This window comes from Pipra filicauda, unplaced genomic scaffold, assembly GCF_003945595.2.
Source record: "Pipra filicauda isolate LSUMZ 115617 unplaced genomic scaffold, ASM394559v2 scaffold586_size332294_pilon, whole genome shotgun sequence".
NCBI lineage: Eukaryota > Metazoa > Chordata > Aves > Passeriformes > Pipridae > Pipra > Pipra filicauda.
In genome coordinates, this window is record NW_024104738.1 from 1 (window position 1) to 118,064 (window position 118,064).

The window sequence follows — 118,064 nt, forward strand, 5'->3', positions numbered from 1 at the left end:
GCTGGACACGGGGTCTGAGCCCAGGGGGGCTGTGCCCGAGCACAGGACGAGCTCCCTGGGGATGTTTCCACCCCAGCAGCACTCTGACAGAACTGCCTTGGTGCTCTGAGACTTTCACCCCATCATGACGACATTCAAATGAGGAGTTTTCGATCACAGAAACGTTTTGTCACGTAGGACTCTGATCACAGCGCTCCCGGCCGAGGCCCAGCTCAGAGCCAGGACAGTTTGCTCCCACCACGACAGCAAATCAAATTTACTTTCTAATCTGGACCGAGAAATAAACCAGTTTATTGGGCCAAGCCATTAGTTTAGAGGATTGTCTGTCAGTGGCTTAAAATGCAGCAAATTCTCCTTCTGTAAATGGAATATTCTCCTCCGTGCACATATTTTTTAGCTCTATTTTTGGCTGCAAATAGCTCAGTTTCTAATTACATTGGTGGGCAAAATTGGCCGTTCTGGTCTCTCAGGTACCAACATTTCCCCTTCCCCCCTTTCTTAATCACACCTAAAACCCCCACCCTCCACCAGCACTGCCCCAGTGCTGCCACAGCATCTCCTGGGCTGACAAAACGAGCTTTGGTTTGGTTTTGGTCTAATTACATATTTCCCCCCAGAGACAGGAGGAGCTCAGAAGAAGCTGTTTCAGTCTCCTGGGTAAATATTGGATGTTTTATGTGCTTTCACCAAAGATTTTTTTTCTTATTTCTGCTTTTAAAAGACACAGAATGAGTTGAAAAGGGAAAAACCCCACAACTATGTTATAAGCCAGGAAAGTCAAAATTAAAGCCACTCTGTCCTTAATGTACTGCTGCTTCTTTCTTATTTACTCAAGAGTAAGTAAGAAAGGTGGTTGTGAGCTCTCAATCAATACCCTTTAAATATTGAATAAACTATGGGGCAATGATTACAATCAGCCCAAGGATCTTGCATTAATTCCCATCTTAGTTGCTGCAAAGGGAAGGAGGCCCAGCTGGCAAATCCACAGGGACTTCCAGCAGCTTCCAGTCACCCCAGTTCCCTGGAGACCACACCAGGGCTTCCTCCAGTGCTCCCTTCCCTCTGGGATTGCCCCTGGCAAAGGCAAATGCACAGCACCACCTTCCCAGTCCTGGCCATGCATCCCTTTGGAGCCTCTCCTGGAGCTGGCAGCAGGCAGAGCAGCCTTTGGAGATCTGGGAACAACCACAGGGAAAAATATCCCTGTGGGTCCACCCGGAAACCTTCTTCTCACCCCCAGCTCAGGTGAGAGAACAGAGCTTAAAAAAAGCTTCAACCTGAGCAGTGGACCCAGAAACTGCTGCCTGTGCTATTGTAAGAGCTGGATTCATCCAGCTGTGGGATGTTTGACGTGGATCTTCTGTGAGAGGGACCTCAGACAACACCCAGGGTTACCTGTCAGCCACAACCAGCTCCAGGAACCCGCCCAGCCCCACAGGGGCTCCTGCAGGGAGCTCCGAGTGCACTGTGGAAAGGAAAAACATCATTCCCAGTCCTGTCAGCTCCCCAGAATCCCAACTCTACCTTGTCAGCAGCTGCCAGCAAGTCATCAGCCATTTTGTCAAGATTTGGTGCCTTCCCAGTATAAATAAAACACATCATTTCCTTAAAAACTTCCGGCTCCACATCATTGATTTCAACCCGATTCTGCAACAGGAAAACGAAGTTTATTAAGATCCTGCCAGGGCTTCCTTCTCCCCCAAACTCCTTCAGGATTCAGAGGCAAACTGTTCAGAATGAGCAGTGCAAAAAAAGAAACAGAAAAAGAAAAGAAAAGATGTGGATGGAGTAAGAAAAATTCTGAGTTGTATTTCACCTTCTCTACTTCTCCCTGTCCCACCCCAGACTCTTTCCCAAGAGGAACAAAGGTACAATTCCTCCTTGATCCCTGTCTTCCTCCCTTCAGGGCAGCTGAAGCAGAGAGGTGCATCTAATGTGAGAAAGACAGTTAAAAGGTGACCAAAATCACAAACACAAGGGAAGTTCTCCGAGCAGGAGCTGACTGGAGAGCCATTCTGCAGCTGGAGAGGTTCTCCTCCCCTCAGGGTCTCTTACCTTTTTACTCTCCTCCATCTCGTGCTCAAACATGGCGCTGAACACTGGGGAACGCGCTGTGAGGGAAAACAAAGCACAGTTGGAAAGGCTCCTCTGGCCTCAGGAGGGGCTGAGCCTGGCTCAGCAACACCTCAGCAACTGAGAAACTCTCCCCATGGCCTGGGGCTGCCAGAGCTTCCAGCTGGGGAGGGGAGGAGTTACATCCTTCCAGCAAGGCTGGAGAGTCCCGGGGTGGGAAGGTGTGTTTCTTGGCTTGGCAGGAAAGTATTCCTTGGAAATGAGCTAAGTTCTCCTTACAAATGCTTTAGGAATATTTTAGAGTACCCTACAGCCACAAAAAACGCTCCCACTGTCCTTGTCAAAGGAGCAGACAGGCAATTACAAACCAAGTGGGGACTTCCTCTCCACCTGGAACAGCTCACAAACCACTCTGGTACCACAGCTCTTTGATAAAGGAGCTGCAGGAGCCTCCTTTAAAGATGAAAGAACTCCAAAAACCCCACTGCCCATCAGGTTGTTGGCTCCTGCTCTGCTAAGAACTCCGGCTCCCACAGAGTTAAAATCCATCTCGTTGCCTGTTTCCTGATTTCTGTGTTTTATGGAACAGAACATGAGTAGTGACGGGGCAGGACAAGGGACAGGGGGTTCCCACTGCCAGAGGGCAGGGGTGGATGGGATATTGGGAAGGAATTCTTCCCTATGTGGGCCCTGGCCCAGGGTGCCCAGAGGAGCTGTGGCTGCCCCAGCCCTGGAGTGTCCAAGGCCAGGCTGGAGCACCCTGGGCCAGTGGAAGGTGTCCCTGCCCGTGGCAGGGGGTGGCTGAGCTTTAAGTTCCCTTCCATCCCAACCCCTCCCACGATTGCAGGGCCAAACACCCACCTGCCAGGATGGCTTTGTGCCCCTTGAACTCCTGGCCTGCCACGCAGAGGCAGCAGTCCGTGAACCGCGAGTTCTCCCAGAGCCCGCCCAGCTCGTCGGCCAGGCGGCACTCGGGCACCTTCACCATGTTCATGGTGTTCTGGCCAGAGATGTTCACTGAGTCCTGCACCACACTCACCTGCAGGGGAGGCAAAGGCAAAAACACCCTCAAAGACACACATGGAAAGAGGGCTCTCCCTCCAGGAGGGGTTTGTGGCCAGGGAGACGCAGAGCAAACCCCAGCACGGTCACTGCAGGGTTAAAATCGTGCCCGTTTTTCAAGCACCTTTGCTCCTCTGTTCAGAGATCCCTGCACCACAGTGTCCATCCCAAATCCTAAATGCCACCAGCAGGTTTCCTTCTCAACCCCAAACCAACAGCTGAGCCCTAACTTTGTCAGACGGTTTCCTAACGAAGCAGAACCTTATTTTCCTGCTTTTCCAGACACCACACCTGACCTAGTTTTCCCCTTCTAGCAACACTGTGAAACCCTCCCCAATCAATAATGCAACAGACAACAGGCCACATGAAAATGAAGTACACACAGAGTTTTTATAACCCAGCACAGGAGCCACAAGGGCAGTGGCTGACTCCTGAAATGTCCTCCTGCTTCTCCTTCTGCACCTCGGCAGTTCAGTGCTCCTGTCACGCCATAAAATACAATTAAAACCCACCTAAACAGCAAGTTTAAGAAAAAAGAAAAAGAAAATCCAGCTTTATGTCAAATAATTAGGAGGATTTGGGGAAGGCAGAGAGATTCCTAATCAGCTGCTCTGAGGCAGGACCAGCGTGGCTGCTGAACCTCCTTCACCGAGGGCCCACTGAGCACCCAACCATTGTCAGGGCTGCAGGAAATCAGGCAGAGCCCAATTAGAAAAGATCAGAGTGACTAATCCAGCCCTGCTGTAGAAAGAATAAAGCAGGGAGATTGACAGGGAAGAGACGTGAGACTATTCCCTGGATTTGCTGGCGAGTCCAAGTTAAATTCCACCTCTATTAATAACCAGTGGCCAAAGAATAATGGACAGCAGAGGAAGTTCCACAGGGTGGAGAAGAAGGAAATCATGAAGTGAGAGGGAGGAAAAGGAAAGGGGAAAACCTGTCAGAACGCACTCCAGCTCCTGAGAAAGCTGCAGGGGGGTTCTGGGGGCACATTTTGTGTAAAACACACGAGACTCACAACCAAACAAGTATCAGATGCCAGAGGACACCACGGACCAGCCACAGCACATGTGGAGGAGTCAAAGTTCCTCACCATGATCTGCATCATCCCCCTGTCCTGTGACATCCACAGCAGCAAAGTGGACTCCAGGATGGGTGAAAACTCATCAGGTGCATTGAAAAGGGAATTCTAAGATGCAGATCCCTTGTTTGGACTTCCAACACGGATCACAGAGCAGCCAAAAAACTGTCTCAAATCCACAAATAAATCCTCTTCATACATGAAATAAAGCCAGTAATTCCATGGCTTTCTACTGGATTCCAGCCTCAGATGTTAAAAGAGAGAAGGATTTGTTTAAGCTGTTTTCAACATCTCAGCAAGGGAACCAACACTACCCAGCTCAGAAAAGAGCTGCTGCCAGAACTTCGGGAACACCTCCCCCTTGGGAGACTGACTGCGAGGATATTTACCTCTGCTGCTGGAATGTAATTTGAGCAGCAAAAAGCAATGCAGTTGGGATATGAACAACCAAGCCCACCTGCAAAACAAGGGCCTGAAAAATCCCCAAACTGACGAGGAAATGAAGTCAGGTCTGAAATGTTTGACAAGGACCATCACTCTCTGGCCCAACAGCATTTCCAGGGAGAATTATCCACGCTCAGCACCGGCCATGAGCAGAGAGCAAAGGGCTTCTTCCTTCCAGCTTCAATAAGGAACCTTGTGGTGTGCAGGAATCACAAATATCTGCACTTGAAAGGCACCTCCACATCCAGTGTTCCCAACTCCTGTGGGAGCTCCTCCATCCAGAGCTGGAAGCACAGATGGAGCAGCATCATTTGGCACCTGTGGCCAGCAGGGAAGGATCAGGAGAGCACATGGTTGGAATGCTAAGAGAGTTATAAACTCAGGGAGAAAAGGGAGAAAGAGGAGAAAAGGGAGGCAGGGAGAAAAAAAAAAACCAAACCAAGGTGCTGGAAGTTCTCAGCAAACTGTTTCCAGACAGCAAAACCTTCTGGTATGAGCGACCTTTGGATTCCTCACAGAACAGATCCCAAGGCCAGGTGCAGCCAAGAGCGAGGTTCCTCCTCCTCCACAACAATCCACACCACTGAAGCCTTGAAGGGAATAATTCAGCAAAGGGTGCAGTGACTTGATCAGGACTAGTTGCCAAGACTACTGTGGATCTGGGGTTTATGCACATTGTGTCTCACAGATTCCCTTCTCAGATGTTGGTTTTTGGGCTCCACCCAACAAGCGTGAGGGGTTTTGGCTCTTTTACCGTGAAGGAAAGAGGAACTGCCAGACCTACAGAGGTGTCACACAGGGCTCTGTCCTGCTCCCCTCCCTTACTGCTCCAAGTGTTCAGGAAGGGCTCCCTCCTTCACGAATAATTCATGTTACTGCTTAAAATACACATCCCTGAGGTGTTTGTTCATTTAAACACGTGCAGCCTTGTAATGGCCAAGCAAAACTGAAAAAAAAAAACCAAACCAAATCCTTGTTGAACAACTTAGATTGAAGCTTCCCTTTCATTCCTGAACAAAAGAAAAGATTCCCATTAAAAAAAAAACAGTGCAGGAGATCCAAAGGGAGAACAACTTGTTCCACCTGTCTTCTGGCAAAAATCACAGCTCCAGGAGGGATTTTGCAGTTAAAAAGACAACGGAAGTAAAACAGAAGGAGCCCTGAAGACATTAAATCAGAGTTTAAATTTGCTCTTTAAGGTTCCTAAACTTAAATGTCTGGTTTTACAAATAGCTGGCCTGAAATAAGTACCAGTGAAATAATAATGCTGTAAGCAGTTGTAGGAAAGTACAAACACAATGAAGGGAAAATTGTGATTACTGTAAAATTCCTTTCTCTTGTATTTTTCCTTTTGTTGGCTGCATGGACACATTTCAGAAAATAAAGAAAACTCTTTTTTATTCAGCAGGCAAGTGACAAACAGGCCAGTCCCCACTACAGAGCTAGTGGTGCTTATTATCCCAAGTGAGCTTCAACTTAGGGAGCACAAACAGATGGATGATAACACCAAACCAGGAGCGGAATGATAATCAAACTTAGCCTGATTCCTATCATCAGCCCAGGTAAAAACCAAACACAAAGTAGCCAGGAAAGAAATGGAAGTGAAGTGGGATGAATCACAGAGAGGACAAAGGCACCAGCCACGCACACACAAATAAAATCCGAGTGTCACACAAACATCCAGCATCGCTCTGACACCTCTGACTCCTTAAAAGCAAGGATGAGAAAGGAGGTCAGGCCTGCCCCCAGCTAATGGAAGTGCTGTGCTTCCCCTGCACAGGCTGCCTTACCTCACAGAACAGAGTGAGTTTGTCATCTGGAAGGAGTCCGTTGGCTTCATCCAGCAGGAAATCTCTCCGGATGAATTTCTTGAAGCCCCAGTCCTTGCCTTGCACGAAGCGATAGGCGCGTTGGCTCTCTGCGGGACAGGGGGCTCAGGCCAGGCTGGGGCAGGCAGAGCTGCAGCACCCGCCCCACAGTGCCCACCCCACAGGACTCACCCCACAGGACTGACCCCACAGCACTGACCCCACAGCACTGACCCCACAGCACCCGCCCCACAGCACCCACCCCACAGCACCCGCCCCACAGCACCCGCCCCACAGGACTCACCCCACAGCACCGACCCCACAGCACCCACCCCACAGGACTCATCCCACAGGACTCATCCCACAGGACTCACCCCACAGGACTCACCCCACAGCACCGACCCCACAGCACCCGCCCCACAGCACCCACTCCACAGCACTGACCCCACAGCACTGACCCCACAGCACTGACCCCACAGGACTCACCCCACAGCACCGACCCCACAGCACCCACCCCACAGGACTCACCCCACAGGACTCACCCCACAGCACTGACCCCACAGCACTGACCCCACAGCACTGACCCAACAGCACCCGCCAACCAGCACCCACCCCCAGCACCCACACCCAAAGCCCCCCCCCACAGGACTCACCCCACAGCACCGACCCCACAGCACCCACCCCACAGTGCCCACCCCACAGGACTCATCCCACAGCACTGACCCCACAGCACTGACCCCACAGGACTCACCCCACAGCACCCACCCCACAGCACCCACCCCACAGGACTCACCCCACAGCACCCACCCCACAGGACTCACCCCACAGCACCCGCCCCACAGCACCCGCCCCACAGCACACTCGGGGTTGTTTTACACCCCCACAGCACACTCGGGGTTGTTTTACACACCCACAGCACACTCGGGGTTGTTTTACACACCCACAGCACACTCGGGGTTGTTTTACACACCCACAGCACACTCGGGGTTGTTTTACACACCCACAGCACACTCGGGGTTGTTTTACACACCCACAGCACACTCGGGGTTGTTTTACACACCCATGGCTTTTGTCTCCTCTCCTTTGGCGTTGAGAATGGAGAACTTGAACTTGGCTCGGACCTCGCTCTTGGGGCAGCTCACCAGCAGCAGGTACAGGGACAGGTAATCCTTGCTCTCCTCATCCAGGCCCTTGGGGTTCACACGCAAACACCTGCAGGGACAGGGCAGCAGCGTTGGCAGCTCCTCTGGAGCTCCAAAGAAAGGGTAGGGCAGAACTGTCCCTGCAAACTGGGCACTGCAGAACTGTCCCTGCAAACTGGGCACTGCAGAACTGTCCCTGCAAACTGGGCACTGCAGAACTGTCCCTGCAAACTGGGCAGCAAACACGTTGTGTTGACACCAACAGCAGGAAATGATGGCTGGGGAAATAAACTGGAGCTGTGTTAAATCTGTATGTCCACATGGATAAAAATATACAGGCAGGAATGTGGGCAACCCAAAAAAACACACGGAAAAGAGCGGGGAGAATGGTTGGGAAAGCAGCCGGGATGGCAACTTTCACAAAAGGGCAACCCAAAAAAAACCCACGGGGAAAAGAGGAGGGAGAATGGTTGGAATTACTGGAAAGCAACCCCCCCCCAAAAAAAACCCCACAGGGAATAGAGCAGGGAGAACAGTTGGAATTACTGAAAAGCAACCCAAAAAAACCCCCACAAGGAACAGAGGGAGTCTGGTTGGAATTACTGAAAAGCACCCTGGATGTCAACTTTCCTAAAAGGAAAGCGAAAGAAATATTAGACTGGAGGCCACGGATTCGAGGAAGTGCAACAAATGCAGAGAAGTGGCAGAGAAAATCCCACAGGAAGCAACTGAAAGGGAAAGGGGGGGTCTGGAAGGTTGGTTTTTACAAAAAACACGACCCCAGGGCAAAAGGGAAACTACTCCTGTGTGAAGAAAAGTGGTAAGTGCAGGAAGAGGCCACTCCTGAGCACTTCCAGGACCTGGAACTTGGCAGAGGATCCACCAAAGCACAAACCAGGCCAGCTGATGGAACAGCTCCCACACACAGGCACCAGAGCCGGCAGATCCAGGTGTTCCAGGAGAGCTGAGCAGCAAAGGTTCCAAAGGTAAGGATTTAACAAGGAGCAGGCCAAGGAAAGCACAGCTCTGCCACCCAAAGGCAGGAACACACACTGTACACAGACACACTGTACACAGACACACAGCAAAGTCTGTGTAAGACACTTCCTAACAGCCCCAAGGGATGAACTCAGGAACTGGGTGTCTGTGGATGTGCTGGGGCCAACAGACACAGCACCCACACCTGAGCAAAGCCCACCCCGAGTTACTGCAAACGACTCGAGAGCTCAGGGAAAAAAAGAAAGGTTTTAAAGGAAAGGAGAAGGCCCAAAATCATGTCATCTTGAAGGAGAGGCAAGGAGGAGTTACAGAACATTGGTACTTCTCTTATCTCCACCTTCTCCCCACATTCACAAAAAGCTGCCATAAGGAGAAAGGTAATTACAGCAATAATGTTGAACTGCAGGATTTAGAGTGCAAGGAAAATTAACCTTTTTTTTTTGGAGTGCAGGGAAAAGTAACTTTTTAACAACGTGGAGTGTTAGGGGCTGGAACTGGGAGGAGGAAGCAGAGCTGGAATACACTGGCTGGGCACCCTCACTGCCTCGTATGGACTTGTCAAGACAAATGTGTTTTTGAGATAAATGTTGTTTTGTGTGGAGCACCAGGGCTTTCTCTCTGTGCACAGCCAAGGAACAAGAACCCACGTGCAGTACAAGGATGGTTTTAAGTATTTCCTCTGTTCCAGAAGCCCAAATTCCAGGCAGGAGTTGCACAACCAGGGGCTCTGTGTCTCACCATTTCAGCTTATCGTTGGCTCCAGATGAGAAGGTCGAGCTCTTGATGACCTCCCCCATCTCCTCCCGGCAGAAGCTGAAGTTGTTGATGGTCCACATGTAGGAGAACTTCACCACCTTGATCTGAGGAGACAGGGAAGAGCAGGTTTAGGGGCATTCCCATCCACCTCCCCATCCTGAAGGCAAAAGCTGCACGGCTGACTGAGTGACCTGGATGAGGAACAACCCCAGGCACAGGGCACTGGGAATGGCTGGCACTGGCACAGGGCACTGGGAATGGCTGGCATGGGGCACTGGGAATGGCTGGCACTGGCACAGGGCACTGGGAATGGCTGGCACGGGGCACGGGGCTGCTCCAACTGCCTCCTCCAGGGCTTTGCCACCAGGCACAGGGAACATTTGGCTGTTGCCAGGGTAGCAACTGCTGTGTGTAACTGCCCTGTGAGTGTGTAACTGAGTGTGTAACTGCCCTGTGAGTGTGTAACTGAGTGTGTAACTGCCCTGTGAGTGTGTAACTGAGTGTGTAACTGCCCTGTGTGTGTGTAACTGCCCCTCCAAAGCAGGACACTCAGCCAGGGCGACACCTCTGAACTCCACATCCCTTCCCACAGGCTCCAATCCTGCTAAGGCGGAACACCTGAGCACAGGTGTGCACTCACCTGGGTGTAGCACAGGCTCTCTGTCCAGGTGTGTAAGGTGTGCACAGGTGTGTTAGGTGTGCACTCACCTGGGTGTAGCCCCAGCTCTCTGTACAGGTGTGTCCAGGTGTGCACTCACCTGGGTGTAGCTCCAGCTCTCTGTACAGGTGTGTAAGGTGTGCACAGGTATGTCCAGGTGTGCACTCACCTGGGTGTAGCACCAGCTCTCTGTACAGGTGTGTAAGGTGTGCACAGGTATGTCCAGGTGTGCACTCACCTGGGTGTAGCTCCAGCTCTCTGTACAGGTGTGTAAGGTGTGCACAGGTATGTCCAGGTGTGCACTCACCTGGGTGTAGCACCAGCTCTCTAGGTAGGTGTGCACAGGTATGTCCAGGGTGCACTCACCTGGGTGTAGCTTTCCCAGTTCTCGTACAGGTGTGTTGTTGTAAGGTGTGCACAGGTCTGTACAGGTGTGCACTCACCTGGTGTAGCTCCAGCTCTCTGTACAGGTGTGTAAGGTGTGCACAGGTATGTCCAGGTGTGCACTCACCTGGGTGTAGCACCAGCTCTCTGTACAGGTGTGTAAGGTGTGCACAGGTATGTCCAGGTGTGCACTCACCTGGGTGTAGCTCCAGCTCTCTGTACAGGTGTGTAAGGTGTGCACAGGTATGTCCAGGTGTGCACTCACCTGGGTGTAGCACCAGCTCTCTGCCACGGGCCCACTGGACATCTCTGCCGGAGGAGGGGGACTCGGCACCCTTGACATCGCCAGTTTGAAGCCTGAACAGTATCCACAACTCAGCAGAAGAAATTGAGACTTGATCCTCACCCTGGGGGTCCACAAAAAGGGAAAAAACACCATGAAACCCAAGAACAAACGGATTTGAAAAATGCGGATTTTAAAGAGGTGGATTTTAAAAACGCTGAGTTAATTTTAAAGCCAACATTTTTAAATGTCCCACAGCCAACCCCACAATCCTGGATGGATCCCCACAGCCAACCCCACAATCCTGGATTCCCGCAGCCAACCCCACAGTCCCAGATTCCCACAGCCAACCCCACAGTCCCAGATTCCCACAGCCAACCCCACAGTCCCAGATTCCCACAGCCAACCCCACAGTCCCAGATTCCCACAGCCAACCCCCCAGGGCTCTGCCACGGATCACAAACGGGGAGGGAAATGGGCAATGATGGGATGCCCAGACTGAAGTCTGAACAGCTGATTCCTGCAGCTGATGGCATTTTAAGCTGCACCTCAATCACCTTACACGTGGCAAAGAAGTTTGAGGTTTCTAAAGGCAAAATAAAAGCTGAGCCTGAGAGACACCGGATCATTGAATATCCACTTTTATACCCCAGCTCCTTCCCTCCCAGACGGCCTGGACAGGCAGGTGGGAACAGAAACCCTGGAGGTGCTGCTGGAATTGTGGAATGTCAGCACATCACCCCATTCTGGCTCCAAAGGTTCCCCATTTTAAAGACTTTTCTATGATTTGGAAAACACTTCCAGCCTGGATTGCCAGAGCTTTCCACAGGTGCTTCACGAGGCAGTTAAACGCAGTTCAAAGGAGATGCTCAGCTCCCCGTGAGGCAATCAAACACCTGTCAGGGAGTGACATCACAGGGAATAAACAGGAATATCCATCACTGCCTCGTGCCAGAATTCCCTGAGAGGAAAAACGAGCTGCTGGCCTTGTTTGGGAACAGGGGAAACACGGCAAAAAAATCACAACTATCTCCTGAAAAGCTGCCTGTGCTGCTCCTCCTTCAGATGCTGAATCACTGCTCGGCCGGCCCAGCAGTCGGGGTGTTTGAGAGGGAACCACAGCCGAGCTGGAGGGTTTGTTTGCTCATGAACACTCCATATTCCCCCAGCTCTCACCTCCTCCCAGACAGCTGGTCAATAATCCGGAGATCACAACTATTTCTGGCCAGAAATATCAACAAAACACCAAATATTATCCTGTGCCCCCCTGCGAGCCCACAACAGCCTCGATATAAACAACAAACACTTCTCCTGGGCACAGTTGGGATTACAGCTCAAACAGAGTCATTCTCACCCCATCCACAACCACTTCCAGAGGAGGACATTTCATCCAAGGACCAGAGCAGCCCTTAGGGAAGCACGGGAAATGTTCCCTTGTCACCTTGTCCTCCCAATTATCTCCTGACTTTACAGCTGGAAACTTCACCCGCTGTTGGAATCCACAGCAAAACCACCCCGGGAGAGCAGAGACTTGACCTCAGAGAGGTGGGGAACATCAGCTCCACAAACAATCCTGAAGAGACCTCGAAATTACCTCACGACGACCTAAGAATTACTTTTGCTAAACAGCCTCACTTTCTACTTCTCCAGGCAAACCAACTCCCCTGCAAGAAACCAGCAGTTCCCCGCAGAAATTTCCAGGTGTATCCACTTTTCAGGGAGTTTTATTCAGCAAACACAACTTGGAGAAGTCTGTAAAGGAAGCAGGTTTTTAATTAAGTGTTTCAAAAACGGAGTGGTTGCTCCTCGGACCAGCAAGGCATCAAAGACGACCCAAGAAGAGCAGGGAGAGAGGAGCAGGACAGAGATAATTGGAGCAATAAAACAAGGAAGCACAGGAAAAGAGCATTATCTTCCTGAATTCTTCAAAGCCTTGGAAAGGGCAGTGGAAGGTGGGAATTCATGAAGAACAAGGGGGGGAAAGGGCAAGTGAACTGAGAGAGGGCAAAGCGGTGCTGTTAAAGCAGGGGATGCATCAAACAAGTTTTCAGATTGAATGTGCACCCTGAACAGCAACCACTCTCCTGCCTGGAATTCCAGGGACATGCAGCATTCCCAGGCCCTGCACCTGCTCGGGGTGGAAGGCAGGTGCCAGTCACTCCCGGGGGCTCAGAGGTTGCCCAAAGCTGCCTAATTATTAACAGGGAGGAGCAGAACGGGCTGCAGGGAGGGAGCAAACAACCTGTTCCCATCAAACCCGGCTCCAGGTTGGACACCAACACTGGGGAGAGGGGGAAGTGACCCAAGGAAAAGCCAGATCTTGAAGGGAATCCTGGATTCCAAAAGGGAAAGGCTGGAAACAAAGAAATGGGAACCAGAAGTCAATCACCTCCTGGAAAAAAACCCAATAAAGGAGTGGCATGAATGGGGTTGAACAGATTTGATGGGCCTGAATTAGATAATTTACACCAAAACGGTGGCTGTGAATGAAGGGTGCACAATTCCCAAACCCAGGAGTGGGCACATCCCACCTCCCTTGCTCTGAAATGCCCCCAAAAGCTCCTCCTTAACCCGTGGGACAGCACAGAAAGTGCTGAGCTGCCAATGCCATCCCGAGCTCCATTCCCAGCCCTCAGGCCCAGGAGAAGGGACTGGAAACCCCCCCAGGCCCAGCCCAGGGATAACAGGAATGACCTGGCAGCCAAGGAGACGCTGGGGCACAATAATGGGATCCTTCAGAGCAAACCAAACTTGGGGGGCATTTTGGAGCTGCTTTGAGCCACCACTCCTGGTTTCACCATATGTTTCCCTCTTCCTTAACTCTTCCTGCTTCCATCTAATCCTCTTGAGATGCTTAAGGCTTAAACCTTCCAAACTGTTCCTCTAATCTTCCTCATAATTTTTTAATGCAGATCATCAGCATGTTAAAAAGAAATGAATCTCTTACTCCTTTTTTTTTCTCCTTCCCCAGTTCTCCACCCCTTTTCCCTCCTGGCAATGCACTGCTGTTCATTTGCCTCCTCTCCCAAGGTAAAATGTTATTTAAACTCGCCAGTTTAGGCCTCAGAGAAACCCTCAGCCTGGCAGGAGATCTCGTTTGGGGAAAGAAAGGTTTGTTATTGCCCAGGAAACTCTTTTTATTTGAGATTCTCCCTCCCAGGCAGAATCATAACAAGGATTTTACGGCCTGGCTTTGTTGGAGGGTAAATGTCACCTGTCACCTGCCATTTGAGCCATTTTTTAAACCTAAACCACTTGTACTTTCACAGTCAGGTTTCAAACGGGATTTCTCGTGGATTTGAGGGTGGTAGACCCCCCAAAATGACCTTTAGCCTGGATTTGGTGCTGGCAGAGCCCCAAACCCGAGGCCCCTTGTGCTCTGGGGTGTCAGACCCCCAAAAACTGAGGTTCCTCATGGCCTTGGTCCCAAAATGACCTTTATCGTGGATTTGATGGTGGCAGATCCCCCAAAAATGAGGTTCCTCATGGAACTGAGAGTGGTAGATCCCCAAAATGACATTTTATCACAGTTTGGGGTGTTGGAGGAGCCCCAAAAATGAGGTTCCTCATGGTCAGGAGTCTTGGTACCCCCCAAAGCCGTGATTGTCAAATAAACCCTCTCTCAGAACCAGCACAGGTTGCTTCTTCCCAACAGAAAACTCACCAAATAAGCTCCTATTTCTGAATAAAGAGGAATTACAAGCACTCTGAGCCTCCTGTCTGCAGCCCATCCTACCAGCAATTCGGGATGGGCAGGGAGAATCCCTCATTTTCTATTTAGTCTTTTCTCTGACCTTATCAGACATCAACGAGGGGAGGAAGGAGAGGAAGGAGATGGGACTCAAATTCCAACCAACCTCCCCCTCCAACCCACCCCCATTTTCCTCCCAGACCAGCAGCTGTGTTTCCTCTGAAGGGCATCACACCAATCTCAGTGACCACAAGTTAATATTCTTACATCAACACAAAATAAAGATCACATCTGACAAAAATCCCTCTGAAAACAATAATGATTATTATTGTAATAATTCACCTACACCCACATTTGAATATCCCAACTGTTCAAAACTGAGACTGTTGGATTAATAAGACAAAGAGTAAAAAAAAAATAAAACACCAATTTTAAATCATACAAGTTGTAAATCTTTACTACTGAGTAATACTGGGACTTTTATCCCACTGGCAGCTCACTGGGATCTCACTTTCCAGAAAAAAGAGCCCTGGAGGGTGATTTCCAAACCTTCTGGCCCCAAACACCCCCAGTGACAGAGTGGGAACAGTCACAAGCTGACAAGAAACCCTGAGTAATTTGTCTCTCTCTTAAATGCAGGAAAAACACCATCCCCTGAATTTCATTTACTGCCCAAAAGTGCTTCTAAGAAATGCAGCAAATGTGGTTTTCAAGCACAGCCTGGTGAGGTTGAACAATTCCAGGAGAAAAAGTGGTGGGGGAATGAAGGCCCCAATAGTGTCTCCCCCCTTGTAAAGCACTATTACAGTTGTACACACAATTATGACCTGATTTATGATTTATGGAACAGATTTCTGTAGCAATGTGGGGAAGGACAGTAATTAAAGCTACACTTAAAAACCTACACATATTCTTAAATGATCTCTTCATCTGATCGAGTCCCACAAGCAAATGTTCACCTGCTCAGCTCTAAATCCAGTGTTTTTCTAGACCATTTTTAAAGTCCACAGTCATAAAAATGAACCTATTCAGTAAATCTGTAACACAGGAAAGCTGAGCTGAGATCTCAACATAAAATTTTCAGCACTATCCTAATTCAGTGCAGGTAGAAGTCACCAGGATCCCACTGGCTCCCACATCCGAGGCCAAAGCAGCCCCTTCCAGGCAGGGACTGGGATGTTCAATCCCTCCCCTGACCCCGACTTTATAACCCTACAGATGTAGGGACAGCTCACAGGACACCACGTTCTGCCTGCAGCCAGGATTCCCAAACAGGAATTCCCAAGGATTTCCCAGGCATTTGCTACAGTTCAGGGTCTTTTCAGCCCTAAAAATGGGGAGGGAAAGAACCCAAACCCAACCCCCCAAATTCCATTTCACCTGTGTTATGGATTTTCTTGAATCCTCAGCTGTGAGACTTCCAGAGTCACTCACTGAATATCCCAATCCACCAGGATCAGCCAGTGCAGCTCCTGGTCCTGCTCAGGGCACCCCAAAATCCCCCCCTGTCCCTCAGAGCATTGTCCAAACCCTCCTGCAGCTCTGGCAGCCTTGGGGCCGTGCCCACTGCCCTGGGGAGCCTGGGCAGTGCCAACCACCCTCTGGGGGAAGAACCTTTCCCAAAATCCATCCTGACCCTCCCCTGGCACAGCTCCAGCCATTCCCTGGGTGCTGTCCCTGCTCACAGGGCTTCCTGAGCAACTCCTTCCTTCCAAACAACCACCACAGGACACTTAACAACAGGAAAACAAGAAAAGACCCTGTAACACATTCACAGATCACCAACAGCCCCTCTGCCTCCTCAAGGCACAGCTCCAATCCCAGCCCAGGCTCCTGCACCACCAGGTGTTCCCAGCCTTGGACACACGTTTTATTCCAGGTCTCTCAGGCACAAGGCACGAGACAGTTCCCAGCAGCAGCTTATTGACAGAGGCTCAAGAAGCAACACTCAACAAAAGGGCTTTGGGCTGGTTTATTTCTGGGTTTGCTTTGGGTTTGGTTGTATTTCCTCAAAACCCCAGCAGTTGGAGGCTGGGGGAGAATCAGCGAGATCTTACATAATATCCATGCAGAGAGCTGAGCCCTGGGAGGGGAGGGATGGGACAGAATCCCAGGGGCTGTTTCCAGGGGGGGGCTCCAGACTCCACCAGTGACACAGCACGAGCTGCTGGTTGTGCAGGAAATCGGGATTCCCCAGCTTGGGGCCCGATCCTGCAGAAACAACCTCTGGGAAGGGGATGGAGCCGATGACTCCAAGTTTCCAGGTCCCCAGGGGGGAAATGCTGAGCACGAGGGGTGCCAAGAGTAGAGCTGGTAAGTCCCTCTCGTTGGAGGCTGGATTGGGATCCCAGAGGAACCACCCTGGGAAACAAACCCTGGGTCTGTGCAGAGGCTGCACTGGAGATTAACCCTGAACCTCCCCCCACCCAGAGAGGAATTCATTGTTTTTAAGATTTATCAGCCCTAATCTAATCTAATCTACTGGCAGAACTGGTGCCTCCTCCATGTCGAAATTAATATCATTTACAAATTAATATCATTTACACAAGAAACAAAGTGGTTTTTAAAGCACTTCCCCGTACTCTGTGCACTCAGTGATGGTCTCACCCCGTGTCACAGTGACCCCTCTTCCACTTCAACCCCCTCCCTGCCCTGGATTTACACCCAAATCCTGGTGGTTTTGGGGAGAAAACAAGTTTTATAACCTCGGTAACTCCATCCAGTAAATCAGGCTGTCAGATCTGAGAGCAGTTTGCATCTGCCAGGCACAGTTTTGTATTACTGTCCTCTGCTGATGCAGTGACAGGATGACACCCTCAGTGTACTTCTGTGCTGCCTTGATCTCAATCCCACCCAAAAAGTACCAAAAAGAAAGGGGCGGGGGGGGAAATCTATTTTTTCCCCTCAGGTCACAACAAAACAAGTGACATAATGAAACCAAATAATTCTGGGCAGCTGCTTAAAAAATGTCACTGAAAAAGAAGTCAAGTTGTATGTTTTACTTAACTAGTTTTCGGGGATCTTTTTAATAAGCGAAGAGTTCTATTTTATAAAGCATAAATAAGTTTAATTCTACAGACTTTTACTGGGTTTCACAACGAGCCACCCCAGACACAACCACTCAGAACTCCAAAGGCAAAGGAAAAAAAATAAAAGGAAATCCCAGAAAAGTGTTTCTTTGCCTCATTGTCAGGACGAACACAAACACAAACACATTTAGCAGCGCCGAGTTCCGGAAAATTGACAACAAGTACCACCACATTCGACTATTTTTCTCCCCCCAAAAACTCCTGTCAGAACAAGCCAATGCCATTTCCCAGGCAGCCTGGAAAACACTCCCGGAGCGCTGGTTTACCTTTCTAACACCGTCAATCCCCACAATGCCCGCAGGAAGCAGGGGCTCTGTGCCCCCCGACCCCCCCGGTGCCACATTCCGCCAAGAAAGCGAATTATGTGCCTTTCCACACCGCAGGATGATGCACCATTTCCTTCCAAACACCACCACAGGCCCGAGACCCGGCTGGGAAGCACCAGCCCCCCCCAGCTCCCACAGGATTTGGGAACGTGCCCCCTCAGCCCCAGCGAGGCCACAGCCTGTCACCCCTCACCCGGCGATGCCGCCCCGATCCTCCCCCCACTCGCGTCCCCTCAGCACCCACTCCCAACCACCCCCTGCCCCTCTCCCCCGGCGCGGGGGTCCCCAGGAATCCCCGCTCCGTGTTTTCCCCCAACTTTTCCCCGCCGCCCCCCGTTCCCTCAGGCCCTGCGCCCCCCCCCAACTCCTTCCCCTCCGCTCTCACCTCCGGGCCCTGGGAGAGGCCCCGCCGCCGCTGCGGCGCTGCTGGGAGGCCGGAGGGGCTCCGGGAGCGCTGTGGGGGCAGGAGCGGAGCGAGGGGACGGCCCGCGGACCCCGCAGCCCCCTCAGGAGACCACCACCGGCAGGGGATCACTATTTGGCAGCATGTCCTCCCCGGCCGGTCCCCGCCGAGCGCGACCCGCGGATCACTATTGCGCAGGTGCCCGCAGCAGCTCAGCGCGCATGCGCGAGGAGGGCCGAGGCGGCGGGGGGGCGGCCCGGCGCTCCCCTCACGGCCGCGCACGCGCAGGGCGCGACTGACGCCGAAGGCCACGCCCACTGCCTTTTATAGACGAGCGGCCCCGTCGCGCGAGACATTTCCTTCCCCCCGCGCATGCGCCGCCCTCCTGCGGCGCCGCTGAGGGCTCACTTTGTGGCAGGCCCTGCTCCTGCCGTGCCTCCTGATGGCTCACTTTGTGGCAGGCCCTGCTCCTGCCGTGCCTCCTGATGGCTCACTTTGTGGCAGGCCCGGCCCCTCCTCTGCTTCCTTTGATGGATCACTTTGTGGCAGGTGCCTCGCGGCCCCGCCCCCCTGCGCCAGTGCGAGGGGAATGGCGTGAGCCGTGTGCCCTGCCCTCACGGCTCTGTGAGGGGGTGTCTGACTGAGGGAATGGCGTGAGCCGTGTGTCCTGCCCTCACGGCTCTGTGAGGGGGTGTCTGACTGAGGGAATGGCGTGAGCCGTGTGCCCTGCCCTCACGGCTCTGTGAGGGGGTGTCTGACTGAGGGAATGGCGTGAGCCCTGTGCCCTGCCCTCACGGCTCTGTGAGGGGGTGTCTGACTGAGGGAATGGCCTGTGCCATCATCCCTTCTCTCATGGCTCCATGAAGGACCATCTGCCTCAGGGAATGGCCTGTGCCATCTCCCCTCCCGGCTCCATGAGGGGGTATCTGAAGGAATGGCCTGTGCCATCGTCCCTTCCCTCCCGGCTCCATGAGGGGGTGCCTGCCTGAGGGAACACCATCTCCCCTTCCCTCCCGTTTCAGTGAAGGACTCCCTGCCCGAGGGAATGTTGCGCTCTTAAGCACGGTATTTATATTAACTTTTTGAGAAAGGGATTATGCAGCAAACACCCTCTCTGCCATGCCGGGGTGTGAACCGAAAGCCTGGGAGAGACCTCAGAGACCTCTGAGCACCTTCGAGAGGGTTGGCAAGGAAATGGGGCCAAGCACGTGGCAGGAGGGTGAGAAACAAAAGTAAAAACAAGAAAGATTTAAATTCCAGATGAGAAACTTGTACACCACCACCACAGATGAGAGAGGTTGCCCAGAGAGGCTTTGCAGTCTCTACTGGAGGTTTTCAAGGTCTGATTAAATAAAGCCCTGAGACACCTTCTCCCCTTTCACAGGTGACCCTGCATCAAGTCCCTCCCAACCCTAATTATCCCGTGATCCCGAGATGTCATCCATGTACAGGTCTTCTCTAATTTGTAAAGGTTTTTAACCAGTGAAGCAAAATTTTCATCATTAGTAGTCCTTAATTATTTACACGTTTGTAGAGAAGCTTATCCTTTCTCTCCTGCCAGTTCCAGCCTCGGGGTGAATTAATACAATTACACGCAAATAACCAAATTAACCAGGCTCCACAGTACATCCCACACTTATTTAAATGAAAAGTGCAGAATATTTCAGTCTCATCCCTCATTCTCTCAGATGAAAAACGCTGTTGCCCTCGGCACATCAGCTCCAGGACGCTGGGCTGCCACTCTCGTCCACTGCTGATTCCCAGTATTGCCTGCTTTATTCCCAACGTTTTCTCCAGCGCCCTGGGTTTTCCTGGCAAGTGCCTCATCCAAGTCATGACCAATCCTTGGACCCTGCTTCATTCCCTCGTTTCCCAAACTGCTGCCCACGGTGACAGAACAGCAGGTACTGCTGCATTGTGATGAAGGAATGCCATAAAACTGCCCCTCCTGAGCTACAGGCTTGGCATTAACATTCCTGTTCTGGCCACACATTTCTCCTAGAGACTTGTTTTCATACCCCTTCCATCACCCTGGGTTTTATGTTCCCACGTAAGCTGTGGATTTTTAGTGATGTGTTTATCCTCTTAGAGCCGAAGTACCAAAGGAAATTACAGCACCAGTTTTAGAGAAAACAAAGAGATTCCCCCTCCCCTCTCGATTCGAGCAGAATCGAGACAGAATAAACAGAAATTCTCCTTTAATTCACCACTGGCCAAGTGTCACTTAGAGGGAGGTCGACTTCTTCTGGAGCTTATGACGTTCTCCTGATCAAAATTCTCTTGTTCACAGGAAGCAGAAAATTAAATGGGGTACCTGCGAAAATGAAGATGGAACTTCACCTCTCCTCCGTATGTAGAAGTTACTGGGGGTCAGTTCTGCCCTCCCTGGTGGCAGGGACAAGAGGAATGTGGTCCCTGCCCTGGGCTGGGTCAGTTCTGGGATAAAGGGCTGGACAATGCCGGGTGCTGAGCCCTGACACCGGGGTGGGATGAGCTGAAGTGAGCAGGTGAGAGCACTGAGTTCTCAGGGGCGTTTGCTCTGGGTGAGACTCTCACCTGAGCCACACGGGTGGGTTTCCCCCTCAGAAGCAGCCCTGAGTGCTGGTGCCCACCGGGGTTGGAGGTGCCACCCTTGCACATCCCGGTTTGATTTCCCTGCAACGCTGATTAAACCCGGGGCTGTGGAGGAGTCGTGTGCAAGAATTTTAACCAGCTCCTGCTTCTTAATATTCAACTTCCTCTTTGGTTTTAATTATTTTGTCCCTGCGTTTTCCCTTTCAATTTACTAAAACTCCAGAAATGTAATTAGGGAGAGGCTGAACCCGGAGAAAGCTGCCAGCCTTTCTACATCATGATTAAATGTATCAGCCGTGCCTTCAGTGAGAGGCTGAGAAACAGGAGGCTCATAATTACCTCCCTGTTATCCAGGAAAGAATCTGCGACACGTAGGGATACAGAGTTATTGAAAATGCAGCACTAATTAAAATCTCATATAGGCTCCCCAGGATCGAGAGGATGAAAACAAGTTATTTCATTATTTCCCGGATTTGCCATCTTTGTTACAAAACCAAACAAACCCTTTCTAAACAAAGCCCATCTCAATCACTGGGGAGACTTAATGAGGCTCTTAGAGATGCAACAGTAACAAACACATTGCAAGGTGCTGATTCCCCTCTCCCGGTACCAGGGAGACCCCCCGAACTCATTTTCCGGCTGTAAAGAGAAGGGAATGTTGTGGCAGAGCCACAACCTGGAACAGAACCGTGGCTGGGTTTGAGGGGCCGGTTTGTTTGAAATTGGAGCCATTAAGGATCCCTGATATTCCAGGCTTTTGTGGTTTAATTGTTAAATCCCAGCCAGCACGCCAAGTGCTGACAGGGTTGGTGAGGAGAGGGAGAGCTGCTGAGATCCTGGGTGCTCCCAACCGTGGCAGTCGGAGCATCCTCCAGGGAAAGGAGCCTGCTCTGAGCTTTGCTTTTCCAACCCTTTTGCTCCAAATTTAATTTGCAACAGAATGGCAAGTTCTGAGCCAGACACTGAGTGGGGCAGCCCCACGGCCCCTTCCCTGGCAATGAAACCTCAGCACTGGGGGGGCAGGAGGGTGAAAATATTGCCCACCTGTGAGATCTTGTACAATGCAGAGGGCTCAGGCAGCTCAGTCACACATACAAACCCAAAGCTGGGCAGCTGGCTGCTCCCAGTCCCAAGGCAGAAATCCAGGAGGGTCTAGGAGGGATACAGGAGATAGGTGGGGTTCACTTGAGCTGGGTTTTACCTCAGGGGGGTTTCACTTCCCCGCTGAGGGGCTGGGATGGATTTCCCAGGGAAGCTGTGGCTGCCCCAGCCCTGGGAGTGTCCAAGGCCAGGTTGGAGCACCCTGGGAGAGCAAAAGGTGTCCCTGCCCATGGCAGGGGTGGCACTGGACGGGCTTTAACGTCCCTTCCCACCTGGTCTAAAATTACAGGTACCTCCATTTTTAGGCCCTTTCTGACCCAAACATTCCCTGGAGTGTTCCAGTTCCAGGCTGTGCCCGTGCTCAGAGCTGTCCCAGCCTGGGCACTTCATCCATCAGCTCCTTCCTGCCTGGCATCTGGATCCAGTGGCACCTGTGTCCCTCCAAACATAAAGGATGAACTTGCTCTGGCACAGCCACCACATCCAGCTTTAAATTCAGTGCAAATCAGCACTTCCATGAGAAAATTCCTGCTGGTGGTCACAGAATCCCAGAATTACTGAGGCTGGAAAAGCCCTCCAAGATGATCCAGCCCCCCCTGTGCCCCATCCCCACCTTGTCCCCCAGCCCAGGGCACTGAGTGCCACATCCAGGGCTGTGACCCCACCACCTCCCTGGGCAGCCCCTGCCAAGGCCTGACAGCCCTTTCCATGGAGAAATCCCTCCTGGTGCTGGGACAGTGCCCTTTCTCACATCCCAACCCCTCAGAGCTCCTGCTATGCACATTTCTCACCCAAATTCACTCTCCTGACTTCGAAACACCACAAAACAACTCTCATTTTTTGCCGTGATCAAAAACTACTTCTCTTTACGAGAAAACAAACATTGCTTAAAAAAACCCATAAATTTGACCTCCTTGAGAAAAAACTCTGACTTGGAGATTTTAATTGCAGGGAATCTGTTCCTTTTTGCTATTTTTACCTGTATTGGAAAAGTATCAAAGCTGATTTTTTTTTTTAGGAGAGGAAATTATACTTTAAAATGCACAATTGTGAGGAAGTGACTCCCCAACGTCTTTGAGTTGGTGCTTTGTTTCTCCCCCTCAGAAGCATCTCCCGCCTTCCCCGATGAGCCTGCTCTTGTTTTTTAGGCTGCTTTGCTTCAGGATGCTTTTGATCCTGCCTTCATTAAAACCTCATCCTGCTGCTCCCCACCAGCCCTAACGGGCTGTGAAATGATTTCCCTTTCTCCGAGGAAGTTGTTAACTCTGGGAGCACCTGCAGGGTGGGGGAGCTCGGAGTGTTGTCAGAAATGCCCAGATTTATCCAAGATCTATCCCAGCCAGCCTTTCCCCCCCAGCAGGACTCAGCTCCTCAGTGTTGTCCCAGCGATCTTCCCGGCTGGAGGGGCGGGAATGGGCTGAGGGTGTCGGTGGCTGCTGGTAATTGGACAAAAGACTTGGAAACTGAGGGTGAGATTCACTCTGCACAACAGAACAGGGGAGTCTGAACGACCATAAAGGGCTCAAGCAGCTGAAACCAAAACAAAACTAAACCAAAAAAAGGGGGGGGGAAGTACAAGCAGCAAATAAAAAATAGGGACCAGTGAAGTGATTTGGTAAAGGGAGACCCTGAAAGTCTGGACCTTCAGGGAGTAACAACAGTTAAGGAAAAGGGTTTTTAAGGTATCCACAAACTAAGAATTATTCATCCCCTCAGCTCTGGGATTCAAAACTAAACCACAGTTTATTATTTCTTATTTCCTGCTGGTGGGAGACAGGAGAGCTCCCTAAATCTGTGCTTTCCACACTGAAATGTTAATATTCATTATTGCACTCAAATATTAACAACTAAAGGTTAATATTGACTGTCAGTTTGTATTTTCTTGTACAAATTCTAGCAAATATCGTGACTTAACTATTGCTGCTCCACAACATCCCAGTTCCAGCATTTCCAGGGCTGCTCTTCCCACTGGGCTGTGCCCACCCTTCCTGTGAGGGGGTGTTTACAGACAATAAAATGAGAGGCTGCATCCTCCCCGGGTTCCCGGGATTTATGGAGCTCACACCTCCCTAAAACACTCACTGGCTGCAGGAGCAGTGAATTCCATCCCAGGTGTTTGTTCAGTTATCAGGTGACAGAGTCCTGCTGCTGGGGAACATCAGTGGAGTGAGTCCCACCAGTGACCCGAAGTGACAACGTGAGTCACCTCAGAGACAGGGGGGAAAGACACCTTAGAATTTATCAAACCAGAGAAAACAAAGCTTTTCTTAAAACTGTGCACATTTGAGGGGGAAAGGAGTCCTGTGGGGCAGCAGAGCTGGGACAGACGGGCCCTGGGTGGCCCCTGCTCCTGTTCCAGCTGCAGGAACTCACTGGGGGCTCCAAACAAACCACTTCTTTCCAACAAACTCACCCAGATTTCTGTTGTAAAGGGGAGACCACAACATTTGACTAAAGGTGGGGTCCCTCCTGCAGAAAAGCAAATCACCGAGTCCAGGGACCATCATGGAAACCTTTCCCTGCTGTCCCCAAAGTTATGGACCCTCAAGGTTGGCAACTCGTTGACTTCAAAGGAATGATGACAATTCCCTGTCCACCCTTCCCATCCTGTGACCAGAAAATTATCAACTCATGGATTTCAAAGGAATGATGACAATTCCCTGTCCACCCTTCCCATCCTGGGACCAGAAGATCACCCCTTCCACAGTCACATCCCCCTCTACAAACCCCACCTTCCATCCCAGCTCCTCTGTGCTCTCTGAACACTGGGGCTTGTTTTGAACCACCTGCTGATGGAGCTGGAGATAAACCCGAGGCAGAGGAAAGGAAAAGGGATGCAGTGCCAAGTTTTCCCCCCCTGTGGATCCACACCTGGGCTCTGAGCCCAAACCTGCCCCTCCTCAGCTGCTCCACCAGGAGCTCCTCCTGCAGGGCCAGCACAGCCGGGGGGGATCTGCCTGCTCTGTGCCTGCCTCCTCTCACCTCCCCAGAGCACAGGAGCTGACAGGGCTCCTGGGGGAATCCTGCCAGGAATGTTTCCAGCCAGGCAGTGGGGCTGTGGGCAGGGAACCAGCAGTTGGAGTGCTGGGGGATTCTCCCACAGCCCCAAACCACCCGGCCCTGCTGGTGGCCAGAAAGGGCTGAACGGAGCAAACACGGAGGAAAACCCGGATTTCCCCCTTGGTTTTGCTGCTCCCAACGACTCCAGCAGTGGAGTCACATCAGGAATTAAAGAGGAGCTGCTGCTTTGTTGCTTTTCCTCCCGGTGTTCCTCGGGAATGGCTGAAATGAGAGTTCCCCCTGCTGGACACTGCCCGTCCCGAGCGGGCTGTGGAGCCGGGGGAAAGCAGGAGAGAGGGAATCTCTGCACAACTTCACGCTTTGTGCTTGCAGGGCTTTGTCTGAGGCCCTTCCCAAACTCACCTCCCTCCTCTGCCACCTCTGCTGGGGCAGGAGCAAAGCACCACCTCGGCCACTTCCTTCTTGGAATAAGCAAAGCAGGACTTGGCAGCAGGAGCTAAAGATCCCTTTGCCCAGCCTGGATTGCTGCAGGATCTGAACTCCAGTGTCAACACTTGGGCCATCACTCATCTCTGGAGGGCAGAAAGCGCTTCCTGACACTTCACCCAAACTGCAACTTCCGCCTCTGAAGGACACTGGAGCTGTTTATGGAATGAAACGGAGCCAAGGAACTATCAAACACAATTATCCCCCTGCAGAAGGGCCTCCCCCACACGGGAGGGGGGGGGAAAGCAGGGAGGGAGAGACTTCCAGGAGCAGCTCAGGGAAGAGATCAAGGTCCCAGCTGGAGGGACGAGAGGCCAAAGCCCCGAACAGATGGAGAGCAAGAGGCAGCTGCAGGAACAGCCTTTCATGTGCAAAGTTTGCCCCTTGGAGAATCCCACTCTGGAGCATCCCTGGATAACAACTCCTCCCCTCCGGAGCAGGGATGCTGTTCATTAACTAGGGCCCAATTAAGCAGGGCCCTGTAATTAACTGCTGTCCCCTCAGCTGGGCAGCTCTGGCAGCAGAAGGTCCTGGCTGGGGGGGCAAGAAAGAATTTGGGCCCCCTGGTTAAACAGGTTCCCTGGGAAGCCCCAGGAATTCCGGTGTGGAAGGGCTGGGATGAAGGACATCGGGATCTCCCAATGGATGAACGTCCCACCGGCTGCTCCAACTCCCTCATGGAAAACCACACGGCCAGGGGGGCTTTTCTCCAACCTTTAATCCAGGGATCACTCCAGGCCACGCCAAAGAGCTCACGGAGTTCTGGGCTGAACCCCAAACCAACCGGAATCAAAAGTTCGGGAGGAGTGGCCATTGGCTGTTTTTCTTTAATAAAGATATGAAGGATTTGTGGGTTTTGTCCTGTTAAGGCAAGAATTTCCTGCTGCTGCTCGGCTCCGATTACAGAAAACCAACGGGAAACAAAAGCTCAATTACGCTCCAAATTAAAGTGTTACATCTGTAGGACAATTCAGAATCAAAAAACTGAAACAAACCAACAAAAGATTCCACACAGTCTCCTCCTGATTCCCTCTCCTGAGTCCAGTTGAACAGATCTTGAGGTACAAGACAATAAATTAAAAGTTCATTCTGTCTGCAGGGATCAACCCACCGACCAACCACCTCCTCAGTGCGACGTTTTCTTCACTCCCTTCCCGAATTTGGCATCGAGGCCGAGCCCTGCAAAGACACAAAACGAGCCCCGTGCACCGAAAAATGCTTTGTGTTCCTCCAACAAGGAATTTGGGGGAAAAGAAGCAGCCTGAGAGCCCCCAGACTGAGGGTGTTTGGGCACCCCCGGGGTGGGGGACACACCGAAGGGCACTGGGAGCGCCGGGGCCACGGCACTCGAGGCCTGGGGGTAACACAGGGAGCCTGACAGAGGGAGCTCAGGGATCTGCTTCCCAGACTTACCCAGGAACACCAGGATCGTCCCCACCCACTGCATGGGGCTGATGGGGTTGGCAAACAGCACGACCGAGGCCAGGATGGTGAAGAACTTGCGGGTGGTGGTGACGATGGAGCAGGTGAGGGGCCCGAAGTACACCACGGTCATGAAGATAAAAGTCTGGGGGCAGCAAACAGGGGCTGTTTGTCCCCAGCCCCAGGAACAGGACACCAGGGATGGTGTTTTCAGGGAAAAGCCGAAGGATCTTCTCTCCAATCCCGACTGTTTGCACCCGAACTCAAATCGGTTTTACAGAATCCCGGGATGGTTTGGGTGGGAGATGATCCAGTTCCACCCCATCCCATGGGCTGTGCAGGGCCCAGGCCCCCCCCAGGGCAGCCCAGGGTGGTCCAGCCTCACTCCAAGAGCCAGCCCAGGATGTGGGGAGCAGGGCAGGAGCACTCACCTGCCCCAGGGCGCTGGTGAGGCCGAACAGGAGGATGTTGGAGATGATGCTGGGATAACGTTCCGTGAAACTCAGGAACTCCCAGAGCTCCCCAGTGAACAGGATCCCTGGAAGACACACCAAGATGGAAAACCCTGAACTCGGGGGCCCAAAATGGCACGTGGTGCAATTTCAGTCTGTGCTCAGAGCCCCGAGGGGAGCTACGGAAGGCAGGGAGTAAATTCCAAAGTGGAAAACAACGGGAGAAAAAGCAATCACCTCCCTGGTTAATTAATGAAAGGAGCAATCGTTAACTACAGATCAAATTCCAACAACACAGCGACTAATTAGAAGGGCTGCAGCCTGATCATCAAATCACGGAATGGGTTGGGCTGGGAGAGACCTTAAACTCATCCAGTCCCACCCCGTGCCACAGGCAGGGACACCTTCCACTATCCCAGGTTGTCCCAAGCCCTTTCCAGCCTGGTTGGGGCTCTGGTGGGCACTGGAAGTCTCTGGTGGGCACTGGCAGAGCTGCACTGAGCAACCCCCCCTCTCACACACAGACCAACAAAAACCCCAAACCAAAGCACAAGGGGTTTTTCCCCAAAAAGGCCTGTTTTTGGAGCTCAGGGTGAGGGTGAGCCTGGGCTGGGGCTGTGCCCTGGGCTCTGGGCAGGGGCTCCTTACCCGCCCCCAGGAACAGGGTGGACCAGAGGTTGACGTTGAGCATCATGTGGTTGGAGCCAGTCTGGTAGTGAGCCCTCATGTGGTCCTGGGACACCCCCGTGAGCCCGTCCAGGGTCAGCGACAGCAGCTGGGCAGGGAGACAAAACCTCCCCTGGTTGGTCCTTCCCACAGGGAAAACCTCATTGTCCCCCTTTTCCACGGCAGCTCCCAAGCAGGAACTGATGGAAAAGGAGTTTGGTGCCTCAACACCTGAGCTGGGGGACAGGCACGGACCCCAGCACAGCTCAGAGCCCCCTCACACCCCCCTGCCCTCCTGAGGCACTGGGAGCTGGGAATCACACCTGAATTCCGGGATTTGGGACAGGGGAGCTGGGAAGCACACCTGAATTCTGGGATTTGGACAGGGGAGCTGGGAAGCACACCTGAATTCCGGGATTTGGGACAGGGGAGCTGGGAAGCACACCTGAATTCTGGGATTTGGGACAGGGATGCTGGGAAGCACACCTGAATTCCGGGATTTGGGACAGGGGAGCTGGGAAGCACACCTGAATTCCGGGATTTGGGACAGGGGAGCTGGGAAGCACACCTGAATTCTGGGATTTGGGACAGGGGAGCTGGGAAGCACACCTGAATTCTGGGATTTGGGACAGGGGAGCTGGGAAGCACACCTGAGTTCTGTATTTAGCGCACAGGTCCAGGTGAGCTGCACACCTGAGTTCTGGGTTTGGCTCCCTGGGGCACAGGTGAGCTGTAACCCCCCCAGGTCCCTCCCTGCCCGGGTGCCCCCAGCACTCACCAGCAGCAGTTCCCCGTAGCCAAAGACGTGGTCGTCGCCCCCGGCCCCCTTTTTGGGCTTGTACAGGAACAGGGCCACGCCCGCCACGATGAGCAGCACGCACAGGTACTTGGCTGGGGGGTACTTCTTCCTCAGCAGGGTCACCCCTAAGAGCATCACTGCACACAAGGGACGTCACAACCCGCTCCTAAAACCCCTCACGGCGTTAAACCCCCGGAAAAGCCACTCCTGGAAGAGTCACTGCGCAGAAGGGACGTCAAAAACTGCTCCTGAGACCCCTCATGGGGGTTACATCCCCAAAGAAGTCCCTCCTAAAGCCGTAACTGCAGAGAAGGGACGTCCCAAACTGGTCCCAAAGCCCCTCCTGGGAGTTAAACCCGGCCCAGCAGAGCAGCACAGGGACAGAGCGGGGAGATGGATCTGCCAGGGAGAAATCCCCTCAAACACAGGAAACAGGGAATGTGCTCACCTGGAATGGGCTTACAGGACTTGCCCAGGACCTGGAAAGGAAAGACAAGGATTGACTATCCCCATCCCATCACCTGGGATGGGAGAGAGCCTGGATAAGGGATGAGCACCAGGACACCCGGACACAGGACACACCAGGGACTTCCAAAATAGCACAGCAACCCCCCCCAGCTCAGGGTGATTAATTACCAGGGTGACTGATAATTAACAGTGAAGGTTCCTCAACCACCCCAAGCCTTCCACCAGCAAATTCCCAACATTTCTAGGGATTGCTCTTCCCTTTCTGGATCACCTGAGCTCTCCCAAGCCCTGCCTAACACGGAAGTGGCCACAGAAAAGGGGGAATCAAACCCCTGGTGTCCCTTCCCAGCCCGTGCTGTGTGATCCATACAGAGAGCAGGAAATACTGAGTGGTCCATAAATAGATCTGCAAATACTGTGTGATCCAAAACAGATCAATAAATACTGTGTGATCCATATAATCCTTACATAGATCCATAAATACTGTGTGATCCAAAACAGATCAATAAATACTGTGTGATCCATATGATCACAGTGATCTGAGGGGTCCCAACGGTGCGGGGTGATTTATGGGGTCCCATGCGTGTGGGGTGGGGATTTGAGGGGTCTCACCCGTGTGGGGTGGGGATTTGAGGGGTCTCACCCGTGTGGGGTGGGGATTTGAGGGGTCTCACCCGTGTGGGGTGGGGATTTGAGGGGTCTCACCTGTGTGGGGTAGCTGACGAACTGCAGGGCCGAGTTGCTGGACACCATGGCCCCCAGGTAGGACAGGGAACAGGCGCCGTAGAGCCACCCCCGCGTGCGATCCACCCGCGCCCCATCCACGAGCCGGATCACTGGGAACACACGGACACCTCAGCGGGATGGGGCACCCCCGGGTCCCCCCGGGCCGGGCAGGGCCACGGGAGAGCCCCCCCTGCACCCTGGGAAGGGCCGGGGCACTCACGGAGCTTGGCGAAGGCGGCGTTGATGACGCACTGGATGAACACGAGGGTCAGCGCGAACCTGAACTTCTCCTGCTGAGCCCCCTCCCCGTAACGGCCCCGAGTGCTGGGGGGGACGGACAGTGAGACACACGGACAGACAGGGGACAGCGGGACAGAGGGACAGGCAGAGCAGGGACAGACAGCGGGACAGGGAGGGGACAGCGGGACAGACAGAGCGGGGACAGAGCAGGGACAGACAGCGGGACAGGGAGGGGACAGCGGGACAGACAGAGCAGGGACAGCGGCGGCTCCATCCCGGGGCAGCTCCCGGGAACACGGGGAGACTCCGCGCGGGACCCGCCCGGGGGTGGCCCCGGCTGTCCCCCCGCGTCCTCCCCCGTCCCGTCCCGTGTCACCCCCGTGCCGGTGTCCCCCTGCCCCACGTGTGTCCCCCATTCCCGGGGCCCCTCCGGTCCTGTGTGTGACCCCGGCCCCTTGTCCCTCCCAGTCCCGTGTCCCATCCCGGTGTGTCCCCATCCTATGTATCCCATCCCGTGCCCCGTCCCATGTTCCTCCCCATCCCGGAGTGTCCCATCCCGGAGTGTCCCATCCCGTGTCCCATCCCGTGTCCCCCGTCCCGCGCCCCCGCCGTGCCGCACATGCTCTCCTGCAGGATGCCGTAGCAGAAGTAGCAGGCGAACACGCCGAGGCAGCAGAGGGGCAGGCGGAGGCGCTCGGGGATCGCGGGGGTCGCTCCCATGTCGGGCTCCGGCAGCTCCAGCGCCACATCCCGGCCGGCCCCGGGCGGCCTCATCGCCCCGCGCCCGCGCCGGGCGCCCTCCGCGCTGCCGGACCCGCCGCGGGCCCCGCGCGGGGGCCGAGAGCGGCAAAACCCGCCGGGGCCGCGCGGGGGCTCCGCGTCGAGGCTCCCCGACCCTGCCCCGGGGCGGCGGCGGCCGCGGATCCCCCGCAGAGCCCCCGCGGAGCCCCCCCCGGGACAGGCACCGTGCGGGGCAGCCCCGCGCTGAGGGGACCTCGGGGCGGCGCGGCGCGCGCGGGGACGCCACGGGATGTGGAGCGCGGCGATTGGCTGAGGGGAGGGGGGCGGGGCCGAGGGGAGGGTGGGGATTGGTGGGAAGCGCCGGGGAGGCCACGCCCACCACGCCGGGTTTGCCGCGCAGGTCCCAAAGCCCGGACACGGGAACGGACCGGCCGGGGCAGCGGAGCCGGGGGAGCCCCCAAATCCTCCAGGGGAGTCCCAGCGCCCTCCCAGTGACCCCAGAGCCCTCCAGGGGAGCCCCAACCTCCTCCTCATAAAGCTCAGCACCCTCCCAGTGCCCCCCAGCGCCCTCCCAGTGCCCCCCAGCCCAGCCCAGGCTGTGGGCTGTCCCTGCCCTCACCACCTGCCCCCAAACCCCATCCCTTAAATCCCAGAGAAGTCCTTTGGATGCCTGAAGTGTTTATTTTGTTTCCTTGGCACCAGCATTCCCAGCATTTGCAAAAAATAACCCCCCAAACCCCCCCCTGTGACCACCAGGCAGGAGCTGCAGGGGGAAGGTTCCTCTTCACAGGATGTAAAACACAAACCTCAAATGGCTGCAAAAATAAGTGTCTTTGGAAGAAAATAAAAGAGTTTCTACACCAGGAACGAGAAAAGCAGCAGCTCCAAAACATCCCAGAGCCCCTGGAACAGGACACAGGTCCCAGCTCCTGCTGGGAAGAGGCTCCACAGTCCCTGCTCTGTGTGAGGGAACTCCAAAGGCATCACAGGGTGGAGCTGCTGGATGTGGCTCCTGATCCTGCACAGAGTCCAGCCCTGGGGAGGCCGAGGGTCCTGGATCCCCCTGGATGAGGCCAAAGGTCTTGGAACACCCCTGGATAAGGCTGAGGGTCCCAGACCTCTCCTGGACGAGGCTGAGGGTCCCAGATCCCTCTGGATAAGGCCAAGGGTTCTGGATCCCCCTGGATGAGGCCAAAGGTTCTGGAATCCCCTCAAATGGGGCTGAGGGTCCCAGAACCCCCCTGGATAAGGCCAAGAGTCCTGGATCCCCCTGGATGAGGCTGAGGGTCCTGGACCTCTCTTCACCCCCAGCCCCATCCAGGCTCTTGGCTCAGGAAGTTTCTTTGGGAAGCAGCAGGATCTGTGTGTGCTGCCAGGTCCCACTTCCATGCCCTCTCCCTGCAGCACCAGGCTCCTGGAAGGGCAGGGAAGACAGGGAGAGCAGCTCAACGTCACCCTCAGCCACACAAAGTCCAGGAGATCCATGGAGGCTCCAGGTTTGGAGCAGGGAAGGGGAGGCACAGCCAGGAATCTGCTGCTCTCCCGCCCTCCCTGAGAGACCAGAGCTGTGCAGGGACAATTCCAGCCTGGCACTTCCAAAGGCAGCTCCAGCCCCTTCTCCCCAGTCCCAGCAGGGACAGGAGGTGCTGGGAAGCCCCACCTGAGTCTTCCCAGCTCCCCCTCATTCCCAGAGGAGCAGGGATTTGCCTCTGCTCTTCCCCCAGGGAACAAGGACAATCCAACCCGGGAAAGTGCTTTGGACTGGGGAGGCTCCAGGAACGAGCCCCCCGGCAGCGAGGGATCCACGGCACGTTGTCCTTCCCAGTCTCTGCCATCCTGGGGGGAATTCTGCCCCCATTCCCGATCCCAGGGGCTGCCACATCCCACCTCCAGGGCACTGAGGAGCCGGAGGTGCCGGTGCCGCCCTTCCCAAGGGATTCACGCCACGAGGGAGCTCTGGAACACGACGCCCTCCTCGGCCTGGCCGCGCTTCCAGGGCTCGCAATTCCGGGCGGGAGCCGAGGGGGCCGGGGGGGGCTGGCAGGAGGGGAAGGGGCCCGTGCCAGGGCCAGGGGGAGCCGGGAAGCCCCGGAAGAGGAATCCCACATTCGGGAAGAGCGGCTGCACCAGGCGAACGGGGCAGAAGGCGGAGCCTGAGGGGGTGAAGTGAACCTTGTTCTTGTCCGGGCAGGAAGGCTGGAAAGGCTGGGATGGGCTGGAGCAGCTGAGGGGACACAGAGGGCACGGATTAGGGACAGCAATTCCCAAGGGAAAGGCTCAGCAGGCACAGGGAGAACAGGGGATGTGCCAAGAGCAGCTGCTGCTGGGAGCGGGTACCCAGGGGCTGCTGGCCTTGAATCCCACTGATCTGGGGGAGATCCCACTGATTTATAGGAGATCCCACTGATTTATAGGAGATCCCACTCACTTATAGGAGACCCCATTGATTTATAGGAGATCCCATTGATTTATAGGAGACCCCACTGATTTATAGGAGATCCCACCGACTTATAGGAGATCCCACCGATCTTCAGGAGATCCCATGGATTGATTTAGGGGAGAACCATCTCCCCCTCAAGAGGCCTGGGAAGTGCAGGAATCCCGGGGTCCTCCCAGCACTCCTCCCTCCAGCTCCGGTCCCCAGGCCCCGAGCAGCCTTTTCCATGGGAGCCTTTTCCCCCATCCCTGCTTTCCCAGGAGCCTCAGCTGCCCCTGCCCAGCATCCCATGGGATCATCCAGCATTTTCCAAGGGCCCCCCACACTCACAGGGTCTCCTCGAAGGCTCGGACTCTCTCGCAGCCCTCGGGAGGCTCCCGCTTGAACACGTAGCTGTGGTTGGGACGAGGGGAGGAGGCAAAGGCCAGCACTGGAGAAGGGCTGCTCCCCTCTGGGAGGGAAGGGAAAGAGGATTTGGAATAGTTTTCCAAAGAGGAATCCAACAGGGAACATGTTCTTTCAGACCCCCCAGGGCTGCAGGTTATGGAATGTTCAGGTGGAGAAGAGGCTGAGCTCTGCTCCCTGGAGCAGGGACAGGAGAATGGCTGGAGCTTTGTCAGGGGAGGGTTAGGATGGATATTATGGATTTTGGGAAAAGGTTCTTCCCCCAGAGGCTGGTTAGGCACTGGCCAGGCTCCCCAGGGCAGTGGGCACAGCCCCAAGGCTGCCAGAGCTGCAGGAGGGTTTGGACAATGCTCTGAGGGATGGGGGGAATTTTGGGGTGTCCTGGGCAGGGCCAGGGGTTGGGCTGGATGATCCCTGTGGGTCCCTCCCAGCTCAGGATATTCCCAAAGCCACATCCCAGCTCACAGCCTGGAAAGCACCCCCATGGAGGAGGGGAACTCCTGGAGCTGTAACTCCAAATTCCCAGGACTGTCTCCCACCTCAGCTCCACTTCCAGCCCATCCCACAGCCAGGGAGGAGCAGCCCAGGAGCTCTGCCCCCCCTCAGTGTCCCCAGATTTCCCAGCCCTTTTCCATGCTCACCTTTCTCCTTTGGCTCCGGCTGTGCCTCCGAGGGCCTTCCCGGGCTCTGCAGGGATGGGGAGGGGGACAGGGAGAGGCTGTTCCAGCTGCCACTTCCCGGCTCCAGGGCCAGGGGGGTGTCCAGGGGGGTGTCCAGGGGGTCTGGCTGGGCGGGCGCCGGCGCCCTGTGCCCGTCTGGGACATCCAGGATCTGGGAGGGAGCAAAGGATTAGAGGAGCAGGAAACCCCCTGGCACCTGGGAGAGCTTTGACCTGCAGGGCAGGAACTCTGTGGATCCTCGTGGATCCCTTCCCACTTAGGAGATTCTGTGATTCCATCATAAACCTGGACATGGGGACTTGTCCCCAGGGCTGAGAAACAGAACCAGGCAGAGCTCTAGGAGGGAAGGGTTTCCAGGAGAAGATTCCAGACAGTCCGTGACCTTCACTCACCCTCAGCAGCTCCTCATCTCCCTGTTCCCTCACAAACACCTCCTCCAGCTCCTGGTTCAGCCCTTCCAGGCTCCTGTGCAGGCAGGGGCTGAGCCTCAGGACGGGACATGGAGAAGGGAAGCCCGAGGGAGAGTCCTGCAAGAGTCGGGAATGCCGGGAGTCAGAGCTGGATCTGCACACCCTCAGCTCCCAGGGCTCAGCCAGAGCCCCCCGGGCTGGGGAACACTGACAGGACAGTCCTGTGAACTCCCTGAGTGCCGAGGAAATCCTGGGAATGTGCTGGAGAGGAGGAGAAATCCTCCCTCCTCGGGCACGAGAGGCCTGAGGAAAGCACAGCCCAGGAGGTTTGGGGCCCTTCCCAGGGGGATTTTGCTCTGCCCCTCACTGGGATGGGGGGACAGGGAGCAGGGGGGGTGTGGATGTACCTGGAGTGATCCACGGAGCGTGTGATCCCCTGGGAATGGGCAGCTCTTCTCCCTCTCCTTCCCATTCCTGCCGCTGAGCTTTGTGCGCTGGAGCTGCTGCTTCAGCTTGGCAATCTGGGACACTCGGGATCAGTGGGGGAGCAGGAGACCAGGGACAACAGCCCCAAACAACCCCCCCAAACAACACCTTCCCCAAACCAACCCCCCCAAACCAACACCTCCTCAAGCCAACACCTCTCCAAACCAACCCCCCCAACCCACACCTCTCCAAACCCATCCTCCTCCTCCCCCTTGGCCCCTTTGGCAGTGCCAGAGCAGACACAATCCCAGGAGCAGCAGCTCCAAGGATGGGCCTGGAGTTCTCCCAAGGCCTCGTCCCCCTGTGCTGCTGCAGCGTGGGCAGAGCTGTTCCGTGGTGGATCCGGGTTATCCTCCACCCAGAGGGAGGATTCCCTGCTGGACCCACTCCCAGCACCCTGAGCCGCCCCAGAGGGAAGCCACAAATCCCCCTGCACCTGGATCCCGGGGTCAGGGCTGGGACAAGGGCTGAGGGCTCGTTCCCAAAGCTCTCCTGGCTCCCTCCCTCCCTCCCAGCCCGGGGTCTCCGTTACCTCCCGCCGGTGCTCGGAGCCGCCCCTGGCACTGCCCGGCCCTGCCGCCGCCTCGGGCCACGACTGCGGGGTCTGGGGCGAGAAACAGGGCTCAGGACACTCACAGGGCTGAGGACAATCACAGGGCTGAGGACAATCACAGGGCAGGGCCTCAGAGGCTGCTCCTGGAGCCTGCAGGCGCTGGGATCACCCCCTGCCCTGGGCCCGTCTCCCCTCGTCAACACGAGGCTCAGTAATCGTGGAACTGGGGAATGGGTTGGGCTGGAGGGACCTCAGAGCACAGCCAGGTCCTGCCCCAAGGGCAGGGACACCTTCCACCAGCCTGGCCTTGGACACTGCCAGGGATGGGGCAGCCACAGCTCCTCTGGGAAATCCACCCTCCCAGGGAGGAATTTCTTCCCAATATCCCACCTAATCCTACTCTCAGTTCAAACCCATTCCCTGTGTCCTGTCCCTCCATCCCTTGTCCCAGGTCCCTCTCCAGCTCTCCTGGAGCCCCTTTAGGCCCTGGAAGGGGCCCTGAGGTGTCCCTGGAGCCTTCTGTTCTCCAGGGGAACATCCCCAGTTCTCCCAGGGATCCCTGAGATCATCTCCATGGCCCCAATGTACATTTAAGACATTCCCATGTTTATTTGGGCCAGTTTGGCCGGATTTGTGCCTGCTGGGAAACTGGAGCTCATGGACACAGGGCAGGAGAGCTGCCCCAAGGCAGCAGCTCAGTCACCACAGTGAGACAAGGGACACCAACCCCCCCTCTGGGGACACTCCTGCCCCTGTGACACAGGGATCAGAGGGATCAGGCACTTCCTGCACGGAGACACCGAGGGGAAAAGCCTCCCCCAGCTCTGGGAACACCCAGCTGGCTGGGAGGCCTCAGTTCCTCAGTTCTGGAGCTCCAGGGTGAACCCAATCCCGGGCTTTGGGCTGCAGATGGAGCACAGAGGGAGCAGCTGCCTCCCCCAGCTCCCAGCTCCCAGCCCCCAGCCCCAGGACTGGCAGCTCTCCCTGTGTTCCCAAAGAGCAGCTCTGCTCTGCAATCCATGGAATCAGGGCTGGGAATGTGATCAGCAAAGGGAGTGAACTTCCTTCCCTGCCCTCGGCCCTCTCCGGGCTCGGAGCAGTCCCCAGGCACATCTTACAAAGTTATTTCTATTGCCATATAAAGCCAGTCCTGGAGAGGGAAGAGGCCTCCAACCCAGGCCCAGGGAACTCCAGCTCTGTCCCCTCAGCCGGAGCTGAGCAGCACAAAGGATAAAAACCCTTCCCAGAACGTTCCCGCTGGGAATTCCCGCCCGTGTCCCTACCTGGGTGGCTTTGTCCCTGGTGCAGGGGGGGGTGTCCCTGTCCCGGGGCCACTGTCCCAGCAGGTACGAGCCCAGGAGGGGGTCCAGGGAGCAGGTCCGGCGGGAACGGCCCGGCTGCTCCAGGGCCATGGCACAGGGAACACTGGCTGGGAGAGAGAGAGAGAGAGGGACATGAGCTTCCAGAGCCATTGGAACACCAAACAGCTGCACTGGAATAACGGGATACAGGCACAGGGAACACTGGCTGGGAGAGAGAGAGGGACATGAGCTTCCAGAGCCATTGGAACACCAAACAGCTGCACTGGAATAACGGGATACTGGCACAGGGAACACTGGCTGGGAGAGAGAGAGAGAGAGGGACATGAGCTTCCAGAGCCATTGGAACACCAAACAGCTGCACTGGAATAACGGGATACTGGCACAGGGACCAGCCCAGGGCACTGCAGGGACATGGGCACACACAGCCTGGTTTTGGGAATCAGGGTCCTGCTGCTCCCATCGTGCCCAGGGAATTCCCACCCTCGCACCAGCAGCACTTCCCTGCCAAGGGAATGGAGAGGTGCTGCTCCCAAAGGTGCTGCTCCCAGAGGTGCTGCTCCCAGTCCGGGCTGGAAAACGAGGAGTGGGAACCCCACTGGAGCAGGGTGGGCTCGGGGTGAGGGGCACCCTCCACGTGCTCCTCTGCCCCACAAGTGTTCCTGGTTATCCCGGAGGGAGTGTGCACACAGATCCAAGAGACTGTTCCCACTGATCCCAGACTGTTCCCACTAATCCCTGAGGGATTATTCACACTGATCCCTGAGGGATTGTTCCCACCGATCCCAGATCGTTCCCACTGATCCCAGACTGTTCCCACTGACCCCAGGGTTGCTCCTCTAAGCTCAGATTTCCCTGCAGCCCTTGGGTGGCTCCACGAAATCCCCATCAGACATTCCAGTGGATCACCTGGGATTCCTTCCCATGGAGTGGAGCTGCTCCTGAACAGTTTGGGTGGTTTGAGGGAAGCCCTGAGGGCTGGGGAGGGAGGAGGAGGAGGAGGAGGAGGAGGAGGCAGCTGGAGTGTCCCTTTCCCAGCCCGGGCTCTCCCAGCCCTCCAGGGAGCCCCAGTTGCCCCTTGGCCACGAGCCCCAGGGTTGGGGCCCTTTTCTGTGCCTGGGCCTCTGGAGCTGCTGGATAACAGGCCCAGCCCTATCTCCAGGAGCCACTTGGCCGCTCCCAAGGCCCTGGAGCAGCCCCAGACCAGAGCAGGAAATGGGGTTAAAAGGGACAAGAGCTCAGTGCTGGAGGTGGAAATTTTCCTTATCCCTCCTCTTTCCCAACCCACGAGCTCAGAACTTCCTAAACAGCCTCTCCAGCCCAGCCCAGCCCAGCCCCTGAACCAAGAAAAAAGAGTCTCCAGCAAACTCTTAAACACTTCCAGGGCCCCTTTTCCTCAGGAATCCTCCTCGGTGCTGAACCAAAAACGATGCAAGGAGAAAATAAAGTTCCCATTTCTACTTTCCTGACAGTTGTGAAAGTTCCTTCCTTCCCCCCCGGATTTCACAGACCTTTCAGCACCAGAGTTCTCAGAAATGTGGAGACCTGCTGTTCAGCCCTGACACTCGTGGAGTGTGGCCCTGAAGGGCCATCCTAAACTGATCAAGTATCAAATAACACACTCAAATATAACGAAATATAATTTAACCATGATGGGCTGAGCCTTGGCCAGGTAGGGAGGCTTTCCAGGGATTCTGTCATGCCAAGGTGTATCCAGTGGGTCTGGATTCAGTTTTCAGCTTCCTGGCTCATCATGAGCTTTAAGATTTCATGGAGAGAAAGCTCCTTTCACCCCAAGTGCAAGAGAATTTACATCCAGTGGCAATGCTGGGGTAAAACAACCAGCGGGTGGGTGGAGAAAAAGAACAATTCCCACGGGAAGGGGCTTTAGGAAGGAGAAGGAACCTGGAATTTACAGCTGGATGCAAAGGTAACACACACAGCCCTCCTCAGTGCCCTCAGGCTCTGCAGAGGATGGGCTCCAGGTCCCTCTCAGTGTTTGAGCCCAATAATCCCTCTGCCTAAAGCAGCAGATTTGTTTGGGAGCGCAGGGAAATCCCCCTGGCAGGCCAGGATTGCCCAGCCCAGCCCAGTGTCCAGGAGTTCAGAAACAACTCCAGAGCTGAAATCCTGCCAGGGAGAGGCCAAGCTGGGGTTAAACCACCCTGGCCCTGCCAAAAACACCCCAAAAAGTACCTGCTGTCCCCAAACCCCAGCCCTCAAACCCCCCAGGAAGGAGCCAAACCCCGAGGGAAAGGGATCCCGTGGGACAGAGCCCAGCTTTGCTGCTCCACCCCAGAGGGCATCACCAGTGGCCTGGGAGCACAAGGGAAGGAATTCCAGGCTTTGTAATCACGTCCCTGGTTAGCGGAGAACAGCTGGAAGGAGCTTCCCAAAGGACACAGCATCTGGAGAGATCCCTGAGGGAATTCCTGGGGGACACCAGCAGTTCTCCAATGTTTTTTCAGGGTTGTTTGGGAGAACCAGAGCTGAACTCTTCACCTTCCACTTAATTCCTTCCAAGTTTGGCTTTGAAATGCCAAAACCATCTGAGGAATTCCTGCACCATCAAAGCCCTTCGGGGGAAGTTTCCTAAATCCAGGCTGATGGGAGGCACAGCTCCGGTGGGATCTCCAAGCCAGGCCACCCCCTCCCCATGGACCCAGGCTGGCTGGGTGGCTTTACCTCTGGAATTCAAGGGACAACCAGGAAAACGCTCTCAGGAGCAATGGGAGAGGGTTAGGAACAAGCAAAAACTTGTTCAGACTTTAGATTTTGAGGAGCTGCTCACTCAGATCCTGGAGAATTGAGGAGCTCCCAGGATTCCCCATCACCTGGATCAGGAGTGAAGCCCCAGGGAACACACAGAGCTCATCCCAATCCCAGAGAACTCCCAGAGCTCATCCCACCTGTCCCAGCAGCAGCTCCCCTGGACAAAGGGATCCCAGGGATCTGCCCCTGAGGAGGATCCAGCTCTCTCCCATCCCTGCAGACAGAAGGATTTCAAACCCACCCCTGACCCCCAGGATTCCCAAACAGCACATCCAGGCCTTTTCAACCCCCCCTGGAGCTCCTTCCCAGCACTCCCAGCTTCTCCTTTCAGGGAGGCCCTTGGAGAGGCTCAGCAGCTGCTCCTCAGCTCAGTGGGGTCCTGCGTTCCCAGAGCAGCCCAGGATCAGCTCAGGATCAGCCCTTATCCAAACCCACCGGGATCCCCGGCCCTGGAAGGGCTCAGGCAGCAGAGCCAAACCAGGAAAGATGGGATAAATCTCAGCATTTCCATGCTGAGCTCCCAAAAGGAGCAGGAGTGTGAGGAGACAAATTCCCATCATCCCAGTTTTGGGTTCAATCCTGCCCAGTTTGTGCTGTAGCTCCCACACAGTCCGGGAGCACATGGAAGGGAGGAGAGCAATGGGAACTCCAACCCTTCCAGAGCTGCAAGGAAACCACTGGGATGAGCAAGAGGAAAAATCCAAGCTCCCAGAGCCTGCACAGCGAGGCACAGAGCCAGGAAGGAATGGAGCTCCGGCCACTTTGCCCTGGGAAAGCTGCATGGGATCCATGGAACTCTGGAGCAGGGACAGCCCAGAGCTCCAACAGAGCCCAGGGATGACAGCCCGGCTCCCATTCCTCCGGGATTTCCTCGATTTTCTCTGCACAGCAAAGTAATTGCCCAATTAACAGCAGCTTCACCTCGATTTCGCCGAGAGGGGGAGGCTGGCACTCGAAAGGATTATTTCATTAACTCGTTTCAAGTGTAAATTGAGCAGAAAGCTTTTTAACAGCTCCTCTGATCGATCCCAGCCCTGCCAGCGGCAGGAAGGAGGGAGCCGGGAGCAGGGACACTTCGGGAAGGGCCATTCATTCTCCCGGGGGAATTCCCAGCAGAGCAGATTAAACACCCCCTGCACCGAGCGAGGGACCAGCACCGGGCAGACGCCACCGAATTCAGCTGGAGAGATCTCTCCCCCTGTCCCACAGCTCTGATCTCACGTTTAACCCCAAAAGCGTTTCACTGCTATTTTAATACTCCGTGAGATAACGAGCAGCCAAGCAGCAACCCCGCATCCAAGAGCAGCCCCGGGAACTGCCAAAAGTAACACACACACACAGAGAGAGAAAAGCCAAAGACTATTATTAGGCCGCTAAAAAGTTATATTTAAGCATTCCTGAAGCGGTCAGGGAGAGCTCAGAAGTGCAATTAGGGACGAATTACCATCGGGGCAAACCGAATTCCTGCTTTTTATCGAGACGGATCAGCTGCACAAAACACAGGGCTCGGGTTTTTGGGGCTTTTTTGGTGAAACCGCCTCGAAACGGGCAACTCCTTGTCAGGGGAGAAGCAGCAGGGGCTCGGTGCCCGCCCTCGGGGGTCCCAGCTCAGAGCCCGGGCCCGTCCAGGGGGGCCGAGAGTCCCCTCGCTCCCTGTCCCTGTCCCCGCAGCTCTGCCCTCGCTTCTCCCGCTTCCCTTTCGCGTCCACCCCCGCACCATCACTGCGGAGAAGCCTCGGGGGCACACGGATCGCTGAGCCCGGCCCTGCCCGCACAGCCCCGGGACCCCCCGGTCCGGTGCCGGGGGCGGAGGGGCCGTTTCGGAGCCCCCACGCTGGGGGCCAATCCACAACCCCCGGTGCTCTGCGGGTGCCGGGGCCACGCGGGTCCCCCCGTTACCTGCGCGGGCCCCGTCTCCGCGGCGCTGCTGCAGTTGGAAGGGGACGGTGGCGCGGAGCGGGTGCAGCCCCCCGGGGCCGGCGCGGCCGGAGGGCGCAGCACCCACTCCCGCCATGGCCCGCCCGCCCGCCGCTCTGAGCCCCCCGCAACGCTCGCGCCCCTTATGAGCGCTCGGGGGCGGGGCCTGAGGGCGCAGCGCGGCGCTCATTGGCTGCCCAGCTGCCGGCGCCCCGCCCACACCGAAGGGAAGCCAATGAGAGCGCACGGCGCGCTCCGCCTCGCACGCGCCGCGGCGGCGGCCAATCAGGACCGCCAGGAGGCGTCACTGCTGGCGGCAGAGCCAATCATAGAGAGAGGGGCGCGCGAAGCCACGCCCTTTGCCCCCCGCCCACAGCAGCGCCTCAGCCAATCAGCGCAGGGCAGAGCCCACGCGGTGACGAGTCACGTGGGCGGGGCCGGTTCCTCTTTCACCTTTCGGGGGGTGGGAACCGATCCCGATCCCGATCCTAATCCCAATCCTAATCCTGATCCTGATCCTGATCCTGATCCTGATCCCGCCTCGTCCCCCTCCCACCCCATCCCTGGAAGCACCGGGCACGGCCGTCCCGGGCTTTCCCATCCCCGGGGAAGCGGCGATGAACGAGAGCCGCAAAATGAGGCAAAAAAGCCCAAAATCAGTCCAAAATTACCGTGCGGGCCATCGGCACCCGGCTCCACGGCCCCGGCTCCAGCCCCATGGCTGAGAGGCTCAGGAGCTGTTGACCAGTTTTCCCGGATTTTTCCCTTTTCCCAGTTTTTAATAATTTTTCCCCTTTACTGTCTTTTTAGGGACTTTTTTTTCCTTTCACCAACTTTTTATGGATTTTTCCCTTCTACCAGTTTTTAGGAATTTTTCTCTTTTACCATCTTTTTAAGGGTTTCTCCCTTTCACCATCTTTTCAGGGATTTTCCCCTCTCACCACCTCTTTAGGATTTTTTTCCCTTTCACCACCTTTTAGGGTTTTTTCCCCTTCCCCAAGCCCTGCTCTGAGCACGGGGCACAACAAGTTATTTGCCTTGAAACCAGAAAAACCTGCTGTGGAAAACTCTCACCCCCAAAGTTCTACTGCTGAGAGAACTCCCAGTTTGGGGCACCCACCCCCTGAACCATCTGAAACCCCAGATATCCCCCTGCAGCCCCTCCCAGGCTGAAGGAAGAGATAATATAGATATATAAAAATATATATATATATATATAATATGTAATATATCATACATATACATAATATGTAACGTATAAAACAAAAATACATAAAGATACAAAAAATATATAATATATATATTAATATATATTTTTATATTTTATATATATATATCTGTCTGGGGACAGACCTGTTTGTGGGCTCAGGAATGAGCCAGAAAGGGGGAAACTGCCTCAGGAACAGCAGTTCCTGGGTAGGACAATAGGAATGCTCAGGATTTTGGGGAGGTGAAGTTGAAGCTGGAAGTACTAAAGGACAGGTTTTTGGGGAATGGGGCCCCACAGCCCTTTCCGGGATGAGGTTCCTCCATCTGGCCCTGCAGTCCCACACCTGGAGGGTGGAAAAGGTGCTTCCAACCTGCCCCAACTCACCATTCCCTGACCTGCTGCTCCCTGAGCATCATTTCTGATCCCATCTTCATTCAGACCTTGGAACTGGGATCACACTGTCTGATTCCTTGAAAAGACATCTCAGCACAGGATTCTTCCTTTTTCTGGTCCCCTAAAACATATTTATAGTCCTCAGATAATCAGAGAATTCCAGAATGGTTTCGGTTGGAAAGGACTTTAAAGATCACCTTGTTCCTTTTGCAGGGACACCTCCCACCAGCCCAGGGTGCTCCAGCCTGGCCTTGGACACTGCCAGGGATGGGGCAGGCACAGCTCCTCTGGGAAATCCATCCCAGCCCTCACCACCCTCCCAATATCCCATCTAACCCTGGCTCCCAATATCCCATCTCACCCTGCCCTCGGGCAGTGGGGAGCCATTCCCAATATCCCATGTAACCCTGCCCTCGGGCAGTGGGGAGCCATTCCCAATATCCCATCTCACCCTGCCCTCGGGCAGTGGGGAGCCATTCCCAATATCCCATGTAACCCTGCCCTCGGGCAGTGGGGAGCCATTCCCAGTGTCCATAAAGTCTGACCCTCTGAGCAAACTCCCCCTGTGGCAGCTCCAGGCCTGGACCCCAGAGAGACAATCCCAGGGCTCAGGGACAGGAAGGAAAGGGAACCTCAGGCCAAGTGAAGGGTGGGGGTGCTGTGCCTGCCCAGGAGGGGGGAGCTGTGGCGAGGGGAGATAAGGACAGGGGAGGGCAGGAGGGGGCACAGCAGCCTGGCCCTGTGCCAGCCTGGGGCACCGGTGGTGTCCCTGTGGGGATTGGGCATGGCAGCACTGCCTGGGCACAGCAGGGCTGCTGGGATCGGGAACACCGGGGGATCCAGGCAGGGACATTGGGGGATCCAGGCAGGGACATTGGGGGATCCAGGCAGAGATACCAGGGAATGCAGGCAGGGACACCGCAGGATCCAGGCAGGGACACCGGGGGATCCAGCAGGGACACCAGGGGATCCAGCAGGGACACCGGGGGATCCAGCAGGGACACCGGGGGATCCAGCAGGGACACTGAGGGATCCAGCAGGGACACTGTGGGATCCAGCAGGGACACCGGGGGATCCAGCAGGGACACTGAGGGATCCAGCAGGGACACCGGGGGATCCAGCAGGGACACCGGGGGATCCAGCAGGGACACTGTGGGATCCAGCAGGGACACCGGGGGATCCAGGCAGAGATACCAGGGAATGCAGGCAGGGACACCGAGGGATCCAGGCAGGGACACTGAGGGATCCAGGCAGAGATACCAGGGAATGCAGGCAGGGACACCGGGGGATCCAGCAGGGACACCGGGGGATCCAGCAGGGACACCGGGGGATCCAGCAGGGACACTGAGGGATCCAGCAGGGACACCGGGGGATCCAGCAGGGACATTGGGGGATCCAGGCAGAGATACCAGGGAATGCAGGCAGGGACACCGGGGGATCCAGGCAGGGACATTGGGGGATCCAGGCAGGAACAGCTCCTCCCTGCAGAGCAGCCCCGGGAGGTGTTGCCGTTACAGGTGGGAGCAAAGATGGGGCAGAAACTGCAGATCTGGGGCTGGAGAGGAGGGAGGAACAGGATGGACCAAAGGGAGCATCCCCCTCCAAAATGAGCATCCCCCCCCAAACTGAGCATCCACCCCCAAAACTGATTCACTAAACTGATCTTCCACCCATCAAACTGATCATCTCCCCACCCCAAACTGATCAACCACCAAACTGAGCATCCACCCTCCAAGATGGTCAGCCCCCCCAAACTGAGCATCCCCCTCCAACTGCTCAGCCCCCAAACCCATCAGCCCCCCCCCAAACTGCCCTATCTCTTGCAGGAAGGAGCCCTGCAGATCCCTGATAAGGGCAGGAGATCCCTGATAAGGTCAGAGCACAATGGTGTGTTCCCAGGGTGCCCTAAGGGTGGGCAGGGAACATTCCAGAACAGCAGCACTGAGGGGGCATTTCTGAGAGTTACCCAAAAAACCACTTCAGTATTTCCCTATTCACTCAACCTCACAGCTTAAAATGAAGTTTTAAACTAAAAAAAGGGCCCTCAAGTGTCTGTTTTAACAGTTCTCCCTATCCCAGAGGTAAATCCATCCCTGCTGCTCCTCCGTGTACAGACGCTTCTTCAAGGAAAGACACCCTTCCCAAAAATATTCCCTTCCCAAGGTCCACAAGAACTCTTAGCAAAGTAAAAAGTTATTAAATATAAGGGAAAAAAAACGGAGAGGGAACTGCCAAGCACAGGTGTTCAAAAGAACATAGAACTGCCATGAGAAATAGCTACCAGTGCCAAATAGAGAAGTTTTGACCATATTATTGTCTCACTGATGAAGTGGTGGCTCAGCTTTTTTAGGGCCTCCCAACCTCAACATTCAAATTCACTTTCAGTTTCTCTGAGAACAGTCTTTTTTTAGGGCACAGCGATTAGAACCCAATACCCACAGCTGGGAGAAATTAAAAATATTCCCTGCTCTGGGGCTGTTTTGTTCCAGCACAAGGAAGGTCACACAGCTGGGCCTCTGCCTGTTCCCACCACAGCTCACCCTGCAGATAAGGGAGAGCAAATTAAATAAAGGCCCACTCTGACTCCAGGCCAAGTTTTCTTTCTCCAAAGGTTTAAACCCCCACATTTTGGGTTAATTTGGAGGCAGGAAAGCTCCAGCTGGTGCCTATCAAAGGGGCTCAGCTGAGCTGCACGTTATCAGCCCCCCAAATTTATCTGCAGCAGAAGAGGCCCTTCCCTATCCTGCCCTGACAGACACACACCCCAGAGCGTGAGGGAATTCGGGTCCCACATTCCACAGGCTGCACTCCAGCCCTGGAATTAAGGATCCTGATGAAGTGCTGCAGTAACACAACCTTTTACAAGTGCTCGAGGGCTGCAGGTCAAGGATCCAACCTCTTATCATCCTCTGCCTGCTCCTTTCCAGGTGCTGGGCAGCACCTTCTGGAGCCTCCTCTGCTTGCCCAGCACCAGGAACTGCTCCCACTTTTCAGAGCCTCAGGAAGCCAAAGTCACTTCACCGCATTTACAAACACTTCAGAATTACAGGATCGTGGGTTGGGGTTGGAAGGACCTTAAAGCCCATCCAGTGCCACCCCCTGCCGTGGGCAGGGACACCTCCCACTGTCCCAAGGTGCTCCAAGCCCCGTCCAACCTGGCCTTGGACATTTCCAGGGATCCAGGGGCAGCCACAGCTTCCCTGGGAAATCCATCCCAGCCCCTGCCCACCCTCCCAGCCAAGAATTCCTCCCAGAATCCAACCTAAACCTACTTTCAGTTTGACACCTCAGGATTTGCAGCCACGAGTGTCACACACTCTGTGGGACAGCCTGGCCTTGTCCCTCTGAGACACCCCTGAGTGCCACCCACCCCCGAGTGCCACCCCCCCCTGAGCTCCCAGTGCCACCCCCCTGAGCTCCCGGGGTCCCTGCAGGAGGGACAGGGGCACAGGGCCCGTGTGGGGCCCAGCAGCCGCCCCTGCAGCCCAGCCCTCCTGGGCCAGTCCCAGGGGAGATTACATTTCTGGCTGTTTGCTGTGGGGAGGAGGGAGACAGAGCTTAGATTTAAAGTCCTGATCAGCTGAGCATGAACGTGGAAGATCAAAGGGTCACTCAGCACACAAGCTAAGCTTTCCCTCATTGTCCTTGAACAAAATTCCTCTCACTCCAAACTGTGGAGTAAAAAAATGCCTGCCTGTCTGCCTCCCACTCTATCCCCAAGAGCCACGGCTGAGTTTCACTGCTGGACAGTTTCTGCACTCCAATGTTTGGAGATGAAAAGCTCTAAAGAGCAGCAAGATAAATAAAACTGCAGTTTATTAAAAGAGCCTCAGAGATTATTCACCAGCCCAGCCAAGCTATTTCACAGTCTGGTCATGCCTGCAGTGAAAACAGTGGGAGTTTTGGGAACAGACACAAGCCCTGCTAAGAGTAAGGAGACATTATGAAATGGAGCTTTTCCCTAAGTCATGGCAAGGCAGGAAGCCTCTCCTACCAGTGTGAATCATCCAGAAAGCAGGAGAGCACTTCAAAGCAATCACCCCTGTCCACTGCCAACCCTGGAACAGGGCATGGAAAGGGACACAGGGAGAGGAGTCACTCAATTATCCCCAAAGCAATTTAAAGCAGGAGCTGCAGCTCCAATCAAACCTGTTCCGTACCTGCTGCTGCATCCTCCTCCTCCTCCCACTGCTGGGACCCCACAGCTTCTCCTGGAAAACACACAGCAGGGACGGAGGGATTATCCTCCTTAGGATCCCTCCCTCACACACAGAAGTTTGATTCCCAGTTTTCTTTGTGATTCCCAGTTTTCTTAGTGCTGATGGCGCTGGGGGAGCCCCCTGTCCAAGGGGCAGGAGCTGGGACTGGAGTGTTCCAAGGGACACACCTGGGGGACACCAGGAACTGGGATTTACGCTGGGAGATCCCACCTGGCTCATCCTAAGGGATGAACTTGTCTCTCCTCCCCCGCACAAAGACATGGATTCAGGAATTAACCAACATCAGAGACTCAGGAGGATTTCCCAGAGTAACATGGGCTGGAAAAATCAGATGTAAAACATGCAATAAAGGAAGAGTATCTTGCTTAGGAGAAGGTGTTAAAGGAAGCTTTATGTTTTTAGGGGAGGCAAAGCCCCTGGTTTCCCAGTTTGCAGCAATGAAAGCTCCAGTTCATGCACCAGCTCCTGCCTGGCAGCTCCCACAGCTCTGCCTCCCTCTCCTCCTCTGAATTCAATGGGAGAAAGTACCAAAAATGGGCCATAGAAACAAAAACTTCACAGAAGGGGCTGGATTTGGCACCAGAAAATATTATCCCCTTACGGGTCCGAGGCTACCCCAAGACAAACTCCCCTCCCAGAAGTGCTGCTGAGCCTTTCCAGAAGGTGGAATTGCAGCATTGGGAAGCACAGGTAACTCTGACTGTGGGTAACAACTGGCACACTGTAATTAGGAAAAACACAGAGGCTGAAGGAAATCACCTACTTGGCTCACCCTGGAGCTCAGGGAGCCAAGAGTTCATATGGGAAGGAGCTTTATTTTGCCGTGAATAATTAGAAAAGCAGGAGTTTCAAAGGAAATCAGCAGTTCCAGCTGGCACAGGAGCCCAGGAACAGCCATTTTGCAGCACTTTCTAACAGGACACGAGTCCCACAGAGCACCAAGAGTGCTCACCCCAAGCTTTAATTATGTTTGCTCCAACTAAGATAATGGTTTTTTCCTAATTAGAGGCATAAACAGGGTTTTTTCCCCCCCTCTAATTAGAGGTATAAAGGCCAGTGACCATATCCCACAATTAAGTGGTGCAAAAGCCACAGCTCCCATTTTGTGATGTCTCCCATTCTCCATCCATCCCACAAGGACAGTTTGCCCTCAGTTTGGTGGCTTTTTGGCTCCCTCAGCATTCAGACTCAGAGCTCACCGGCCTCCCAGGAACCTAAAGGAAGGAGGAAGCTGCCAGTTGGATGGATATTTGATCCTGGAGCGTGTCAGGCCATCCCAACAGTCACTCCATGGACCAAACTGGTTGGATTTCCTCTCCAAATGTTTTGCCCAGCTCTGGCTCTTATTTCCACCTTACTCTTTATCTTAAGGCTCCTTATTTCCAAACACACTCCACCCTCCAGTCTGGGGTGACAGTTGCTTCTCTGTTCCCTTCCTCTGATTCTCACTTTGGATCCACACAGGCACATCCCTAAATTATCCCCCCCCCCAGTGATTAGGGATCACTCTTTAATTAGCAAAGTTAATTCTCTGTACTCACATGCAACCTGTTTTTAACACCCTACAACCTCTTCCTGTGTCCAAGATGTTCCTGCCAGCTGGAAGCTGAGCTCCAAAGGCTGGGAATGGTCACCCAGAGTCGGATGGAGAAGAGCTGCCCATGGAAAGCGCCAAAAAGGATCAGGTTCCACCTTCCCTTCCCACTTCAGGGTCCTCTTGGGTGACAAATGTTTCCTACACCTGGGAGGGTTTGTGTCAGCGGGCTGGGCAATGTGAGCAGAGTTCTCCTTCAGGAGCAGGTTGGACTGACTGGGAAGCGAGGAATTAACTGCAGTGCCAGGCAGTTGGAGAGCTCTGCCTAGACTGGAAGGAATGTATTAAAGGAGCAGACCACAAATCCAAAAAAATAACCCATTTTGGCAGGGACAGGGCGAGGGTGGCACAAAAATATCCTGCCTATCAATAGGCTTTATTCCTGCCAGGGCAAGATGTGCATTTACTGGAGCTGTTTAATAATTAGATTATCCTATGAGACCCAGGGGAGGGAGGGGACCAGGAAGTGGGGCCATAATCAGCTGGAACCAAGTGAAAAACCTCTGCTTTCAGCAAAAATCAGCCTGGATCTTTTCTTTTTTTTCCATCACAATTTAAAAAAAGGAAAGATGTAGGCCAGGCTGGGCTGACCTTGCTCCTGATGCCAGGAAACACAGACTCCACTCTGTGTCTGCTTCCAGAGCCCCAGGGAAGAGCCCAGGGATTCTGCTCAGGGCCCAGGGATTCTGCTCAGGGCCCAGGGATTCTGCTCAGGGCCCAGGGATTCTGCTCAGGGCCATGGAACACCCCAAGCCACCCACCCACAGCTGGTGGTGTCTGCAGACCTGCAGGGCCAGGATTCCCCACTCAGGCATTTGTTTAGGCTCAGCTCAGTGTCCACTCAGCTCTAAAATAAAATAAACCCACCCCTCCCTCCAAACTCATCCTCCTGATGTGCTGCAGCTCAGTAATAGTTTTCTTTAATGCAAAAGTAGAAAATACAAAGTCATTCTGCAGACAAAGCCCCGTTTCAGCAGCACAGAGTGTGCATTAAATACATTTGCTGCTCTTGGGCTGGTTTCTGAAGTGTCCCAAGGCCACTGGAGAGTTTTATGCAGAAGGGAAGACTCAAAAATTTGGGTCAGGCTTGTTGCTGGTCCAGGCTCCACAGAACTCCCACTGCATTAAATCCTGTGCCTTGCAGCTCCTTCCTCTGGGATCCAAGTCTGCACTGCCCTGTTTGCACATCACTCACTGCACCAGGCCAGGAACAAGTTCAGGCTGGTGACAGAACAATTCAGGCTCCAAGCCCTGCTCAGACCCAGCCTAACAAGGATCAGGCTCTGCCCAAAAACCCAGCCAGCAAACAGCAGCCATTCCCAGTTATCCCCCAGGAAAAGTGCCCTTGTGGGAATAACCCAACCCAGAGACATCCAACTGGATCAGGAATTCCTCAGTCTTCCCAAGAGATCCCTGGGGCTGCTCTGTCACCTGCACCTAAAGCCAGGTACTGAAATGATTAATCAGGAACCAAAGCAGAGGGAACCCACCTCTACTCACCTTCTGAAGATGGGGAAGTGAAAGCAGCAGCTACCCTGGATCTTCACATCTGGTTATTTCCAGCTCTCCAGCTTCATCCCAACCTTTGGGTAACTCAATCCCCCAGAGCTGGGCTGAGATGGCACCTAAAAAACAAGTGAGATTTATTAAAATGTAGCAATTCAGGTAATTTTTATGATGTATTTTCATTCTATAGAGCTTCTCTCAGCTGCTTTAAATACACTTCAGTAAATTCACCCTGCAGGAAGAGATCACAGCAAGCAACTACACAGAGTTACAGGGAATTATTCTAATTTATAAACATTATTTATAAGGCGACTGAGAAACCTCAGGGACTTTACAAATGTTTATCCTGCTTCCTAACAACTCCTAATTTATATCACCACTAACACAAGTGATGGCAGCTCGCTCCCTGCCAGGCCTCCAGAGCAAGTGAGGCCCAAGGCCTGGAAAGGTTTCAGATTCCATGAGATCTTCAGGACCAAAAGATCTCTGATGAACCAGTGGCAATCTGGCACCTGCCTATATTTAAATAAAAGAGGACTTAAGAACCAAAAACCTGGGGGTCCCTTCCAGTACAGGGATGTTTTGTGAGCCTACTCTTCTAAACTTTCTGGTTTAGCCTCAAAAAGATCCCACTTAAAATATTCTGAGAGTTTAAAAAAGTCTGTTTTAAGAATGTTATTAAGAGGAGCTCAAACCCCGCTGGGATCCCGGTGAGCAGCAGCTGCACCAGCTCTGCATCCTGGAGAAACTGCTCCCAAATTTCATTCCCTTCATCCACTGACATCTAGTGGTGGTGGCACGGTGGCAGAACCTCCAGCTGCTCCAATTCCACTTCCCTTTGTGCCTTTCCCAAGACAGTTTCGCCTCCAACGATTTCCAAGAAGGTTGGAAGGACCTCAAAGCTCATCCCCTTCCACCCCCTGCCAGGGGCACCTTCCACTGGATCAGGCTGGTTAGAAATTAGGCAGAATTCCTGCATTTATGGGTTTTTTTCAGTAGATTTGCAAATGAGTTCCCTGCAATGACCAGACTGGAGCTGTTCACACTCCCATTGTTCTCCTGGGCTCGACTTCAGAGCTGATTTGCAGCCAATGCTTCACATACCACACCAACTGCTCCCCAGTTCCTCCCTGCTGGGATAAGAGCTGAGGGATTTCATCCCTTCTCCAGGCTTGCCCTTCAGCATTTCACAGCAGGCTGGACACACCTACGAGAAATGACAACCTGGAGTGAGAAAAGCAGCACCACTTGCACGACTAAGGATGACAAACCCTCCCGAGGATTAGGGGATTAAGCCCTGAGAAATTCATAATCCCTAAAGACAACCACAGCTGGAAAGAAATCACGTGTTTGACTAAATATCCTTTTTTCCCCCTAAGTCTTTACATGAAGCAACTTATTGTGGTTGATACACGGTGTTGTCACGTTAAAACACAAGTCCAGAGGAGGTGATGGAGCAATTCCTGCTCTGGAGCCAGGCTGGGAGAGCTGGGGGTGTTCACATGGAGAAGGATCCAAGGAGACCTGAGAGCCCCTTCCAGGGCCTAAAGGGGCTCCAGGAGAGCTGGAGAGGGACTGGAGACAAGGGGAGGACGGGACCAGGGGAATGGGTTTAAACTGAAAGAGAACAGGATTAGATGGGACACTGGGAAGGAATTCCTCCCTGGGAGGGTGGTGAGGGCTGGGATGGATTTCCCAGAGAAGCTGTGCCTGCCCCATCCCTGGAAGCGTCCAAGGGCATGTTGGAGCAACCTGGGACAGTGGAAGGTGTTCCCGGGGTGGAACTGGGTCTGTAAGGTCCCTCCCAACCCGAATCATTCCATGGTTCTCCATAGTTATTAATAAGCGATCTCGCCCCTCAGCCCCTCCAAAAATCTGCCCCGCCCGCCCCCCGCGCCAACATTTTGAGAGCAGAAAGCTCAATTAACGACAATTAACGATAATCCACCTCCCCCCGCGCGCGCCGCGGCCCCGCCCCAGCACCCGGGCCCGGAACAGGCCCGTCCCTGAGGGGAAGCGGCGGCAGGGCCGGGAACCCAACCGCTCCCCGCCCTCACCGCAGGGCCTTCCCCGCCCTCGCCCGGCCCCGGCAGCCCCGGCACTCACCGCCCTCCTCCGACCCTCGTCCCGCGGCCCCTCGGCCCGGCCCGGCCCGGCCCCGCCGCTCCGCCTGCCCGAACCCAACATGGCGCCCCCCGGCAACACCGCCCGCCCCGCGCCTCGCCGGCTTCACGCCCTCACTCAAAATGGCCGCCGCCACAGCGCCCCGCGCCAAGAGCGCCCGGCCCGGATCAAAGATGGCGGCGCGCGGCTTCACTGCCGGCGGCGTCACGGTGATGCTTTGCCCGGCTCCAAGATGGCTCGCGGTCACGTGACGAGGGGTGTGGGCCGCGTCCCGGCGGAAACGTGAGGGACCGAGCAGGGAACGGCAGCTGGAAGCGGCGGGAGCGGGGCTGGCGCCGCCGGAGCAGACGTGCCGCAGGGCGGGAGACACGGCTGTCACCACGGAGCCCGCGAGCGCTAACACGGCGGCGGCCACCGCCGCCTCGCGGGCCGCGGGCGCCGGGGACCAGGCGAGCTCACTGCCCCCGCCCAGGATGCAGCGCAGGAAGGTGAGCGCGGCCGGGGAGCGGGGGAGGCGGCTGGTGGGGGGTACCGACGAGCTTGGCCCGCAGCTTTCTACCCTTCCCCGACCCCTCCGCTGCCTCTCACGGGCACAAAACTGGGGGGAAAATAGCGGCCTTGAGCCCCCTGCGCCCGCCTCCCGCGCTCGTTGATTGGCTCCCGCACGGGCATGCCGCGCGCTGATTGGCCGCCTTGCCTGTCACTTATCGCCCCCAACGGCTACCGCTCCCCATCCCCTGCGCTGGCAGCGGGTTCCGCCCTTTGACGCTTCCGATTGGGCAGGCCGCCGTAGAGCTGATCGCGTATTGGTTGAACTGCAGTGCGGGGCTTGCCGCTGATTAGACTTCGCGGCTGTCAATCCGCCCCCAACGGTCACCTCCCCGCGCGTGCCCTGTCCCCCCTCCCATATCTAACTCCGCCCCCCCGGTTGATGTTGCCGTGGGAGCAAGCGTCGCGCTGATAGGCCGGCTCTGCCGTCAGTCACTCACGGCGGGCCCCGCCTTTTACGCTTCTTCGAGCCGCCATTGGCGGGTTCTCCCTTTCGCCCCTCCCACTCGCGCTGCGATTGGCTGAGGCTGGCAGGGCTCCGCTGGGTGCAAAACAAAGCGGCGCGGGGGCCGCGCTCCCGCCACCGCGCTCCCCCCCCTCCCCTCATGGCGGCCGCTCTCCTTCGGCTCCCCTCATAGCGCCCGCCATCGCCATCCCCTCACGGCTGTGCCCCCACACGAGTCCCGCCGGGGATCCCACCGTGCCCCGAACGACATTCTGGTTGTCCCCTCAGCGCGTCGTGGTTTAAACCCAGGTGGAAATTAAGCACCGCGCTGCCGCTCCCTCATCCCCCCCTCCCCTCAGTGTTTACCATCCAGCTTCTAGGTTCAGATAAAAACAATTTGATAATAAAAAACGAAGTAAAATATAATAATAGTGGTAAATAATAATAAAAAGGGGCAGCTGGAGGGGCAAGATGAGCTGGACACAGCACATGGAATAATCTGGGTTGGAAAGGACCCAGCAGGATCATCCAGCCCAGCTCCTGGCCCTGCCCAGGACACCCCAGCCCTTCCAGCTGAGGTGTCTGGGATGAGGTGGGAACCTTCCCCATGGGGGAAAAAATAGATCATGGAATCCCAGGTTGGAAAAGACCTCCAAGATCATCGAGTCCAACCTCTGACCCAACACCATCTTTTGCTTTCATAAAACCCGGCGCTCCCGTGACTTTTCCTTGGGGATCGGTTTGCAAGAAGCTTTTTATTTTTAAAGGCGCTTACACTGCATATTTATTAAACCAATACATTTTTAGTTGAATTTACCTATCTAACATCTCTTTCCATCCCTGGAAGTGTCCAAGGCCGGGTTGGAGCAGCCTGGGTTAGCTGAAGGTGTCCCAGCCCGTGGCAGAGGGGTGGGAGCAGATGAGCTTTAAGCTCCTTCCAACCCAAACCATCCCTCGATCCTGTGAAATATTTCCTGCCATGTCCGAGCTGAGGTGCTCCCTGCTGACGTGTGGGCTGTGCCGTTGCAGAGGAACGCGGGCAGCAGCTCGGATGGGACGGAGGACTCCGATTTTTCCACGGATCCCGAGCACACGGACAGCTCGGAGAGCGACGGCACGTCCCGGCGATCCGCCCGCGTGACACGGTCCTCGGCCAGGCTCAGCCAGAGCTCCCAAGGTAAAGGCTCTGCTTCAAAAACCCAAAAGAAATTCAGCCTCCTAACCAAAAAATAAAGGCTCAGTGCACTCTGTGTTGTTTAGAACCTAAACGTGTAGGATTTGAACATAAACAGGAATTTGTATTCATATTTTTGGCTGTTATTAGCACAGCAATAAGCTCCTTTACACGTACATATTGTACAGGTGGGGTTGTATAATCTAAAGGTGATGGAAACCAAAACATGAGCGTGCTCTGTTCAAAAGATAAAGCTGACAAATTGTTAAGGGAAGGAGGAGTCAAACCCCATAACTCCACTGCCAGCTCTGCCTCATTTTTCTGAGAACTCTAAAAATCTCCTTTCCATTCCTTTGGTGCTGGAGCCAAGCGAGGGAGAGGGGGTTTAGGGGTGCAAGTTGGGTTTATTTCCTTTATTTGTTTGTTTGGGGGGTTCTGTGCCCCAAGGGGAGATGTATTTTTGTGCTGTGCTGCCCCTGCTGTGCGATAGACACTACCAAATATTGGCAGTTATTTTGTGTGCTCCTACTTTGGCACCCAGGCTGTAAAAGGAGACATGGAATGAGTCCACCTCTTTTTTTTTTAGTGTTAGTGTGGGCAGTTTTTGGCTGTTAGTTCATGTGTTGCCATCTGGCGTGACGGGGAGGAAATGACAGCAGATAAAAACTCATTTCCATTGCTCCTTGTAGACACTTTGATTAAATATGGTTTGCAATTTTATTGCAGATAAGAAATACATGTGTGTGATCATGTATTAGATCTTAAAAAGGAGAGGGAAGGTGTGTGTGGAATGTCTGTGATATTCCTGGGTTAGGACAGCTTTATTTTAATGCAAAATAATTGTTTTATATATATTCCCTGCCCACTGCAGGGGTTGGAACTGGGGGAGCTTTAAGGTCCCTTCCAACCCCAACCATTCTATAATTCTTATGAGCAGTGTAGGATCACAAACCCACACACAAATCCAAATCCCAAATCAGCTACAAATCCAAATCAAATCCAGATCCCAAATCCAGGTCCACACTGGAAGCTTTTCCCAAGGCTTATCTAAACACTGATAATTCTTAACTAAACTAACGGATCTTCAGCTTTCCAAAGGGAGCTGCTTGATAATTACTGGTTAATTAAGTGATTAAGTCCTGAGAAAGCTGATGTAATTCCAGACTGCTCACTGTGGGTGAAATCCCAGAGATTTTATCTGGCAAGGCCAGAGCAGTGGTGAAAGTGGCAGGATAGAACTCTGCTCTTCCAGAGGTCTTCCTCCTCCTCCTCCTCCTCCTCTGGAGCAGGCTGTGGGGGCCAGGCAGGGTTTGGGGCCGGAGAGGGTGTGGGGCTGGGCAGGGTGTGGAGCCAGGCAGGCTGTAGGGCCGGGCAGGGTGTGGGGCCAGGCAGGGTTTGGGGCCAGGCAGGGTGTGGGGCCGGGCAGGGTGTGGGGCCGGGCAGGGTGTGGGGCCGGGCAGGGTTTGCCTCTCTGGGCAGTCCCTGCTGGCTGTGGGTGTAATTCCCCATCCCCTGGGTCAGACTCCAGCCCGGTGCGGAACCCGCCGCCGTTCGGGGCGGAGGAGCCGGTGTACTCGACGCGCAGGGTGACCCGCAGCCAGCAGCAGCCCGCCCCCGTCACCCCCAAGAAGTACCCGCTGCGCCAGACCCGCTCCTCCGGCTCCGAGACCGAGCAGGTGGTGGATTTCTCGGACAGAGGTGCGTGCCGGGGACAGCTCTGGGAAAAACCCTCCTCCGGGGCGTCCCCAGGGCCGGGAGTTGGAGCAGCTCTGGGCTCCGGGGGTGTCTTTCAAAGCCTTTCCCCGATTTGTGACATCCGTCTCCTTTGTTATCCCTGTCCTTCTCCAGACACTAAAAACGCAGCGGATCACGACGAGTCCCCGCCTCGCACTCCCACCGGGAACGCCCCTTCCTCGGAGTCGGACATCGACATCTCCAGCCCCAACGTGTCCCACGACGAGAGCATTGCCAAGGACATGTCCATGAAGGACTCTGGGAGCGACCTCTCCCACCGGCCCAAGCGCCGCCGCTTCCACGAGAGCTACAACTTCAACATGAAGTGTCCCACTCCTGGCTGTAACTCCTTAGGTAATTCCTGCCTGGAGTGTCCCACTCCTGGCTGTAACTCCTTAGGTAATTCCTGCCTGGAGTGTCCCACTCCTGGCTGTAACTCCTTAGGTAATTCCTGGTTGTAATTCCTTAGGTAATTCCAACACGAAATATCCCACTCCTGGTTTTGACTCTTCAGGTAATTCCAGCTCCAGGATCGATCTGTTGGACTTTGCATTCCTGCCGTGGTATTCCAAGTTGAGTTATACACCCTGAAAACCATGGAGTTAATTAGGAGCAGGAATATTAAGGAGAAGTGGGATATGAAGCCTAAATGCAGGTGTATCTGCAGGGCTATTCCTGGAGGTGTTTTCTGCCTAGGAGTGACAGGGAATGACAGATAAGGACCAAAATAGGAGGATGAGCCCAGGTGTGGGAGGAAAATGCAGAGTCTTGCAGGCAGGGAACTGATTTTTGCCAGAAATAGATTTCAGCCCCAAATTCCTGCTCCACCATACCTGGCTGCTTGCAGGGAGGGCAGCCTGAGAAAGATTTTCCTTCCTTTTGCCACAAAGCAGGAAGTTTGCTCCTTCCATCCCACTGAACCTGCTCATGTGGGGGATCTGGGAGAGCTTTGAAACCTCTTCTTGATTATTTCTTACGAGTTGGGTTGTTTTTGTGCCCCTCTGCAGGACACCTGACCGGGAAGCACGAGAGACACTTCTCCATCTCGGGGTGCCCACTGTACCACAACCTCTCAGCAGATGAGTGCAAGGTGAGTGTTTGGCCTTGTTTTACCTTCTGGGGGATTTGTAGGACAAAAATGCCAAGATTCAGAATTTTTGAACGGGAAACAGAGCTGACAGTGGACACAAAGGTGATGTCTTTGGCTGTGAGGCAGCAGCATTTGTGTGTCAAACCCAGTTCAGAACATTCACCTGGAAGAGGAGAGGGATGACAAGAGTTTGCTGCAGCAGTGACGGGTGAATTTTGGGTTCCAGGTGCGAGCCCAGAGCCGGGATAAGCAGATTGAGGAGCGGATGTTGGCCCACAGGCAGGATGACAACAACAGACACGCCACCAGGCACCAGGTAAAACTGGGAAAGCCTCAGCTCCCGCTTCCCAGGATCCGTGGGTTTAACCTGACCTCCCTTCTCCACATCTGTCAGCCGTTGTCACCTCCAGTGTGTTTCAGCAAAGGCAACTCCTTGTCCCCCTTCAGTGAGGAGCAGCCAGGGAGAGCAGCTCTGTCATACCAGAGGAGGCTGGAGCGTTCTCAGGAGGGGCTTTGATGTGCAGGACGAAAGAATTCCTGCAGAACTGTAAACTGCAATTTGACTCTGACTAAACAGAAAAGAACCAAACCAGGGGAATTACATTTTTCAGCTCCTAAGTGTTGGATTTGAGTCAAGATGAGTCAGCTCGGAGCTCTTCCCATGATTAAGCATTCCATGAGGAGTGCTCCCTGTCTTGTGGGGCTGAGGTGCTCTGGCAAAGGCTGTGGTAGGAAGACAAATATCCTGCTTTACATACCTGTGTTGGGCCCTGTTATTAACAGAGGATTTGGTTCAGAGGCAGCAAACCCCATGAAATGAGAGCCAGGACACAGGTCCTGGGGGTGGGAATGGGAATGTTTGGAGTGGATGGAGCAGTGAAAGACCCCACCCCTGGTTTTTCAGGCCCCCACAGAGAGGCAGCTGCGATACAAGGAGAAGGTGGCTGAGCTCAGGAAGAAGAGGAACTCAGGACTGAGCAAGGAGCAAAAGGAAAAATACATGGTAAAAGCACTAACTTTGAATATTCCCTCCTTCCCTCCGGTCTGGAACGAAACCACTGAGCAGGAGTTTGGCTTTCCCAGTCATCCTGCAGCATTCCCAACCAAAAAAGCTGCAAGATCCCGCAGCTTGGTAGCAGCCTGGCAGCAGAAGTGTTGTTTGGTTGTTCCAGGAGCACAGACAGACCTATGGCAACACCAGGGAACCTCTCCTGGAAAACCTGACCAGTGAGTACGACCTGGAGCTGTTCCGGAGGGCGCAGGCACGGGCATCCGAGGACCTGGTGAGACCGAGCTCCGGGCAGACGTGTGACAACACACCTCACATCTGTGGGAATGTGGAAGTTTCTGGGGTTTGTGGTACTTGTGCAGAGAAATCTGAGTTTTTAGAGCAGCTGCAGCCCAGCCAGGTGAGCACAGTGACACCAGGACAGTGTTTCAGTGCCACCCATCCCGAGGCACTTCCCGCTGGAAGCGCAGCTGGAGCTGAGCGCTGCAGGCAGGAATGCTGCAGTGCCATTCCACAGGTGGTTTTGGGGAAAGAATGGGCACCTTCCCCTGCTGGAAGGGGGGCTGAGGGCTGGTGGCAACAGAAGCCACCCTGGCACTGGCCAGTGACTGAAATGGAGCTCAAAACCTTGTGTTGCTGAAGCTCCTGAGGTGCTTCCCAAAGCCTTATTCCACCTCCAGGGAGGAACCAAAAGAGCCTTTGATCCTTTGCATTTACAGTTGTATATCTGAGGCAGAGCATTAGGCTGTGTCCTATCCCTGTGGATCAGGATTCACATCCATGACAAGGGTTTATCATCCATGGCAAGGCATTCACACCGAGACATGGACTCAGAAGACTTGAATGATGTGATTTCCCTGAGGAAAACGGGTCCCTTTTCTTTTTTTTTCCCCTTCCCAGGAGAAGCTGAGGCTGCAGGGCCAGATCACCGAGGGCAGCAACATGATTAAAACCATTGCTTTTGGTCGTTACGAGCTGGACACGTGGTACCACTCCCCCTACCCCGAGGAGTACGCTCGGCTGGGCCGCCTCTACATGTGTGAGTTCTGCCTCAAGTACATGAAGAGCCAGACAATCCTGCGTAGGCACATGGTAAGGGCCAGGCCAGAGCTCCTTCCTTGAGTTTCAAGTCTGATTTTAGCTTGTGAAAGATTTAAACCGTGGCTGGTGTAGCTCAGTTGCTGTGGGAGGTGAGAAGGCTGCGGGTTTCCTGGTCTGTCAGCAGCTGCTGTGACTGTTTCTGTGCTTACAACAGGAGTAACACCCTAATTTTGTCCTTCAAACAGTAGTGACAGCCTGATTTTGTCCTTCAGACAGTAGTGACACCCTGATTTTGCTTTCCTGGCACAGGCAAAGTGTGTTTGGAAACATCCCCCGGGGGATGAGATCTACCGCAAGGGCTCCATCTCCGTGTTCGAAGTGGATGGGAAGAAGAACAAGGTAACAGGCTGGGACCATCAGGGGTGTGGAGACAAGCTTTAAAATACAGCAGGCACTGCTCTTCCTGCAGAGCCCCAGGGTGCCCATGGCCCTCTCTCCCCCAGTGTCAGGAGGGAGTCTGGGCTGTCCATTCTTTAGGAGTTTTTGCTGCATTTTCACCGTGGTTGTTCCTCAGCCCTGTTGTGCCTCAGCAGTTCCGTCTGCTTGGAGATGGGGGTGGAAATCCCTTTCTGAAAGTCAGTGGGGAGATTTCTGTGCTTGGCCTCCCTCAGCAGATTGTTCCTGCCCATCTCCCATTCTCTGGGAACACTCAGTCAAATTTGGGTGAGGGTGGGAAGCAGCCTGACTGACTGGGGGTGACCTCCCTAGCCCTGCCCTGAAGGGATCTCAAACTGCAGACTCAGCACCTCACTTGTGCCCTGTCCAGTTCTGTCCAGCCTCGAAGGTTTCAGAGGAAAGGACAAAGGAGCAAATCCCAGAGGCTGGAAGCTGGGAGGAGGCTTTCCCAGTTGCCAGAGATGATTTTGGAGGATTGACACAGTAGGGAGACCCAGTCTCTGCTCCCCTTCTCTGAGGGGGTGATGCTTTGGGCATTCAGGGCCTGAGATCACAAACATCCATTCCCACTGGAAGCCAAGCTTTCCAAGTGCCATCCCAAAGGGAATTGTTTCCTGGCCCAGCTGCTCTGTCATTTCTCAGATGGTTCAGGACTTTCTCGTCACTTCCCATGTAGAGTTTTATCCACACTTGGGATATTTTACTGGAATAAACACATGTATCCTGCTCCTTTGCCTCCAGATCTACTGCCAAAACCTGTGTCTGCTGGCAAAACTCTTCCTGGACCACAAAACACTGTATTATGATGTGGAACCCTTCCTCTTCTATGTCATGACAGAAGCTGACAACACTGGCTGTCACCTGATAGGATATTTCTCCAAGGTGAGTGGAAAACACACACACCTTCCTTACCCACCTCGCCAAAATGAGGTTTAGGACCCCAGTTACCAGCACTGAATCCAACCCCCTGAGTTTTTGCACTCTCAGGGTTTGCTGCTTTGGGGAACAGATAAAGTTTCCAGCCTGAGCTGCAGGATTTGTGCTGTTTGCTGCAGGGATTGCAGGTGCTTTGCTGCTCCATCTTTTCCCATTCCTTGCAAAAGAACCCAAATCAGCTCCAAGGAATGACTGTTGCCAGGAAGCAGAATGGTTAAAAGCAGAAGCAAGATAAAGAAAGTGTAAAGAAATGTAGAGAAAAATACATTATTAGTCAACATTTTTTTTTATAAAGGACTCAAAGGAATGAAAATTCTTTGTGATATCTCAGCTTCTCCACCTCAGGTAACTTCAGCAGATCCCACAGCAAAGTCACTGGCCAAGCTTAGAGTAGGAGCCACTTTTCTCCACTGTTTGCCTAAAAAATAGCCACTGTTTTTGCCTAAAAAAGAGCCAGGATTGTCTGGCTCTTCCTGTGTTTGAGCCACTGATGTGCAGCAGGGATTGAACAAAGAGCTGGAAACCTCCTTCCTGGTTGTTCTTTCTGCAGTGCAGAAAAAGGGATTGTTTTCTGGCCGTGGTGATGTCGTGCAATGCACTTGTTCAGATACTTGAGCCAGAGAAATTCCATAGGTAGGAGAGTGCTCTGCCAAATTAAACTGTGTGGGTGAAATCACCTGAGTCACAAGTGAATAAAGAGCTAAAAAAAAAAGCTCTGAAATAAAACCTGCACCATCTGATCCCATCCCTGGGAGTGTCCAAGGCCAGGCTGGAGCACCCTGGGCTGGTGGAAGGTGTCCCTGCCCATGGCAGGGGTGGCACTGGAGGGGCTTTAAGGTCCCTTCCTACCCAACCCATTCCATGATTCCATGAGTCTGCAACTCCATGACCCAGGAGTTTGAAGCCATCCCAGGATTAAAACTGTGCAGCAAACCCCCAGTTTAATGGCTGGTGCAGTCAGACACCAGGCTGGGGGCAGAAGGGGATCACGTTCCTGGGGGTCAGGCAGGTTCTGCTGCTGTCCCTCCTTCCCCTGCTGTTGGATCAGTCGCTTGGGCTTGCTGGGATTATGGGATCCCCACTGTTTGCACACACCTAGGCCTGTTCATCCTCCCTGCTCTTTGTTTTTCAGGAGAAGAATTCCTTCCTCAACTACAACGTTTCCTGCATCCTGACGATGCCTCAGTACATGAGACAAGGCTACGGCAAAATGCTCATCGACTTCAGTACGTGGGGAGGGAGATTCTGAGGGATTCCACCAGCCAGCCTCACAGATCTGGTGGAGGTTCAGTGCTTCTCGTGGTTTGGGCAGTTTAAAGGGGTTTTTTGATGTTTTCAGGTTATTTGCTGTCCAAAGTAGAGGAGAAGGTGGGCTCTCCCGAGCGGCCCCTGTCCGACCTGGGGCTCATCAGCTACCGCAGCTACTGGAAGGAGGTTCTGCTGCGGTACCTGCACAACTTCCAGGGCAAGGAGATCTCCATCAAAGGTGAGCTTTGGAGCTAAATGAGCCTGGAGTGCATCCCCCTCAGCCACAGGGCGGGGGTTTGTGGAGCAGCACATTCCTGGAGTCAGGAATGGCCCCTTCCCAGCGCTGCCACCACTGAGGATGAGTCAGTCTGCAGTGTTCTGAAAGCATGGGTTGGCTTCTTCAAAAAAAACACATTTGTGAAAAGATTCAGTGGAGAGCTTTGTCTGCCTGTACGTTGGGGTGTTAATTTTAAAAAGAAAAGTGGCTCCAGGAGCCAATATTAAGAATATTTGGACTCCTAGTAGTCTGTTGGTGTGACCTGGGAGTGTGTGGGTTATCAGGGTAGTCCTGAAAAGGCAGAACTACATCTTCCAGAGGATTGCACCTTATTAATATGAATCCTGAGATTTATATCACTAAAGCTCTGCAGTGCTGGATGTACCTCCCCAGTCCATGCAGGGAATTTCCTGTCTCATTTCCAAAGGAGTTACACAAAACTCCTGATTAAACCCCAGCAGTTTGGGGTCATGTGGAGGGATGGATTCCTGTTTTAACAGAACTGCTGGTGTTTTGCAGAGATCAGCCAGGAGACTGCAGTGAACCCCGTGGACATCGTGAGCACCCTGCAGGCCCTTCAGATGCTCAAGTACTGGAAGGGAAAACACCTGGTCCTGAAAAGACAGGTAAGCTTGGGGAGGTTATCCCTGTGATTTTATTTAGCTGGTAATTATGAGCTTGCTGAAATCAGGGTTTCCTTTGCTGGGTTTTTTTCCAGTCTTCTCATTCCAGTGGGGGAGAACTGGGATTTCCAGATAAAATAGGACTTGGGTGTCCAACCTGATTGTTCAGCAGTGCAGAAATAACCTTTATTGCCCTGCCTTTGGTGTGTGGGATAACACTGTTCATTGTGAGTGGCTTTTTGTGGGAGCAATGGATCAGCATTCCCATCATGGTCCTCACCATGGCTGCCCTTCACTGGGCAAGTGGATGACATGGAATATCCTGAGCTGGGAGGGACCCATAGGGATCATCCAGCCCAACCCCTGGCCCTGCCCAGGACACCCCAACATCCCCCCCTGGCCCTGAGGGAGCTCTGGCAGCCTTGGTGCTGTGCCCACTGCCCTGGGGGGCCTGGGCAGTGCCAACCACCCTCTGGGGGAAGAACCTTTCCCAAAATCCAGTCCAGACCTGCTCTGACATACAAGTGAATGGAATTAATGGAATCCTGACTGAGTCCTGTTTGTTCCCTCACCAGTGGTTTATAAATCCCTAAATTTGCCTGTTGTTTTCCCCTCCTGGGACTTTGTCAGTGGGGTTGAAGGGCTTCTGGAAAGCTCTGTGGAGGAGTTGTTGTTGTTTTGGTGTTATTTTGAGCAGTGGGTGGGTGAGTCACCTCCAGATCTTTGGATTTGGGTTTGTGACATTGTGCTGGGGATAATTCCCTGCCTGGACCACGTGTTCTAACCTGCCCTGTCCTGCTGTCCCCCCAGGACCTGATTGATGAGTGGATAGCCAAAGAGGCCAAGAGATCCAACAGCAATAAGATCATGGATCCCAGCTGTTTGAAATGGACCCCTCCCAAGGGAACCTAAGTGTCCCTCTCTCCTGGAGCCAGTGACCCCCAGCAGTAGAAGTTCCCCCGGGATCTCTGTGTGTCCATTGCTGTTGTGGTGGGCTGGTGCAGTACCCCCAAACCCCAACACATCAGCTCCCCCTGGGACTGGCCTGGCCTGGATCGTTGTGCTCCCACAGTTCTGAGGAACTTTGATGTCTCGGCCTCAATGAGGTTGCAAGGATTGGATCTGTAGGATTGGATCTGTAGGATTGGATCTGTAGGATTGGATCTGTAGGATTGGATCTGTACTGGACCCCCAGCAGCGCTGGCCCAGGAGCTCTGACACTGGTACTGTACCTGTCCAGCCACTGGTCTCACCCTCCTGTTCTTGCTCCAGTGAGCTTGTGTCGTGTCCTGTGAGCCAGTTGTTCCTTCCCTCAGGTTCCTGGAGCTCTCAGCACTGGAGTCACTCCTGTGGCTTTTGGACAAGGTCAGATAATTGGGGAGGGTCTGCTTTTCCACTGAGCTGCAGTTACACCAACCTGCAGTGTTTCAGCCAGTCCTGGTCCATTCCAGGCCTGAAAGAGTTTTGGTGGGATAATGTTCCACCTTTTCCAGCAGTTTTCCAGAGGTCTTTTTGTAGTTAATGATGTACAGGCAGAACTTGCCTGTCCCTGAGTGAGCTGCTGGGTGAAGGCTGAGGGTGTGAGAACACCCTGCTCCGAGATGTTCCCGTTATCCTGCAGCTCCCACACCTGCTGGAGAGACCCCTTCCTTCCTCCTTTATCTCTTGCAGTTGGTGAGTCCCTTTACACAGAAACAGTGTATTTAACTGGAGACACGTTTCCAGAGCAATCCTCCTTGAACTGTGGCTCTCTTCGTGCTGGAGAGGGTTATTTTTTCCCCTCTAGACTGAAGAAACAAAAACTTTGGACAGATTTTGGCTGGCCTTGTCCAAACAGCCACAGAAACTCCAGGAGTTGTTGGGTTGCCCAGGCTGTGCTCCAGGGAGCTGTGGGATGGGTCATCCTCTGGCAGTGCATCCTTGTTTCTCTTTGTAAAACAAACAGAAAAAAATAATAAGCTTTGACTTCCTCTCTCCCACGAGCACCACCAGAAGAAACTCTCCTGCAATGGCTTCCCAGTATAACCACTGTCCTTGTGCCACCTGTATGGCTCCAGTGTGACTAAAATCGGGGCCAAGCTCGGGGTAGGGGCTGGGACCATCCCAGTGCTGATTTCATGGAACCTTCCAGTGCTTCCTCACGGAACAGGCTCTGACATGAAGCACTCGCAGTGTCCTGGCAGGTGGGAGCCATTCCCTGTTAACCACTGCCCCATCCTGGCCTGGAAGAGTTCTCTCTTGCTCCTCTGTTGGTTGTCTGTCCTGGAAAAAAATAAAAAAAAAAAAAAAGGAAAAGAAACTTCCTGCTCAGTCCCCAGCATGGACCTTGTGGGCATTACTGAACCTCCTGTCTGTGCCCTGCTCTGCACTGTCACTGACACAGATCCTGACGGGATATCCAGGGAATTAGATCCCTTGGGGAGTAGGGAAGAGGGCCATCCTCCTGCAGCAGCTGTTCCCTGTTCCCATGGTGTGGTAGAATGTGCTGTCCTGTTCCTGCTCCTCAATAAAGCATGTTCTCTGCTCCGCCCTGGGCTCGGGTTCCTGATTTTCCCACTGAGGGGAAGCTCGTTCTGGAAGCCCAAGGGGCTGATTTTCACCCCCTCCCTGGTGCTTTAAGGGTTGGGGCTGGAGCTGCCTCGGGGCTGAACCTTTCCAAAATATCCTCAGTTTTTGATGGCTCTGCAGCTCCTTGTGCACAGGAGGAAACCGTGAGGAATATCTGGATGTTGCCAGATACTGGGAACTTAAATATTTGGGATTCTGTCCATCAACGTTTGTGTGGATTCCACCCCTGTTCCAACGCTTTACCACCCCTTCCATGGAGAATTTTCCCCTGGTATCCAACCTAAACCTCCCCTGGCACAACTTGAGGCCGTTGTTGGTACAATAAGAGGTTTTTCCCATGTTGGGACAAACTTGTTCCCGCTTTTCCTTCCCTGAGATCTCCCTGCACCTCCAGGAGCTGCTCCGTGGGTGCTGCTCCTTCTCCCAGCTGGGCACTGACAGTTCTGGCTCCTCCCTTCTTGGTGGAATTGTTTGGGGCAGGATGTGGTTGTGTTGTGGAAGGAATAGGTGGTTGATATCCCTATAAAGAACAGGAGAGGGAAAGAGGGAAGCAGGAAGGAAAGGAAGCTAAATATGTCCAATTACTTCAGTTGTTTCTATTGTGATGCCTGGGTGACTCTGAGCTCGGTTTAAACCCCTCTAAGACAGTCCCTCTGCCAGTAACTCCGCCCTCCTGGTGTTCCAAACCCATGGAAAGAGCTGGAACACCAACCTCTCGCACCAGCTCACAGGCCAGGGCAAAAGCAGCTCTATTTCTGGGAGCATCCCCTGTAATTAACTCTGCTTTTTGTCCCCTGCCCTGGGTCCACACGGCACAGAAACCACCCAGACCTGGGTCTGGCTCACGGCAAAGAGGGACACAACAAAAGGGAAAGAAAACATCCCCAGGAAACCAGTGGATCCCAGAGGCTCCTGTGACTTTTCTACAATAGATTTGCAACTCCAAGAGCTGCTGGACTGGACCTGACACCCTCCCCAGCACCACCATTACAGCCTGGGCTGAACGGGGGGAACAGTCCTGGATTTGGGCCTGCTTTGCACACACAGACACAGGGGGGTTGGGAGGGGCCTTAAAGCCCATCCAGGGACAGCTCCCACCGGCCCAGGCTGCTCCAGGTTCCATCCAACCCGGCCTTGGACACTTCCAGGGCTGGGGCAGTCACAGCTTCTCTGGGCAACCTGTGCCAGGGGTTCCCCCCTCTGCTCTTCCCACACTCCTTCATCAACCCGCTCCTGGGACACCCTTTCCCCTCTCTGACCCTGCTCGGGCAGGGAACTGGGAACAGGAAGCTCCAGCCCCGCTTCTCCCACCTCTGGAGCCACAGGGTGACCCCCTGGAGCAGCTGGGAAGAGCAGGATGTCATGGAGCAGCTGGGAAGAGCAGGATGTCATGGAGCAGCTGGGAAGAGCAGGATGTCAGCAAACGTGGCTTTTGGCAACTCCAGCATGTTCCTCACGAGCCAACATCGAGAACCTTGTTTGCTCCCCACCCCACTGGGAGCTGTCCTTGCAGACCCTCCTTCCAGTGAGATAAATCACTTGCTGCTCCAGCCATCCTGTTTATTCCCTAGTGCTGGAATTGGACACCATCAACCCAAAGTTCCTGAGGAGTCTCCCTTTGGCAGACTGGTCCTTGGGAGAGAAAACCCCACATCAGGTGGGGAACAACAACCAAATGCAGTGATTAAGTTTAAGGTTGGCCAAGGCTGTTCCTCCCCTGACTGGTTTTAAACTCTTGGAGCTGCTGGTTTAGGGAATGGCTTTGCTGGAATTCCAGAGACACGCCAGGGACGTGGCTCGTAATAAATGTGGCGATAAACTCGTGCCTGGCTGACTGATTTCTGGGAGTTGATAATTCATCCTGCTCAGCCATTGAATCCGAGCGGCCGCAGAACTCCCTGGAAAGTCCCGGTGAGATGTCAGCGAGGCAAAGCTCCAGGATGTTTTCCAGCAGGGCCTGGAATGCTGGGAGGGCAGCAGAGGGAGCTGCTTTCCCAGGGCAAAGGCAGGGAACTCCTGGGAGCTCCCTTGGACTTCGGTTTTGTCCATTTTCCCGTATTTTCTGGGCAAAAAAGGGATGTTTGTGTTCGGGGGTGTTTGGGCTGTGGGAAGGGCACGGGGAGAGTTCCCATTCCCGGGCTCTCCGGGGGGTTTTTACCCATCCCCAGCTTTGGGTGCAGGATCAGAGGATCCTCATGGGGTGGGTTGGGAAGGGACCTGAGAGCCCATCCAGTGCCAGCCCCTTCTCCCGGCGCGGTCCCAGCGGGATGTGGCCCGTAGGTGGCACTGGGATTCCATCGGGACGGGCTGACCCCCCAACCCCTGCCCTGCCACCACACCCCACGTGGTGTCACGGGCCGGGGGTGGCCGGGATGTCACCGGAGCTGGAGGTCATTTCTTCACTGTCACGTTGTGCTGAGCACCCCATCGGGGGTGGGACCGACCTGCAGCCCCCAGCCTGCAGCAGGAGGGGATCGGCCCCCAAAAACGCCCTGGGAGGAAGATCCATCCCAGTGCAGCTCCTCTGGGATTGCAATTCCCACTAAAATCCTCTGGATCTGCCCCGGAGCTCTGCAAGTGTGTGGAACAACAGGGGATTTTCCCATTCCCATTCCCATTTTGGAATGGTTTGGGCTGGAAGGGACATTAAAGCCCCTCCAGTGCCACCCCCTGCCCTGGGCAGGGACACCTCCCACTGTCCCAGGGTGCTCCAAGCCCCGGGACCCCCAGAGTGAACGTGGGATCTGTTGCAGCTCCCAGAGTCCTGGTTTTCCTCTTTAATTTCCTTTATTTTACCATCTCAGTGCCCTGATGAACACCCAGAGCTCCCTGTGCCACTCCACGAACGTGCCGTGGGATGTGGAGAGCCTGGGGTTGGTGCTGGGAGGTGGGAGGTGGGTTTTCCAAAGGTCCTTGTCCCCTCCCTGGAGGAACAGTGGCTTTCCCAACGCGAGCAACTCCAGCTGATGTGCTGCTGGTGTTGGAAATCTGGTTCTGGCTGTGACACCAAACCCTCCCAGTGCCAGGGCTGAGACCATAAGGGAGCTGGTCTGGAGGGACTGGTTTGTGACAAAGGGCTGAATCAGGTGGGGAGGGGCTCCCACACATTCCCGGGAGATGCCCAGGGAGGGAGGGAGAGCTTTTAGGGAAAGGTAAATGACTGGAACGGAGGGAATGGAAGAGGGGAAATACAGGATGACTGACACAGAAACCCCCATGAGCCCTGGAGTGTCTGGAATGTTGTGGGAGCCTGGGAGAAATCCCACCCCGGGGTCACCTGAGGAGATGCACAGGACTCCAGGTCCCTTCCCTGCCTTCCCTGGGGCTGTTCCTGTCATCTGGGGGCAGGGTGGGATCTGCTCTGGAGTAACAATGCCTTTGGAAAATGCCAGTCCAGGATCTGTGACTTTGGGCACAGCACCAGGGGCAGGTCCCCATCCCTGGGCAGGTCCTTCATCTCCAAGGTGTTCCCAAACCAGCATTTCTCTTTAAAAACCAGCCTTTGCAGCACTAGGGGGGATTGTTGGGAGGGGATTTAACCTGGGAGGTGGACAGGGGATGATGGGCAAGCTCTGGGTGATGCCATGAGAAGAACATAATTAAAAGTTCAGGGCCTGACCTGGGAGAGAAATTTAGTGTTGACACCAAGAAGGCAGAATTTATAAACCACAGAGACACAGAAAACCAGAGATGGAGGAGAAACAAACACAGACAGTGAGTGAGAGTGTCCCTGTCTGGGGAAAAAGGGAATTAAAAAAAGACTGAAAATTAGACGAGAAAGGATGAAAATCTGAAAAAGACCTGAGAGCCCCTCCCAGGGCCTAAAGGGGCTCCGGGAGAGCTGGAGAGGGACTGGGGACAAGGGGTGGAGGGACAGGACACAGGAAATGGGTATGAACTGAGAGAGAGTAGGATTAGATGGGACATTGGGAAGGAATTCCTCCCTGGGAGGGTGGTGAGGGCTGGGATGAATTTCCCAGAGGAGCTGTGCCTGCCCCATCCCTGGGAGTGTCCAAGGCCAGGCTGGAGCACCCTGGGACAGTGGAAGGTGTCCCTGCCCGTGGCAGGGGGTGGATCTGGGGGAGCTTTAAGATCCTTTCCAGCCCAAGCCATTCCATGATTCCACGACCTGTCAGGAAAAGGTTTCTCTGCACAGACCCCCCGGGCAGACCCTCATTTTTGGGTTCCCAGCCTTGGTCAGGGGGTTCCTCCCTGGGGGTTCTGCCCAGCTCCTCTGAGTCAGCCCAGGAGGGGAGGGATGGGGGCCCTGGAGCTGCTCTCGGCCAGACCAGCTCCAAACCTGACTGCTCAGGTCCTGAACTGCTGGCACAGCTCGGGACACTCCTCTGCAGCTGATAACAGGAATTGCTGCTGCAGCTCCTGGGCTCCTTCCCGCAGGTGGGAGAGGGCAGGAGTGGGAATTTGCAGCCAGTGCAGACAAAGAACCTCAGGACGAGTTTTTCTTGGCCATCCACTGGAAAAGGCACTTGTTTCCTCCCTGGAAACATCACCTGTAAGAAGGAGATGGGCCACAGTGCTGAGAAAAACATTCACTGACTTTCGGAGGTTGGGCCATCCCAGGGGACAACTGGGAAGCAGGAGAACACCTAAATTAGAGCAGAGTAGTAGAAAACAGGACTTAAAGGCTGAAAATTCCCTGTTGCCCTTCCCCAGCCTGGGACCCTCTGAACCAGGGCCCTCTGGGTTGCCTTTCAATCTTCAGATCCAGGGGCCTCCACCTGCCTCAGACTCATCCCAGGGGTTGCTCTGATGGCCCCAGAAACTGGAAGAAACTTCCCACCCCACATTCCATCGGAGAGAGAGCCAGGCAGGTCCCTCCATCCTGAGGAGGACAGGACAGGACAGGAGAGACCAGGCGGTGTCTGGTTGGTACAAACACCCCACAGGGCTCTAGCAGGGTTTGCTGCTACCCCTGACTCCCATAGGATTCCACATTTGGGATTTTGGGGCTCGAGGTTTTTCCCCAAAACCTTCCAATCTTCCCATCTCCGGGGCACAGAGAGCCTGGAGGAGCCTCAGCTCCTGCTCCCCAGCAGGGCCAAGAGCTCTGAACTCCAAACACCCCTTCCCTCTGTAATTATGGGTTATTTTTAGGTGTCCCTTCCTTTTGCTATTCCGGGCTCCGCATCCTCCGCAGGGTGAACCGGAGAAGGTGCTCGGAGCCGAACCCGCGGGGTTGGGAAGCAGCAAAACGAGGCTTCTAAACCCGGCTCGGAGGCGGAGGAGCCACTGGCCAGGGCTGGCAGGGAGCCCTGGCCCAGCACAGACCACAGCTCTCCCAGTCTGGAGCTGCCAGAGCCCCAGTGGCTCCGGAGGGTGCGGGGGGAGCGGGATGGGGGGACTGGGCTGTGCCAGGCCTGGGACAAGGGGGCTGTGGGGGGTGTTTGGGTGGGGCTGTGCCCCGTGGAGCTCATCTTGTCCCCTTTGGGTCCAATCCTCAGCGGGTTGGCACCAAAAACTTCAATGGGTGATGGATTTGATGCCTGCCTGTGGCGTTGGGGGTGGGCTCAGCTCCAGCTCGGGACATGCTGGTTGTCCCAGTCCACTGGAAATGGGGGTTCTCTTTCTTTAAATCTTTCTTTTCTTGTTCTCTGCAAGTCCCCTGTTTCTTTATTTCCGTATGAGCTGGTCTGGGGGCTTGCTCAGCACTCGGTGGGTTGGACATGTCACTGTGGCAGGGACACATTTCCCAAGGGGCAGCAGGAGGTCAGGAGAGCTCCCTTTCACTGCTCACAGTCCCCTCCGAGCCCTGGGAGGGCTCTCTCCGTCCTCTGACTGTCCCTCCTGGGGTCCTGCCCGTGTCCCCACAGAGGACACTCATCCCACCACCAGGAGTGGGGTTTCTCCTCCCTGCTCCCCACTCTCCTGAGCCAGACTCCTCCTCACCCCCTGCACCTCGGGGCTCACAAACGCTCATCATTCCCGGATTGCTGCAAAGACAGGAGTCCCTGATTCCGGGGAACCCCTTCTTGTGAGCTGAGCTCTGGAGGGGGAATCTACGGTGCAGTTTTTGCCAAGAGACTCCAAGAGCGGCCACCCCAGCGTGGGTTCCCTGATTCCCGAGGGAACAGCCCCTGCAAAGGCCAGGGGAGGAAGGGAAGAGGTGTCGAGCTGCTTTTGCATTCCCCCGGGCAGACCGAACCAGCCCCTTCCTCCGAGCAGGGATTTAAACAGCCCTGGGAGCGCCCGGGGTTGTTCCCGGCTCCCACGGGAGCCCGGAGGAGCCGGAGCCGCTCCATCGTGACCCGGGGCTGCTCCTCCATCCCGCTCCCATCTCCGCTGCCTCCGGAGCTGCCGCGGAACAGGGGCCGGAGCGCGGAGCAGCTGGTTCCAGTTAGAGCCGAGACACATTAAAGCCGGGTTTATATTTAGCCGGGCCGCTTTAAGAGGAAAGCCTTTTATCCTCGTGGCTGGTCATCCATCAAGCCCCGGGGAGGGCGGGGTGGCGTCTCCAAATAGATCCCAAGGAAAAGCGGCCACTGCGAAACCACATTTCCTCCTGGGAGGGCTCTCCAGAGACGGGCGATCGCTGCGGCCGCGCCTCTGGTCGCCAGTCCCGGGCCGGGCTGGTCACGGGAGCTGGCAGGGACACACAGCAGGGCAGGGACATCAGGGACACACAGCAGGACAGGGACATCAGGGACACACAGCAGGACAGGGACATCAGGGACACACGGCAGGACAGGGACATCAGGGACACACAGCGGGACAGGGACATCAGGGACACACGGCAGGACAGGGACACACAGCAGGACAGGGACATCAGGGACACACAGCGGGACAGGGACATCCCCCTGACAGGGACACACAGCAGGGCAGGGACATCAGGGACACACAGCCCGGCAGGGACATCAGGGACACACAGCGGGACAGGGACATCAGGGACACACGGCAGGACAGGGACACACAGCAGGACAGGGACATCAGGGACACACAGCGGGACAGGGACATCAGGGACACACGGCAGGACAGGGACACACAACGGGACAGGGACATCAGGGACACACAGCGGGACAGGGACATCAGGGACACACGGCAGGACAGGGACACACAGCGGGACAGGGACACACAGCGGGACAGGGACATCCCCCTGACAGGGACACACAGTGGGGCAGGGGCACCACCAGCACAGGGAAGGGCTTGGCATCGTGGCCTCGGAGCTGCCCCAGAGCCCTGATCCTCCACTTGTTGCTCCCACAGGAATGGAAACTGCCCTTGGGGATTTTCCAGCTGGTTTTCCCCAACAAATCCCAGCTGGAGCAGGAGCCCGGTGGCTCTGGGCTGTCAGTGTGCTGGGGTGTTGAGGAGGGGACCGGTGCCCAGCCCTCTGAGGTGTCCCCTGGCCCTCAGGGATGGGAGGATCCTGCCATCCTGCTGCTCCCAGGGGCACCGGGGGCAAAGCTGAGGTGGCCTAAAGGGAAGGTGCTGGTGGTGAGGAGGGTTTTCTAATGAGATTTAACAGGTGAGGTGTAACAGGAGGTACCATCAGGACACTGGAAGGTCTCCTGATGGATTCAAACCCAGCTTGGTGCCTGTTTCCTGATTTTTATGTGTTTTATGGAGCAGAACCCAAACAGTGACAGGGCACAAAGAGGGCAGATGGTGATGGGATCAGGGGTGTGAACTGCCAGAGGGCAGGGACAGATGGGATATTGGGGAGATGTCCTTCCCTGGGAGAGCGGGGACAGGATGGAGTGGATTTCCCAGAGGAGCTGTGGCTGCCCCATCCCTGGAAGTGTCCAAGGCCAGGTTGGAGCACCCTGGGATGGTGGAAGGTGTCCCTGCCTGGGACAGAGGATGGAAATGGATGTTTAAGGTGCCTTCCCACACAGACCATTCCATGATTCCATGATTCTGTGCTCCAAAGGCCCCTGCAGGCCAGGCTGTGTGTTTGTCACTGGCACAACCCCTCAAACACCAGGGAATTCCTCCTGGGAAGGCTGTTCCTGCCAGGCTGCTCCTGCCACTCCAGTGCACGGCTCCAACGCTTCATCCACGGCCGAGAAAGATCCCGGGGAGGAGGAACCTGCTGTCAAGGACAGGAAAAGGCTCTTGGCTGGGAGCTCCTCTCCCTCGGGCCAGGAGAAATTCCAGTGGATTTCCTGCAGGTTTGTGTTGGCGTCGCTGAGAGGGGACTTGGCCCCTGTTCCCGTGTTTCACAGCCCTGCTGGGAGCAGGAGGGCATTGGATCCTTGCAATTCCCTTGGCTTTTCCAAAGGCTCTGCATCACTGGGGGTGTTTTAATGGCCACAGATGGGTTTGGAAGCCCGGAGTGTCCTGGCTCGTTCCAGGGATGGAATTGCCACCACCAGCGGCAGAGGGGGAGGTTTTGGGCTCCAAGGATGATGATTTCCAAAGTCCTGGGGCAAGTCCCAGCTCTGGGCCAGCAGGACCCACCTGGAACTGCCCTGATTCCATGGAGGTTCCCTCCCCTGGGAAACACCTGGGAGGGGCTCCATGTGTGCACAAGCAAAACCAGTTTGGAACTGGAACCAGTCTGAGATTAAACCATTTCCTTTGCTCTCTTTCCAAGAATGAACTTTATTTTTCCAGTTGATCTGAAAACAGGGAATATTGAGACTGGGGTTGTGTGTTTTGTTTTTCTTTCTCTTCTCTTCCTTGTGCCTGGATGAGCTCCCAGAAAAACACAGAAAACGAAACATTTATTCTTCTTCCCAGTGAGAAAGTTTCTTCTTTTCTGGGAAGAGGTGCAAGGGTCGGGCTGGAACTGCCCCCATCCTTGTTTTGTGAGCAGCAAACACAGATAGGGAATGCAGAGCCTGGCCACACATCCCGGAGAAAGGGGCTGCAGGGAAAGGTTGGGAACACGCCAGAAAAATCTGCTCTTGTGACTGGAGAGTGTTTTCCTCCTCCACAGCTCCCCAGCCTTGGAGCCCTTCGGATTTCAAGGGCTTTGGGGAACAGAAAAGGGATGACTTTCCCACTGGAGGGAACAGGGAGATGCACAGGGAGGAATCTGTTGATTTAACTCTCACTGGAGTTTCTGTCTCAGTCTCCAGGTGGGATCCAGAGCCATTATTTCTTCACAACCCCCACTTTTTGTGCCATGAATTCCCTCCCACGAATGGCTGGGGGGGTTTATCCCCTGAACACCCCCCTGGGATTCCCTCCCAGCACAATTCCCTGGTGGGGATGAGCCCACCAGTGGCTGCTGGGCTGAGTTTTCCCTGAGTCACCCCCAGCAGCCACTTCCAACCCCCATTTCCATTTCCCAGTTCCAGTTTTGTTTGACTCCCCCCGGGGCGATGCCCTGGGGAGATGATCCTGGTATTTAATGCTCAGCTTCTCAGAGCCAAACACTCCCTGTCCTTCCTCAGCAGCACAGGGGGAGGAACTGGGTCTGTCCTTTGTGATTTCCACGGAGAGGAAAGGCTGGATTCCTCCAGGAAGGAGCCTGGGATGCAGTGCTGGGATAAGGGAGAGGATGGACCAGGCTGAGCATTCCCAAAGCTGTGCAACAGCAGTTACAAAACCTGAAACTGGGCTGAACTTCCCTGGTTTCAGGTTTCACATCTCTGGATCATCAGGCAGATACTTCTAGCTGGGGAATTTCTGGATCTGTGTGTGTAACTTCCAGCAGGTCTGGAAGTGCCAGTGATGTCCTGCAGGAATTTGGGGTTGGAAATCAGGCTCCTGAATCTGCAGCTTCTGGAGAACAGGAACTTGGTGGTTGTTCCAGCATCCAGGCAAGGCCGGGATGGGGAATCCCTCACTGGAATTTGGGAGGTCTGGAGGAGCCTGAAACTCATTTGAATTTGGTTTTGCAAACCCAAACACTGATGAATCAATCAATCAATCAATTAAAGTTTTCCCATGGGCTGGCCTGGCCTGCTCTGGCCACGACCCCACCAAAGACACTTCAATACTCACTCACCGATTTAATCCCAGTCTATTCTCACACCTAAATCCTCATTCCCTCGAACATGGACATTCCCTGAGCCACATTTTATAGCTTGGGGCCACCTCAGGTTGGTTTTGTGTTCTGTTTGCTTGTGCAATGGGTTTTCCTTCCTTAAAAGTGATGCAAAATGCAGCTGTTTATTTTAAATGACTGGTGGTGGATTTGCTCCTTTCCAGCCCCTTCCTGCTCGGGACAGGCACAGGTTGGGAAACTCCTGGTGTGTGACTCAGACTGGCAGGACTGGAGCTGGGAAGTGGCTTCCACACGGGAAGAGACAAGAGCCTCCTGCTTGGGGGAGGGATTTGAAAGAGGGGATGATGAGGAAAACGTGATAAAAATCGTGTTTAAAAGCCCAGGAGAAGTGGGGGGTACCTGGTGAATTTATCATGTAATTAAAATAATAAAAATAAGCAGAAAAGGCTGAGAGGGTGGACCAGGGAAGGGTTGCTCCACCCCGGTGTGCTCCTCCCTCCCTGAATCCACTGCTGATCCCTGAAAAGTGTCCCCAGCGCTCAGGGAGCCCTTTTCCCAGTGCTGGAATGACCATTTTTACAGCTCCTGTTGCTGAGGGTCTCCTGCTCCCAGACCCCTCACATCACCCTCTTTCTGGCCTGGAGGTTTTTGCTATTTTCACTTGGTTTAATCCCTGGCAAGAACACAGGTGGGAATTGAGCTGGGAAAGATTTTCCAGAGACCAGAGAAATGGAGCAGGGCAGATTTAGGAATAACTTCACTCCCTGCAATTTATGGCCATGGGTAAGCCATAAAATCATGGAAAGGCTGGAAAAGAGCTTTAAGGTCGAGCCCATCCACCGACTCAGCACCACTAATCCACGTCCCCACATCCCTTTCTGCCTCCCTGGTATCTGCAGGAAGACTGAGCAGCAGGGAAGGCTCAGCAGCCTCTCAGGAGCTCCATCCAAGCGAGATTCCTGCTCCTGTTGGGGCTCCAGGGGTGGGTGACACTGGGGAAGGTGTCATTGGTCATTTGGTCGTTCATCAGATGGGGAAACAAGGAGCGTTTCCACAGCCACGGGAAGCAATTCCCGGTTGCAGGCACTGGAGGTACCGGGAGGTTCAGTCAGCACCGGGAAGGGAGGGGAGGAGGCAGAGCCCGGGATTGCAAGAGGGACAAAACAAGGGCAGGGACAGCAGAGGGTGGAGGAGATGGAGGGTGGGGATGGGCTGGGCCGCTCCTGCATTCCCACCTGGGGGGTCGGGTGAGGAATGGAGGGATCACAGTCCCTCCCTGGAGCGCGTTGGGTGTCCTGTGGTGTCACCACAGGCTGCCCTCAAACCATCCCAGTGACCACAACTGTTCCTGCTGCTCCCGGATCCCAGGAAGAGTCCTGTTCCCTTTGGGATCGGGGGGCTGAGCCACCCCTCACCCCAAACCTGCTGTTTCCCTGATCCCAAATGTTCTGTTTCCCTGCTCTGAACTAACCCCTGATCCCAAACTCGCCATTTCCCTGGTCTGAAACACCCCAATCCCAAATTTTTGGATGTGAGACTGGATGTGGGATCAGTGCCATGGGCTGGGAACCACGGCGGGGTTGGATGGAGAGTTGGACTCGATGATCTCGGGGGGCTTTTCCAACCCAGCTGATTCTGTGATTCTCTGATTCTGTGATTCTCTGATTCCATGATTCCATGAGTCTCTGATCCCGTGGGATCAGCAGCCGCAGCTCTCACCTGCCCACTGTGTCACCCCGGAACTGCCGCCTGTGCCTGTCCTGGCTCCGCTCCTGCCTGGACAGCGGGAGCACCCCCAGGAGCCACCCCAGGAGCCGCCCCAGGACCCGTCCCATCCCCGTGCCCCCTCCCAGCCCACCGTGCTCCCCCTCTCCCGTCCCGGCCCCGCCGCCTTTCCCAGCCCGGCAGCGCCGCAGCCCCCGCGGGGCCGGGGCTGGAGCCGCCCCGCTGTTTGTTTGGTTCCCGGTTTGTGGTTTCCCAGCGGTGCCTGCAGGTCTGCAGGAGAATCGGCTGCGAGAGGAGCCTCGCCCTGTCCCAGGCTCCGGGTTTCCGTGTGTGTGAGAGAGAAAGAGGGAGAGCAAAACCCCTGTGGGGTCACCCCCATCTCCTGGGGGTCCTTCTCTGCCCTGCACAGGTAGCGAGGGCTCCCAGAAATTCCCAAATTAACCCCGTGTCCTGGAAAAAAATCCATTGACCCAACGAGCTGAAAAGCCACAAAGGAGTCTCTCCTGCAGGTTGGAAGAGGGGGAGATCTCCAGGGCTGGATCCAGCACAAGGTCATTAAGGTTGGATTTGATGACCATGGAATGGTTTGGGTTGGAAAAGATTTTAAAGATTCAGCCCTAAACCCCTGCCCATGGCACATCCCACCAGCCCAGGCTGCTCCAAGCCCCATCCAACCTGGCCTTGGACACTTCCAGGGATCCAGGGGCAGCCACAGCTTCCCTGGGAAACCTGTGCCAGGGCCTCCCCACCCTCCCAGCCAACGATTCCTTCCCAATATCCCACCTAAATTCCCCCCCTCAGTTTGCCCCCAGGAACCTCCACCCCTCATCCCCACCTCTGACCACGGTGGCCCCTCGGACCGACCTCCAAGCCCCAGGTGCCCAATCCCTCAGCTGTAAATCCCTCTGGAATCCCCCATCCTGGCTCCTGATTCCCCTCCTATCCCCCTCCCAGCCCTGCTCCAGCCCCGGGAGCCTCCTGCCCTCCCGGAGGCCACCTTTAGTCCCATCCCAGGAGAGCACCAGGGTTCTCTGGGAGTCACCTGGAGTTGGTTTTTGGCCGTTCCCTCAGTGCTGCCTCAGAGCAGGGCTGGGCTCTGCCCTTTAATCCCTTAATCCACGGCCTTGGCAGCACGTGGGGAGGCAGGGATGCACTGGGGGCACAGGGAGGGGGTGCTGGGGGGCTGATCCAATCCATGAATCCCCCCTGAGCCAGCAGAGCTTTTCCTGAGGGCGGAGGGAAGGAAACGACAGATGGGTGTCCTGGGGAAAGCTGCAATTTCCCGCTGCCTTTGCCATATTCCCCGGAGTTAATGAGCACTGTGCCCGCTCCCAGGAGCTGCTGTGGCTGGGAAAACACAAACCCGGGGAGGCTGGAGCTTTCTAGGACTGAGGGGAAGGCGTCTGGGAGGATGGGGTTGGTCAGGAGCCGAGCCAAGCACGACCCAAAGAAGTGGAGCTTTAATTCCCAGTTCCTGTGGACGCTCCGTGCTCATCCCGGGCCTGATTCACCTCCCCGTGGTGCCTGAGCTCATCTTTGAAGTCCTGTGGCTCTGCTTCATCCCAGATCTTCTGGTGGGAGTGTGTGGAGTTCAAGGGGAGGCAGCTTTATTTTTTGGAGCCCGAGAAACCCATCCCCAAATCCTGCCTCCATTAAATTTAATGACAAATCAGCCCCTGACGGGTCCAGAGCCCTGTCCTGTTATTTAGTCCTTTATTGTGCTGCCAACTCTCACGGCCGAGGGGATCTCCCACGTGCTCCTGGAGCCACGTTCTGGAGCTGGGATGGGCTTGGGAAGCCCAGCAAACTGAGGAGTGTGTTGTTTACTGATCCTCATTACAGCAGAGTAAACCTGGAAAAAACCATCGACCCAACGAGCTGAAAAGCCACAAAACAAATAGACACAATAAAAGGAATATTTTGATCAACCTTTAAAGCAATTCCATGGCCTGGGAGCTCGTGGTGTGTTGGACAGTCCTGCTTTGGGCTGAGGTCCTGCAGTCTCTTCTTCTAATTAGAGGAGTCTCTGTGTGCTCCTTCCTGAGCTTAAAGTTCCCAGAGGAACTCTGGAGTCAGTTCCCAAAGAACTCCCACTTCCACTCCCACCACACGGTCAGAACCCCAGAGATAATTTCAATTTATTTCAGTGTCTGCATCTGTTGATATCTCTCTCTATATATATAGATAGATATATATTGATCCAAATATATTCCATATTGATTCCAAGTATTGTTTCCAAAATGCAACTGGTTTGGACTAAAAGGAAGGAAAACACCTTTATTTCCTGCTCTGCCCCTTAAATGGGATCCAGGTGTGTCCAGAACTTACCAGGTGTGGGATCCTCCCCCAGAAATGAGGTGATCTTCCTGAATCCCAGCTCTGTCCTGGTGATTCTGGCCAGGAAAAGAGGAGCAGAGCTGGAAACAGGAGCTCTGGGTCCCTGTCCAGTGCTCTGGCTGGGCCTCAAGTGTTGCATGTTGTTATTTATTCCTTATCTCCCACGTGAACCAGCTTTCCACAGGGAAGTGGCTTGAAATGGGAAATGGTTCCTCACAGATTTTTAATTCCAAAGCTTCCGGGAAGTCAGGAACTTTTTCTGTCTGGAAGCAAAGGAAATTCCCACGAGGAATTTGAGAGTTGGGCAGGAATATTTTTCAGATTTATGTATCTGGAGCCAGACCTGCTCCATCCCCTGACCAGCACTGAGGGCTGATGTCACTCCAAGAAGTCTCTGAGCTCCCTGGAGAGAAAAAAGGTTTGGAATTCTCAACATGGTCCCTAAATCCACACAATTTTGTAGGGATGCTCCATGTTCCTGGCCACACCTTGGGGTTTTCTTTGGAATTCTGGGTTTCAGTGTTTAATATCAGACAGTCCAAGCTGAAAACTGTATTTTCTGCCCCCAATTCTCAAATTCGTGTCTCCAAAATTAGGGACCTGACTCCTTAAGGCTGAGCATCCCATCCCTGCTGGATGCAACAGGAATTCCGGGGATTTAAAGGGTTTTCTTGGAGGCTCTAAAGGTGTAAAACCCCTCCAAAAAGGGATATCTGTTGTCCAAGGGGAGCGACAACAAACCCTGTGCAGCAAAACAGCGAGGGAACGGGGAGGGGATGGGAGGCTCTTCCCAGGTTTGGGATCCCTGTGGAGCCGGGGAGGCCCTTCCCAGGTTTGGGATCCCTGTGGAGCCGGGGAGGCTCTTCCCAGGTTTGGGATCCCTGTGGAGCCGGGGAGGCTCTTCCCAGGTTTGGGATCCCTGTGGAGCTGGGGAGGCTCTTCCCAGGTTTGGGATCCCTGTGGAGCCGGGGCCGGGTGCTGCAGCTTGGCAGGGCTGGAGCCATAAATCCATAACTCCTGCAGCTGCCTCCGAGCCGAGAGGGAACACGGGCACCTCCTGAGCACGTCCCAGCGCTCCGGGGGTTATTTAGGTCTCTGCCACCCACGGCGAGAGACATCACCCAGGATCCTGCGGAAAAACTCAAAGGAATCTGGGGGCTGGTGCCTTCCCGCTGCCAATTCCGATTTAGCCGCGCTCGTGCAGGGAGGTGCAGGCTCGGCTCGGGGGAAGCAGCGGGAGCGGTTCTGGAATGAGCGGCTCGTGGCCCGGGGGCTGCTCGTTCCCTGCTCCCCCTCCGAGCAGGGAAGCTCAGCTTGGAGCACGGAAAACCACAGCTCGACCCCCCCAAAGGCAGGATCTGTCCGAAAATCTGGGATCAGAAACCCCGTGAAAAGGGAGGGACGGTCCCAGAGCCGGGAAACGTGAAGGGGAAAGCGGGATGGACACTGGGATGTGGGAACTGTTCCCTCCTGATACCAAACAAAGCACAAAGGAGGCGAATGAATTTGCCCCGGGCCGTGCAGGAACCGGAGAGGGAGCCGGGAAGCACAGACACGTTCCCAGCCCCATTCCCGCGGCTCCAGCTGCTCCCGCGTCTGGAGCATCCCCGTTTGTGCAGCAGCACGAGGGAGACTCTGCTCTGCTGGGGGCTGAGGGCAGGGACCCCCAGGGGGTGGCAGGGGGAAAAATTCCCGAGGGATCCGCGTTTGGATGGGGTGAGGGTTGGGATGGTGGGAGCAGTGGGGTCTCTGGTGAGGAAGGGGGGTGAGGAGGGGCAGAGGGAGGTGGAAGAGGAGTTATGGGGGAAAAGGAGGTAAAAGGGAGTGAAGGGGGTGAAGGCAGCACCCCCTTCCTTTCCAGCAGCTCCCTGGGCAGAGGGAAGGAGCCAAGGCCAATCCTCCCCCCTGGAGGGGAGATTCTTTATGAATGTGAGGAAGGAATAGAAAAAAAAAAAAGGAGGATTAACGAGAGCAAAGGGTGGGGATAAGGCCCAGGGCCTGAAGCTTCCCGAGCCACGATGTCTCAGGTGTGTGCAGGGGGGGTTATAGAAATCTCTGGGAACTGCTGGGAAGGTTGAGTGACAGTTCAGGTTCCCAAGGAATGGCCACCACAGTTTTCCTGCCCTGGCCACCACCCAAACCAGGGGAGAGAGGAAACATCTCCGGGCTCATTCCCGTTCCCTGCAGCCATCTGGTCCTCGGTCGCCGGAGAATTCCCTGCCTGGGAAGGAGGCCCTTTGTGGGATCTTCCCCCGTGCCAGGCTCCGGCTCCCCTTTCATCCCCGCTGCCGTGCCCGCCCCCTCAGCCTTTGATTGCAGGACCTGGGGAGGGCTGGGGAGGGAATGTCCCCCTCCTGCTCCCCGGGCGCTCTCCGTTGTCTCCGCGGTGCAGACGGAGGGAGATCAAAGCCCAGCCGGCTGTTTTGGGCCGGGGGAGGAATGCGCGGCCCGGAGCTGTCCCAGCCCCGGTAACCGGAGCCTCCCGTCCCCGGGGGGGGACTGACGGTGACACGGAGCGGGCAGGTCCGCTCGGCAAGTCCCGACTGCGCAGCGGGAGCTTTTCCGACAGGGGCTGGAGTGTCTGCGGTCGGGACGGGATGTGCCTCGGAACACCCGGAGAACTTACCTGGATGGGATTAACCCTTCCCGGAGCTCGGGGTTCTCTTCTGCTCCATCGGGGGGATGAACGGCCTCTCTCTGTGACTTGGGAGCGGATTTTTGTCTCTCCCCCTCACTCTGCCCATCACACAGCTCCCATAACCCCGGTCTCCCTGTTTTCAGGGCTTTTCCCTGCCTTTGTGGAACCTCTCACCGGTGGGGTGGGCAGGTTTGCTGGGGTGGCACCACCAGCAGGCAACTCCAGCTGGGATTTTCCTCACTGGAAGCACTAAAGAATCCCTCCAGCCTTTCCCACAGCAGCAGGAGGCTCCAGGAATCACCTCTTGGGGAAGTTCATGACCCGGTTTGACCCGGGGGCTCCATCAGACCCAAAATCTCGCTGTGAGGAGCCGGGAGCTGTGCCTGGTGCACAGCTGAGGTCTCCTCTGAGGCACGTTCGGGCTCCCAGTTTCTCCACGTGGATTTTCCCACCTGCTCTGGGCAGGGAGGGCTGGCAGCCAGCAGGCAGCAGAGCTGGGATTCCTCAAACCCCGGAGCCTGGGGCAGGTTTGCTGGGTCTGTTCCTGGCAGGGAACGCTGTGAGCTGCCAGCAAAGCTCTGATAAAGACTTTGCTCAGAGGGCTGTTCACGGAATAAAGGAAAGGGAAACAAGAGGAGGAGATGGGGAGGAGGGGAACTCTCTGCCCTGAAGAACAGGGAGCTCAGCCAGGGGAGGGCATGGGAAGCAATCCCGTGTGTTTAGGATGTTTATGCATCTCGCCAGGGTGTTTTTCTTGGATTGCTGGAGTCAGATCATCCCTCTGGTTCGTTCCCTTCAGTCTGTTGGGGAGTCATCTCCTCTCCCTGCACCCCTCTGTGTGTTTGGGTCGGGGAGATCTCGGGACAAGGGAAATCCCCCCGGGGGGATCACTCCAGACAAGAGCTCTGGGCACGTCCCCAGCCTGGCAGGGGGGCACAGCACCACGGAATCGTGGAATCACCACGTTTAAAGCAGGGAATAAGCCTTGGAATTAGAACATTTTCCACTCTCCACCCAAACAAGCTGCTGAGCCTCCGAGATGCTCCAGCACCCCGATCCCCTCTGAGGGGAAACTGAGGCAGGAGCAGCCCCCCGGGCCGAATGCTGATCCTGTGGGAGCAGGGAATGCAGGCAGGGCCTCCTGCCTGCCGGGGCTGCGCTTCAGCCACGATCCATCTCCCTGCCCAAGGCCCTTTCCGTGTTCAAAGTGTTCCACAAACAATTGAGGCCTTTGAACTCCTCCTCATCCTGGTTAGTTTGAAAGAGGAGGCAGGGAAGGAAACACCTTCCCAAACTTAGCCCCCAGCCAGCCAATACTTTTGGGAGCCGGGTTTGATTAGGCCTGGGGAGCAGGAATTTGGGCTGAGGTTTAGAAAAAATCCTTTCCTCTCCGGCTGGGAGGAGCAGGAGAAGGATTAGATCCTGCCTTTTGTTCCTGCTCCATCCCAGCTCCCGGTGATGTGCCCCTCTCCACAAAACCAGTGTTTCCCCTGGGCTCTATCCCTGGAATTTCTCCACAGCAAGTGTAGGAGAGAGGAAAACAGGGGCCGTGGTGCCTCTGGAACAATTCCTTCCACTCCTTGCAAAGTGTGCAAGTGCCATAAACCCAGATCATGGAATGGTTTGGGTGGGAAGGGACCTTAAAGCCCACCCAGTCCCACCCCAGGGACACCTTCCACTGTCCCAGGTTTCTCCAACCTGGCCTTGGACACTCCCAGGGACGGGGCAGCCACAGCTCCTCTGGGCACCCTGATGACAGGAGCTGATCCTGGTTGCCAATATTTCCCCCTAAGCACCTCCAAGGGATCTCCCGGAGCACCACAGCCTGTCCTGCCCCAGGGAGGAGTTTTTTCCCATCCAAGGGGTGTGTTTGCACCTCTCAGCCCCAAGGTGGGACCTTCCTCCCCCTCTGCCAGGAGCCTCCTCACCGCAAGATGTCCCTGTTCAGCTGCACCAGCGTTTTTCCAGAGGGAAAAACGAGGATTCCAGAGGGATGGGTGGAGGGAATATCAGCCATATGAGGTTTCCATGGATCTTCTGCTGGTTCCTGGGAGGAGCAGGGAGGCTCAGGGCAGGGCAGCCCCCCGGGTGAGCCGGGCTGGACAGGAGGTGGTGCTGTGACCCTTCTGCTGTCCAGGGCTCACACTGGGCTTGTGCCCCCAGTCCTGTCCCAGCTGCAGCAGCAACTCCCCCTTGGCATTCCCCAGATCCCAAACCGGCCAGAAATCACCACCAAGTTCATTATTCTGGAGTCCAGTGCCCTCCACCCCCTTCTCTTCTGCCTCCTGAGACAACCTTCGAGCAAAAGCCTCGAGGGAACACATCTCCTGCTCTGCCTTCCACGACCCAGAGCTGCGTCCCTGCTGGGAATGAGCAAGGCCTGGGAATGGGGAGAATGCCTTTGGCTCTGCTGACCTGCTGCCAGCACCCAAATCCCCCTTCCTTATGTGTGTTAATGATTTGAGATGGGAATGTCTGAAGAACTTCTCCGGAGTGCAGGGGGGGGTGGGACCAGGACGAGGTCCCTCACATCCATGTCATCCCTAACACAGCCTCCCTCATCCACGGACTCCACAGCGACCCAGGGAGCCAAAACCCACCCAAAACCTGTGCAGGGGGAGGGGACACGCTCAGGGACAGCACAAGTGGCAGCGGCAAAGCCAAAGCCCACCCCCAGTGCTGGGCTGTCCCCACAGGGCAACGCTGGCACGAGATCTGTCCCCTGCTCTGGGCCTCCTTTTCCCAACCTAGACCTCATTTCCCCAACCTGGTCTTCATTTTCCCAACCTGGACGTCCTTTTCCCAACCCGGAATTCCTGCTGGCCTCCCCCCGTGCGGAGGGCGAGATGGATGCTGAGCAGAGCCCCGGGTGCTCAGGGTTGTTGTCTCACAGCCTGTGGGTGCTCAGGGTTGTTGTCCCACAGCCTGTGGGTGCTCAGGGTTGTTGTCTCACAGCCTGTGGGTGCTCAGGGTTGTTGTCCCACAGCCTGTGGGTGCTCAGGGTTGTTGTTCCACAGCCCGTGGGTGCTCAGGGTTGTTGTCCCACAGCCCTGGGTGCTCAGGGTTGTTGTCCCACAGCCCTGGGTGCTCAGGGTTGTTGTCTCACAGCCTGTGGGTGCTCAGGGTTGTTGTTCCACAGCCCGTGGGTGCTCAGGGTTGTTGTCCCACAGCCCTGGGTGCTCAGGGTTGTTGTCTCACAGCCTGTGGGTGCTCAGGGTTGTTGTCTCACAGCCCTGGGTGCTCAGGGTTGTTGTCTCACAGCCTGTGGGTGCTCAGGGTTGTTGTCCCACAGCCCGTGGGTGCTCAGGGTTGTTGTCTCACAGCCCGTGGGTGCTCAGGGTTGTTGTCTCACAGCCCTGGGTGCTCAGGGTTGTTGTCCCACAGCCCGTGGGTGCTCAGGGTTGTTGTCCCACAGCCCGTGGGTGCTCAGGGTTGTTGTCCCACAGCCCGTGGGGGCTCAGGGTTGTTGTCTCACAGCCCGTGGGTGCTCAGGGTTGTTGTCCCACAGCCCGTGGGTGCTCAGGGTTGTTGTCCCACAGCCTGTGGGTGCTCAGGGTTGTTGTCTCACAGCCCTGGGTGCTCAGGGTTGTTGTCTCACAGCCCGTGGGTGCTCCACGATCCCACTGTGCCAGTTTCCCGCTGCCAGCTCGGATCCTGCTGGAGCTGGTGCCAACCTCCAGGAGGTGCCAGCTGCTGGCAGGTCTGGGGGCACCTTGGAGGGAGCCCCGTTGGGAAATGAACCTCCCAGACTGCGAGATGAGATCAGGGGCTGCAGGCAGAGGCTGCAGACGCCTCTGGAGCGATGTTTTCCCTCCCTGCTGAGGGGGAGGACCTCGATAGGTGGCCTGGCTGGGTGCAGGATGCTGCCTGAGCAAGGTGCTGAGAGCTCCAGAGCAAACAATTCCAAGGGGAGAGGAGCCAGGGGAAAACGCTCCGATGGTGCCGGGAGCCTCATTAGCAGGGCCCATCCTAATTGTGTGTTTGCATGTGCTGTTCTGTACTTGCCTCTCCAGCAGCCAGGGAGCTGACAGGAAAAGCTCTGGGATGCCCACGGCAGTCTGGGCTTGGATCAGCTGCAGAGATGCTGATGTGTGATAAGGAGGAGCCCTGGTGATTTATATCCCTTCCACTTCCTTCCTCATGGGGCTGGAGACATCCAGAGTCCTCCTCTGCTTCCCAGGACGTTCCTGGGTGATCTCACCCTGCTCTGCCCCTGCCTGTGCCCCCAGCACCAAACCCAGCTTGTGCTTTGCAGGGATCCCAGTTCCACCAGCCGGGCTCGGAGCAGCCTGGCCCAGTGCAAGGAGTCCCTGCCCACGGCAGTGCAGGGGTTTTAAGGCCCTTTAAGGTCCCCTCCAACCCCAACCAGTCTGTGATTCCGTGATCCTGGCCCAGGGAAACTGAGTCACGAAGGACTGAGTCACCCAAGGAGACCCAACCCAGCGTGAGCTGAGCTCAGGGAAGGAGCCTCTCCGGGACTTCAGCAGGCTTTGGAAGGGACCTTAAAGCCTTCCTGCTGCTCCCCTCAGCTCTGCCCCACACTGTGCAGGGGGACAAAGCAGCTCCTTTGAGCTCCAGGCAACGCCAGGAAGTCAGGACAGCTTTGGCCATTTGGGAATTCAGCTCAAGGCAACAGAACAGGGGCTGGAGGTGGAAACCTCTCCGTGACCTTGGGAGCTTCCCGGAGTCCCTGTGGAGTGGGGGTGAGGGGATCACAATATTCCCTTTGTGTGGAAGGGCTGGGCTCTGGGAGCTCTCTGTGCACAGTGGGGCCGGGCTGGGCACCATGGTCCCTCTTGGTTATCCACGCTGGGCTGTACCTGGGAGCACAGTCCTGTTGCACTGGGAATGCTGTTGGAAACACCAGGATCTCTGGAACAGGCAGAGATGGTTTTCCAAGACCTGAACAAAGCCTTTTTGGTGGAAGCAACTGCCCCAGAAATGATATTTCAGGGCACAATGATCAAAAGAGAGCCCAAAACTGCTCCTGAGCTTGGATTGAACTTGGCAGTTTAGTTTGGAGAAGGCAGGAGGGAAAACCTGGAGGAAGTTCAAATGTTTGCTTTGTTTCAGAAAGATCAGAACTGAAATTAAATTTTGGGGGTTCAAAGTGGTGTTTTGGTTTCAAATAAAGTTGGGTTGGGTTTTTTTCAAGGTGAAAAAGACAATAAAGTAACTCCAGGTGAAGGTTATGCTCCAGCACAGAACATTTTCCCTTTTTGTTCAGCCAGCAAACGGATGAATCCCCACCCGGACTGATGGGTGGAAACATGGAGGGGGCTCCTGGAAATCTTGTATTCCAAGAAAATGGAAGAAATTACTGCCTGTTCATACAGGAACAGCTGAAATAGGAGGATGAAGAGAGGTTGCCCAGAGCAGCTGTGGCTGCCCCATCCCTGGGAGTGTCCAAGGCCAGGCTGGACGAGGCTTGGAGCCTCCTGGGCTGGTGGGAGGTGTCCCTGGGTGGGACTGGAGGGGCTTCAAGGTCTCTTCCCACCCAAAGCATTCCACGATGATCCTGTGGAGTCGGGAGCCTCATGGCACAGCTGGTCCCATCCTGCTTGGATATCCAGCAAAACCAAGGCCAATTGTCTCCACCTGGGCACAGGAAAAAAGGAAAAGCTGCATTTTGAGGGCAGAACCCACCTGGCAGAGCAGAGGGGAGTGTCTGGAAGAGGCAGCTGCCTCTGGGCACCCAGCAAACATCCAGAGTGGTGCCAAAGCACCACCTGACTCACCCAATCAGTTCCCCCTCCTAACGGAAACACCCTGGCAAGGCCCCAGCAATGGGCAAAGCACTCCGGCCGGGCGGGAGCGGGAGCAGGAGCAGGATCCCTCCAGACACGGAGCCTTGGCTGGAAGGTATAATTTTCTTGCCTTTATTTATTTATCTCTATTATTGTTGTTGCTATTATTATTGTTATTAAATGCTTTCAAGTTTGTTGGTAAAGAAATGTGAGCCCTCTCCCCGAGTCCCTGGCCGTGTGGTGAGGTGCCGGCTGTTGGGATGCTCCCGCGGGAATGACTCGCTGCTGGGGCAATTATGTGGGGCTGGATGGAGGGTGCCGGGGTGGCTGTGCCAGGGCTCTGTGGTTGTGGGGAGGGTGAGGCTCAGCCTGCTGCAGGGAAGGTGCAGCAGGAGCACAGTCCTGCTTCCGAGGCTCGAGGAGGGATCTTTCATCCTCCCCGGATCTTGGTCCGTCTGTGCCTCCTGGAGACGAGGGAGATCCTTGTCCAGGAGCCAGGAGCCTGCAGGATCATGGAATCGTGGAAAGATTCGGTTGGAAGGGACCTTAAAGCTCATCCAGTGCCACTCCTGCCATGGGCAGGGACACCTTCCACCAGCCCAGGGTGCTCCAAGCCCTGTCCAACCTGGCCTTGGACACTTCCCGGGATGGGGCAGCCACAACACCCTGTGGCAGCTCAGCTTTTAAGGATCAGCACTGGGATCACTCCTGGAACCAAACTTACCCCCTTCAAGCCTGTCTGAAACCCATTTCTCCACAATGGCCATTTCCCCAAGTCTCCAAACAAGCCAGGCACAAAGTCACTTCAATCCCAACGCCAGAGGAGGGGGTTAGTGTGGTACCAAGGTGGAATTAGTCCACCTAGGCCAGCTAAGCCAGGCTTAGCCCCGTGCCAGCGCCCCTGTGCTCCCCACAGGGTGTCCTGTGCCCAACACCCAACACAACCCTGGGCATCACTCCTCCTCCTCCTCCTCCATCCCAGCGGTCTGTGCCAGCCCTGCCCCGCCGGGGGATGGCTCAGGTGCAGAGGTGACATCCGAGGTCCCACCGCCCCCGGGCCCTCCCTCACCCCCCTCCCCTCTTTCCCAACCGCGAGCACAAACACGGTCCCCGCGCAGCCCCGACCTGTTCCTCCAACCCACAGCGCTCTGGCACCGGCGGGAGCGAGGAGCGGTCTGGCCCGGGGCCTTCCCACTTCACAGGGCACCTCGTGCCCTGGAATGCGGCTGATCTGGCTCCCTCCCCGCCGGGAGCCGGGACAGCTCCCGGAGCCAGCGCCGAGCCCGCCCAGGGAGCTGCGGAGACACCGCCTGGGTCTGGGGCAGCCCGGCCACCCTCTCCTGCTTATTTCCAGGGAGATGAGGCTCAGGGGTGGGGTTTGCTGGCACTCCTGGCAAGCCCCGTGTTCCCAAGTGCTGACAGAGCACTCCCAGCCCGTGCTGGAGCCCGGGGGTGCTGTGCAAAACCAGCCCCATGCACAACCAGCCCTGGGCACAACCAGCCTTGGATACAACCAGCCCTGGGCACAACCAGCCCTTTGCACAAACAGCCTGTGCACAACTGTCCCTGTGCACAACCATCCCCGGGCACAGTCAGCCCTGTGCACAACCATCCCCGGGCACAGAAGGGCAGTTTCTGGGTGACCCCCTCGGCAGGCTCGGGATGGAACCGGGCTCAGGTTTCCGCAGGGATTGATTTACAGCTCCCAGCAAAGCGCCCCGGAGAAATTCCCTGCCGGTGATGCAAGGTCAGCCCATGGAGACTCTCGGGACTCCTCATCCCGCTGGAATGAGGAGCAGCACGTCGGGTCACCGGGCCGGGGTGGACACGAGGGGCCGGTGGTGGCACCGCCGGAGCCCGTCCGGCCGGGGTGGAGGTGGATCCGTGGAGCAACGAGGCCAGTGGGGCTGCTGAGGCTGGGAGGGGACAGGGAATGACTGGGACAACAAGTGGTTTAGGTGGCTTTAAAGCCCTTGTGGTGAAGGGCTTGTGGGGTTTGGTGCTGTAAAGAGCAGAGTGAGGAACAACACCACGGGCCGGCCCTGCACGTGACCCCGTCGGGAAATGGGGACAGAAAGCAGCCTGTCCTTTCCATCAGCATCATCCTCCTGCTGACAGGAGCTGGGAGGAGACCTCAGCTCTCCTAATCCCTCACCCGTGGCTGTGTCAGCGTTCAGAGCAGAGCACGAATGGAGCTGCCAGGGGCAGGCCCGTGCTGGCAGAGGGCAGTGGAGCACGGGAGGTTGTGCTGGGAGGACTGGGAAGGCCTGGAGGGAGTGTGAGCCCAAGGGAAAAACCAGCCCTGCAGGGCCTGGGCAGGGGCTCTGGGTTCAGAGGAGGAAGGGCTGTGTTAGACCCTGAGCTGGTGGCCCCTGCTCTTGTCCCCAGCTCAGCCAGCTGGGAGCAGGGACAGCCACCCCCGGGAGCAGGGAGAGCAAAGCTGGGAGGCAAAGCCCTGCTTTTAACCTTTGTGGCAGGGGGAGGCAGCACATCGACTGCAAAGGGACATTGGCTCCTGGGATGCACATCCCTGCCTTGGCTGGGTTTGCACACATGGATTTCACTGCCCAGTGGAGCCACGTGTACCCTGATCCAGGTGTGTGTGTCCTGATCCAGGTGTGTCCTGATCCAGGTCTGTGTGTCCTGATCCAGGTGTGTCCTGATCCAGGTGTGTCCTGATCCAGGTCTGTGTGTCCTGATCCAGGTGTGTCCTGATCCAGGTCTGTGTGTCCTGATCCAGGTCTGTGTGTCCTGATCCAGGTGTGTCCTGATCCAGGTCTGTGTGTCCTGATCCAGGTGTGTGTGTCCTGATCCAGGTGTGTGTGTCCTGACCCAGGTCTGTGTGTCCTGATCCAGGTCTGTGTGTGTCCTGATCCAGGTCTGTGTGTCCTGATCCAGGTCTGTGTGTCCTGACCCAGGTCTGTGTGTCCTGATCCAGGTGTGTGTGTCCTGATCCAGGTGTGTGTGTCCTGATCCAGGTGTGTGTGTCCTGATCCAGGTCTGTGTGTGTCCTGATCCAGGTCTGTGTGTCCTGACCCAGGTCTGTGTGTCCTGATCCAGGTCTGTGTGTCCTGCCCCAGGTGTCTCTTGTGACACCTCTCTGTGGGTGTATCTCCCTGGGTCAGTGACACATCCCAGTTCCATGCTGCCTTCCCAGTCTGGAGGAGGGGGATCCAAGGCCCTGTGCTCCCGAGGGGGTGCGAGGAAACACTTCCCTTGTGCCCACACCCTGAGGGTGAGGGCTGAGCCTCGTCCAGCTGCTGGATCCCGTGGGATCACAGTCAGCCAAGGGGTCCAGGACCCCAGCAGTGGCTGCAGGGATCACACTTGTTTTCCTCTCTCCTCTCACCCCCTCGTAACCACTTTGCCACAATATCAACAGCAGGAACCACCGCCCAGCCCCAGGTCGGGCTGATTAAGATCTTCTCCCCTAATTACTCAGCAGCCCGCAAGTGCAGCCTCAGTGAAGCCCCTGAGCAGCAGATACCCTGGCCACCTCTTCTCCCTGTCCTCCATCCTCCTTGTCCTGCTCTGGGGCTCATCCAGCCGGAGCTGTCCATGTTTTGGGGGCTGTAACCGATGTCCCAGACCTTGGAGGTCCGGGGTGTCTGTGGGACTCCTGGTGCTGCCATCCGTGAGTAGCCAAGGGAAAAGACCACGGGGAAAAACCTCCCTGCTCCCCTGTGGGATGGATGGGGATGAGGGTAGGCTTGGGAAGAGAGGACTGGGTGCCTGAAGTCATTTATCACAGAATCACAGGCTGGTTTGGGGTGGAAGGGACCTTAAAGCCCATCCAGTCCCACCCCCTGCCATAGGCAGGGACACCTTCCACTATCCCAGGTTGCTCCAAGCCCCGTCCAACCTGGCCTTGGACACTTCCAGGGATGGGGTGTCCACAACCTCTTTAAAGCCCAAGTTGCCTGTCTGGGATGGGGGGGAGTGGAGCAGGAATTCTGTGTGTGCAGAGAAATCCATGACCTGTGTGAGCTCCTGGTGCTCCTGCAGGGAGGGTTTGTAGAATCATAAATCGTTAAGGTTGGAAAAGACCTCCAAGATCATCAAGGCCAACGGGATGGGAGGCAAAGCCCAAGCTGGCACGTGGCTGGGAAAACCAGGAGCCTGGAGCTGGACAAGATCTGTGAAGTTCCAACCTCACCAGGGCTCCTGCTCAGGACAAAACCTGGGCGGCTCAGGGGCCGCTCTGATCCTGCCCTGACACCCGGCTGGGACTCCTCCTGTGCAGCCTGAAAGGGAAAGGTAATGGCAGGGCAATTAATGGCATTACCGGCTGAATGCAGAGCTATTCTTTACCTCTGGGTTAAGTACACACTGGCACAAAATCCTGCGAATCTCGTGTGCACAGAGAGCGCCCTGGCACTAAGCCCAGCCCAAGGTAGGAAGGGACTAAGCCTCAGGCTCAGCTTTCCAAGCCCTCAGCCACCCTGATCCCACTGACAGGAGCCTGTGGGGTCAGCAGTGCTGGCTGAGCAGAGAGCTGGGGAGGGAGGGGTGCCCTCCCAGTCCCTCACCTTCCTCACCAGGATCAGGAGCTGACTCCTCATGAATCAGAGGTTTCCCATCAGCACCAGAGCTGGTGCTCTGCTCCTGTGGGATAAAGGGATGGTTTTTTAGAGGGAATGGAGCATGCTGGAAAAATGTGCTTGGAGAAGCCTGTTCTATGCTTGGAAGTGCTCAGAGCTGCCTGGCTGATACCTTTGAAGCAGCTGGAGGTCTGGGTTTCCAGGAGAGCTCCACATCCATCCCCCCCAGGCTCTGCATGTGCAAAGAGCTCCTTCCTCAGCAGCCACACAAAGGCCTGAGCTCCCGAGCTCATCCCAGTGCCAGGCTCTGACTCCCGGGATGTACCTGGCCCTGCACTGACTCCTGGGGTGTACCTGGCCCTGTACTGACTCCTGGGGTGTACCTGGCCCTGCACTGACTCCTGGGGTGTACCTGGCCCTGCACTGACTCCTGGGGTGTACCTGGCCCTGCAGTGACTCCTGGGGTGTACCTGGCCCTGCAGTGACTCCTGGGGTGTACCTGGCCCTGCAGTGACTCCCGGGATGTACCTGGCCCTGCAGTGACTCCCGGGGTGTACCTGGCCCTGCAGTGACTCCCGGGATGTACCTGGCCCTGCATTCCAGGGAGCTGAGTGTGGCCCCGTGGCCCTCGTGCTGAGCTGGGTTACCCCTGTAGATGGCATCCCAACCTCTCAGCTGGCCCGCAGGGATGATCCCAGCTCCGGACAAAACCCCCCTGGAGGAGCTGGGCTGCCCCCCCACTCATCCCAACATCCCGAGGGTCCCTGAATCCTCCTGGAATCCTGACTCCTTCCAGGTGACAGTTACCTGCTGCTTCCAGACCTGGAATTGCAGCGTGGATTTACCTGGGAGGGAGTGTTAAATCAGGGCTTGGTCCCAGTCCAGATCCAAACTCCTGGTGGGTTTTACTGCTGGACTTAAATTGCATCTTCGCTTCCTACAGCAGGGTTTGTGTACCTGGGGACATTCGAGAGAGTTAATCTGCATTCACTTTGAAAGTGGATAAATTAAACCACATTAAACATGCTTATAGAGAATTAAAATGGCTTTAATGTGGTTTGGTTTAATTTACTTGGAGAGTGTGTTGAACAAGATTAAATTGAACCCATTTTCATTCTCAAATCTGAATCATGAGTTTAACGGGCTTTAACTGATCAACTTCAAATTCATGCTTTTAATTCATTCGAATTAATTTTCCGGAGTGGCTCCATGTCGACAGGCCTGGTGGGGAGAGAAAACCACAGGGGCCCAGCTGGGATCTGTGGGATCACGTTCCCCATCTGCGGGAACATCGGCGTTCAGTCCCTGCCGGGGCTGGGGCGGGCTGGGGATGGAGCTGAACGGGCTCTAAAGGAGCTGGCTCGGCACCAGGAGCCAGCCTGGCCATGTTTGAGCCCACTGGAGTCCTGGGCCAGCTCTGCTGAAGCAAAACCCAACCCGGTGGAGCCTCTCCAGGCTGTTGGTTTCCAGGGATTTGGATCTCCCCCAGGAAGTATTTAAGGCAAGGCCGTGTGGGCAGCGGTGGCGCAGGAGAAACCCCGCAAGGACTCGCTGGCAGCAGATTTTGGGAGCCTGCTTTGCCCATCTGGAGGCTGGTTTTTCCCTCCCCCTTGTCCCTGAATGCAGAGGGTGGCTGTCACTGCCCTGCTGCATTCCTTCCATCTGATGGCCGGCTGAGCCGGACGGGGCCACCTCGGCCACCACCACGTGTCACCTCTGACCAGGCTGCCACATCCCAGCGTGTGGCATCCCGTGTGGAGGCTGCTTCCAGTAAACACAGCTCCCCGCGATTTCGACACGCCCCTCCCTGCCTCCCTCCAGCCCGAGGAGCCTCAGAAATCCAGGTCACGGCGTTGTGGGCACCGGGAATGGGGTCGGGGTGGGCAGGACCAGCTCGGAGGGCACAAACCCTCGGGCTCCTGCCTCGGGCTTCCCCAGCCCTGAGATAATGCTTAGGTGGCCCTTGTAAGGATTAATTAATGTTTGATTAGTTCTTCGGTGTTATAAAGCACCAGATAACCATTAAAGCTCATTAGAACCCAATTTATCTACACGGTGCTTATCACCCAGGACAGTTTCTCAGCGCTCCAGGTAGTTTAATACCAACAGCTGCAGCCAAGACCAGGGAATTGAGGATTGTTTTCCACCCAGCTCTCTTTGTCCCAAGTGGATAGAAACTGCCAAGGCTGGGAAAATTCCCTGCTCTTGGGAGTAAGTCACTAGAGCCCTGTTTGGACCAGGCTTGACTGGCTGGGAGAGCTGGGGGTAGAGAAGAAAAGGCTTTGGGGAGACCTTAGAGCCCCTTCCAGGGCCTAAAGAGGCTCCAGGAGAGCTGGAGAGGGACTTGGGACAAGGGATGGAGGGACAGGATAAGGGGAATGGCTTCCCACTGCCAGAGGGCAGGGAGAGATGGGACAGTGGGGAGAAATTCTTCCCTGTGAGGGTGGGGAGGGGCTGGACTGGATTTCCCAGAGGAGCTGTGGCTGCCCCATCCCTGGAAATGTCCAAGGCTGGGTTGGAGCAACCTGGGACAGTGGAAGGTGTGCACAGGGGGTCGCACTGGAGGGGCTTTGAGGTCCCTCCAACCCAAACCAGCGTGTGATTCTGTGATTCCTAAGCCCCAGTTATAGAATTTGTGAGTGGATACAGGACAGACCTGCGTGATTCCCATGGGGAATCAGGACCTAGACCCAGCTGGAGCAGCTCTCAGTGCCCAGGGGAGCAGAGCTGTTGTTGTCAGAGTCTGAACCAAGAGAAAACCCAAATTTTCACCAGGCCAGGGAGTGAACACGTGGAGGAAACCAGCTCCCCTGTTGCTCACTCCCGTTCCCCTCTTGGCAAATCTGTGTTTTTATGACCATGTCACCTCCCAAGGTGCAATAAGGAGCACGGGATCCTGTTTGTTTTCCACTCACCACGGGATCGTTGGGCAAGGCCGTCCCGGAGGCAGCGTCACCCAGGGAGTGTTCCTGGCATGGCAGGGACACAGGGACACACATCCAGGTGGGCAGGGAAGGGTGCACCCCACCCTCAGTGGGCACTCTCGTTGCCAAACCTCCCCTGACTTGGTTGGGGTTCAGAGGAGCCGCCTCCCTCCTGCCCAGAGATCCCTGGAGCCGGGCCAGGGAGCAGGGAAGGGGCTGCAGAGGTGTGTGGAGGAGAGGGAAGGGCTGGCACGGTAATCCTGCTCCGTGGGGACAAACCTGCCCTTCCCTGAGAGCACCAGAAATAGTTGTGTGCTTCTGTGTCCCCTGGAATTCCACTGCAAAGCCTCAGCATCCCCCTGGCCCCGCTCCCTCCTGAGCCCAGGGCTGGAGGGGTTCGTGTTCCGCATTTACCTGCAGGGGGTCTGGGGCAGAACCTGCTGCCCTGAGTGTTCTCCACGTTATCCTGCAGAGAGGCAGTGCCAGGTATCCAAACCTCCCCGGGGAGCTCCTCACGCCCCCCAAAGCGGCACCTCCGTGGGTCTGATCCCGCTGGGTCCCTCTTCTGCCTCTCTCCACTCCTGCTTGAGGTGTTTGCTCACAGTGGCACTCACAATTATCTTTATTTACGGGCTCTCAACCCTTCCCAGCTCAGTCCTTTCCTTTGTCAGTCTCCAGGTTCTCCCTCTGTCTCATTTGGATGAAAGCCCTTCCAGGCAGGAGCAATATCTCCCTTCATCTCTCAAACACCAGCCACTGGTTACAGCTCCAGATAAATATTTAATGATAATAATTGAACTTGACATTAACAATACCCAGCCACACTTACGTTTTCTAAGCCCTTTCAGACACGGGCTAATTAATTAATTGCAAATTTACAAACAGGATAATTAAAGGATGCCCCGGCTGAGGGAGGGAATGTGCTGAAAGCAGAGCAGGGCTTTTGGAAGGATCTCCATAAATCATGGAGGGGAGGGATGCAGCACCCTCCTCCCAGAGCCGTGCTCAGCCCTGGAGGAGGAGCTCTGAGGACATTCTCAACCATTTGGTTCCCAAAACTGGACCCAGTTCGTGCTCCTGCCCCTCTCCCCACCTCCCTCCTCGGGTTGCATCATTCTCCTCCCTCCCCTCAGGGAGAGTCAGTTAAAACAGTTGGGTTTGATTTGGGTTTTTTATTTTTTTTACTTCTTTGAAAGGCAACCCCGGGGCTTTTATTTGATGTAAAATTGTCAAATTTGGGCAGAAGAAGCTCCTTTCATCCCCCACTGGGACAGCAGAGCAGGGAAGCCCATCCAGGAGCCAGCTGGGATCCCCGCCACATCAAGAAATCCAATATTTCACTGCACCCTCCCTTGTCATTGCGAGGCTCTTCCTTTTCACAGGTTTGACATATTTATCCCTGTTCCCTCGACTTTTCTGCGCTGGAAAACCTGTGAGTGTGCCATTGCAGCAAACAGAGGAGCTCTGGCTGCACGGGGAGGTGGCTGTGGTGTTGCTGTGGTGTGGCTTCCCCCGGGATTCTGGGTGTCGATCAGGTATTTATGCAGATGTTCACGATCTGTGTCATTCTCCCCTCATTTCAATGCCGTTTGTATTTATGCAGATGTTCACGACCTGTGTCATTCTCCCCTCATTTCAATGCCGTTTGTTCGCTGGAAAATGTTTCCGGCGCGGGATGGGGGAAAGTGAGTTGCCCAGGGCAGAGCCAGGAACATATCGCTCACTTCCCTCTGCCGTGTTTTAACCACAAGATAATCTTAATGAATAATAATAATTCGTGTAAACAGCGGGCCCGGCTCATCCCAGGAGCAGCAAATTGGCTTCGTATCAGGAGGAAGACGAGCCTCGACTCTCGCTCCGCACGTTCCCTCCCACACAGGAGGAAGAGGGTGGGTGTTTGCCGTGGATTTCCTCTTCCCTCCTCCTCCTCCCCGCCCCAGTTCCCGGGATAAGCGAGGCCCACGCCGGGCTGGGTGATTCCAGCCAAGCCGCTCCTCTGGCAGCCGAGCCTGCCCTAATTATTATTTATTGTTGCTGTTGTGGCAGCCCCAGGGAGCCCCAGCCAGGGAGCGGGGTCACATTGCTCCTGGTGCTGCCCGAATCCCACACAGATATCCCAAAGGACACCCGGCAGGCGGGAGGGGAAACGTGGCAGCATCTCCCGGGCTCCGCTCCAGCCCCGGCCGCGCCGTCGTGGCACCGGCGCCCTCGCCACTGGGGACCCACATCAGAGCCCTCCCCGAGCCACCACTGAGGGCCCTTGTCCCCCTGCACACTCGGGGGGCTTGCCAGGGGCTGGGAGCAGCAGGATCCGAGGGGCTGAGCCGTGGGGGTTTTTTGGGAACACCAAGCTGGGAGGTCACGAGCCCAAAACCGGCTGGCAGAAGGGCCGAGGTTCCCAGGATGGGGTTCCCAATGGAATGGGGTTCCCAGCGGAACGGGGTGCAGGGAAGGCTCAGCTCTGAGCAGAACTGGTTGTACCAGAGCCTGGGGGACTCCTGGAGCTGCCCAGGCACAGCCAGCAGAGTTTCCCTGTGGAGGGGCTGATGTGCCTGCAGAGCCCTGGGCACGGGTGGGAACGGGGCCCTCTCCTCCATCCCCCTTTCCTGAGCTTCTCCAAAGGCAGGGTGGGCACAAGGACTGGACAGCAGTGACTTGTGAGTGCTGGTGATGAGGTTTCCAACCCTCCAAGTGTCCAAGGCAGAACAGGAGGGGGCAAAACCTCGGGGATGGTACTTAGGGAAAGGATTCCGCAGCTTTTTCCAGTTCCTGTCATACCTGGACGTGGTGGCCCTTAAGGTCCCTTCCCACGTGCCTGGTGGGCACCTGGTTTCCCTGTCTTACCCCCAGGTTTGTTCTTATCCCCATGGAACACCTCCCTCTGCCTCTATCTTATAACATTTCCCCCTGGAAATCTAATTTACAGCACATTTAACTGGGAAAAGGCAAAACTCCCCCCAGCACCATATGCAGGTCTCCTTCTCCTTCCTAAAACCTTGGGGGACCCATGGGGGAGCCAGAGGCCTCTGTCCCAGGTGCAGGGTTGTGTAACCCTCTTGTAAAACGTGTTCCCTGACTCCTCCCTTCACCCATCCCGCTCCCTGTCCACGCTCCGGCTCCGCTGCAGTGCTGGAGTCAGGCCTGGGAGCATCCCAGCTCGGAGCTGCCTGGCTTTGCCAGGCTCTGGATGGGAGCAGGGAGAAGGTTTTATCAGGAATGCCACTGTGCAGCGTGGAAATGGCCTTTGGGCACCTCCATAAGGGCCTGGGTTGGGACACCAGCATGTCTGTGGGAGCTGCAGACCACGATCTCCTCCTGCTGCTCCTGGAGGAACAGCAGGACAGCCTTGAGCTTTGCCCTCGGATCCCAACTTGCCTATTGCTGGCTGCAGTTGTTTGTGGCATGAAAAGCTCCACACAAGCCTGGGGGGCTTCTCTGACCCCCTCAGGACCTGGGGGACACCAGGATCAGCCACGGGAGGTGGGAAGGACCCGGCAGGAGCAGTGCCAGCTGGTGCCACCAGCCCCTGCCCAGAAGCAAATCCTTTGCCAGGGCAGTTCAGGGCCCTCGAGCCCCCTCCTGGCTCTTTCTGTGCTGGTCTCACTCCAGCCCAGTGTTTGTTTGGCCCTTTCGGTGCCCGGACGAGCCAAGGCTGTGACTAACAGTGACTTGCAGCTCTCCCGGGGAAAGTGGTGGGTGCCTGGAATGTCTCCCATCCCACAGCAATCCCTGCAGCCCCCTGACCCTGCCCAGGGCTTTCTCCAGGCGCAGGAATTCCTGTCCCCTCTGGCTGGAGCCAGCTCGGGGTGGTGCAGGATCAGTGCTGGGGGGACGGGCGGGGCAGGTCACGGGTGCTCGGGGCAGCACATCCCAATGCAGAGGCTGCCAGGCTGGGGAGGGAGGAGAGCCAGGACAGGGAGCCAGGGAACCTTCCTGGGCTGTGAGAGAGCCAGAGTGATGCAGCGCTCGGCCCGAGCTGTGCGGACCTGATGGAAAATCCAGGCCAGTCCCTGGGAGTCTTTCCATGAGCACTGACGTGTTTGGGGCCAAGCCTTTGATTCTGGAGCTGCCTCAAACTTTTCCAGCTTTTTCAGGTGTTTGCAGACAGGATTTTGTTTCAGCTCCTCTTCCAGCCTGATTTACTTGGACAGGAGCTCCCTGGAGAGGGGCAGCGGCGTTGGCACCGTGCTGGGCTCAGACCTCCCTCCGCTCCAGGGGACACGTGGGGTGGGGATCCATCTCACCCTGCATCCCATAGGAACAGCATCCCAGTAGGAACAGCATCCCACAGGAACAGCATCCCAGCAGGAACAGCATCCCAGCAGGAACAGCATCCCCACAGGAACAGCATCCCAGCAGGAACAGCATCCCACAGGAACAGCATCCCCACAGGAACAGCATCCCCACAGGAACAGCATCCCAGCAGGAACAGCATCCCACAGGAACAGCATCCCCACAGGAACAGCATCCCACAGGAACAGCATCCCACAGGAACAGCATCCCCACAGGAACATCACCCACTGCTTCCCAGTGCCCGACCACCTTCCCAGTGTCCAGCACTGAACACCTTTGGGTGGGAGAGGGAATCCCAGGCCTGCTGGGACACACGCTCAGCACAGACTGTCTCCGTGGGTTCCTGAGGATGCCCCTCAGTCCCAGGGGCAGGGGAGCAACAGGGATTAAGGGCTCTGAGGAAAGGCTGAGTCACCCCAAGGGCATGTTGTTAATCCTCCCCAGCCAGGGAGAATTTGCCTGGCACTGGATCACAAAGGTGAACTTCCACCCTCCTGTGACACCGTGCCCGTGGTGCTTCCTTCCTAAAGCCACGGCCTGGCCCAAAGGAAACTTGGCTCTGTTTTCCAGTGATCCTTGGGGGTCCCTCCCAGCTTGGGATATTCTGTGATTCCACAAAAAGGCAAAAGACCCCGAGGATCCCTCTCTGGTGCTGGGCTGGGCTCTGGGCACCCCCAGACAAGATCCCGCGGGGGCAATCAGAAAATCCCACTTTTTCTATTTACCCATCTCAGGGCCTGGATTAAAGGTCCTCCCCGGTGTTTGTGTCAAAATACCTCTGGAGGCTGCAGGGTGGATACCAGGGCTGGGGCTTGGGGAGCTGCACCCCTGAGTGCTGCTGCTCCTCGTGGTGGAGCTGAGGCTCCATCCTTGGAAATCTGCAGTTCCCATAACGTGCATGTTCCTGCTCCATCCCGGCACCGAGCAGCGAAGGCTGCTGGAAGAGAGGGGGCAGGGAGGCAGAGTTTGTGTAATTACCTGCAGGAACCTTTCAGCCCTGAATGGAGAAACCAGGCTGCAGCCAAGGTTTCTGCAAGCCGGGCAAACATCCCGACCGGAGAAGGCTTTCTTGAAACTCCACTCTTCCAGGCGGTGCCTTTCTTGGCTGCTGCTTTGGCAGCACCCGGGCCAGAATGTCTGGAGGCTGTTGCAGGGCAGGACTGCTGCCTCCTCTGTTTTCTTATGAAATGCACCCACAAAGCAACCTGCAGAGGCTCCAGTCTGCCAAATCAAAGGGATCGCACTTGTCCCAGGGCTACACACTCAGCAGCATTCCAAGCAAAGCTGCAGTTCTAAAACCTGGGCCGCAGAAATTAAAGGCACAGGCGGCCCTTCCTTCCCCCAGCCCCGCTGGCTGCGTCCCACCCCATCCTCCCTTTGCTCCCCTGCTCCCCAAAATCGACGGGAATTAGAGAAATCCACAGGTTTTCCAGCCCCTGCAGCCACGGTTGGGATCCATTCCCTGGCGCCAAGTCCCTTGTGATTATGTTCTCCCACACAATCAGATTAAGTCTTGTCTCTTCTCCCTTTCCAGGCTTATTCATGTTGAGATTTTGTGCCTTTTTTTTTTTTTTTAAATTACCTGTGGCTTCTCCTTGAAAAATTCCAGAACTCTTCACACAGGCACAGGGACATGAGTGAGTGTCCCTTCCAGTCTTCAGAATTCCAGCACGATCCTCCCCTGGCATGGGGGTGTCCAGGCTGGTTCAGAGCATCTGCAGCACATCTGGGCTGGGTCTGAGCGTCCTCAGAACCCCTGGACTGATTCTGAGCATCCCCAGCACAGCTGGGCTGGTTTGGTGTGTCCCCAACACACCTGGGCTGGGTCTGAGCATCTCCAGCACATCTGGGCTGATCCTGAGCATCCTCAGAACACCTGGACTAATTCTGAGCATCCTCAGCACATCTGGGCTGGGACTGAACATCCCAAACACCCCTGGGCTGAGTCTCACCCAAGCCCCCCTCGCCAGCAGGACCACAGGGTTCCCATCCCTTTGGTGGAGCAGGTGGAAACCTCCCCTGAGCCAAGGAACTGGGAGAGAGGAGGGGAAAGCCCTTGCTGTGGGCCTCACTTCTGTCCCAGGGCTCGCTGCCACCTGGTTTTCCTCCCGGAGGTGGCTCAGTCAGGAGTGCACCTTTGGAGTCTCCCTCACGCACCCGTGGATGCTCCAAAGGGTGGCTCATCCCACTTCTCATCCTCTGGATGCCAGGGGAAGCCTGGGCACCGCTTGTCTCCCTGGTGGGACAGACCTTGGCCCCCTTCTCTGCTCTCTCTGGGGTCTGTAGAATAACCTGGGGCTGCTCTGTCCCACTCCTGCACCTTCCTGCTGAGCCTGGCCCGTGCCAGGCCACTCCAATTTCCACTGGGTGGACACAATTCTTCCCTTCCTTACAAACCCAGCACTTTCCAGCCTCTTTGCCCAAGGCCAAATGCAGTTCCTGGCATGAGGACTCACCAAATCTTTCCTCATATATTGTGTTTCTTTAATCCCCTTTATTGTCCACGTTGTCTTTTGGGATTCACTTGTGCCTGTCTCAGAAGGTGAGGTTTTAGTGAGTGCTTCCCATCTTTTTAATTCAAATATTCCCTTGAAATCACTGTTTTCTGAATTAAAATACCAGTATTGAGTGAAAGCCATCACCTGGAGAGGCTTTTCCAGGTAAAAACATCGATTAACTCTCCAGTTTTCTGTTGCTTTGATGTCTGAGCATTGTTTTTAGCAAGAATGGTGGGTCACAACCAAATCCCTCCAGGCCAATTTGGTTTATTCTTTCTTTTCTCTCCTGGCTCTTTCTTCTTCTCTCCTGTTCAAGGCGGAAGAGTCTTATCTGAGAGAAGAGGAGACAACAGAGGGAAGCAGGACAGAGAACGTGCCAAGCCTTGGCACCTCCATAAAGCTGTGGATTTCAAAGGAGCAGGAAGACGAGGGTGGAAGGAAAGGAAGCGAAACAGGCAAAGAAGAAGGTACCAAATAGGAAAAAACCTTGTCCCAGGGGGTGTGTGGTGAGTCTGAGTCCAGCCAGGGATTCCTCTCCCAGCCACGAGTCTCAAACTCCACATGGATGGGAAAGTTCTGAAACTCCAGTCCCTGGAATCCTCGGGAGGGAGGATGGAGCAAATCCAGCAAGTCCAGCTGCTGGCCCTGCACAGGACACCCCAAAATCCCACCACGTGCCTGGGAGGGTTTAGAAGCCAAAATCAACAGAAGACTCAGGCTCTTGCTCCAAAAGAGCCGGGAGGACACGAGGTGTCACCAGGACCTGAGGCTCTGAGGCTCCAGAGGGGAATATCCCGGGAGAGCTGGGCTGTAATTCCTGCCAGCTCAGCATCAAAGGATGCCCCAAAACTTTACCTTCCCGGTGGTTTCTCTTCTTCCCAATGAAAGATGACCCAGGTGACCTCTGATTGAATGTCTCGATAGTCCCGAAGGCAGGAGCAGGATAATTGGGGCCGGAGCACCTGATCCCAGCAGAGGTGAAGGCAGGGCAGGACAAAGGGGCTTTTCAATAGCGGGTGTGACTGGGGATGGTCCGGGGGGCTGGGCAGGGGGGGCAGCCCAGCCTTTAAAAGGGGGGTTAAGGAGCTTAATTTGGGATAAAGGGGGCAGGAAGCCGTCTGTTATCTCCCCAGAGCCATTCAGGCTGCAGGTGTGCCCATCTCCCTGCCGGGGCACATGGGTGCTCTGGGACCCACCTTCCTGGGCCTGCTGCCTGTCCTGCTGCCTTTCCTACTGCCTTTCCTGCTGCTCCGCCGGCCTTTCCCTCGGCCCAGCTGAGGGATTTTCCACGTTTCACCAAGTGCTTGGCCCAGCCTCACACGGGAGTTCCAACTCACATTTCTCAAATTTCGGTTTTAGGCACTGAAAACCCTCCGAATCTTTTCCCTCTCTCCCCAGAACAAGACCTTTTTCAGAGCCCACACCTTTTGGGTGTGTTCTCGGTGTGCACAGGATTCATCCCCGAGTTTTGCTGGTGCCAGAAAGAGAAATTCTCCTCTCCAGCAGCGCCTGCAGGAGCTGGAGCTTCCAGAGAGGGAGAGGCTCCCAGGATGCAGCAGGAACCCACCCTCTGCATCGCTGTCCCAGCACGGATTCCTCATGGATATCCTGGCACCCATGGAAGTTCTTCCTTAAGGCTCTTTTTTCCCCCCAGAATTCTTTTTTTTTCAGCTTCACCTCGCGGAGCTCCCACGGGCAGGGGCTCCTCCTGCTCTCCGGGTATTCCCAGTGCTGGATCCAGGCTGTTCTCAACCCCCACCTGGAGCCTCCCTGTCCCATCTGCTCCCATCCAACCCCCTTAGATCCTCGTCCTTTCTCCCCTCCTCGAGACAGGGAGCATTAAGTGAGAAATGATGAAAAGCCCCCGTTGTTCAGCTGAAAGCTCCCCCTTCCCCTGCGCTGCTTCTTCCCCCCCCCCCATTTTCGCCAGGAAACCCCCACACAAGTGCAAAATTATTTCCATGCGGGGCCGGCGACGAAGAAAACTCTGCAGCAGCGAGTTCCTCCCCGGCTCCGCAACAAATTGGACAATTTGGGGCGATTAGGGAGGAATTCACACGTGGGGCTCCTGCAGCCCATTAAGGGCCATTTCGGGTGATGGGCCCATTCGTCTTTGTTGTTGGTTCTGGCAGGGCCGGTGACAGGTCCTTGGTGAGGCTCCTTGGCAGTGAAGCCTCTCCCGGCAGCATCCCAGCGCTCCTGGGGCTTCCCTTCCCTTCCCAAACCTTCCCAAACTTTCCCTTCCCTTCCCAAACCTTCCCTTCCCGATTTTTTTTCCTTGCCTTTGTTTTGGGTTAAGCCAAAGTGAAAATTTTTTTGGGGATTAAAAGGAAAAAGTTTTCTTTCAAAAGGGAAGATTTTGAGGGGTGTCTCCTTTCTATAACCAAAAATCCATCTGTTGGTGGGACGTGATTTGGGATGGGAAGAAAACTCTGAGACCTTAATATAAAACAAAATCTCTTCGTGCTTTAAGTTATTGCTCTGATGAAGGGAATCGTGGAATTGCCACAAACCCCCAGGATGGATGAGAATTCCCAATTATTTGCAAACAAGACATGCCTTTTTTTATGTTTTGTTTTTGCCTCCTAACTTGAGTTTTGTCCCCCAAGTGTTGCCCAGCTCTTCCCCTGGGAAGTTTGACCTGGGTTTAACCTTTTTATAAAGGAAAAAAAAAACACCCAACCCAGGCTTTGCCCCTCCCCAAGAGTCAACTTTCCCTGGCAAATCCGGGTGGTGTTTCAGCACTTGGGTCCCTCTGAGGGTGCCAGCCCGAGCTGTTGTGTGCTGACAGCTCCCATTGTGTCCAGCCAGGGGAATTAAGAACTTGATCCAGAGCTTTTCAGCCCCTTGGACTGACAGATGCTGGGGGGGCTCTTTGGAGGGGGGACAGGGGTGCTAAAAGGTTCCTGTCCCAGCCCACGGGACACCTGGGGCCATTCCAAGAGGATTTGGAGCTGCTTTTTAGCAGCAATTGGGGCTATTTGAGGAATTGGGGTCAATTATAACCAGCCTTCACCTGGCTTGATCCCACAGAGAACTGGAGCCAGATGGCAACTTGTAGGATTGGTCTCTCCCACTGCCATTCCCACCTGGAGCTCGTGGTGTTACAAACCACCACCGAACGTCGGGTTTAAATGCCAGGACAGAGGTGGAATGAGAGGAAAAATCCACGTGGGCCAAGTCTATCTCCTCAATATCTCGTGCAGCAATAGCCTCAGTGGGTGCCAGGGCCTGACTCCAAGCATCCCAAAATCCCCTCGTGGTCATTCCTGCCCAAATTACCAGTGAGTCTCAGTGAGTCAGCCTGGAATTTTGTGACCACCCGAGAGATTAAATCTGCCATAAATCTGGACATGTCCAGCCTGCAGCTACTCTAAAGGGGTTTGGGTTGGTTGGTTGATTTTTTTTCAGATGCACAAGTGGATTTAGGGCTTTGTTTATGGGAGTTGGGCTCTGAGAGGCCGTTTCTGCCTTCCCACCTCTCCCCAGCAGGTTCCACCAACACCCTCGTGTCTTGCCCACCGAATTCCCATGGTGTGATGTCACCCTTCTCCTTATTAATGCTCTCATTAATAACACAGTTTCAGGTAGTTCTGGAGAGCGTGGCAAGGCTGAGAGGAGCCTGCCAGCCTTCCCAGGACCTCCTGTCCTCTCCTCTTCCTGGCATTCCACCAGGGAAGGTTTTAGGAAAGCCCCACAAAAATGCAGCGAGTTGTGGCAGCACCAAAAAAATCTCACAGAGGAAATGAAACCCCTGAATTTCCTAAACCTGCAGGAGACACACGAGCAGAGGGACCTGGAGTTCTGTGGAGGCTGCAGCGCAGGGAGGGGAGTTATAAAACATTCCCTGCTCTGGATTCAAGGCCAGGAAACCTCCAGAGGAGGCAAAACTACTGGTGACCCTCCAGCTGGTTGGTTCCTTCCTCTGCAGCACTGCATGGATAAATCACCCCGAAATGTGGTGTCCCCCAGGGATCAGGGTTGGGCCCAGTCCTGTTTAATGTCTTTATTGATGATCTGGATGAGGGGATCGAGAGTACCATTAACAAATTTACAGCTGACACCAAGCTGGGGGGTTGTTGATGTGCTGGAAGGCAGGAGGGCTCTGCAGAGGGACCTGGATCCATGGGCTGATTCCAAGGGGATGAGGTTCAACCAGGCCAAGTGCCAGGTCCTGCCTTTTGGCCACAACAACCCCCAGCAGCCCCACGGGCTGGGACAGAGTGGCTGGAGAGCAGCCAGGCAGGAAGGGAGCTGGGAGTTGGGATCCACAGGGAGCTGGTGTGGAGCTCTTCTGATGCTTCCCAACCAGGGGGGTCATGGACCTGCCCCTGTGAGTCTTCCTGCTGGCTCCAGCAATACCAATGGCCGCTCTTGCCCCTGCTGGACCCTGCCCTTGGATTTGGGAAGTGCCACAGGAGCAGCAGCTCTCCTTCCAGCTCCTCTTTGCAAGCGGTGCCAGAAACGCTTTTACCCGGCCTGATGTCATCCCAAGGCTCTGGGAGCCAGGCAGCCCAGCAAAGGGCCTGGATCTTAATCCAGCTGCGGTTGTTCCTGCTTCCAAGCCCTTATTACCTGCCTAATTCCGCGCTAGGATATTGCTCAGACATCTGAGGAGATGCAAGCTGGCGATTTCACTCCTAAACATCTCCAGCAAAACAGCCGCCGGTGCCAAGCCCTGGCTCCTGCTCCTGCCCTGTTTCTCCTAAGTAAGGAGATTTCCAGGGCGAGTCTGACCTGGCCCTGCAGGAGGCACCTTCTCTCCTGCCAAGGCCGGGGCTGGAGGAGCTGCTGCCGAGCTGTCACTCAGGGAGCAGGAATGCAGGCGAGGCTGCCCTGTGGTTTGGGAGGATCCACCCCAGAGACAGGGACAGGCACCCAGGTACCAACCCCGCAGACTTGGGGCGCATCCAGGGCTGCTGATGACAGGCACTGATCTGTTCCTTAACCCTTGGGCTCCCTCCTCTCTGGGTGGTGCCCGTGCATCGTGTTTGTCCCGTGCTGGGTGCGGTGGGAGCGGCTGTCGGGGGGAAAGCCAGGGATAAGGAGGGATCCAGGGGTAAGGAGGGATAAGGAGGGATCCAGGGATAAGGAGGGATCCAGGGGTAAGGAGGGATCCAGGGGTAAGGAGGGATCCAGGGATAAGGAGGGATCCAGGGGTAAGGAGGGATCCAGGGGTAAGGAGGGATCCAGGGGTAAGGAGGGATCCAGGGGTAAGGAGGGATCCAGGTCTCCCTCCTCTGTTCTCTGGGCCTGGAGGATGTTTCTAGCTGGAGATTTATGTCCAGGGGAGGGGTCCCCCTGCTATTTTTGTCCTGGAAAGCTGTGATGTGCTAAAGCCTGACTACATTCTCTTTTTATAACATTTAGAAGGCGGGTTCACATTGGTGGTTCTGCCAAGGTCTCCTGGGAAGGTTTGGAGTCCAAACAAAGATGGTGCACCCAGGGGGGCTGTACTTTAACAGCATTAATTGTCCCTAAAGTGGGCAAACCCAGTGGGTTTTTCCTTCCCTGAGGAGAGCCCCAGGCCAGAGTTTTGGAAAGTCTGGCCAAGTATTTCCCTGGATCAGTGGCCCAAGTTTCAGCTGCTCTTTTATTGTGATGACAACATCCCACTGGCCCCAAAAATCCCCCCAAAAACCTGTGGGTGGAGCAGGCTGGGGCTGGAGGTAACAGCCCAGCTGCCCTTGTGCAGATCCAGGCACTGGGGGTGAATCCCACTTTAATCCCAGGGTGTAAAAGGTGTTGTGACCTCTTGTGTTGCTCCTGCCTCAGCTCTCCATCTCCAAAACACGACTTTGGTCTGTCTTCCTCCTGTTCAAAGTCCAGCCCAGTGTCATACCAGTACAAGTCCTCACTGGGGCCAAGGCTTTGCTGGTATTTGTGTCCCACTGGTTGTTTTTCACCTGTCTTTCCATGATAAAAACCTCCTGGGATTCTCCTCTCTGTGAACAGGGCAGGTGTCCTGCCTGGTTCTTCCCCCTGCACATCCTGAGCATTCAGGGAGCCAGGTCCCAGATTTTGGCCTGTCTCCCTCGTTGTTCTCCTGGGATATTTGCTTAAGGAATCCTCCCTGGGTATTTAAATCCGTGCAGTGGAGCTGGGACGGGTCTTTGAAGCTGCCTCGTGCGCTCCAAGGGGATGAATCCCGTCTAGACCAGGGCTCTGTCAGCACTTCCAAGGCACACAAATGCACTTAAAAGCACATCACTGATTCCTTAAGGAAAGGGCACAGATCCTGCTTGTTCCTTTGCTTCTCCCCTGCTCCAAACTCACCAGCTGCCTCCTCCACAGGCCTGTTCCCTCTGCCTGTTCCTGCTGGGGAGGCAGCACATCCCTTTGTCTCCACGTGGGCTGGGAAGCTGTTTCTCCTCCTGTTTATGGAGCATTTTGCAGCCTGTAGCAGTAAAGTGACCCAGAAAGTGGAAATGATGTTGTGGAGGAATCTGTGGCCCCACGTTTTGGGGCTTGTTTCTGTTGGAGAGGAGCTACAAGCGTGTCCCAGCCTGGCTCTGTATCCTAAAATGCCCTTTGCAGGGTTTTCTCTGTTCCTGGAGACAAACAAAGTCCAAGGGGTGCCTGTGTCCTGCTTCCCAGATGCTCTGACATCCCCCACTCTGAGGGGCCCATGGAGAGACTGGGAATAGCTGGGAATGGGCTCCTTGCTCCAGTTTGCCACCAATGCTCAAAGCCCACCTTGCTGACCTTTCCCGACCTCCACTGCCCAAGGGTCAATGTCTACAAGCCAGGAAAGTCCTTTGGAGACAAAAGGGGGATTTTCCTGGTGCAACTCAGTGCTGTGGGAGTCATTTGCCTTGCCCAAGTGGGAGCTGACAGGACTGGGGCCCCAGTGTGGGGCAGGAGGATTTCCTCGGGGCTGCTGTGGGTGCTGGAGTCTCAGTGCAGATGTGGTAGCAGTTCCCCTTCATCCCTGTCCTCTTGGTCCACCATTTCCTTCCGAGTGTGTCCCCAGGGTGTTCCCTGAGTGCTGAACTGCTTTGCTCAGAACCACGGGAAAACCTCAGAGCAGAGATTTCCCTTTTCCCCAAATGCTAATGAGCTTATGGATGAGGCTTCCTTGTTCCTTCTGTGGTCATCAAACTCGTTATCAGCCTGTTTATCTGCAAGGATGTATAATATGGATGGATATATTTTTGGAAGGAATTCTTCCCTGGGAGGGTGGTGAGGGGCTGGAATGGATTTCCCAGAGAAGCTGTGGCTGCCCCATCCCTGGAAGTGTCCAAGGCCAGGTTGGGCACAGCTTGGAGCAACCTGGGACAGTGGAAGGTGTCCCTGCCCATGGATGAGGGTGGAATTTAAGACATTTAAGGTCTCTTCCAACCCAAACCATTCCATGCTTCTATATTGTAACGAAAGAAAAAAATCAAACCCCCCAGCAGCACATGACACCAAACCAACAAAGGCCTCAGGGGACATCCCAGCCCATGGGTGGGATTCTGGGGGGAATTTACCTCCTTTCCTCCTGGCTCCACAGTGGCACCAATGTCTTCCCAGCCCTCACCCCGTGGCCTGAGAGCCCCTGCTGATGTGAACAGGGAGCGCTGACAAAGTGATGCTGAGGAACAGAGCCCAGCTGGGTGTTTGGGGAAGGGTCAAAGCGGGGACTGAACCCCAGGACATGCCCAGTTTTGGTGTGGAGGGCACAGCTCTGCCCCTCGGGGTGACCCTGCCCGGGGTCCCCCCCAGCCAGCTGTGGCAGGGATGTCGTAACCCCTCGTGGCACGACCTGCTGGGCCCGGCCCCGGGCCCGGGGTGATGTCAGGGAGGACACGGCGGTGTCGTCTCACGCCACAACACGCTCCTGCTGACACAGCTCTGCCTCACGTGGGCACCGCCAGCTCGGAGCCTCTGCCCTGGGCTGGGGAGGGTGATGTCAGCCCGGGGCCCTGCCAAGGCTACCGGGGCAGCAGAGCCGGCCTTGGCACCTCGCAGCTCGCCCGCTGCTGACGCACCACGCTGGGACCTGCCCGGGGGCTCCTGCCCGGGGGCTCCTGCTCTGGGGGCTCCTGCTCCAAGGCTCCTGCTCCAGGGTTCCTGCTCCGGGGACTCCTGCTCCAGGGCTCCTGCTCCGGGGGCTCCTGCTCCAGGGCTCCTGCTCCAGGGCTCCTGCTCCGGGGGCTCCTGCTCCAGGGCTCCTGCTCTGGGGGCTCCTGCTCCAGGGGCTCGGGCTGGGTTTGGTGGGAGGAGGGAGCAGGGGCAGCCCTGGTTCTGCAGGGGCAGTTGTGCTCAGGCTGAGGGCACTCCTGCACTGCTGCCCGGCGTCGCTGGCCCGTGGTGGTCCCATCGTGGACAACACTTGGATCCCTCTGGGAGCAGATCCCGGCGGGGCAGAGCAGGGCCAGTGTGCATGGTGAGGGTTGGGTTGGAAGGACCCATCCAGTCCCATGGGCAGGGACACCTTCTGCTGTCCCAGGTTGCTCCAAGCCCTGTCCAGCCTGGCCTTGGACACTTCCCGGGATGGGACAGCCACAACATCTTAACAGTTACCCTGCTGTTGCTCCTGGTTTACAAGTGCAGGGCTGGTCTCAGGGGGATCCTTGGTCTGGGTTAAGGAGGGTGCTGGATCAGCAGGATGGGAAGCAAACAGATCTCCAGGGGTCCCCGACTCCCAGCTGAGGATTCCCCAGGGAGCCCCGAATGTCTGTGGCAACAGGGCTCAGGGATTCCTCCTGCCAAAGAGCCCCTTCTCAGCTCCCCCAGGCTTCCTCCCCCATCCCTCGGCCTGGTGCCACGTCCTGGGGTGGGTAAACCCTCTGTCCCCGTGAGCACCCACTGCTGCAGCACCCCAGGAGTGCCCACAGCCCCCCCTGTGCTTTGCAGGGTGTCTTTGCCCTGCTCAGATCGTCACAAGGGGCTCCTTTGTTTGGTTCCACTTCTTCCTCTGGAGAACAAGGAGACTGTTCCTCCTGGGGAGGGGGCAGTTCTGGGCCACCTCCTCCTGCAGGAGTATCAGGACTGCCCAGCAAGGCCACCCAGTGTCACCTTGGGCACCCTCCTCCCTGCCTGCCCTGTGCTGTGCAGAGCCAGCTCAGCCTCCCAGGGCCGTGAGGGCTGATCAGAACGTCAGTGCTCTCCCCTTCCAGGATGTTTTCCTGACTCTTGGGGTTTTTTGGCACAGAGAAGGATTCATCTCTTTCCTTATCCCCCTGCTTTCCCTCCCATACAGACCCACCCCATATTCCTGCTGCTATCTCGAGCTCCCCCGGGTTTGGGAGCTGTTGTGTGCCTTGGTGGGGTCCTGTGTCCCCCCAGCCCCCACCCCCAGTTGCTCAGCCACCCCATTGTGCTCTGGTGCTTCCAGGATCCCAGCATTGCCTCCATGGCCCTCATTTTTGCATGTTTTTCGGGAGGGGGGGTTTGACCTTGAGTATGAGGAAGTGCCTCCCTGTGTGGGCTGTGTGGGTGCACCAGCCTCCTCGAGCTCGCTTGGGGCTCATTGTGTGGTGCAGACTTGTCTTGCATCTCATTAGAGGCTCCTTTCTCCCCTCCTTGCCTGCCACTCGCTCCTCTCCTCCCCTGCTCCCTCCAGACACTGCTTTGGGGACAGCAGGCTCCAGTGCTGGTCCTTTGGGGTCTTGGGGTGCTAAACCTCCCCTGCAGGCTAAATCTGAGCAGGGTTTGCAGAGGCCCAGGTGGATTTTACCAGCTAAAACCACTCAGGAGGCCGGTTTGGCGTCGGAGACCTCACACCCAAGAGCCAAATGAGTGGATACCCCCTTCTTTTAGGAGTCTGGCAAACCCAAAGGCAGCTGGATTTACCCCAAGGAGCTCATGGCAGAACCTCTGTGTGCCCCTGAGATCCGAGCACAAGGTCACTCCCCTCCCTCCCTCCCTTCCCTGTCCCTCACGTGTGAAGCAGGAATGCAACTTCTCCGCCTCGCCGGGGAATATCCCGATGTTGCCACAATATTCCTGCAGAGAAACCCGTGCTCTGCAGGCCAGTAAGGTTTGATTACCTGAGACACAACATGTGCTTTGTAAACTAGGAAAGGTTGTTGTGTTTTTTTTCCTTGGGTGGTGTCATGACCTGGCATCATTTAAAAATGATTTTGTATCTGGGATTATTATTACTTGTATAACGTTACGGGTAATTATCTACCAATAATTATCATGTTGAATAACTCCAGAAAGGGTTTATTTAATATAAACACTTAGAAAGGTAAATACTCTGGGATAAGACAGAGCCCAAGGGCTCAGGACTGCTGGGTTTTATTTCCAGCCATGGCACTTAACAGATGTGGCTTCCCCAAATAACTTGACTTCAGGGGGAAAGGAGTTTTGCTCTCTACCATCAAATAACCCAAAATTACACTACCAAGACCGAAAGAAGCTTGGATGATACTTTACTACTCCAACAACACATGGGAAATATCCCAAAGGATCAGTTCTGGGGTGTTAGTTTCTTCTCTGGAGCGATCCAACGTTGTAAAACGCAGCTCAAAGCTGCTCATGTCAAAATCAGCTCTGTTTTATCGCTTCCTTTTCCAACTCCCAGCCCAAGAGAGCACTTGAAGACTGGGGAAAAGTCGATGCTGAAAGCCTAAAGAACGATTTGCACGAGGACCTGTTTGTGTGTTTGAAACCGGGCAGGGAACTCGTCTTAAAAAAAAAAAATTAAAAAAAAAAATAAAAATCAAGGATGAAACAGTCACCAGAAAATTGATAGACATGCCTGGAAATGCCTTTAACCCTTATTTACTGTAGGGCTTGTGGTTTGTGAGGCCTGGAGTCTCGCTCTGGTGCTTGGTCCCCACTGAAATTACAGAGGTGGGAGGACCCACCCGGGTTTGGGCTCAGGGGAAAAGGGGCTCTGCTCCAACCCAGCTCTGTGCAAATGAAAAGCAGGTTCAGGGCTGGGGCTCTGCTGCTGGTGGCAGTGGGCAGAGGGAAGGAGGCTCCTCCAGAGCCGTGGAGCTGTGCCAGGCCGGGCTCTGCCAGGCTGGAACTCCCGGGGGTGTGGAGTCCTACTTATTTTATCACAGGGGCTCATTACCATTTCCCTGGCACTGGAATAAGCAGGAATAACTCCCTGGAGATAATGGCACTGCAGCCCAGGGAGAGCCAGGCTTGCCCTTCCAGGCTCCTCCGAGTCCTGGAATCTCGGGGGGCAGGGAAGGGAAGGGAAGGAGCTCCCGTGTCCCTGTCCCTGCTGGAAAGGAGACTGAGCAATGAGAAGTGCCTGGCACGAGGTTGTGCAATGGGGAGGAGCTGCCACTGACACCAGGTCCTGGGGGGGAGCCTGGTGGGGCTTGACACCAAAATCCACAGCAGCAGAGGAGAAAGTCGGTGATGATCAGCACAGGGATGGCCCTTGTCCTGGGAGCCACATGGATATGAAGGAAAACCTTCATTATATCACAATATTATATGATATTTATATATATATATATATATATGTATATACAATAATGGTGACATTATATCCCTGTCTCCAAGCACACGAGGCCATCAGGGTGGTGGGGAATGAGTAAAGCTGGTTTGGGTTGGGGTTTTTTTTTGCCTGTTTGGGGTTTTTGGGGTTTTGTTTTTAAAAGGAAATCGCTCTGGGCTTCGCTGCCGCGGGGCTTTGGAGCAGCGAGGCAGAGCAAAAATCCCCAAGTGGGAATCCTGAGGGATTACCAGGATGGGCCCATGCATGCAGGAATGTGTGTGTGCAGCCTCCTTTGTGGGTGGGAAAACAGGAGAGATCCAGGAGAAGTGACAGCACCACGACCTGGGTCTCCACCGCTTTGAATCCCAGAGAGGTTTGGGATGGAAGGGACCTTAAACTCCATCCCATCCCAGCTCCGTGCCATGGGCAGGGGCACCTTCCATGTTGCTCCAAGCCCTGTCCTTGGGCACTGCCAGGGGTGGAGCAGCCACTTTGGGGTCCTTATTGCCCCCAGCCCAAGCACAGCCCAGTCCCTCCCTCCCCGGCATTCCCAGCTCTCCTGGTGTCACAGGCTGTCAGAGGAGCTGTTCCCTCTCCTTTGCTGGGGAGAAGGAGGCTTGGAGCAACCCAGCTCCCTCGTGGTGGCCTCCTGGGGTGGGGCAGGTTTGAACAACATGCCAGAATGTGTGGCTGTCCTTGGACATGTCTAATTTCCCCTTTCCCAGAGCAGGGAATGCTTGAATCGCCCTGTAGCGGTTGGGCACAGAAGGGGAAAGATCATTAACATACAAAGGGCTCCTCTTTCAACACCAGCCTTGAAAACTTTCATGATTTTTAGCTCAGTCTCATCACATTTGTTCTGTGTTGTACTTGGGTTGGTTGGTTTTTTCGGGGTTTGGGTTTTTTTTTAAGTCCTAATTCTTGGAATTGGGTCAAGACCTCGAGATCTCTCAGCTTCTGTGAAAGGCTCCGGCTCCCGACGGGAGCAGGGGAGACCCATGGATGGCAAAGGTGATAGAGGTGGTGATCCAGCAGCAACACTGGGTTTCTGTGGCTCCTGTCTGATTCTTGCCATATTCAAAGAAATCTCTCTGTGAGGGGGAGGAGGAATGGGGGAGTGTTGTCACTTCTGATCACTCGGGGCTGGCAGAGCTGGACGGAGCCTGAGCCACTTTGCTGATTGCGACAGAAATTCCCACTTCAGCAACGTGGAAAACATTTTTCACTTTTCATTTGCCTGCTTTCCCTCCTTCTGTCTCGCTCTCCCATCTCGGGGGATCAGGACTGACCCGTCCTGGGAACGTGGAAGTTGCCCAGAGAAGGGATGTCCCATCCCTGGAAGTGTCCAAGGCCAGGAGCAACCTGGGCTAGGGGAAGGTGTCCCTGCCATGGCAGGGGGTGGATGAGATTATCTTTAGGGTCTCTTCCAACCCAAACCATTCTGTGAGAAGGGTTGGATTAGTCTGGGGAATTGTTGAATTGTTGCCTTCACCTCTTGACCCCCCTCTTGGCTGCCTCGTTTCCTCAGGTGGGATTGGTTTATTGGGAAGTTTACTCAGAAATGTTGGGAGTTTAATCCCCTCTCGTGTTGGCACCGGGGCAACTGGGCTGCAGGTGCTGGTTGGACCCATTCCACGCTCTGCTGAAGGCACGACCCACTTAAGCTCAGGTGTGTTGTGGGTACTGCCAAAGTTATTCAGGTTAAACACCTTGGTTGGTTCTTAGGGCGCTTCTGATGATGGGCCCGAGGGGAAATAGGTCAGGTACTTGGAGATCTGTGTCACTGTGCTGGCCTGGGACATTCCTGCCATCAGGAGATGCCACAGGGCTGACCCAGGACCCGCAGGATTCCCTTCCCAGGGTTTTTGCTCCTCGCTGGAGCTCGTCGGTGTGGAGGCACAAACGGGGGAGAGACGATGGTGCTTCCCCCAAAACCTTCATCTGCTGCCCTGGGAGCTGAGTCACCTTTGCAGGAACCTCCTTTAATCATCTCTGCACCCTCTGGAGGGACAGGCAGGAGACAGGGAAGCAAAGGAATTGCCCTGCAGGGGATCCCTCACAGAGCTCGGGGCTCTGCTGCTGAACGACACCAAAGCCTGTCCTCATTCCCTGGGGTTTGGCCTCTCCTGGGATCCTGGCAGGGCTTTGTCTCTGCTGAACATCCTCTCCTTCCTGATACTGTGGGAATTCTGTGAGAATCTCCTGTTTTCCTTTTTCTTCCCCAAAGTAAATGTGAGTCTTTGGAGTGAAGGGAAGGAAGAATTCGTTTAATGCTCTTTGGTGCCTCTTCATTATGTTCCTTGCACCCAAAAGGCTTTGGTTGCCTATTAAAAATGACCTTTTTCCACAAAAAGTGCAATTTATTTGCTTAAAATATATGTACACACTTGTATATGATGCAACTTATCCATTTTTTAAAAAAATTAAAGCTGAATATTTTAGTACTGGGAGTTGAAGCCTCTCTGCTGTTCCTGCTCTCCTGTTTCCCATTTTTCGCCACCATTTTAAGGGTAAAACTGAAACAGAAAAAAAAAGAGTAAAAGCTGAGTGATTAAAATTTGGGTTCATGTTGGGTTTTGAGCAGAAATTTCAATGAGAAAAGTATTAATGGGGGGGGTTCAGCTGGGCTGTGCTGAGCACACGGGGAGTCCCTTCTGAGCCAGGTGAGTCCTGGTTCTCCTCCTCCCTCCTGGACCTGCAGGGCTTGTGCTGCTCCCTGTCTCCACACAGGGTCTCCCTCTCCTTGGGCAAGGCAGCCTTGGGGAGACATCGATTCCTCTGGATTTCCATCCCATGCTTGGCCTTGGTTCTGCCACAGCCCGTGGGCTCCTGCTCTCTGCTCCAGTGGGAAGGGGGTTACTGAGTCCTTAATAAACTGCAGGAACCCGGTGGTTTTCCAGTGCATGGGCTTCCCCAGCCGGTTTTTCCATAGAAATGGACATAAAACCATCATAAAAACTAAAATTGTCCCTGTGGCAGTGCAGGAGGTGCATCAGGAGATTGGGATTCACAGCCACAGAACCCTCCCATGGCTCAGTTCCCTCTGTAAGCCCAGCTGGAGGGGGAGCACCCAGCTTTTCCCAGATTGCTTGGGATCCACAGGAAAACTGAGATCCCATAAGGTCTGGTCACCTCGAGGGCTGAAACTGGAGCTGAGCTCCCTTTGAACTCCAGCCCTGGGACAGGAGGGGAAGCAGGGATGGAAAGGGGGATTGAGGACAGCAAGGAGAGTCAGCCTGGAAGGAATTTGCCATTCCTTCAGTGGGAGGAACCCTGGGAGAGGATCAGCAGCAGGTACCTCTGCGGGAGCGGGAAACATGTGCTTCCCATTTTTCCTGCTCTCTCTGTGCCAAGGGAATCTGTTTCCCATTGACTCCTGACCCCTCAGAAGAAAAGGGGAAAAACAAAAGAGGGATAACAGGCCAAAGGAGGGCTGTTGAGGTCCATGGCAAACATCCCACCAGCTCCAGCGGGACCTAGAGAAGGAAAAAAAGCCTCTCTGAGCTAGAACAGTAAAAAAAATAATAATAGAAAATCTCCTGTCTTGGTCTGGGGCACTGGCTGGATTGGGATACAGCGTATTCCCAGGTTATCACCGTGCTGGGTCAGACCCACCTAGAGCTACTCTTGGAAAAAAATGTATAAAATCCTTTCCTGAAGGGGAAAAATTCTCTTGGGGGGATCTGTGTTCCCAGGATAACAGAGACAGTCTTGGAGAAGACCTGAGTGGGAGATGGATTTGTTGTCCAAGGAATATTCCTGGATAAAAGAAAAGCAAAGATCTAAAATATTAATTTAATTATTTTTTTTTAAAGCAGAAGTGCAGAAAATGAAATTCTCCTGTTCCACGAAAGTGGCCTTTATTCAATAAACTCGAAATATTTAATTTAGTCTGATCTTTCAAAGTGCTACATGAGTGGTAAGTCTGGCACCAGCTTCCCCAGTTGCACTTCCTTCCCATTTCCATTTCCTTACTGGTTTG

The 118,064-nt window shown here is 55.2% G+C and overlaps 4 protein-coding genes across 9 annotated transcripts; 1 reads left to right on the forward strand and 3 right to left on the reverse strand.

The window, feature by feature from the left end:
* Positions 1-10: 10 nt before the first annotated feature.
* On the reverse strand, positions 11-18,396 carry LOC113999138 (speckle type BTB/POZ protein). The gene is made up of 8 exons (XM_039387741.1): positions 18,182-18,396; positions 10,673-10,814; positions 9,348-9,469; positions 7,529-7,680; positions 6,451-6,578; positions 2,935-3,112; positions 2,056-2,111; positions 11-1,647 (listed from the first exon to the last, which is right to left on the reverse strand). Exons 2-8 carry the CDS (start codon positions 10,748-10,750, stop codon positions 1,399-1,401), a joined length of 963 nt encoding a protein of 320 aa, XP_039243675.1. The 5' UTR covers positions 10,751-10,814; positions 18,182-18,396; the 3' UTR covers positions 11-1,398.
* Positions 18,397-26,081: 7,685 nt separating this feature from the next.
* Positions 26,082-30,956, reverse strand: SLC35B1 (solute carrier family 35 member B1). Its single transcript, XM_027742341.2, has 9 exons — positions 30,774-30,956; positions 30,135-30,238; positions 29,894-30,024; positions 29,169-29,199; positions 28,700-28,857; positions 27,904-28,030; positions 27,235-27,341; positions 26,795-26,948; positions 26,082-26,560 (listed from the first exon to the last, which is right to left on the reverse strand). The coding sequence occupies exons 1-9, from the start codon at positions 30,926-30,928 to the stop codon at positions 26,508-26,510; spliced, it is 1,020 nt and encodes a 339-aa protein (XP_027598142.1). The 5' UTR covers positions 30,929-30,956; the 3' UTR covers positions 26,082-26,507.
* Positions 30,957-31,592: 636 nt separating this feature from the next.
* Positions 31,593-53,564, reverse strand: FAM117A (family with sequence similarity 117 member A). 6 transcript variants are annotated; one of them, XM_039387731.1, is made up of 9 exons: positions 53,039-53,564; positions 51,902-52,004; positions 50,792-50,916; positions 37,150-37,295; positions 35,846-35,989; positions 35,235-35,348; positions 34,810-34,944; positions 34,379-34,568; positions 31,593-33,119 (listed from the first exon to the last, which is right to left on the reverse strand). In XM_039387731.1, exons 4-9 carry the CDS (start codon positions 37,276-37,278, stop codon positions 32,353-32,355), a joined length of 1,479 nt encoding a protein of 492 aa, XP_039243665.1. In that variant the 5' UTR covers positions 37,279-37,295; positions 50,792-50,916; positions 51,902-52,004; positions 53,039-53,564; the 3' UTR covers positions 31,593-32,352. The 6 variants fall into 6 exon arrangements, with proteins under 6 accessions (XP_039243665.1, XP_039243663.1, XP_039243662.1 ...); XM_027742332.2 differs by lacking the exons at positions 50,792-50,916; positions 51,902-52,004; positions 53,039-53,564 and adding exons at positions 33,663-33,783; positions 41,857-41,995 and having other exon boundaries at positions 32,753-33,119; XM_039387729.1 differs by lacking the exons at positions 50,792-50,916; positions 51,902-52,004; positions 53,039-53,564 and adding an exon at positions 41,857-41,996 and having other exon boundaries at positions 35,846-35,953.
* Positions 53,175-66,032, forward strand: KAT7 (lysine acetyltransferase 7). Its single transcript, XM_027742330.2, has 15 exons — positions 53,175-53,409; positions 54,945-55,092; positions 56,611-56,787; positions 56,938-57,177; positions 57,831-57,913; positions 58,140-58,229; positions 58,818-58,916; positions 59,086-59,196; positions 59,823-60,014; positions 60,273-60,362; positions 61,161-61,301; positions 62,488-62,581; positions 62,695-62,841; positions 63,400-63,506; positions 64,314-66,032. The coding sequence occupies exons 1-15, from the start codon at positions 53,395-53,397 to the stop codon at positions 64,413-64,415; spliced, it is 1,836 nt and encodes a 611-aa protein (XP_027598131.1). The 5' UTR covers positions 53,175-53,394; the 3' UTR covers positions 64,416-66,032.
* Positions 66,033-118,064: the final 52,032 nt, after the last annotated feature.

Coding starts and splice junctions, on each gene's coding strand:
- LOC113999138 (XM_039387741.1), bottom strand. CDS start 10,750: ATGTCAAGGGTGCCGAGTCCCCCTCCTCCGGCAGAGATGTCCAGTGGG. Junction 9,470..10,672: donor AGAGCTGGTGCTACACCCAG/GTGAGTGCACAC, acceptor CTGTCTCCTCAG/ATCAAGGTGGTGAAGTTCTC. Junction 7,681..9,347: donor GCCAACGATAAGCTGAAATG/GTGAGACACAGA, acceptor CTGTCCCTGCAG/GTGTTTGCGTGTGAACCCCA.
- FAM117A (XM_039387727.1), bottom strand. CDS start 41,971: ATGGCGGGAGTGGGTGCTGCGCCCTCCGGCCGCGCCGGCCCCGGGGGG. Junction 34,945..35,234: donor CGCTCCGTGGATCACTCCAG/GTACATCCACAC, acceptor CGACTCTTGCAG/GACTCTCCCTCGGGCTTCCC. Junction 33,120..34,378: donor GCCGGAGCCAAAGGAGAAAG/GTGAGCATGGAA, acceptor GTGTCCCCTCAG/CTGCTCCAGCCCATCCCAGC.
- KAT7 (XM_027742330.2), top strand. Junction 61,302..62,487: donor TGATAGGATATTTCTCCAAG/GTGAGTGGAAAA, acceptor TTTGTTTTTCAG/GAGAAGAATTCCTTCCTCAA. Junction 62,582..62,694: donor CAAAATGCTCATCGACTTCA/GTACGTGGGGAG, acceptor TGATGTTTTCAG/GTTATTTGCTGTCCAAAGTA.
- SLC35B1 (XM_027742341.2), bottom strand. CDS start 30,928: ATGAGGCCGCCCGGGGCCGGCCGGGATGTGGCGCTGGAGCTGCCGGAG. Junction 30,025..30,134: donor CGCCGCCTTCGCCAAGCTCC/GTGAGTGCCCCG, acceptor GTGTGTTCCCAG/TGATCCGGCTCGTGGATGGG. Junction 26,949..27,234: donor TCACCAGCGCCCTGGGGCAG/GTGAGTGCTCCT, acceptor TGCTGCCCCCAG/ACTTTTATCTTCATGACCGT.